We start from the raw sequence: 144,179 nt of genomic DNA on the forward strand, positions 1-144,179 counted from the left end.
GGTTTGAGAGTTCATTCTTGAGTGTGGAGAGATAGTGCTTTCTGGCACTCCTGAGGGTAGACACACACTTGTTCCGAACTTGGTGGAAGGATCTGAGATTACCTTCAGTTGGATTTGCCTTCCAAGAGGCAAAGGCAAGTTGTTTCAGGGCAACTGCCTCACCACAAGATTCAGTGTACCATGGACGGGAGGAAGGGTAAAACAACTGAAGACAAGATGGGATAAATCTGTGCATGAGAGAGAGCAGTTTGCTTTGGAAGAATTCCCAGGAAGAATTGATGTCAGAAGCAGTAGAGATGGGAGACCAGTCCAGATGATTGATGGCTGCTTGAAGACAGTGCCAGTCAGCCTGAGTGAAAAGCCAGACTCGTCGGTGCTGAGGAGGCTCTCTGAGAATGGCCAGAGAGATGTCCACTTTAACAAGCACATGATCAGAAGAACCGAATGGAGCAGAAGAAGAGCAGCAGACATTTGCAGGGAAGTTTGTCATAACCAAGTCTGGAAGAGAAAATACTCCATTGACTGAGATCCGGGTCGGGAAATTGACAGATTGTGTCAGTCCCAATGAGTCACAGAAGTCCTTTGCTGAGATGCCATGGCTGGTGAGAGAGGAACCCACACCCAGCCAGCTGGCATGATGACAGTTGAAGTCGCCACATATGAGGAAGAGAGAGTTGGGATGAGTTGATAGAAGTTGGTCCATGTTGTCAGACAGCGACATGTAAATGGAGTCATCACTGTTTGGAGGCCGGTACAGAACACATATGAACAAAAGGTGGGAGCGGAGAGGAAGCCTTAGCCAAAGGTACTCCTGTGGGTTGGCTGGAGAGAGCGCAGTGCAAGGAGAGTGATGAAGAGAGTTTTTGATAAAGATAGCCACCCCACCACCAGGACAAGGCTGAGGTCTGTCATACCGGAGGAGGGAGTAACCAGGAAGAGATATTAAGGAATCAGAGACATCTTGAAGGAGGAAAGTTTCTGTTAAGCAGATCACATCTGGATTGTCAGAAGCAACCTGAATGGAGAGATCAATCAGGTTTGAGCGAAGGCCCTGGATGTTTTAGGTCCATACCATTAATGAGGAGAGAGGGGGAGCATCGGGTGTATGAGAGGGGTGGGGTAGGGGCAGATGAAGGATGGGTGGGGGAGGTAGAAAGAGCAGTTAATAGTGTGTCAGAGATTACAGAAGAGTTACAAGAAAGGGAGGATGACATCGAAAGGTTTGATGGTGACGGGATGAGGCACAGTGATGGGTTGTTTGAGGGGGGGGCAGAGGAAAGTAGAAGGTTGGGGGAGGTGGAGGTATGAGATAGAAGGGAGATGAAGTCGGGAGGACGCAGCTTTGAGAAGGGGGTGGGAGGTGGGAGAATTGGAGAGGGATGGTAGGGGGAGATTTGAAGGGGAGGGGTTTGGGGGGGAGTTTTGAAGGGGAGGAATTAGGGGGGAGTTTAGGAGGGGAGGGGGAGAGGGGGGAGTTTAGTAGGGGAGGGGCAAGGGGGGAGCTTTGGAGGGGAGGGGCAAGGGGGGAGTTTGGAAAGTGGATGATTAATGAAAGACAAACATTTATAACAATTTGGGTTTATTGTGATTTTCAAGTTAGAGATCCGTTTAAGAACGATGGAGGAGGGGTGGAATGAATATTAATTTAGAGCATGTAGTGAGAAAGAATTATAAGAGATTGAATATTTTTTTGAAATAGAATGAGTTGGAGCAGAAATTGAAAAGAGCCTTTTAAATAGGAAGAAAAACAGCGTGTTGTAATATACCACTGAATAAAACACTGCAGGGGAAAGTTTAAACATATTTAAACAGAACCGTGAAGAACAATCTAATATTCACAAAAAAAAAACAACGGGGACTGTTTCTCTTGTCTTGCAGCACCATGTGAAGCCAACATGTTCTTCTGCCACAGCAACATGTGCATCAACAACTCGCTCGTGTGCAACGGGCAGCAGAACTGTGTCTATCCCTGGGATGAAAAGCATTGCCAGGGTATGAGGGATCTTGGAAATGGGATTGAGGGGCCTATGATTTAGAGAGAATGTGCTGTGGGGGGTAATGGTGACATGGCAAAGAGGTGGGTGAAAGGGTAGCTGTGATATGGTGATGAGGTGCACAGGTGAGACTTGCCTAACACATTAGGTGGCTTCTCTGTTAGAGGAGCTTGAAATGTGATCTTCAACAAGGTCTGCAAAAGTTCCTCTTCTCCTCTATCCTACCAATTTCTGCACGAATCACTCACTCTCTTCTTATATTTGCATTTATTCCCTCAATAAAATTTCTTCTTTCATTCATTCTTCTTTATCCTTTGCACCTCCACCACCTGTCCCTTCACTGTCTCCACACAGAGAAGCAAAAACACTCAGTGTTTCAGAAGATGACTCCAGCCAATGGTACATTAGTTGGTGTCTGTGCTGGAATCGTTGCTCTTCTAATCGCCTTGTCCATCTGTGTCCAACTGCGACAACCACGAAAGAAATTGCTGTCTCTCCCTGGTGACCAAACATCCTGTACAAATTTGGGTTCCACCCCTGGATCCCCACAAGAGACGTCAGAACTTCAGGAGGTCTTTGGCCCGTCATTGTATGACTTGCTCAGAGCGGGGCGTAGCGAGGACGGGGCTGAGGCAGTCCACGGCAGATGTTGTCAGGGTGAGTGAAATGATCGATTCGATGATGAAGCATCACCTGGTGGTGCTTCAGCTTCATCACCTGCTTCAGCTCACTTCCATGTGTACTTCCGTGTGGATATTCAAAATCACATTTAATTTGCAATAAGAGAAGATGCTGTTCCTATGAACGGTGTTTGTGGGGTAAATATTATCAACTTTATTTTGGTTTGAAAGTTATCCAGAATAATTGTTGTTGTTTATAACATTGCTGGAATATTGATCAGTTTTATTTACACAAAGGGGATTGAGATGAGATGTTAACAAAATATCATTCAAATAAACATGGTTAGTGTGACAAGATAACATCAAAAAATATTTCATGGTTATATCTTTGACAATACCATTGTGAAAAATAACACTACTACTAATAATAATAATAATAATAATCATCATCAATATTGTTCTGTCCTCTCCGAAAGAAGGAATCCCACGTATGACGTGAATAATTGCTGTAGTGCAGAGTAGTTAAACCGTCGGTTCATCTCATTTCTAAAAGGTGGGAATTGCTCCACTTTGCAGCTATTTCTTTATGCATATCAATATATCAATATATATACTGTATCAATAACCTTCCTCATTGGCTGCTTTTGGCCAAATTTAATATGTTACTTTTTGGGGGTGGCGGTACTGTTGTAATCCATACACTTTTTGGTGGTGTTGTTGTAATCCATACACTTTTTGGTGGTGTTGTTGTAATCCATACAATTTTGGTGGTGTTGTTGTAATCCATACACTTTTTGGTGGTGTTGTTGTAATCCATACAATTTTGGTGGTGTTGTAATCCATACAATTTTTGGTAGTATTGTTGTAATCCATACAATTTTTGGTGGTATTGTTGTAATCCATACAATTTTGGTGGTATTGTTGTAATCCATACAATTTTTGGTGGTGTTGTTGTAATCCATACAATTTTTGGTAGTATTATTGTAATCCATACAATTTTTGGTGGTGTTGTTTTAATCCATACAATTTTTGGTAGTATTGTTGTAATCCATACAATTTTTGGTCGTATTGTTGTAATCCATACAATTTTTGGTAGTGTTGTTGTAATTCATACAATTTTTGGTCGTGTTGTTGTAATCCATACAATTTTTGGTATTATTGTTGTAATCCATACAATTTTTGGTAGTATTGTTGTAATCCATATAATTTTTGGTAGTATTGTTGTAATCCATACAATTTTTGGTGGTATTGTTGTAATCCATACAATTTTTGGTAGTATTGTTGTAATACATACAATTGTTGGTGGTATTGTTGTAATCTATACAATTTTTCGTCGTATTGTTGTAATCCATACAATTTTTGGTAGTATTGTTGTAATCCATACAATTTTTGGTAGTATTGTTGTAATCCATACAATTTTTGGTGGTATTGTTGTAATCCATACAATTTTTGGTAGTATTGTTGTAATACATACAATTGTTGGTGGTATTGTTGTAATCTATACAATTTTTCGTCGTATTGTTGTAATCCATACAATTTTTGGTAGTATTGTTGTAATCCATACAATTTTTGGTAGTATTGCTGTAATCCATACAATTTTTGGTAGTATTGTTGTAATCCATACAATTTTTGGTTGTATTGTTGTAATCCATACAATTTTTGGTAGTATTGTTGTAATCTATACAATTTTTGGTAGTATTGTTGTAATCCATACAATTTTTGGTGGTATTGTTGTAAATCATACAATTTTTGGTATTATTGTTGTAATCCATACAATTTTTGGTAGTATTGTTGTAATACATACAATTGTTGGTGGTATTGTTGTAATCCATAAAATTTTTGGTACTGTTGTTGTAATCCATACAATTTTGGTCGTATTGTTGTAATCCATACAATTTTGGTCGTATTGTTGTAATCCATACAATTTTTGGTAGTGTTGTTGTCATCCATACAATTTTTGGTAGTATTATTGTAATCCATACAATTTTTGGTCGTATTGTTGTAATCCATACAATTTTTGGTGGTATTGTTGTAATCTATACAATTTTGGTGGTATTGTTGTAATCCATACAATTTTTGGTAGTATTGTTGTAATCCATACACTTTTTGGTGGTATTGTTGTAATCCTTACACTTTTTGATAGTATTGTTGTAATCCATACACTTTTTGGTAGTATTGTTGTAATCCATACAATTTTTGGTTGTATTGTTGTAATCCATTCAATTTTTGGTCATGTTGTTGTAATCCATACAATTTTTGGTATTATTGTTGTAATCCATACAATTTTTGGTGGTATTGTTGTAATCCATACACTTTTTGATAGTATTGTTGTAATCCATACAATTTTTGGTGGTATTGTTGTAATCCATACACGTTTTGATAGTATTGTTGTAATCCATACACTTTTTGGTGGTATTGTTGTAATCCATACACTTTTTGAGAGTATTGTTGTAATCCATACACTTTTTGGTAGTATTGTTGTAATCCATACAATTTTTGGTAGTATTGTTGTAATCCATTCAATTTTTGATCGTGTTGTTGTAATCCATACAATTTTTGGTCGTGTTGTTGTAATCCATACAATTTTTGGTATTATTGTTGTAATCCATACAATTTTTGGTCGTATTGTTGTAATCTATATAATTTTTGGTAGTATTGTTGTAATCCATACAATTTTTGGTAGTATTGTTGTAATCCATACAATTTTTGGTAGTATTGTTGTAATACATACAATTTTTGGTGGTATTGTTGTAATCTATACAATTTTTGGTGGTATTGTTGTAATCCATACAATTTTTGGTTGTATTGTTGTAATCCATACATTTTTTGGTAGTATTGTTGTAATACATACAATTTTTGGTGGTATTGTTGTAATCTATACAATTTTTGGTGGTATTGTTGTAATCCATACAATTTTTGGTTGTATTGTTGTAATCCATACAATTTTTGGTTGTATTGTTGTAATACATACAATTTTTGGTGGTATTGTTGTAATCCATACACTTTTTGGTAGTATTGTTGTAATCCATACAATTTTTGGTCGTATTGTTGTAATACATACAATTTTTGGTAGTATTGTTTTAATCCATACAATATTTTTGGCGTTTAAATAGCAAAGAAACGTTTATACGTTGGAGAGAGCATGTGTAATGGTGTGTTTAAGGCCTTGAAGCAGATGGATGAGTGGAAGGAGGGACGGGTGAGTGGAAGGAGGGATGGTTGAGTGGAAGGAGGGACAGATGAGTGGAATGAGGGACGGATGAGTGGAAGGAGGGACGGATGATTGGAAGGAGGGAAGGATGATTGGAAGGAGGGATGGATGATTGGAAGGAGGAAGGATGATTGGAAGGAGGGAAGGATGATTGTAAGGAGGGACGGATGAGTAAAGGAGGGTAGGATGAGTGTATGGCTCTCTTGAAGGAATCATTTTGTTGGCTGATGAATCAAATGCAAGATGTACTGGATCAACCTATGATAAGGATCAATAAGATGAATCCCGTGTCCAATAATTATCCGTGGCGCTTTGACTCGATGAAAGTGAATCATTTCAATTGGATGTTGGAGATATGGGCGGGGTTTCACAGGCTAATCATCTGTTTAGACGCGTGAAGATATGGGTGGGGTTTCACAGGCTAATCAGCTGTTTAGACGCGTGAAGATATGGGTGGGGTTTCACAGGCTAATCAGCTGTTTAGATGCGTGAAGATAAGGGTGGGGGTTCACAGGCTAATCAGCTGTTTCGATGCGTGAAGATATGGGCAGGGTTTCACAGGCTAATCAGCTGTTTAGATGCGTGAAGATATGGGCGGGGTTTCACAGGCTAATCAGCTGTTTAGATGCGTGAAGATAAGGGCAGGGTTTCACAGGCTAATCAGCTGTTTAGATGCGTGAAGATATGGGTGGGGTTTCACAGGCTAATCAGCTGTTTAGATGCGTGAAGATATGGGTGGGGTTTCACAGGCTAATCAGCTGTTTAGATGCGTGAAGATATGGGTGGGGTTTCACAGGCTAATCAGCTGTTTAGATGCGTGAAGATATGGGTGGGGGTTCACAGGCTAATCAGCTGTTTAGATGCGTGAAGATATGGGTGGGGTTTCACAGGCTAATCAGCTGTTTAGATGCGTGAAGATATGGGTGGGGTTTCACAGGCTAATCAGCTGTTTCGATGCGTGAAGATATGGGCAGGGTTTCACAGGCTAATCAGCTGTTTAGATGCGTGAAGATATGGGCAGGGTTTCACAGGCTAATCAGCTGTTTAGACTCGTGATTAGCTGTGTGCGTACAAGGATGTCTGTCAGTGTTTAAGGGTTAGGCGTGTGTTCGGAAGACGCTCGCCAAAAGCCTTTCGTAAATTCGGCTCACCATGTTCATATACTCACCAGACCTCAGATGGTGTCAAATACAGAAACAGTTTGTCACGAGAACAGGTGCACTAACATCAACACCTTGAGAATATCATCAACTGAAACATGACTGCCAAATTCGGTCTTGCGTACATTTAGGAGAAATTTAAATAAATGGAGAATGACAGCTGAAGCAATAATTACAGGATGAAAATCCTTCTGATTTCCATAAAGACATGTCTGTCTGGAATGCCATCAAGGGTACCGAGGGTTCGGTGGAGCGAAAGGAAATTCCTTGTTGACCCTTTATTAACAGGAAGTGCTATTCTTGCAGGCTGAACCATTGCTTCATGGAAATGATCGACAATTCTAAGTGATATCTTATAATAACCATTCGTGGCTAACAACATGATGAAATTGCAGTTGTTTTCACTCCACCATCCACACCCTGTTGTATTCACCATTCATTCCCATTCCCTCCTGTTTTAATTTCCATCCCATTCCTCATTGTATATTTCTCCACATTCATCCTCCCTTTCCTTTCATCACTCTCCAGTCTGCCAGCCACTCCCTTGAGGATGCAATGTGTGTACAAAACCCATACTCTGTCTTCAACAGGCAATGGCGACGATGCGATATGCTGTGATGAGACTTCACCAGCTTCACGCAGGCCGGCCTGTCTCGATGAAAGAGGACGACCACGTGGAAAAGTGGGACAGCAGTACCAGAAGTTCAGCTCGAACCAGCGGCCTAACCTCCGCCGGTCTTCCTCTCTCACCTCGCATTGCAATCACAAGTATCCACAAAACACTGACTTGCAGGCAGCCCACATGCCTGAGTTCGGTAAAAAATTTGAAAGAGGCAGCCATGGGTGCGTGGGTCATTATCACGACACTTGTGTGGTGATGCACCTTCAAGACTCAGGGCCACAACCATTCGTGGGGAACTGCTTACCTGCTTCACAAGTGACTTCCTGTAAGTGTCGTAGCAGGATGGTCAACAAGGTCGCAGCACCTTTCCATTGCATGTCCTCCTGTCCAGTGGCGAGTGGCTGTCACGGTGCCAGATGCCCAGAAGTTGAAGATCGTTTTGGCTACGGAAGCTGTCCCATGAATGTACACCGGCTTCCTGGTGGGTCCTATGTTGGAACACCATCATTATTGCCATCTCGCCGGCCACCAAAAATTTCACGACCGCCACCACAACTTCGTCCAGAGGCTCCAGCGTGCCGCGGGCCATTGTCACGACAGTGTTGCCGCGATAACAGAGCCTCTGGTCACTGGGTCTCACCTACTTTTCACGACCTGGAGAGTGAGTGTGAATGCGAGTGTGACACTGATTTTGAGGCAGTTGTTCATCGCTCAGCTTCCATGGACTTCTAGAGGAGTGAGGTCCTTTGTCATTGCCACAATGCCTTTTGTTTGTCACATGGCACCAATATTTTAGTGGAAGAAATCTGTTCAAGCTCATTAACGTTTAATGAAACGATTGGCTTGAAAATTGAAAGCAAGCAATCCAGAGATAGAAATAGGTAGAGGGACACTAAAATGTTAGGAAAGACATGTTGAAAAGCAGCGGAGGAGCCTCAGATCCATGTGGCGTGTCGATCGTGAAACGACGAACAAGGCACGTGCATGGAAGCCGGTGGAGCAACCAAGGCCTTCCATGGGCTTGCTTCCTGAAATGAGGCTGTCGTGAAGGACACCGGATGGGTTTGAGGTGAGGACGCAAAAGGTCGATGAGGATTTTTCCAGCTAGTGGAACTCCGGATGTTATCAGCAAGAAAGTAACACGTGGTAAATCTCCAAGCGAGTGGAATTCATTTGTGTCTCACCGAGTGTGCGGTGCCACTCACTGGCAAGTTTCAACCACTGGATCCAATGGTAAAGTATGGTGGATGCATCGCTCCAATGTGCATGAGTTTTGAAAATGAAAATCTTACCGAGTTTCAAATACTCATTGGAGCTTTTTTTTGGATTATTTTGGAATAAAAGTGTGAATAGGGCAATAAATGTACTTTGGTAAAAAAAAAATTCACAAACAAAAACGTGTAAATCAATTAATTAAAGCAATAACATATTGCAGGCAGAATGCTGTTGCAATACCATTGTATAACGCTATTTATTTCTACTTTAATATAAACTATGATATTATTTAATACTATGGATATAACTGCTAATGCCTCGGGTCATGGAATTCGTCTTATTTTCCTGCATTTAACCGAATGCTTTTGAAATGTTCTATTTATATTCTGCCGTATTCTTTCACGCCTTAACATCGTGTTATTAAAGAGAATTAAATTTTACATTTTCCTAATTGTTTCACTGGGTTCATGACATCTGTGATTTCAATGGATCTTTCCCCTATGCGGGAAAAGCATTTGTTTTCCCTTCATGCGTTTCATTATCGATCAAAAGCGTTTCGTCCATCACGTTATCACAGTAGTCGGTGATGTCACAGACACCAACTTACCATTTTAGATGCCAATACGGCGTGACAGATGCCAATCTGGTATCATCGACGAATCCGTCTTCATAAACATCGAACCTGGGTTATGGAGATCAACGTGATGACATGGATATCGACACAGCTTCATATTGTCGCATCTATGGGACAGCCAATGCGGACTTGCCGCGCCGGAGTGATGCGCTTCATGAATGACCAAAGGGAATTACGCTCGAGCGGTTAGAACATGGTTTACCACAGTCAGAATCAAAATCCCGCTGGTTTCTTCAAGAATACATTTAACAAAGGCTTGACGCTCGAGCAGCACAGATCAGCCCACAGGTACGACACCCAGCAGAGAGGCGACGCTCGAGCAGCACAGATCAGCCCACAGGCACGGCACCCAGCAGAGAGGCACGCTCGAGCAGCACGGATCAGCCCACAGGCACGGCACCCAGCAGAGAGGCACGCTCGAGCAGCACGGATCAGCCCACAGGCACGACACCCAGCAGAGAGGCACGCTCGAGCAGCACGGATCAGCCCACAGGCACGACACCCAGCAGAGAGGCACGCTCGAGCAGCACGGATCAGCCCACAGGCACGGCACCCAGCAGAGAGGCATGCTCGAGCAGCACGGATCAGCCCACAGGCATGACACCCAGCAGAGTGGCGACGCTCGAGCAGCATGGATCAGCCCACTGGCACGGCACCCAGCAGAGAGGTGACGCTCGAGCAGCACGGATCAGCCCACAGGCACGGCACCCAGCAGAGAGGCGACGCTCGAGCAGCACGGATCAGCCCACTGGCACGGCACCCAGCAGAGAGGCACGCTCGAGCAGCATGGATCAGCCCACAGGCACGACACCCAGCAGAGAGGCGACGCTCGAGCAGCATGGATCAGCCCACTGGCACGGCACTATCAAAGATGGAATATCTCTACTCAATAAGATGACTGAGAGACAGAGAATATCACTTTCTTGTGAACAATAATTTAATCAACACTTGAAAGAACAAATTCACTTTGAGTTTATACCACATACATTTCATTACACAACACACAACACCTCCAGCCAGGATCTCTCTGCCCTCGGAGAATTCTGTCTAAATAGTCGTGTGGTTTATTTGATGTCTAGGAGGAAGAGCAGAAAGGTATTACATGGTCACCATAGGTCAGACGAGAAGGCGTCTCTTCAAGCTGTTTCTTTTCTTGCAGCCACCAGAATGTTGTCGTAGCTGAACTAATCAAACAAAGTGAAGGAAGGTCATTGTAATTCCCAGACAAGCCGACGCCAATGTCCAGATGTACCCCATCATTTAACAGGGTGTAGCTTGAAGAATACGAGTAGGCAGGTCTCAGAGGAGAAGAAGAGGTGGGGTATGAAGTTATCTGGACCTTGTCTGAGATAACAGAACGGAGCCTGCACTTAGCCAGAAAACTGCATTTCACCCCAGATAGCCGCTAATTTTTTTTATTTTTTTTGTATACTGAATCGAGGCTCGTGAAAGAGCTAACATTTATTTCACAAACAAATCAACCAGACAAACAAAATATACAAAAAGAGGGAGCGGAAGACAAGATGGGGAGAGAAGGGAAGCACACAACCACAACATTTAAGAGCAGGGAGAAGTGTGGGAGGGAGAAGGCTTGGGGGCAGGAGGCGTGGAAAGGGGGGGGGGGGTGGGAGAAGTATAAAACACAAGGGGACCGAAATTAGCGGGGGTAGAAAAGATCAAGGTTTTGGATGGGGGAGGATAAGAGATGGTGGTGAACAGCTGTTTTAAAGACCTGGAGGGTGGAGTGGGATTGAAGAGAGTAAGGGAGTTTGTTCCAGAGGCGGGAGAAAAGAGGAATGAAGGAGTGAAGGTGAGCAGAAAGTCTTGATTTTGGCAGTTTAACCATAAGAGGGTTGCAGGCAGATCTTGTGCGACCTGTAGGAATATTTGGGGGACAGAGCCCAGAGAGAGCTGGGGGGGCAAGGCCAGAGAGGAGTCGGTAGAAGACGGAAGGACCACCAACCTGCCTGCGGTGAGTGAGTGAAAGGCCCTTGGAGTTAGCTTCATCGCGGGAGATTCCAATGATTCTGAACGCTTTGGTTTCAACAGCGTGAAGACGGGCTAGGTGTGAGGCAGGAGCACCAGACCAGAGGGGAGAGCAGTATTCCATAGAGCTCACCCCAGATACACTTTTTTGAAATTCCAACTTCTTTCCTGGAAGTCCTTGCAGTGTCCATATGTTTTATACCTCTCCCACCTCCCCCAAAGCCCTCTCCCTCCCACAGATCTCTCGATGTCCCTGCTCTCAAATGTTGTGTTTGTGTCCTTCCCCCTCTCTCCCCATCTTGTCTACCGCTCCCCTTTTGTGTTTTATGTGTCGGTTTGACTTTTTGTGTGATTAATGTTAGCTCTTTCACGAGCCTCGGTCTTGTATACAAAAAAAAGAAAAGAAAAAAGGAATTTGCATGAGGCACGTCATCTTCTTGGCATGAAAGGAATTTGCATGAGCGGCACGTCATCGTCTTGGCATGAGAGGAATGGCTCCATACTGAACACGGATATTCTGCTGCTAAATAGCATGAAAATGCAGTACTTTGTGTGGTCCCAGAGTCTGTTTCCCCTTTTAGAGTTGGTCAATTTCCTCAAGATGTTGTTTCTGGCTCCTCCGTTCACCTTTGTCTTGAAAACATGCTCTTTGTAGCTGAGGGTGCAGTCCAGGGTAACTCCAAGGTGTATTACCTTGGCATTGTGAGTCTGTCTTCTCCCGCCACCTTCCCTCCTCCCTCCCCCCCCCTCACCCCCCCCCTCCGCCTCCCCAGCGAACATTCAACTTTCGGATTGCATCCCTGCTGATAAGATGATTGTCACTGATTTGTTTCTTCGCTAGATCAGCCCGCAAGATCAGCCCCGGAATAACTTAACATGCTACCTAATTTGTACCCCCTCCAACGTAACAATACATATCAACTTAACGTCATTGACATTAAGGAAACGACATAGACATCAAAGCAATGTGCTAGGCCTCAACCTGGCGTCGTGGACATCAATCAGGTGACATAAAAATCATTGTGGCATCATACATATCAAGCACATCAACCGAGCATCATGTACACTCACCTTGCAGTCACACTACATTTTGGTGAGTTTTAATGCTTCAGGTAACACGTTTAAATTTCAACAGACAATATTAAATGACGACGCAGACTACAGTGCTGCACCTGCCAATTATTATTAGCCCCCGTTGGATCTAGTTCGAAACAGGGGCTCATGGATTGGGTCTCGTCCGTGAGTGCGTCCGTCACATCTTGGACATGTATCGACCGATTTTATTCACACTTGGCACAAAGACAATACATGATGATATAAATATGCACATCATTTTGTTTTGCGATGCGATCAAAGATGGCTGACAGGCGGCCATTTTAGTTGTAAAAAAACCGATATTGAACACGTCCTCAACCATTTCTCTGACATGCATTTACCAATCTTGTTCAAACTTGGCACACAGATAATGAATGATGACTTACATATGCACGTCGTTTGTTTTCGAGATTAGATCCAAAATGGCTGACTGGCAGCAATTTGGTTACGTAAACGTGTCCCCAACCATTTGTTGAACATGCATCGTCCGATTTTGTTCAAACTTGGCACAAGCACAAGACATGACGGCATATACGTGGACTTCACTTTATTTTGCGATCTGATCAAAGATGGCCGAATGGTAGACTGGCGGCCATTTTAGTTGTAAAAAAACCGATATTGAACACGCCCTCAACCATTTCTCGGACATGCATTTACCGACATGCATTTACCTGGCAAACTGATAATGCATGATGGCTTACATATGCACGTCATTTTTTTTTTTTAGATCAGATACAAGATGGCCGACTCGTGGACATGCATGGACTGATTTTGTTCAAACTTGGCACAAAGAAAATATATGAGTATACATATGCAGCAGATTTTGTTTTGTAATCCACCAAAGTAATATAAAGTATAATCTCGTAAATATGGGCTCGCCCTTTAACTCCGTACAGCAAAATTACAAAATCCACCGGGGCTATGCCATTTTATGTCTTTTTCCCCTTGTTATTCTGTAACTTGGACTCCTCAATTGGATTAATCGATGCGAGTGGGATGAGGACAAAGTGGCCGACATAATATCAGAATATCAACTGTGAGAGCACAGCGTATATGGTTACCATGAAAGCAACTACAAGAGCAGAGTGTACGTGGTTACAGTGTTAAAACCCATTTATGTTGCTTAACTACAGACCTATCAGCTTATTTTCAATCAATAGCAAGCTCATGAAACCCTTTATCGCAGTTTACATCACATCCTTTTCTCTAACAGCCTCATCTCAGATCATCATTTCGGATTCAGACAAGGACACTCTACCCTGGGCCTGCTGCTTTTGCTCTACCACCAATGTATGGAAGCTCTCAATATCAGATATGATATCTCGAGCACTTCATAAAGTCTGGCATTCTGCCTTACTCTCCAAACTTTCTGCCTGTAGCCTCTAAGGCCACCTCCACACATGATGTACTGACTTCCTCTACCCTCATAGCCATGTAGATCTCAACAAGAACCTCTCATCTCCTATCCTTCTTGCTGCAGGGCCAAAAGGCAGTGTTGTAGGCCAAGTCCCAAGCCTAATCTTCATCAACGATCTCTCTGGCTCTCTGGGAATTCCTATTATCTTTGTTGATGACTTCACCTTCTGCTGCATCATCTCTCATCCTTCAGATAGGCATGCAGCAGCCTCTTCACTCTCCGCAGACCTTGGTAGAATTGGAATTGGACTCTCCGCAAACTGGTCAAACACTTGGAATATGTCTTTCAATCCTGACAAATCTCACACTCTCACTCTTTCTCTTTGAAAAAAACCAAGGATGAACCCTACCATCTACTTTCTTAACACTCCTCTTGAAGAAATTGAAGTCACTCAAACGTTTGGGTATCACTACCAGCCATGATGAAAACGTTTCTAAGAAACTACGTTTCTAAGTTGGTCTCCAAAGCCAGTCACCGACAGGGAATCCTCAATCGTGCAAAGTCTTTCCTTGGCACACCTGAATTTTTATCCATCTACAAGGCTTTCATCCACAGCTTGTTGGAATACTTCTCTCCCCTCTTGTCTGGTGCCCTTGCCTCACACCTTGGTCAGCTTGATGCCATGGAAACCAAGGCCTGAAGATCATTGGAATCTCACGTGATGAAGCCGACTCGAGTCTATGGGCTTATCACTTTCACACCGCAGACAGGTCGGTGGTCTCTCTGTGTTCTACTGCCTCCTTTCTGGTCTTTTACCCTAAGCTCTTTCCATGCTCTGTCACTAACCCGCCCCCCCCCCCCCCCTCTCCCAAAATCCAGAATCACGCACACATCCACTTGTCACCTTCTCTTTTTCCTTCCTGTGGAACCAACTTCCTTGGTCTCTTCAATCTCATTTTTCCTTCCAGGCCTTCAAGACTTCATCTGGCATCTTTAGTTATCTGGAATAACTTATCATGCAGGGAATTAAATAACATCCCCCATCAACAACCATGAGAGTTTTTACCTTATTAATGCTCCCCAAGCCAAACTCTTTCCAAGTTTCCAGTTTTTCCTTCCTGAGAGTTTGTGGCCGTAACAGTATCCATCTTGTTCAACCCCTCTATCTTCCCCGAGCCCTCATTCTTCCCCACATCCCTTATTTCTCCAAGTCTCCCTCTGCTTTGTCCCTCAATCCTGCTGTTCGTGTGTCATCCAGCCCCTCCTCTCCTCTCATTTTACTGTCCCGTTTGTACTCTGTTCTGGTTCCTTCAAGATCCTCGACATTGTATACAAATAAAAAATACGAGAGCATGACGTAAATGGTTATGAGTAAGCCCCCCCCTATGAGCATGAAAGTCATGCCACATGTGTTTGATTGGATTTAGGTCGGGGCTCTGCCTGGCCCACTCAAGGACATTTACTTTTTGTTCCTTAGCCACTCCTGTGTAGTCTGGCCGTGTGCTTCGGGTCATTGTCATGCTGAAAGGTGAACTTCCGTCCCAATTTCAGCTTTCTTGCAGAGAGCAGCAGGTTTTCCTCTCGGAAGTTTCTGTATTTTGCTCCATACATTTTCCTTTCTATCCCGACAAGTGCCACAGTCCCTGCTGATGAGAAACATCCCCAAAACATGATGCTGCCACCGCCATGCTTCACAGTAGGGACGGTGTTCTTTGGGCGATGTGCTGTGTTGGGTTTGTGCCAAACGTAATGTTTTCCATTTCGGCCAAAACGTCAGTCAGACCACAACACTCTTTGCCACATCGCTTCAGAATCTCCAGTGTTTTTTTGCATTCCTCAAACGGGACTCAAGGTGGGATTTTTTGAGTAATGGCTTCCTTCTTGCCATTGGCCTCTCTATTCAGTCTCCTTCTTGCTTGGTCATCCAGTTTGGAGGGAGGCCTGATCTAGGCTGGGTCTTGGTGATACCATACAACTTCCACTTCTTAATGATTGTCGTGACTGTGCTGCAAGGGATATTTAAGGCCTTTGAAATAATTTACACCCATCTGCTGATCTGTGTCTTTCCATAACTTTCTCCCGGAGGTCTTTTGAAGGCTCCTTGGTGGTCATGATTTAGTCTTTGATGTGAAATGCACTACCCAGCAGAGGAAACCTGCAGGCACAGCTGCTTTTATTCTGAAATAATCAGAATCACTACAATTTAACACAGGTGGAGACCAATTAACTTGGTGTTTATGATTTTGAAGGTGATTGGTTACACCTGAGCTAATTTACAATTGTTATTATAAGGAGGGTGGACACTTATCCAACCAAGATATTCTAGTTTTGTATTTTTAATTAATTTTCTGAAATTTGTAGAATTTATTTTTCACTTGGAAGTTGTGGGTTACGATGTGCAAATAAAGGTGGAAAAGTCCGATTTGTTCATTGCATTTTAATTCCAGGCAATAAGGCAACAAAAGGTGAACATTTGAAACGGGGTGTCGACTTTTCTAAAGGCACAATGTGTATATATACTCAACATCAAAAGAAACTTATCAAATCTTTAGGACACTCATTGAAATCCTCCATGCAAAAATGAAAAATATTTGAACACAGGTAAAGTTCAGCTATCTTTACCAACCACATGTCAATAAACAAGAGGTTGCCTCAATCACAAAAAAAGCAAAAAGCATGAACATCACAAGGGGTGGTGCAACAAAAGTCACAGCACTGCAACACAAAGGCACGCACCTGAATACAGTCAAAACAAAATGACACAGGAATGAACACAACACTCCTTACAGTGAAGGACAGAATGACAGCAGTCCTCAATATCGTGTGTGTCCTCCCTGAGCTGTGATGCAGGCTGTACACCTCCGACGCCTGCTCTGTACCAGGCGTCTGATGCGGTCCTGGGGAAGTCTGTCTGACTCCTCCTGCAAGGTAGTTACCCGTGGTCTTCCTCTTTGTGGACCATCATTCACAGTTCCAGTTTCACCGTAACACCTGGCCAGGTTGGAAATTGCAGGCTGTAAGCAAGACGTTGGGCAATTGTTCGCTGGCTTACACCAGCCTCAAGCATCCCAATTGCCCTTAAACGTTGTTCAGATGTCAGGCGTGGCATCTGAATTTTGTTGTTGTTTTCCCTGTCAGAAGCCTCCAGACCTAGAGTGACTATAGAGAGCAGTAAATGAATGTCTATCCATGAGAACTGAAGGATTTCATTATGAGGGTCATTATTTAAAGGGAAAGATCCCTATACAGAACCACTCAAGCATGCCATTATTGATCAACCCGGTGAATAAAGTGAAGTTCCCGTGACATAATCAGCCATTACAACATAAGAAACGTGTTTGTAAAGCTGCACATTTCAAAAAATTAAAGTGATAAGTATATTTTGATGTTCAGTATATATATATATATATATATATATATATATATTGTTACGGACCGCGGATAATATGTTAATTTGCCGAGCGGATGGCGCCGCGGCCCGAACAGTTACCCCGACTAACCCGATTCCTGAACGTTGGCCAAAATCGTGCCACAGATATTCAATTTGGAAAAGACAAAGACGACGCGGATGTGAAGAAGAAGAAGAAGAAGAAGAAGAAGACAAAAAAAAGGTTTTAAATACGATTATAATTTATTACTATTTACAGGACCAAAGAAACCAAGGAAGAAGGAAAGATAATAAAAGAATTTACAGAACAAATCAAGAAGACACAGTGAAAATTGCTAGCTTATCTAAACAGGCTTAATTAATACCCTGGACAGAACAAACAAAGACGGACTCACACGGGGAATTGCAGAGTGGATTGGCTGGAAGGAGGAATGGGAAGGCCCAGGCCACTGCAGGCATCGAGGTCCCGCTCCAGGAGTCGACTCGCGTTCTTGGCGGGAAAGCCTTCATGTGCAGCGGCGCGTATTGTTCACCGCGAGCGGATGGGCGCTTCGTGCTGGACTCCGGGCTCTTCAGCTCCACTTTAATGCCACTTAACGCCACACTCAACTCGTCCTCTTCCAACACCACTCTCTTTCTTCATCAACCCTTCCTCCTTCAACAACAACTGTACTTTTCAGCCACCAACCACCAACCAACTCCTCACCACCGACAACCACCGTTCTGATGCATGCGCACGCACTTTATATCGCCCCCCCCGGTGATCCAACCGCCGGCCGCTAGGACACGCCCATCGGTGAGCTCGCCTCGGCCCTGATTGGTCGCGAGGGCTCACCGACCCCGCCCTTAGAGGGGGCGTTGGCTAGACCACGCCTTGTCCCCGGCGCTGGGCCGACTCCTCCCACCTTTGGCTCCGAGACGACCTCATGGCTCATGGAGTCTTGGAGCGAAAACAACAACCCACAGCTGCAGCAGAATTCAGCGAACCGCTCAATGCAGTTGGCAATTGAGGAAAGGGGGATGTGCAGGGAATCTACCTTGTCTGAATTCGGTGCAATGGAGTATTAATTAATGGAAGACAAATCCTTAGCCTAATACACAGAATAGGGAAATAACTACCAACAAGGAGGAAATCTATGATTGGCTAACCGTGATTGTTTATGACCTAATTACGGGATGCACTTTGACCTTTATACACAACTGGAGGAAGGAGGGCGATATTTTTACAATGTACTTATACAATAAAAAAACACAATAAAAAAAACACCATTCTCATATCCACAACAATATATATATATATATATATATATATATATATATATATATATATATATATATATATATATATATATATATATATATATATATATATAATCGTTAGATTAAATAAGACGCGGACGTAGCTTCAGGACGTCGATCTTTAATTGTCGACAAGCTTTCGACCAACAAAGGTCTTCTTCTGAGTCAGCCCCAAGTTCAACGGAAATACTTCCGTTGAACTTGGGGCTGACTCAGAAGAAGACCTTTGTTGGTCGAAAGCTTGTCGACAATTAAAGATCGACGTCCTGAAGCTACGTCCGCGTCTTATTTAATCTAACGATTATTTATTCAATACAAATGAGACGCCCTGCTCGTACTTTGGAGTTTCTACTATTTCTTACAGTTATATATATATATATATATATATATATATATATATATATATATATATATATATATATATATATATATATATATATATATATATAACAGTTTGTGTGTGTGTGTGTGTGTGTGTGTGTGTAATGTTACCGATAGACTCCTAAACGGAGGCTCACGTACTTGATATTTGGCACAGACATGGCCATTGAGCCTGGGACGAACATGGCTGACCTAAAAATTTATTTCATAATATGTTTTTACCATATTTTTATCTCAGCGCGAAATATTATGACCGGAATCTGACCGGAAGCAGAGCAGCGCGCTGATTCGCTCAGAGCGATCACGTGATGTTCGTTGCCGCCATTAACTCATTTACGCGTTCGCACGTATTTCAGAGCGATTGCGTTTTTGCCGGGTACTTCTGCATGATTAGCATTTAGCATGTTTCACATAGATTTGTTTTCAGCGAGCAGAAGTACCCGGCATTGTACGAATAATATATCGATAGTGCCGTGTAGGGCGGAGTGATGCCGCTGTGGGAGGGACCGAGCAAGGTCGCTGTGGGCGGGACCGAGCGAGGTCGCTGTGGGCGGGCCCGGGCGAGATCGCTGTGGGCGGGGCCGAGCGAGGCAGCTATGGGCGGGGCCGAGAGCGGTTTCTGTGGGCGGGGCCGAGCGAGGTCTGCGTTAGTGCGTTGCCGTTGTCGTTGCCTGGTATAAAAAGATGGTGCTTGATGCTCTCTGCGTCAAGATACGGCCTTGATGTCCATATCTTTACAACAGACATTCCAATGATGATGATGATAAATGTAATACCACTCAAGGAAGGCCCACAACTCAAGAGAGTGGAAAAAACAATAAAATGAACAAAAATACGGGGAAGGAGAAGCAACCACTCAGAAGAATGACAGAAAATCATTTCCCTTAAATGTACCGTGTTCACCAACTAGCACGACCAGATACAGGACACCAAAATAATTTCCCTTACACATATCGTGTCCACCAACCAGCAAGACCATACCACTTACCTCTGGATCAAACTGTATTGCAAATATTCAAACGGTTTTTACATGCTGCCGTCTCCTAGCAACCAATGAAATTTTTCAAAAATATTGTAGCTTCACTTTTCACGGAGTATGAGCGTTCTATATATTTTCAATTCAGTGCGCCCGACTCGCTCACGTACTTGATTTGTGGCATAGACATGGCCATTGGGCCTTCACGGTGTAATTTGTGCGAGGCTTTTGTCCGAGTGAGCTTGAGTCGAGAGGGCGAATGTACGGGTTGGGAATGTACGGGTCTCCCTTCCCCCGCCCGGCAAAGCCGGTACTGGAGGGCGTCCCTCACCCTCCCCATCCCCCCTTCCCCCTCCCCCCTCCCATCTCCCCCCTACCCCCCTCCCATCCCTCACCCACCCCATCCCCCCTCCCATCCCTCACCCACCCCATCCCCCCTCCCATCCCTCACCCACCCCATCCCCCCCTCTTCTCCCCTCTCCCCTTCCCCCCTCCTCCCCTCTCCCCTTCCCCCCTCCTCCCCCTCTTCTCCCCTCCCCTCCCCCCCGTTCCCCTCCCCTCCCCCCCGTTCCCCTCCCCTCCCCTCCCCTCCCCCCCGTTCCCCTCCCCTCCCCTCCCCTCCCCCCCGTTCCCCTCCCCTCCCCTCCACTCCCCCCCGTTCCCCTCCCCTCCCCCCCTTCCCTCCCCTCCCCTCCCCCCCCGTTCCCCCCCCTCCCCCCCGTTCCCCTTCCCTCCCCTCCCCTCCCCCGCCCGGCAATGCCGGGTACTTCTGCTAGTATTATATATACATATATAAATTTTTGTGTGTTTTATAAGACATGGAAATGAATGAAAACAGAGTGGAATCCGAAAAATTAAGCTCAGTAACAGTTTATGATTTACCAAATAAGAGCACCATTAAATCTTCAGCCAAAATTCTGAGAAAGGATAACTGGTCTCCAAAAATCTGGCATGTTTAATGACCATGGTGAAGCAATACTCTTGATGTTTATGGCATAGATAGTCTTGAGGTTTCGGACCTCAAGACTCCATTTACACACATATGAACATGATAATTGACACAAGTATCGTAATGGGATCACAGAACCTTTATTACATTTCAAAAGCCAATTACAGGATTGGAAGTGTTTCCACCAAAGGTAATTCGTACCAAACTCGGACCAACCTCAGGGTTTATATCTCCGGTACTTCTGTAATCAAGCTCGTCTTCGTGTGCTTCACCACATTGCGGGCTGCCCGTTTCAAAACTCTTCACATTCCTCTGCGGTTGGTCGGTATGGCTTTGTGATAATCTTGGATGGATTATAATTTCACTCATTGTTCTTAAAATTAAGTAATATTATGTCAACAATCACAATTGAGACAATTATGGATTAAGAGAGTTGATGAAGTATACATATTGGCACTATTACAGATTTAAACATGGAAAGGGGTGCACAGGTGCCAAAGACATGTGAATGGAAAGGGGTGCAGAGGTGCCAAAGACATGTGAATGGAAAGGGGTGCAGAGGTGCCAAAGACATGTGAATGGAAAGGGGTGTTGAGGTTGAATTTCATATATGAGGAAAGTAAGGAAAGACCTGATACAATTATAGACGATCAGCGTACGATGGCGGTTGTCTCGCCATGAACAAGGTGCAGACGGGAACAGTAGAGGCTCGCAAGGACCTTGAGGACCCCTCGTCGTCGTGGAGTGATCCGCTCTTGCAGCCGCACGGTGCCACCTGCCGCGATGGATCTGGGGTGGAACAGTAATGTGGTTTTCACTCGGATTTTCAACAACGATTTAAAATCTTTCTTTTATGAACGCACACCACAACCTCTCACTCTTCCACCTTCTTTCCCATAAGTTGGCTGGTGTCAATGTAAGCCGTGCAATTCCTTCTGATGCATTGTGACTCAGGACTTTGTGTACGAGTGGAGGTGGATATTGAAAAACCAATGATTATATATGTGATCTCTGCATGGCAGCCTGTGGGCTTACAGATCGACTTTTCACCAGACCTTTGTTGCATGCGGCGACTCTCCTGCGCTCCTGTGGCTTCAAGGAGGAACCCAACATCAGACAGCTCCTCAGGAAGAGGATTGTGGAAAGTGATTTCTATCAAGATGTCACGACCCACAACAGGCTCACCGAGAACCTGGAAGTGCATTAGTTGCAGAAAGGTGATCAAAAGGTGAAATGTGGTACCATTAAATCATTTTATGAAGGGAGGACAAAGACCTTTCCAAGTGGTGAGGAAATACACACACACACACACACACACACACACACACACACACACACACACACACACACACACACGCACGCACGCACGCACGCACACACACACACACATATTGTTGGACCTCGACATTTACAGACCCCACATATTTGCGGTTCATAACATGTGACCTGCTTCTACATTTGCGCCTCGCGTATTCGCGGTTTGAAAAAAACAACTATATTTATATATACACAGGTATATATTTTTACACATTAGGACTGGTCTACTATATCTACCACCCCTGATATGAATTCAGCCTGGAAATTCTTCTCCAGAACCTTGTGGTCTCTTGTGCTCAGATTAATCCCATCTCGTCTTCAGTTATCTTACGCATCCTCCCGCTCTCGGATCTCTGAATCCTTTGGTAAGGCCGTTGCTTTAAAACAACTTGCATTGTCTTCCTGGAAGGAAAATCATTCCACAAAGCTCGGAACAAGTGTGTGTGTGTATTCTCAGAAGAGACAGATAACAACATCTGTCCAATCTCAATAATGAGCTTTTAAACTTGTGTCCCTCGTCTAAAACCTGCAAACACTTTGTCAGGATGGTGCTTGTCCATGCTTTGTCGCCCCCCCCCCCCACCCCCCTCAGGTATCTGCATAACGCAGGCGAGCAGCAACAACCCCCTCCTAGTGAAACTGCCAAAATCTCGGCTCTCTGCTCACCTTCACTCCTTCATTCCTCTTTTCTCCCGCCTCTGGAACAAACTCCCCCACTCCCTTCAATCCCACTCCTCCCTCCAGGTCTTTAAAACAGCCGTTCACCACCATCTCTTATCTTCCCCCATCCAAAACCTTGATATTTTCTAGCCCCGTTAAAACACCGCAAATCCCCCTTTTCAAATTCAGTTTTTCTTTCCTAAATGTCCTAGTAGTGTGCCTTTGTTTTATACCTTATGCCCCCGCCCCCCTCCCTCCCCAAGCCCTCTCCCTTCCACAGATCTCCCGATGTCCCTGTTCTCTACTGTTGTTGTGCTCCCCTCTCTCTTTCCCTCTTGTCTCCCCCTCCCTTTATTATATGTTTCATGTGTGTTTCTATTTGCCTTTATGCGTTAGCTCTTACATGAGCCTCCTCGACTTTGCATGCTTTATTTTTGTATACGACTTTGTATACACATCGACTCACTTTTTAACTGTTTTTAATTCATCATTTTCGTTTTACTTTTTAATTGTTTTTAACTCATCACTTTTGTTTCACTTTTTAACGGTTTTTAACTCATCACTTTTGTTTCACTTTTTAACGGTTTTTAACTCATTTTCATTTTACCTTTTAACTGTTTTAACTCATCACTTTTATTTCACTTTTAACCTTTTTTAACTCATCACTTTTGTTTCACTTTTTAACTGTTTTTAACTCATCACTTTCATTTTACTTTTTACTGTTTTTAACTCATCACTTTTCACTTTTTAGCCGTTTTAAACTCATTTTCATTTTACTTTTTACTGTTTTTAACTCATTACTTTTCACTTTTTAGCCGTTTTTAACTCATCACTTTTGTTTCACTCTGTAATGGTTTTTAACTCATTTTCATTTTACTTTTTAACTGTTTTATCTCATCACTTTAATTTCACTTTTAACCTTTTTAAACTCATCACTTTTGTTTCACGTTTTAACTGTTTTTAACTCATCACTTTAATTTTACTCTTTACTGTTTTTAACTCATCACTTTTCACTTTTTAACCGTTTTTAACTCATTTTCATATTACTTTTTAACTGTTTTATCTCATCACTTTTATTTCACTTTTTAACCATTTTTAAACTCATCACTTTTGTTTCACTTTTTAACTGTTTTTAACTCATCGTTTTCATTTTACGTTTTTACTGTTTTTAACTCATCACTTTTCACTTTTTAACCGTTATTAACTCATCACTTTTGTTTCATTTTTAAACTGTTTTTAACTCATTTTCATGTCACTTTTTACTGTTTTTAACTCATCACTTTTCACCCGTTTTTAACTCATTTTCATTTTACTTTTTAACTGTTTTATCTCATCACTTTTATTTCATTTTTTAACCTTTTTAACTCATCACATTTGTTTCACTTTTTAACTGTTTTAACTCATCACTTTGTTTTACTTTTTACTGTTTTTAACTCATCACTTTTCACTTTTTAAGCGTTTTATCTCATCACTTTTGTTTCATTTTTAACTGTTTTAAAATCATTTTCATGTCACTTTTTACTGTTTTTAACTCATCACTTTCGTTTTCCTTTTTACTGTTTTTAACTCATCACTTTTCACTTTTTAACCGTTTTTAACTCATCACTTTTGTTTCACTTTTTAACTGTTTTTAACTCATCATTTTCCTTTTACTTTTTAACCTTTTTTTAACTCATCACTTTTGTTTCACTTTTTAACTGTTTTTAACTCATAATTTTCCTTTTACTTTTTAACTGTTTTATCTCATCACTTATATTTCACTTTTAACCTTTTTTAAACTCATCACTTTTGTTTCACTTTTTAACTGTTTTTAACTCATTTTCCTTTTACTTTTTACTGTTTTTAACTCATCAGTTTTCACTTTTTAACCGTTTTTAACTCATCATTTTCGATTTACTTTTTCACCGTTTTTAAGTCATCACTTTTGTTTCACTTTTTAATTGTTTTGACCTCAACACTTCTGTTTTACTTGTTGACCATTTTGACTCATCACTTCTGTTTTACTTAACCATTTTGAACCCATCACTCTTGTTCCACTTTTTAACTGCTTTTAACTCATCATTTTCGTTTTACTTTTCAACTGTTTTTCTCTTACCACTTTTGTTTTACTCTTTACTGTTTTTAACTCATCATTTTCGTTTTACTTTTTCACCGTTTTTAAGTCCTCACTTTTGTTTCATTTTAAACTGTTTTTAACTCATAATTTTCCTTTTACTTTTTAACTGTTTTATCTCATCACTTTTATTTCACTTTTTAACCTTTTTTCACTCATCACTTTTGTTTCATTTTTTAACTGTTTTTAACTCATCACTTTAATTTTACTCTTTACTGTTTTTAACTCATCACTTTTCACTTTTTAACCGTTTTTAACTCATTTTCATATTACTTTTTAACTGTTTTATCTCATCACTTTTATTTCACTTTTTAACCATTTTTAAACTCATCACTTTTGTTTCACTTTTTAACTGTTTTTAACTCATCGTTTTCATTTTACGTTTTTACTGTTTTTAACTCATCACTTTTCACTTTTTAACCGTTATTAACTCATCACTTTTGTTTCATTTTTAAACTGTTTTTAACTCATTTTCATGTCACTTTTTACTGTTTTTAACTCATCACTTTTCACCCGTTTTTAACTCATTTTCATTTTACTTTTTAACTGTTTTATCTCATCACTTTTATTTCATTTTTTAACCTTTTTAACTCATCACATTTGTTTCACTTTTTAACTGTTTTAACTCATCACTTTGTTTTACTTTTTACTGTTTTTAACTCATCACTTTTCACTTTTTAAGCGTTTTATCTCATCACTTTTGTTTCATTTTTAACTGTTTTAAAATCATTTTCATGTCACTTTTTACTGTTTTTAACTCATCACTTTCGTTTTCCTTTTTACTGTTTTTAACTCATCACTTTTCACTTTTTAACCGTTTTTAACTCATCACTTTTGATTCACTTTTTAACTGTTTTTAACTCATCATTTTCCTTTTACTTTTTAACCTTTTTTTAACTCATCACTTTTGTTTCACTTTTTAACTGTTTTTAACTCATAATTTTCCTTTTACTTTTTAACTGTTTTATCTCATCACTTATATTTCACTTTTAACCTTTTTTAAACTCATCACTTTTGTTTCACTTTTTAACTGTTTTTAACTCATTTTCCTTTTACTTTTTACTGTTTTTAACTCATCAGTTTTCACTTTTTAACCGTTTTTAACTCATCATTTTCGATTTACTTTTTCACCGTTTTTAAGTCATCACTTTTGTTTCACTTTTTTATTGTTTTGACCTCAACACTTCTGTTTTACTTGTTGACCATTTTGACTCATCACTTCTGTTTTACTTAACCATTTTGAACCCATCACTCTTGTTCCACTTTTTAACTGCTTTTAACTCATCATTTTCGTTTTACTTTTCAACTGTTTTTCTCTCACCACTTTTGTTTTACTCTTTACTGTTTTTAACTCATCATTTTCGTTTTACTTTTTCACCGTTTTTAAGTCCTCACTTTTGTTTCATTTTAAACTGTTTTTAACTCATAATTTTCCTTTTACTTTTTAACTGTTTTATCTCATCACTTTTATTTCACTTTTTAACCTTTTTTCACTCATCACTTTTGTTTCATTTTTTAACTGTTTTTAACTCATCATTTTCCTTTTACTTTTTAACTGTTTTTAACTCATCACTTTTGTTTCATTTTAAACTGTTTTTAACTCATCATTTTCGTTTTACTTTTTAACTGTTTTATCTCATCACTTTTATTTCACTTTTTAACCTTTTTTAACTCATCACTTTTGTTTCACTTTTTAACTGTTTTTAACTCATTTTCCTTTTACTTTTTACTGTTTTTAACTCATCACTTTTATTTCACTTTTTAGCCTTTTTTAACTCATCACTTTTGTTTCACTTTTTAACTGTTTTTAACTCATTTTCGTTTTACTTTTTAACTGTTTTATCTCATCACTTTTATTTCACTTTTTAACCTTTTTTAACTCATCACTTTTGTTTCACTTTTTAACTGTTTTTAACTCCTTTTCCTTTTACTTTTTACTGTTTTTAACTCATCAGTTTTCACTTTTTAACCGTTTTAAACTCATTTTCGTTTTACATTTTCACCATTTTAAAGTCCTCACTTTTGTTTCACTTTTTAACTGTTTTTAACTCATTTTCGTTTTACTTTTTACCGTTTTTAACTCATCACTTTTGTTTCATGTTTTATTATTTTTAACTCATCACTTTTATTTTACTTTTAACTTTTTTTAACTCATCACTTTTGTTTCACTTTTTAACTCATCACTTTCGTTTTACTTTTTACTGTTTTTAACTCATCACTTTTCACTTTTTAACCGTTTTATCTCATCACTTTTGTTTCATTTTTAACTGTTTTTAACTCATTTTCATGTCACTTTTTACTGTTTTTAACTCATCACTTTCATTTTACTTTTTACTGTTTTTAACTCATCACTTTTCACTTTTTAACCGTTTTTAACTCATCACTTTTGTTTCACGTTTTATTATTTTTAACTCATCACTTTTGTTTCACGTTTTATTATTTTTAACTCATCACTTTTGTTTCACGTTTTATTATTTTTAACTCATGACTTTTGTTTCACGTTTTATTATTTTTAACTCATCACTTTTGTTTCACGTTTTATTATTTTTAACTCATCACTTTTGTTTCACGTTTTATTATTTTTAACTCATCACTTTTGTTTCACGTTTTATTATTTTTAACTCATGACTTTTGTTTTACTTTTTAACCTTTTTTAACTCATGACTTTTGTTTCACTTTTTAAGTGTTTTTAACTCATCATTTTCCTTTTACTTTTTAACCTTTTTTAACTCATCACTTTTGTTTCACTTTTTAACTGTTTTTAACTCATCATTTTCCTTTTACTTTTTAACCGTTTTTAACTCATCACTTTTGTTTCACGTTTTATTATTTTTAACTCATGACTTTTGTTTTACTTTTTAACCTTTTTTAACTCATCACTTTTGTTTCACTTTTTAACTGTTTTTAACTCATCATTTTCCTTTTACTTTTTAACCGTTTTTAACTCATCACTTTTGTTTCACGTTTTATTATTTTTAACTCATCCCTTTTGTTTTACTTTTTAACCTTTTTTAACTCATCACTTTTGTTGCACTTTTTAACTGTTTTGAACTCATTTTCCTTTTACTTTTTAACCGTTTTTAACTCATCACTTTTGTTTCACGTTTTATTATTTTTAACTCATGACTTTTGTTTTACTTTTTAACCTTTTTAAACTCATCACTTTTGTTTCACTTTTTTACTGTTTTTAACTCATCACTTTCATTTTACTTTTTACTGTTTTTAACTCATCACTTTTCACTTTTTAACCGTTTTTAACTCATCACTTTTGTTTCACGTTTTATTATTTTTAACTCATCCCTTTTGTTTTACTTTTTAACCTTTTTTAACTCATCACTTTTGTTTCACTTTTTAACTGTTTTGAACTCATCATTTTCCTTTTACTTTTTAACCGTTTTTAACTCATCACTTTTGTTTCACTTTTTAACAGGAAGATATTTTTTCACCCCGGATATATTATATCAGCTCTGTTCACGATTCACAAGGAAATCCCTTTTTAGGGAAAATCCAAACCGATTGATTGTGCACGAACCTCCAATGACTCTTATCATGTATGGTATGTTTAATTAGCGTAACAATATCTTGCTCACTTTGAGGTTGAGCCGAGGTAGCCGCAATCGAAATGTCTTCTGTTGCATGATTGGCTGGTTCGTTTCGCCCACACGGCCCGTCACCGTGAGGAGCATCGCAGCCTGGGTAACCAGCAATGGGCCGTAGGCCGAATAGGGTAGTTGTAGCCAGGTAGTGATGTCTGTGAGGAAGAACAAAGGGGAAAGTTGGAATCCATGCCAGACTGAGTGGGAGGTGTTGATGGACAGGTTACCAAAAACATCCCGAGTCAGACGAGCTAAGTGGCCGGAAGAGCAATGATTTTTGCTGTTAAGATGAGAATACTTAGTAAAAGGGAAAAGTTCAGTTCCTCAGTCCATTGATATTTCACTTGAATTATTACAAGATTTAATGTTATTTTTTTGCTGAAGGCTCACTACCTGGGGCTGCCATGGTGATTAGAGACAACCTCTCAAAGAGAAGTGCAATGTGTCTGGTGCAGCGTAAACTTCCCATCTGTTCCAATGATAAAAAAGAGGCTGACCGACTGTATTTTCTCAACTATGGTCGTTTTTGTTTGCTTTCATTATTGAAATGACTTACTTTTTAATGCTGTGGATTGTTCCTCCAAATCACGGTTCTACCTTCAGGTATGTTTTGAGGAATATGTACGAGAGTGTACACATATGTATTTCATATGTATGTGAAATGTATATATTTATATTAAATTAATTTACCGCAGCCCAAGAAGAACAGTTGAAGCAAAACTTGACACAAAGGAGCAGAGGAGTGAAGAAACAAATTAATGGAAGGAGAATTTGTTTGCCTTATGTTGAGAAAGGTGATAGTTTTGTGCAGGATGAGCAAACCGACGTGTTTTACATGGTATTGCTGAAAATGTATCTGAGATCAAGGTTGAGCAGGTCCATAAAACGACATGGTCACATTCCGGACACGTTTATCATGTGACTGCTAATTGAATTAATCAGGTTTGCTTTCATTTGCGACAATGATCGATGGTGACATTCAATGACAAGACAAGGTAGAAAAAGTTTAAAGGAAGAAGACATGAGGATGTCTGCCGGCGTGAATGTGGAAGACAAACGGTGCCTTGAGGTGCCAAAAGAACCTTGCTTCGGTGGGACTTCCACAGTAAAAGATCCCTTGTGCGCACAGCCGTGCACGACGCCGGTGTAGTACATGACGTCACAGCGCACGTGCAGAGTCACGTGACGCCAGGCGGATTCACTAGTGCTGCCCACACGTAATCCGACCGTGATGTCTCGACCCATCTCGGGGATTCCCTGCACGGCGATCGTTGACCAGACGTCATCCGGCTGTGGACGTGGATCTGCAAGGGGCTCTCCGACTCCCCGCTCAAGGAGCCTGCCATACAGACCCGGCTTGCTGCCATGACGACATGCCATCTCCACTGCGATGCGTTCTTTCTCTGAACCTTTGGTGGGGAAAAATTGTTCAGTTTAGTGTTAAACTTGGTGCTCAGAGAAATGGAAGAGGCTGAGCAGCGATTAAAAACACTATTTGGTGTTTTCAAATTACATGGAGACGTTCATAACATCTGCAATGTACATTGGCATATCTACACAAATGACCCACATGAGTTGCTTTCATTCATCTAATAAGGGTAAGCATACAACAACAACAACAACAACAACAACAACAGGTATTTTAAGGCCATTTTCCCTGCAAGAGCGGGGGTTAGCCTTGCAGTCCCCAAGTAAGGGTAAGGTAATGGGTAATGGGTAAGGTAATAAGGGTAAGCATGACACACAGTATCCAGTTCAGATTTGAAACTTAAAATTCATCCTCAAATCTAGACTCCAGATTCACAGCAGATCCAGATTTCAGCCAAAACCTTAATTATGTAGATTATAATTATTATAATTATTATTATTAACCTAAAGGTGAAGGAAACCAGGGATAATACAAGGACATGAGCAAAATTTGAGGAACAAAAAAGAACCACCTTTGGAGGCCATTTTCCCCCACAGAGCAGGGGTTGGCCTTTTTTGGGCACCGTGGTCCCCTTTTTGAAGCAATGTTTTATGGCCGGATGCCCTTCCTGCCGCCAACTCTGTTGGTCACCTCTTGTGACACACAGGGAATTACCAGTGAACTGGTGCTCAAAGTTTGATGATGGCAACAATTTGCCTAATCTTCATGAAAGGTATCGTAGGATGTTTAACATTGACCTATGACCAATGTCGGCTTCAAGTTAATTTGAGGGACAGTGCATGTTATGATGCAACGCCCCGCCTGAAATGCCCAGGTCTGACAGTCTACATTGAGGATGGCAATGGAACCTAGATGAGACAACTAAAAGGTAAGAGTGCTACCTCTGTGCCACCTGTCTGATGAAAGTGAGCAAGGAAAGCAATTCCATTCTCCGTGATAAACTGCAGCGATTTGTCTTGGCAGATTGGGTGAACCTGAGACGGTTTCTAATACAAGTAGAAAAGCAGCCATTTTATTAGTGTTAGGGTTAGGAATAGGGTTGTTCGGGTTAGGGTTAGGGTTAGGGTTAGTTAGGGTTGTTAGGGTTATGGTTAGTGTTAGGGTTAGGTACCTTCAGTGTGCTTGTACTGATGTGTGATGTCTTCTCTTTCCTCCGATCCGACGGCCTTTGTACTGATCTTAACACCAACCACGTTGCGATCCACACAGATGGCTTTGAACCTCCCATCAGCACCAAGCTGCCAATATACCTTGTCACTGTTTACCTACCAACAACCACAACAACGGGATAACAAGGTTTGTCATGGAGGAAGATTGAGACAGGACAACTTCAAACAAGCGTTACGCCTAGGTCCCCCGTCGGGGAAGTGATGTGAGTTGACAAAGTGGAAGACCTAAAAAACATGCTATGATATGATATTTCGCTGACAAGGTTCAGACATACATGGAGTCGGCCATCTTGGATTTTGACGTGGCGACCCAATTTTCAAAAGCTTTCTTCCTTATGCCTAGATACACCCACACACCAGATTAGAAGTTGGTACTTCGCTTATTTTTCAAGATATTCTGCTCACAAGGTTCAGACATACATGGCGTCAGACATACGTGGCGGTGGCCATCTTGGATTTTGACGTGGCGACCCAATTTTCAATAGCGTTCTTTCTTATGTGAAGATACACCCACACACCAGATAAGAAGTAGGGACTTCGCTTATTTTTCAAGATATTCCACTCACAAGATTCAGACATACATGGCGTCAGACATACGTGGCGGTGGCAATCTTGGATTTTGACGTGGCGACCCAATTTTCAATAGCGTTCTTTCTTATGTGAAGATACACCCACACACCAGATAAGAAGTTGGGACTTCGCTTATTTTTCAAGATATTCCACTCACAAGATTCAGACATACATGGCGGCGGCCATCTTGGATTTTGACATGCCGACCTAATTTTCAATAGGGTTCTTCCATATGCCTAGTTGCACCCACACACCAAATTAGAATTCGCTCCTTCGCTTACGAACGCACGCACGTCCGCACACACGCACGGATGCACGGACGGACGGACATATATATGGTGGCGGCCATCTTGGATTTTGACATGGCGACCCAATTTTCAATAGCGTTCTTCCTTATGCCTAGATACACCCACACACCAGATTAGAAGTTGGTACTTCGCTTATTTTTCAAGATATTCCGCTCACAAGGTTCAGACATACATGGCGGCAGCCATCTTGGATTTTGACATGGCGACCCAATTTTCAATATCGTTCTTCCTTATGCACAGATACACCCACACACCAGATTAGAAGTTAGTAGTTCGTTTATTTTTCAAGATATTTCGCTCACAAGGTTCAGACATACATGGCGGCGGCCATCTTGGATTTTGACGTGGCGACCTAATTTTCAATCGGGTTCTTCCATATGCCTAGTTGCACCCACACACCAAATTAGAATTCGGTCCTTCGCTTACGCACGAACGCACGTCCGCACACACGCACGCACGGATGCGCGCACGCACGGATGCACGGACAGACGGCCGGACATATATATGGTGGCGGCCATCTTGGATTTTGACGTGGCGACCCAATTTTCAATAGCGTTCTTCCTTATGCACAGATACACCCACACACCAGATTAGAAGTTAGTAGTTCGTTTATTTTTCAAGATATTTCGCTCACAAGGTTCAGACATACATGGCGGCGGCCATCTTGGATTTTGACGTGGCGACCTAATTTTCAATCGGGTTCTTCCATATGCCTAGTTGCACCCACACACCAAATTAGAATTCGGTCCTTCGCTTACGCACGAACGCACGTCCGCACACACGCACGCACGGATGCGCGCACGCACGGATGCACGGACAGACGGCCGGACATATATATGGTGGCGGCCATCTTGGATTTTGACGTGGCGACCCAATTTTCAATAGCGTTCTTCCTTATGCACAGATACACCCACACACCAGATTAGAAGTTAGTAGTTCGTTTATTTTTCAAGATATTTCGCTCACAAGGTTCAGACATACATGGCGGCGGCCATCTTGGATTTTGACGTGGCGACCTAATTTTCAATCGGGTTCTTCCATATGCCTAGTTGCACCCACACACCAAATTAGAATTCGGTCCTTCGCTTACGCACGAACGCACGTCCGCACACACGCACGCACGGATGCGCGCACGCACGGATGCACGGACAGACGGCCGGACATATATATGGTGGCGGCCATCTTGGATTTTGACGTGGCGACCCAATTTTCAATAGCGTTCTTCCTTATGCGTAGATACACCCACACACCAGATTAGAAGTTAGTAGTCAATTTATTTTTCAGGATATTCCGCTCAGAAGGTTCAGACATACATGGCGGCGGCCATCTTGGATTTTAACGTGGCGACCCAATTTTCAATAGCGTTCTTCCTTATGCATAGATACACCCACACACCAGATTAGAAGTTAGTAGTTCATTTATTTTTCAAGATATTCCGCTCACAAGGTTCAGACATACATGGCGGCGGCCATCTTGGATTTTGACGTGGCGACCCAATTTTCAATAGGGTTCTTACTTATGCATAGATACACCCACACACCAGATTAGAAGTTAGTACTTCGCTTATTTTTCAGGATATTCCGCTCACAATGTTCAGACATACATGGTGGCGGCCATGTTGGATTTTGACGTGGCGACCTAATTTTCAACAGGGTTCTTCCATATGCCTAGTTGCACCCACACACAAAATTAGAATTCGGTCCTTCGCTTACGCACGCACGCACGCATGGACGGACGGACAGACAGACGGACGGACGGAGGGGAAAACCAGAGTCCCCCTTTCGCTCCGCGGTGCGACGGGGGACAATAAACATGGTCTGGTATTTGTGTTCTGATTTTCCAGTTGTCAATGTTACATGGATTGAAGAGGTGAGGGGGGGGGGGGGGGGGCGACATACAGTCACGTGAAAAAGTAAGTACACCCCATGTAAAGTTTTGACTTTCTCAACATATTTCAACATACAGCTATTTGATCTTCATTTCAACAATATTGAGAGATAAAGGTGATATAATATAACAAATATCATGAAACATTTACATTTTGTAGTCCATTGTATAATTAAATAAACGTAAATGCAAATTTTGCATGTGGAAAAAGTAAGTACACCCCTACATTTATCACTACTTCAAATACCTAAAATTAGAATCAGGTGCACCAGCTCAGGTGCAAATGATTAGAACATCATTAGTGAGGATCTTGGAGGAACCTGTCTTATTTAAACCTCAGACATTTAGTTTGGTTTGCTCTTTGTTGTTGAAGTGTGCGGCGTCACCATGCCTAGATCAAAAGAGCTCTCTGAGGCCTTCAGAAAGAAGGTTATAGACGCCTACGAGTCTGGGAAGGGATTTAAAAAGATCTCCAAACAATTTGAAATCAATCATTCGACTGTCCGGAAGATCATCTACAAGTGGAGAAGATTCCAAACAACTGCCAACTTGTTCAGGCCAGGCCACCCCAGCAAGTTCAGCCCGAGAGCAGACCGCAAGATGCTGAAAGAAGTCTCTAAGAACCCCAGAATGTCATCACGGGACCTACAGGTAGCTCTTGCCACTGTTGATGTCAAAGTGCACGAGTCTACCATTAGAAAGAGGCTGCACAAATTTGATCTACATGGGAGGTGTGCCAGGAGGAAACCTTTGCTGTCCAGAAAGAACATCAGGGCAAGACTAAAGTTTGCCAATGAACACCTCGGCAAAGACCAGCACTTCTGGAACAATGTGCTCTGGACAGATGAGTCAAAGGTGGAGCTATTTGGCCACAGTAGCAGAAGACATGTTTGGCGAAAACCAAAGAAAGCATTTGACCACAAGAACCTGATACCAACTGTAAAGCATGGTGGTGGAAATATTTTGGTTTGGGGCAGCTTTGTTGCATCAGGGCCTGGGCAGCTCACCATCATAGAATCCACTATGAATTCTTCATTGTACCAGAGGGTGCTTGAGGATAATGTGAGGCCATCTGTCGGAAAGTTGAAGCTCAACCGAAGGTGGACCTTGCAACATGACAATGACCCTAAACATACCAGTAAATCCACCAAGGTATGGCTGAAAAGAAAGAAATGGAGGGTTCTGGAATGGCCAAGTCAAAGCCAGGATCTAAATCCCATTGAGATGTTGTGGGGGGATTTGAAACGAGCTGTGCATGCAAGAAACCCCTCAAACATCGCACAGCTGAAAGAATTCTGCATGGAGGAGTGGGCAAAAAATTCTCCCAGTCGATGCCGGAGACTGGTAGACAGTTATAAGAAACGCCTACTTGAGGTTGTTTCTGCCAAAGGGGGCAATACCACCTATTCGAGCCAAGGGTGTACTTACTTTTTCCACATGCGAAATTTGCATTTATGTTTATTTAAATTACTAGGGCATGCCCGTACTATATATATATCTAAAATTATATCCCCCCCCTCTATTTACATGAAATGGTTTGGTCCAAAGCGAACGGCTTGCGAGTACGGTGACAACCCCCCCCCCCCCCCTCTATTTACATGAAATGGTTTGGTCCAAAGCGAACGGCTTGCGAGTACGGTGACAATCCCCCCCCCTCTATTTACATGAAATGGTTTGGTCCAAAGCGAACGGCTTGCGGAGTTTGGTAAAGAAATCGCCATAGCATGCACAAACGCGCAGGAAAGCGAAAGAATCGCAAATTAGTTTTAATTAGTTTTAAAACATAGTTTAACGCCAACATAGCGGCAACATAGTTTGCCAACGTGAAATAAATGAATACGCTCTCAAATGTGCCGTCCGAGGCAGAGTCTGTTCGCCACGTTCGGCACACGTGATAGCTCGCTGCTCTCTGATTGGTTGAATCGTTTTTTGGACATAGCTCGGTAACTACTTCTCCGATTAATATGAAACCTTGAAAAGGCACATCCTCGGGTCCCCAGCAATATACCTGGCAAGTTTAAAGTATATCGGACCCGTGGTTGTCGAGAAACAGCGGTCACAGACATACAGACATACATACACACAGAGATTACTGGAATTATAGATAGATACAATGGACTACAAAATGTAAATGTTTCATGATATTTGTTATATTATATCACCTTTATCTATCAATATTGTTGAAATGAAGATCAAATAGCTGCATGTTGAAATTTGTTGAAAAAGTTAAAACTTCACATGGGGTGTACTTACTTTTTCACGTGACTGTATTACATTCACTTGTGAATTCCTGTGAATCTAGTTATGAGAGAAACTTCACCCAACACACATGAACAGCTTGCTAACCAACATGGCGGCTTACCTCTGCAAAAACAAACTTGATATCATACTTCAAGTAAACGATACCATCTCTGACTGCATTCACAGGTGCTGGACCACAGCAATACACTCCTGCATACGGTAAAGTGTGAGGTTACACACACGGATAGTGCGTTTGAGGTGCAGTGCTCCTCAGGTGAGACAATAACACAGCTAGCCTAATGCTAGTACTGACTTATGGCCACAGGTTATGCAATCAGCTGGGATAGGCACACCCACCTTCGCTAGTCTCTTGTGGAGTGGGGTCTACCACTTGCCAACCACCATAGCCAAGCGGTAGGTCTGGTCGTGCCATCCAGCCCTCTGCCCAGCTGTGGTAATTCCTGTAAAAGGTCACAAAGCAAGGTTACCTTTGTAGTAAAGTCAGTACTGAGGACATGGGATTGTTAATCCATGAACATGCAATGAAGGCCTCAATATAACCATCTTCAGAAGGGAAATCATCACACTGACACACATGAGGGAAATGCTTTCAAAGCAAGGGCACACAGGTTGCATTCAAGGTATCCAAGAGACTCTGAAAACAATAACAAATGGAAAAAAAATCCTAAAATCTTACCATTTGGAATCCTTCATGTGGTCCTTCAAAATCTCCATGTTTTCATCGACGAAGACGTCAAACGACAGGCTGGCGTCAGCATCGTGTGCTGACTCAAAGTTCGTGATGGGGCGGCTGGGAATTCCCAAAGAGCGAAGAACTGGAAAACCCAAAATCGGGGAGTGAGACGGAGATTACGGGAAAAACCGAAGTGAAAGTTACTGGAGATCGGGTTTGGATGGAATATCCATCCTGGTTTACTCCGAGTCCTTCTGTTGTAATCAAACAGTGATTTACCTTACACGTAATGTGAGGGTGAGAGCAATCAATAATTTACAGGTAACTTAAGTACATTCATAACCTAGTGTAGATCAATAAAGTAAATGGTTTACGGTTTACACCATGGGTTGGCTCTTCAAAAAAGCTATTTATATTCTTTATACTTAAAAAAGCTTCTCAAGCAAAATAAAACAAAGGAAAGTAGGCCTCAACGTTTCAGGCGGCATGCTCTGCCCATCGACAGGAGGCGGTAACTGGAATGAATAGGAGTAGAGTATATAAGAACTGCACACCTCCCATTGGCTGATTATTATGGGGGTGCTGATTGGTTGTTCATTGAGTGTTGCTGATTGGCCAGTGTGGTTTTGCTCATTATCGTCCATTGTCCTCGATGTGTTGATATCTATGTTGGTCGTTGTCTCCTTGTTAATGGGGGACAGCCAGATATCATTAATGGGTCGCCCGTTTTCTTGGGGGCCCCTGTGATGTATTATATATATATATACACACATACAGTCACGTGAAAAAGTAAGTACACCCCATGTAAAGTTTTGACTTTTTCAACATATTTCAACATACAGCTATTTGATCTTCATTTCAATAATATTGAAAGATAAAGCTGATATAATATAACAAATATCATGAAACATTTACATTTTGTAGTCCATTGTATAATTTAAATAAACATAAATGCAAATTTCGCATGTGGAAAAAGTAAATACACCCCTACATTTATCACTACTTCAAATACCTAAAATTAGAATCAGGTGCACCAGCTCAGGTGCAAATGAATAGAACATGGTTAGAGAAGATCTTGGAGGAACCTGTCTTATTTAAACCTCAGACATTTAGTTTGGTTTGCTCTTTGTTGTTGAAGCAGTTTCTGTCTTCTACAGACTCCTCTCCGGCCTTGCACCCCCAGCTCTCTCTGTGCTCTGTCCCCCAAATATTCCTACAGGTCGCACAAGATCTGCCAGCAACCCTCTGATGGTTAAACTGCCGAAATCTCGGCTCTCTGCTCACCTTCACTCTTTCATTCCTCTTTTCTCCCGCCTCTGGAACAAACTCCCTCACTCCCTTCAATCCCACTCCTCCCTCCAGGTCTTTAAAACAGCTGTTCACCACCATCTCTTATCTTCCCCCATCCAAAACCTTGATCTTTTCTACCCCAGCTAATTCACCCCAGATCCACCTTGTTTGAAATTCCAACTTCTTTCCTGGAAGTCCTGGCAGTGTCCATATGTTTTATACCTCTCCCACCGCCCCCTTCCCATGCCCCCCCCCCCCAAAGCCCTCGCCCTCTCTCAGATCTCTCGATGTCTCCATGTCTCTCGGTCCCTGCTCTCAAATGTTGTGTTTGTGTCCTTCCCCCTCTCTCCCCATCTTGTCTACCGCTCCCGATGTTATATGTTTTATGTGTCGGTTTGTCTTTCTGTGTGATTAATGTTCGCTCTTTCACGAGCCTCGATCTTGTATACAAAAAAAAAAAAAAAAAAAAAAAAAAAAGTGTGCGGCGTCACCATGCCTAGATCAAAAGAGCTCTCTGAGGCCTTCAGAAAGAAGGTTATAAATGCCGACGAGTCTGGGAAGGCATTTAAAAAGATCTCCAAACAATTTGAAATCAATCATTCGACTGTCCGGAAGATCATCTACAAGTGGAGAAGATTCCAAACAACTGCCAACTTGTTCAGGCCAGGCCGCCCCAGCAAGTTCAGCCCGAGAGCAGACCGCAAGATGCTGAAAGAAGTCTCGAAGAACCCCAGAATGTCATCACGGGACCTACAGATAGCTCTTGCACTGTTGATGGCAAAGTGCATGAGTCTCCCATTAGAAAGAGGCTGCACAAGTTTGATCAACATGGGAGGTGTGCCAGGAGGAAACGTTTGCTGTCCAGAAAGATCATCCAGGAAAGACTATAAAGTTTGCCAATGAACACCTTGGCAAAGACCAGCACTTCTGGAACAATGTGCTCTGGACAGATGAGTCAAAGGTAGAGCTATTTGGCCACAGTAGCAGAAGACATGTTTGGCGAAAACCAAAGACAGCATTTGACCACAAGAACCTTATACCAAATGTAAAGCATGGTGGTGGAAATATTATGGTTTGGGGCAGCTTTGCTGCATCAGGGCCGGGGCAGCTCACCATCATAGAATACACTATGAATTCTTCATTGTACCAGAGGGTGCTTGAGGATAATGTGAGGCCATCTGTCCGAAAGTTGAAGCTCAACCGAAGGTGGACCTTGCAACATGACAATGAACCTAAACATACCAGTAAATCCACCAAGGAATGGCTGAGAAGAAAGAAATGGAGGGTTCTGGAATGGCCAAGTCATAGCCCGGATCTAAATCCCATCGAGATGTTGTGGGGGGATTTGAAACGAGCTGTGCATGGAAGAAACCTCTCAAACATCGCACAGCTGAAAGAATTCTGCATGGCGGAGTGGGCAAAAATTTCTCCCAGCCGATGTCAGAAACTGGTAGACAGTTATAAGAAACGCCTACTTGAGGTTGTTTCTGCCAAAGGGGGAAATATCACCTATTAGAGCCAAGGGTGTACTTACTTTTTCCACATGCGAAATTTGCATTTATGTTTATTTAAATTATACAATGGACTACAAAATGTAAATGTTATTTGTTGTATTATATCACCTTTATCTATCAATATTGTTGAAATGAAGATCAAATAGCTGGATGTTGAAATATGTTGAAAAAGTCAAAACTTTACATGGGGTGTACTTACTTTTTCACGTGACTGTATATACAATGCATTCAGAAAGTATGCAGATCCCTTCACTTTTTTCACATTTTGTTATGTTGCAGCCTTATGCTGAAATCGTTTAAATTCATTTTTTCCCTCATCAATCTACACTCAATACCCCCATAATGACAAAGAGAAAACAGGATTTTAGAAAGTTTTGAAAATTTATTGAAAAGAAAAAACTGAAATATCACATTGACATAAGTATTCAGACCCTTAACTCAGTACTTAGTTGAAGCACATTTGGCAGCGATTACAGCCTCGACACTTCTTGGGTATGACGCGACAAGCTTTGCACACCTGGATTTGGGGATTTTCTGCCATTCTTCTCTGCAGATCCTCTCAAGCTATGTCAGGGTGGATGGGGACCTTCGGTGGACAGCCATTTTCAGGTCTCTCCAGAGATGTTCGATTGGGTTCAAGTCAGATCACTGGATGGGCCACTCAAGGACCTTCACAGAGTTGTCCCTAAGCCACTCATGCATTGTCTTGGCTGTGTGCTTCGGGGCATTGTCCTGTTGGAAGGTGAACCTTCGGCCCAGTCTGAGGTCCTGAGCGCTCTGTTTCAGGTTTTCATTAAGGATATCTCTGTACTTTGCTCCGTTCATTGTTCCCTCAACCCTGACCAGTCCCCCAGTCCCTGCTGCTGAAAAACACCCCCACAGCATGATGCTGCCACCGCCGTGCTAAACCGTTGGGATGGTATTGGGCAGGTGATGAGCGGTGCCTGGTTTCCTCCAGACATCACGCTTATAATTGAGGCCAAACAGTTCAATCTTGGTTTCATCAGACCACAGAATCTTGTTTCTCACAGTCTGAGATTCCTTTCGGTGCGTTTTTGCAAACTCGAAGTGGGCTTTTGTGTGTCTTTCACTGAGGAGAGGCTTCCGTCTGGCCACTCTTCCATAAAGCCCAGATCGGTGGGGTGTTGCAGTGATGGTTGTCCTTCTGGAAGTTTCTCCCATCTTCACACAGGATCTCTGGAGCTCAGCCAGAGTGACCATCGGGTTATTGGTCACCTCTCTTACCAAGGCCCTTCTCCCGTGATTGTTCAGTTTGACCGGGCGGCCAGCTCTAAGAAGAGTCCTGGTTGTTCCAAACGTCTTCCATTTAATAATTATGGAAGCCATTGTGCTATTGGGAACCTGCAATGCAGCAGAGATTTTTTTGTAGGCTTCCCCAGAACTGTGCCTCGACACAATCCTGTCTCTGAGCTCTGCAGGCAGTTCCTTCGACCTCACGGCTTGGATTTTGCTCTGATATGCATTGTCAGCTGTGAGACCTTATATAGACAGGTGTGTGCCTTTCCAAATCACGTCCAATCAATTGAATTTACCACAGCTGGACTCCAATCAAGGTGTGGAAACATCTCAAAGATGCTCAGGAAAAATGGGAGGAACGTCAGCTAAATTTCAAGTGTCATAGCAAAGGGTCTGAATACTTTTGTTCAGTTTTTTCTTTTTAATAAATTTGCAAAATTTTCTAAAATCCTGTTTTCTCTTTGTCATTGTGGGGTATTGAGTGTAGATTGATGAGGGACAAAATGAATTTAAACTATTTCAGCTTTAGGCTGCAACATAATCAAATGTGAAAAAGTGAAGGGGTCTGAATACATTCTGAATGCACTGTATATATATTGTTACGGACCGCGGATAAGATGTTGTGTTTGCCGAGCGGATGGCCCCACGGCCATACAGTTACCCCGACTAACCCGATTCCCGAACGTTGGCCGGATCGCGCCACAGATATTCAATAGGGAAAAGACTAAGGCGACACGGATGTGAAGAAGAAGCAGACAAAAAGGTTGGAAATACGAATATAATTTATATGCTATTTACAGGCTCAAAAGTAACCAAGGAGAAGGAAAGATAATAAAATAAAATAGACAGAGGGACGGACCAGAAGGACACAGTGAAAATCGCTTGCTTATCCTATGCAGTCTTAATTAACCCCAGGGACAGAACAAACAAGGACAGACTCACGCGGGGAATGATGATAGGACTGGCGGGAGATGGATGGCTGGAGGGAGAGGAAGGTCCAAGGGTACTGCAGCACGAACGGTGGTGCCGTTTCCTCAAAACTGCCGTCAAGGCCCCAATTTGCTGTCGTTGCTGCTGTGGCTGCGGCTGCTCTGGGGACGTCGCGTGCTTTTCCAGGATTCGTCTGGTCCAACCACACAACTGAACAACGTGCTTGCTTCTTGCCCAACTCTCTTGCTTGGTCCAGCTTTGGCGAGCAAGGCGACGAATAGCAGGCTTTGTGCTTCCCTGGACGATCTCTTTTGGACCAGAATCGCTGCTGGATGATCTCCTTGGATGATCTCTCTGGATGATCTCTTTTCTCTCTCAGGACCTTGCGCGCGTGCTTTTTATAGCGCCTCCGGCGATCAAGCCGCCGGCCTTTAGGACACGCCCATCGGTGTGCTCACCTCGGCCCTGATTGGTCGGCACGGCCCTCTAGCTCCGCCCTTGATGACGATGGGCGGGCACGCCTTTCTTCCCCGACCCGAGCACATGTTCAATGGTGGTTTTGGAGGGGATGTAATTGGCAATCGAGGCTTGGCAATGATGAAAGGGGAAAGTGAAAGGAATCTACTCTATTTCACTTGGTGCAATGGAGTGTCATCTTAATGGAAGATAAGGCCTTACCCTAATACACATAATAAAGATATAACTATCAACCAGGGGGAAATCTATGATTGGCTAACGTGTATGCTTTATGGAATTAACTACGGGAACGCCCTTTGACCTTTATACAACACTGGAGGCAGGAGGGTCCAGAATCAAGCAATATTAATAAAACACACAATAAAAAAAATACAATCCTCATATCCACAACACTGCACCCTCCTCCTCTTAGGCACGTCCCGGGCCTATAACTTTAACTTAGTGTGACACGTAGGTGTAGTTCCTTCTACTTTTAACCTGACCCTGAGTGCGACAGTTTTAAAACATAAATAAATATGTCCCGCTGCTCCATTGCACCCTACCTAACAGACACGCCCACAGCTAACCGAATTGCGGAATGGTATTCAAACTATACACTGACGGTGGGGAGCATTATTTACAATGACTTTACTTTATTTACAAAACTAACCCAGGACCTGTGATTGTTCTTTTGGGGGGGAGACAGTCTGCTCTGCATCGATGCACCATGAAAGCACCCAAAAACGCACCAACACACCCTCAAGCACCAATCGGTGCACAGTCATCATTGTTCATGAATAAAAATAAAAACAACCCCTAACCCTGCAGGTGGTCTCTTGCTCTTCGGCTCCCTCTGCTGGCTATTATTATTTTCCTGATGTTGTCATCTTCTTTGCTGGCGGCCTATTTGGATTAATAATATGCACCCAACGTGTCCATTTCTTTTATTTATGGCCCACAGGGGGCCGACTAGTGTGGTTCACCTGTGGGGCATCGGTGCCCTGTGATCAAGGTCCGCCAGCAAGATCTCGGGCCTTCATGGCCGGTTCCAGCAGAGGGGCCATGCCCCAACCCATGGGGTCCATCAGTGGTGCTCGGCCACAGACCTGTGGTCCATAATGTGGTGCATCGATGCAGACAGCTGGTTCTGGGAGTTCCGGGCGCACAATGGCGGACTCACGCACGCTCCCCTCGGCGCCCAGTGGCGCACAGGTCCTCATGTGGGAGACAAAGGGGGGGAGAGACAGATGAGCGAGGGGTAAGGTCACAAGGGTACACTTCAAACAAGGCAATGCAAGGCGAAATGCGTACGGAGAGCGAAGTGAGAAAAGCTCGTCCTTTGCGTACGTCACCCCCCCCCCTGTCACCTACTCTACCCTTGCCCCTGCCCCATATTTACAACATCTACACATTACAAATTCGTCACTACTGTCACGTCTTCCCCATATTTCCCCTATACCAAATTCGTCTCCACAATCCCTCTAACCAAAATTTGCCATCACCCAATTCATCATCAATCCTCATAAGGAGGAAGAGATGGAACATCAAAGCACAATGTCACACCCACATCATGATGCGTCTCACATTCCAAACATTTGCATCAATTATAATAATAAAAACAACTTGGCATGGTGTGGAGGTACGTCATCCCAGGTGAGTGGATGTAGATGGTGCGAGGAGACTTCAATCCTAACTATCCTCTAAATGACTTTAACACACTTTACACTACCCGGGGTCTTTCCCTGCCAAACCATTGGCCAACTTACACTATGGGTTCCAAAAACCAATTCCCATTGACCAAACTGTGGTGCTTCTCAATTTGGGGTCTCACTCCCCCGATTCATCTCCCGGTGCCCTTGCACAATTTCCGGGCTGGGTCGTGTAGCTCTCCCAGCAGGTCTACCCACCTGCACACCTCCACCACTGCAGTTGCCACCCGAGCTTACCTAGCTCCTCACCTAACCTATCTTACTGGGGAAGGCCCCTCCTGGCTCTGTCACCCCTCGGTGCCCTCTGGCACTGGGCTACCCGGGTCCGTCCTCCGGATCCTCGGGCCCCATCCACAACAACTCTACCGGCTCCCAGAGCCCACCTGCGGCCTCACCTGGCCGACATCCTCACAGTGGTGGAGTGCCCAAACCAACTACACACACTAACAGGCTACACGCCCAGCCATTTCCACAACACTAATGCACCCATCCAAACACCATTCTTTCACCCGCACCACAGATGCCAATATCCAACCACAATTTACCTGTACCCTCTACCTAATACTTACACTACCCTCCCCGGGTATTCGTGATGGGGGTCCATCCTTCCCCCATTCACACCTTCGCACCATCCACTCCACTCCATAGTTTCCACCATACTCACTCCACGACCATCCATTCCAATACTCCATATATTCCATACTCCATGTATTCCACACAACCATTCTCCATACACCTGTTGTTGCACACCTGTGCAATCACACCTGGTGCCACCTGCACCCTCCTTCCTTCCTGGACCATTTGGTCAACACAACACCCATCACCATCACTCACTCAAACACTGCTCCATACACCTGTTCAGTTGCACACCTGCGCAATCACCCCTGTTCCTTACACACGGCATCATCTAATCTACCTGGTGCCCTGCTAACTTAGTGCTCCCCATCTTCCCTTTAAACTAAGCACATACCACGTCATTATCATCCACTCTAATCTACCTGCGTCCCCACTACAGGTATCATTGTCACTAACTAATCTTAACGTTACCTATTGTCATCTTCTCTAGATCCCTACACATTATATCCTAACCCTCCCGGGCTAGTTTTCACTGCCAAACCCCATAAGTCTAGTGCTCCTTTGCCCCCGCTGTGAGGGATGACAGAGTTGCCATCCCACCACATCGGGCATCTCCTACTATCAATCTTGCACATCAAATTTCAGGCAATCAAAAATTTGCCAATCATCTACCAATCCTCTGCCAATCCTCACTCTGCCAATCATCACTGCCAATCCTTAAATTTTGTTTTCCTAATTTCGGGTCCAAACCACTATCCTCATCATCACGTCTACTCACTAGTGCCTCTCGGTGCGCCAATTCACTTCTAAAGCTCGGCTTCGTAAAGCCGAGCAATGAATGCGGGTTGTTTGGTGCCAGCGGCTGGATACGTCCGGCACTCGGTGCAGGGAAGGAGGTTTACCCGGGCCGAGATCCCACGCACCACCTCGGCATGGAGCCATCCAATGGCCCGATCTCGACCTGCCGGAATGCCTCAACAAAAGGGGGTCGCCATGATGACCCTTCCTATCGGGCTGCCCGCTCCGCCTAGTGGAGCACAGACGCGGCCGTTCCGAGCGGGGCCCAGCGTGGATCGCGTACGGCAGTTCTTTCGAAACCGCCGTGGTTCGGATCCCTGCTGGTTCTTGCGGCACGCGAAGCTGCTCGGCGCGCACCGAGGGCCCGATTCAGCTAAATGTCGTTCTAACCGCTAACCCGGTTACCGTCGATGCTTCACCTGCATGCTCACACGCATACGCTACCCCTTTCACCCTCACCGAGCTCGGTGCTCCAACGCCGCCCGTACACCCCGCATACTTCGTCATTGCACTCGTTCTTTCGCTCACAGACTTGGTCACACACCTGACCACCGCACACCTTTGCACACACTCGTCGTTCGCACACCTCACCAACACACCTCTTCGCGCCCCCTTCTCGGTCACCTCCTCAGCGACAACCACAGGTGTGTTCTCACTTGCACAACCAACCACGTGCCTCACTACCAATTCCAGCGTGCATTCCCATACATGCTCTACCATTCCAGGTGTGCATCCTTCCATTCCAGGTGTACATCCTCTCTCACCTGCCACAACCATCTCACGCTCCGTGTCACTCTCACTACTTTTACGACCACACTCGGTCGCGCACTCACCCTTACTCTCGCCAGCGCACTCTTTACTCATGCACCCGTCCGTTACACACCTTTCTCGTGCATCCTCTTGCGCACACTCTCCCGTTACTTCCTCCGTAACACTCACCACAGGCGTGCATTCTCCCTTACACTTGACAGCGCACTCTTTCCTCATGCACCTGTCCGTTACACACCTTTCTCGCGCATCCTCTTGCGCACACTCTCTCGTTACTCCCTCAGTAACACTCACCACAGGTGTACACTCTCTCGTTACATCCTCTGTAACACTCCTCACTACGCGCTTCCATGTGCTCCCTCGCACACGCGCTACGACCGACTCACTCTTGACAGCACACTCACTCCTCGGCGCGCACTTTTTCCTCACACACCCCATGGTCGGACATTCTCGCACACCTCCTCCTTCGCACACCGTACCTGTCGCACACTTCACCAACGACCTCTCACGAACACCCGGATCCAAATCAACCCCCAAGCCGACTGAAGCTCCCCTCACATCATATGCATTTCTGAATATATCGCCACTCACCTTGGCACCTCGTCTCCGCACCTCCTTCGCCACCTGCAAACTCTTTATTTGGTTAGCGAGCACACCATCACGATTTGAGCACCGACCTTGTACATATTCCATCACCTCCTCCTGTATTTCTCTCTTAGTTTCTGTCCGTCTCTTCTTAATTTCACTCACCCCCTCTTCCACCTCCTTTAACTTTTGCTTCACCTCTTTTATCTCCCGGTGCATCTCCTCAATCTCGTCCTCTAAGGCTACTTTGACCATCTCTATGTGCGTCCTCACCTCCCAGTCCTTCGTCTCCATTACTTCTGTCACCTCGTCCAACCTCGTTGTCAGTCCCTCACGTACCATCTGACATTGCCTCTGTGTCGCTATCAAGTCATTTTTAATGTCGTTTTGTGTCGCTTTTAACCCTCCTAGTACCACAGTGTTCCTTTGAACCTGCTCCACTAACTCCGTCTGTCCCACCGTCAGCTGTTCCACCTCCTCCGTCAGGTCCTCTATGCCCCCTTGTAACTTAGCCGTATTATTCCTCACCTCTTTCTCCATACGCTTTTCACCTCGCTTTACCTCCTCGCGTACCCCCGAGACCTCCTCGCTTACACCTCGTCGTATCTCCTCTTTCATCTCCTCCATCTCCTTAGTAGATGCCACCCTCATCTGTCCCAATTAATTCCTCTGAGCATCCAATTTACCTTCTAACCCGATTTTCACCTCCTCTATCTGCTCGCCCATTTGTTTAATTTCTCGGGCGGACTGCTCCCCTATTTCCCGCAATTTGTTTTCCATCTTGTTTTCTAACCCCTCTAACCCATTTTTCACCCCCTCTATCTGATTCTCCTGGGCAGCCATTCTATTTTCCACCCCCGTTAACCCATGTTTCACCCCTTCTATCTGATTCTCTTGGGCAGCCATTCTATTTTCCACCCCCGTTAACCCATGTTTCACCCCTTCTATCCCATTTTTCACCCCCTCTATCTGATTCTCCTGGGCAGCCATTCTATTTTCCACCCCCGTTAACCCATGTTTCACCCCTTCTATCTGATTCTCTTGGGCAGCCATTCTATTTTCCACCCCCGTTAACCCATGTTTCACCCCTTCTATCCCATTGTCTAACCCCTCAAATTTCTTGTCTAACTCCTCAAATTTCTTGTCTAACCATTCACCGGTACCCCTCACTTCGTCCCTTATTCGCTCACTATCAGCCCTCGCTTCGTCCCTCATTTTGTCCATAAGGGCCCCGATTTGTAGCAAAAAAAGGTTCGAATCCACCGGCGGCGCTGCTACGGTCGCGGGCACGGTCGCCGTAGCCATGTGCGAGGCGCCATTTTGCGCGCCCGTAACCTCGTGCACGAGAGCGCCATTTTGCGTGCCTGACACCTCCTCAACCACCTCCTCATTGCCCTCCTCCACATACATTTCCCCTAGGTCCTGGGTCGATTCTACCCCATCTATCTCTCCCACCGACATCCCGTCACCTTGACCAGCCATGGCGCGATTTCAAAATTCGGGTTTTTCTTTAAAACAACACAAATTTTGGCAGCTCGTAATTTTGAGCGCGTTAAGCGCGCTTCGGGTCCGATCCCACTCCTGACACCAATTGTTACGGACCGCGGATAAGATGTTGTGTTTTCCGAGCGGATGGCCCCGCGGCCGTACAGTTACCCCGACTAACCCGATTCCCGAACGTTGGCCAGATCACGCCACAGATATTCAATAGGGAAAAGACTAAGGCGACACGGATGTGAAGAAGAAGCAGACAAAAAGGTTGGAAATACGAATATAATTTATTTGCTATTTACAGGCTCAAAAGTAACGAAGGAGAAGGAAGGATAATAAAATAAAATAGACAGAGGGACGGACCAGAAGGACACAGTGAAAATCGCTAGCTTATCCTATGCAGTCTTAATTAACCCAGGGACAGAACAAACAAGGACAGACTCACGCGGGGAATGATGATAGGACTGGCGGGAGATGGATGGCTGGAGGGAGAGGAAGGTCCAAGGGTACTGCAGCACGATCGGCGGTGCCGTTTCCTCAAAACTGCCGTCAAGGCCCCAATTTGCTGTCGTTGCTGCTGTGGCTGCGGCTGCTCGATGGATGGCTGGAGGGAGAGGAAGGTCCAAGGGTACTGCAGCACGATCGGCGGTGCCGTTTCCTCAAAACTGCCGTCAAGGCCCCAATTTGCTGTCGTTGCTGCTGTGGCTGCGGCTGCTCTGGGGACGTCGCGTGCTTTTCCAGGACTCGTCTGGTCCAACCACACAACTGAACAACGTGCTTGCTTCTTGCCCAACTCTCTTGCTTGGTCCAACTTTGGCGAGCAAGGCGACGAATAGCAGGCTTTGTGCTTCCCTGGACGATCTCTTTTGGACCAGAATCGCTGCTGGATGATCTCCTTGGATGATCTCTCTGGATGATCCCTTTTCTCTCTCAGGACCTTGCGCGCGCGCTTTTTATAGTGCCTCCGGCGATCAAGCCGCCGGCCTTTAGGACACGCCCATCGGTGTGCTCACCTCGGCCCTGATTGGTCGGCACGGCCCTCTAGCTCCGCCCTTGATGACGATGGGCGGGCACGCCTTTCTTCCCCGACCCGAGCACATGTTCAATGGTGGTTTTGGAGGGGATGTAATTGGCAATCGAGGCTTGGCAATGATGAAAGGGGAAAGTGAAAGGAATCTACTCTATTTCACTTGGTGCAATGGAGTGTCATCTTAATGGAAGACAAGGCCTTACCCTAATACACATAATAAAGATATAACTATCAACCAGGGGGAAATCTATGATTGGCTAACGTGTATGCTTTATGGAATTAACTACGGGAACGCCCTTTGACCTTTATACAACACTGGAGGCAGGAGGGTCCAGAATCAAGCAATATTAATAAAACACACAATAAAAAAAATACAATCCTCATATCCACAACAATATATATATATATATATATATATATATATATATATATATATATATATATATATATATATATATATATATATATATATATATATATATATATAATATAAATAATATATATATATATATATATATATATATATATATATATATATATATATATATATATACATATAGTTGCGGTTTTAGAACCCAAACTTGTTGTAAATAAATAATCACTTGTAAATATGACATTAAAGGTTAAAGGTAGCACCCCTCGTTAGTCCACAAGCAACACGTAGGCCACCATAGGAACTCAGTTATTTCATTATTATTTGTTTTAGTTAAGGCCGTGTTTCCAATAGTTGAATCTGCGTTGCATCAATTAAATAAGAGTAGGTCCCAATCCATTTCGGCCATTTTGCGACCTCCCTCTCCAAGCGCCGCCGTTACGCGCCTTGCCAGCAGCATTCGCTGCCTTGGCACTCACTCAAGCGCCGCCATTAACCATGCGGTCGGCTCGAGGAAGAAGGGGGCGGGACACCAAGAACAAGGTGTGGCCCGTCAACTAGCTGTCAAAGGCATGGCCGGTAAGCCCCCACTAGCCAACCAGGGCTGATGTAAGATCACCGACGGGCGTGGCCTTTGTGGAGCGCGGAGTGATCTTGGCACGTGTTTTAAAAGCGCGAGCGCAAAGCCCTTTCACAGGACTGCGCGGAGACGTCTGATCGTAAAGGACTCGTTCAGCGGCGCTCATGAAAAGGGACTATTGGGAAAGGCGCTTTGTTGAAGGACTGCTTTCTATGGTACTGCGCAGAAGAACCCCCTGTAACGGGACTGATCCAGGAGCGTACATTGCGAAAGGGCTCACTCGCTGACGCTGTAAGAGAACCTTGGAGAGGGTGCGTTTGGCACAGCCATACAATTATTACGTACGCTGAAGGACGCCAGCCTCTACCCCCCCCCCCCCCCCCCCCCCCGCCATATGTAAGGTCCGGTCGCATTCCAACTACGCGCGGAGCTGCCTGCCGGGTTTCGCCCACTGGACCGGAGTCGACTGGAGCCTGGACCATCCACCTGGACCTTCCACCCTACCAGCTACAATCCCCGTGCGAGTGCGTATGTTTATCTGGGGTCGTAAGTTAAGACTGTGTAGTTAAGACTGCCCTGTGTCCTGATTCTTCTTCTTCTTCCTGTACATTCTTTCCTTTCCTCTTCTTTTTGGTTTGTAAATAAATTACCTTGTTCTTTCTTGGTTTTCCCTAATCCGATCGCATCCGTCCTTTCTTTCAATTGAGTATCTGTGGCACGATTAGGAACCGCTCAGAATCGGGTTAATCATTGTTAACGGCCTGAGTCGCGGCTCGCTTCGCTCGGCATGTCCACTAACGCCGCGGCTCGGGCGGGGCTCATTTCCTCGCTTCCCGGAAGGCGCTGGTAATTAGGTAATAGGAACAATTCGGCCTACCACCCTATTCCGCGCTTACCGGACATGACATCATAGCTACAGGACTCGGGACAGCCAGCTTAAAGGACAAGGGGATTAACCCCCCCCCCCCCACCCCCCTTGATAAGGGGAGCGCCGACCCCCGAGATCCGTAACAATATATATATATATATAAATATATATATATTGTTGTGGATCTCAGTGCCGGCCTTCTCCCCTTACCAAGGGGGGATTAGACCCTTGTCTTTGACTGGCCGGCAGGACCCGGGACCTATGTCCTTCCTGGACAGCGCGAAATAGGGTCTTAGGACTAGAATCACTATTACCTAATTACTCGCACTGCCCTGAAATGAGGAAATAAGCCCCGCACGAATCACGCGTGCTGAGACGCCGAGCGGTGCATATACGCGATCCGTGCCATTTATATGGTGACCCCGGTTCTAGCGATCTCGTTCGTACCACGCTTAGCCAATGGAGAAATCACAAAGGCGATCGAATTGGGAAGAAAGGAATAACAAGATTTATTTACACTATTTACAATGGTTCAGAAAAAGGGGACACAGTGCAGCCTTAAAACAGTCTGAACTTAATACCCAGGACAAACGGGCCCGTCGCACACACAGACACACTCACACAGGGCTTGCAGCTGCGAGATAATGGTCCGCGTCCAAGGATGGCTCTCGTGCAGCTCCCTCCGGTCTCCGGCTCATCCCGTGCAGATGGTAAGTAGAGGGGCAGGAGCTCTCCGCGTGTCGTTTGGCGCAAAAGGGTTCATACGGGGCGATTTGGTAGGGAGCGGACTTCGGCGGTTAGCGGTGATCACTGGCGGCTATTGCCACGTTTACTCGCATGGTTGAGTAGGCGATATTCGCCACTGGCACGTCTGGCTGCCTTTCCTCTGGCGCGTACGTTATACTTGAGATATAGTGCAATGCCTCCAAAGCGAGCGATGCGAATCAAGTTCTTCACAGTCCTCGTACGTACGCTCTCCCCTTGCGAGTCCTCTTCTCCGCGAAAGCTCTGCAGTTCTTTGCTTCAGTCCCCATGCATAAGTCCTTCCAAGGGCTTTGTCCAATCACTTATATAGGCACGCCCCACGAACCTTCTAGCACTCACCAGACGCACCTCACCACACCCTGTCATGCCATGCCGCTAGAGCCCTGGTTGGCTGGTGGCCCTTACCGTCATCGCCTCTGACGCTCCGCCTTGACGCCGCCCCACCCCGAACCGCGCTCCTCCCTCTTAGGCCTACCTCGTGTTACTCGACTAGTGAGCGAGCAAAGGGCAGCAAATGCTGCGGGCAGCCAAAGCGTAACAAATGCTGCGGGCAGCCAAAGCATAACAAATGCTGCGGGCAGCCAAATGAGGCACGGGATCAATTTCAGGTGGAAGGCAACCATTCAGGTGGAACTTGGAGGGTGGATGCAAAATGACCGGGACCTAAACTCATGCCTTTACACAACGCAGATATTACTAGGGGAAATGGCCTATACTTACACATACTATGACATAACTAATACTACAAGGTGGCCTACATGTTGCTCGTGGACTATGGGGGGCAACCCTTTAAAACCTTTAATGATCAATATGTGCCAATCTCAAAACCGTATATATATATATATATATATATATATATATATATATATATATATATATATATAGACACCTCCATAGGTTCTCTTCTTCTCCTTGTGTACCAGTGGCTGATGGATGTTGGAGGTTTTCTGTCCATCCATATCACGTGATGATTATTGGTCTGTACATGATTGACTATTGCTGATTTTTCCTATTCTCCTCATCTGTTGTGTGCTTGATGTTCTCTCAGTCTCGTGATGAAAGTCCTGCCAGTTTCACCAATGTAAACTTTAACCACATTCCCAAAGGATGCGGTAAACACCTGGATTGTGGTTAGGAAATCTTCTGGCCTTGTGTGTGAAGAATCGATCCGAGCTTGTGTGTTGAGCGATGTCGTACTGCTATTGTGGCCGAATGTGGTGTGATATACGTCCAATGAAGGGGAGAATAACATGCCCTGGCTTCCCATGTTAGCTCACGAGCTTTTGGGGAGTTACTGATGATCTTGTGGGCAGGATAACCATTGAATTTCAGGGGAGTCATGATGTGGCCTAGTTCTCGATGCAGGTTATCGTTGTCACTGATCGTGTAAGCACATGCTCTCACCTGCTGCATATCATTGAGAAGGTAGTTTACCATATGCAAGCAAATGCCTTCACAATAGACAACACATGCCTTGAAGTAGAAAATGAATGAGGCAACCGTTAAGGTCGTACACAAAATGAGACATTACTCTGAATGTTCATTTTAACAATATGGAACTCAATTTATGGAGCTATCGATGTACAATGGATTTGGTTGAGCTCAAATCCATGACTCACCAGTAGTAGCAACACCAGAAAAGACCCAGCATTGGCCATAGGCGACAGGCCTGCGTGTGGCCCGGAAGTCCAGGAGAATTGCAGTGCTGCCATTCCAGGCCTCCGGTGGTGTTCCTAAACCATACATCCCGGACCAGTTTCCCTCCAGTACTCCGTTATCATCTTTCGAATTAACCTGCAACAAAGCAGTTGCAGGTATTGAATCTGTCATGGTAATGGTACATGTCAATGTCGTGTCGCGAGCATGACACCAATATCATGTCCAGCATTTCATTAATATACCGATGCTGGTCAAATGGACTGAACTGGCTTCCACTTGCTTGGACTGCATTTGATTAATGGCAGATTTGAGCACACGAAAATCGGAAGAAGCATGCGAGATCCTTGGCTCTCATTTTAACTGGGTTTATTTCCCTTCACAAACAAAAGGGGGAAGAGTAAAGCATGACAGTGGGATATGATGGCAGCATGATGGGGAAGGGGACCAGGGGAGAGAAGGAAGAGGGAACAAGAAATCAGGGAATAGGGAATCTTTGCTTCCTGAGGAAACAGGCGACGAACGAGAGAGACGAGAACGAACAAACAGGATGAGCAGCCAGGGAGACGTGCAAGAAAAAGGCCCATCTCAGGCAATATAACAAAAACCCTACCACTCACTCCAAGGCCGAACAGAAATCTGCCACTCACTCCAAGGCCGAACAAAAACCTGACCACTCACTCCAAGGCCGAACAAAAACCTGCCACTCACTCCAAAGCCAAACAAAAACCCTGCCACTCACTCCAAGGCCGAACAAAAACCTGCCACTCACTCCAAAGCCAAACAAAAACCCTGCCACTCACTCCAAAGCCAAACAAAAACCCTACCACCCACTCCAAGGCCGAACAAAAACCTGCCACTCACTCCAAAGCCAAACAAAAACCCTGCCACTCACTCCAAAGCCAAACAAAAACCCTGCCACTCACTCCAAGGCCGAACTCAAACCCTGCCACTCACTCCAAAACCAAACAAAAATCCTGCCACTCACTCCAAAGCCAAGCAAAAACCCTACCACCAACTGCAACGCCGAACAAAAACCTGCCACTCACTCAAAAGCCAAACAAAAACCCTGCCACTCACTCCAAGGCTGAACAAAAACCTGCCACTCACTCCAAGGCCGAACAAAAACCCGACCACTCACTCCAAGGCCGAACAAAAACCTGCCACTCACTCCAAAGCCAAACAAAAACCCTGCCACTCACTCCAAGGCTGAACAAAAACCTGCCACTCACTCCAAAGCCAAACAAAAACCCTGCCACTCACTCCAAAGCCAAACAAAAACCCTGCCACCCACTCCAAGGCCGAACACAAACCTGCCACTCACTCCAAAGCCAAACAAAAACCCTGCCATTCACTCCAAGGCCGAACAAAAACCTGCCACTCACTCCAAAGCCAAAATAAAAACCATGCCACTCACTCCAAAGCCAAGCAAAAACCCTACCACCCACTCCAAGGTCGAACAAAAACCTGCCACTCACTCCAATGCCAAACAAAAACCCTGCCACTCACTCCAATGCCGAACAAAAGCCCTGCCACTCACTCCAATGCCAAACAAAAACCCTGCCACTCACTCCAAGGCCGAACAAAAACCGTGCCTCTAACTCCAAGGCCGAACAAAAACCCTGCCACTCACTCCAAGGCCAAACAAAAACCTGCCACTCACTCCAAGGCCGAAAAAAAACCCTACCACCCACTCCATGGCCGAACAAAAACCCTGCCACTCACTCCAAAGCCAAACAAAAACCTGCCACTCACTCCATGCTGACTAAAAACCTGCCACTCACTCCAATGCTGACCAAAAACCCTGCCACTCACTCCAAGGCCGAAAAAAAACCCTGCCACTCACTCTGAAGCCAAACAAAAACCTGCCACTCACTCCAAAGCCAAACAAAAACCCAACCAACCACTCCAAAGCCAAACAAAAACCCTACCACCCACTCCAAGGCCAAACAAAAAACTGCCACTCACTCCAAAGCCAAACAAAAACCCTGCCACTCACTCCAAGGCCGAACAAAAACCCTACCATTCACTCCAAAGCCAAACAAAAACCCCGCCACTCACTCCAAGGCCGAACAAAAACCCCGCCTCTAACTCCAAAGCCAAACAAAAACCCTGCCACCCACTCCAAAGCCAAACAAAAACCCTGCCACTCACTCCAAAGCCAAAGTAAAACCCTGCCACTCACTCCAAGGCCAAACAAAAACCCTGCCGCTCACTCCAAGGCTGAACAAAAACCCTAACACTCACTCCAAAGCCAAACAAAAACCCCGCCACTCACTCCAAGGCCGAACAAAAACCCCGCCTCTAACTCCAAAGCCAAACAAAAACCCTGCCACTCACTTCAAGGCGAAACAAAAACCCTGCCACTCACTCCAAAGCCGAACAAAAACCCCGCCTCTCACTCCAAAGCCAAACAAAAACCCTAACACTCACTCCAAAGCCAAACAAAAACCCCGCCACTCACTCCAAGGCCGAACAAAAACCCTGCCTCTAACTCCAAAGCCAAACAAAAACCCTGCCACTCACTTCAAGGCCAAACAAAAACCCTGCCACTCACTCCAAGGCCGAACAAAAACCCTGCCACTCACTCCAAAGCCGAACAAAAACCCCGCCTCTCACTCCAAAGCCAAACAAAAACCCTAACACTCACTCCAAAGCCAAACCAAAACCCTGCCACTCACTCCAAAGCCGAACAAAAACCCCGCCTCTCACTCCAAAGCCAAACAAAAACCCTAACACTCACTCCAAAGCCAAACAAAAACCCTACCACTCACTCCAAAGCCAAACAAAAACCCTGCCACTCACTCCAAAGCCAAAAAAAACCCTGCCACACACTCCAAAGCCAAACAAAAACCCTGCACACTCACTTCAAGGCCAAACAAAAACCCTGCCACTCACTCCAAAGCCGAACAAAAACCCTGCCACTCACTCCAAGGCCAAACAAAAACCCTGCCACTCTTTCCACGGCCAAACAAAAACCCTGCCACTCACTCCAAGGCCGAACTAAAACCTTACCACCCACTCTGAAGCCAAACAAAAACCCTGCCACTCACTCCAAGGCCGAACAAAAACCCAACCAACCACTCCAAAGCCAAACAAAAACCCTGCCACTCTTTCCAAGGCCAAACAAAAACCCTGCCACTCACTCCAAGGCCGAACAAAAACCCTACCACCCACTCCGAAGCCAAACAAAAACCCTGCCACTCACTCCAAGGCCGAACAAAAACCCAACCACCCACTCCAAAGCCAAACAAAAACCCTGCCACTCACTCCAAAGCCAAACAAAAACCCTGCCTCTCACTCCAAAGCGAAACAAAAACCCCACCTCTCACTCCAAGGCCAAACAAAAACCCTACCACTCACTCCAAAGCCAAACAAAAACCCCGCCTCTCACTCCAAGGCCAAACAAAAACCCTGCCACTCACTCCAAGGCCAAACAAAAACCCTAACACTCACTCCAAAGCCAAACAAAAACCCTGTCACTCACTCCAAAGCCAAACAAAAACCCTGCCACTCACTCCAAAGCCAAACAAAAACCCTGCCACTCACTTCAAGGCCAAACAAAAACCCTGCCACTCACTCCAAGGCCGAACAAAAACCCTGCCACTCACTCCAAAGCCGAACAAAAACCCTGCCACTCACTCCAAGGCCAAACAAAAACCCTGCCACTCTTTCCACGGCCAAACAAAAACCCTGCCACTTACTCCAAGGCCGAACTAAAACCTTACCACCCACTCTGAAGCCAAACAAAAACCCTGCCACTCACTCCAAGGCCGAACAAAAACCCAACCAACCACTCCAAAGCCAAACAAAAACCCTGCCACTCTTTCCAAGGCCAAACAAAAACCCTGCCACTCACTCCAAGGCCGAACAAAAACCCTACCACCCACTCCGAAGCCAAACAAAAACCCTGCCACTCACTCCAAGGCCGAACAAAAACCCAACCACCCACTCCAAAGCCAAACAAAAACCCTGCCACTCACTCCAAAGCCAAACAAAAACCCTGCCTCTCACTCCAAAGCGAAACAAAAACCCCACCTCTCACCCCAAGGCCAAACAAAAACCCTACCACTCACTCCAAAGCCAAACAAAAACCCCGCCTCTCACTCCAAGGCCAAACAAAAACCCTGCCACTCACTCCAAGGCCAAACAAAAACCCTAACACTCACTCCAAAGCCAAACAAAAACCCTGTCACTCACTCCAAAGCCAAACAAAAACCCTGTCACTCACTCCAAAGCCAAACAAAAACCCTGCCACTCACTCCAAGGCCAAACAAAAACCCTAACACTCACTCCAAGGCCAAACAAAAACCCTAACACTCACTCCAAAGCCAAACAAAAACCCTGTCACTCACTCCAAAGCCAAACAAAAACCCTGCCACTCACTCCAAAGCCAAACAAAAACCCTGCCACTCACTTCAAGGCCAAACAAAAACCCTGCCACTCACTCCAAGGCCGAACAAAAACCCTGCCACTCACTCCAAAGCCGAACAAAAACCCTGCCACTCACTCCAAGGCCGAAGAAAAACCCTGCCTCTCACTCCAAGGCCAAACAAAAACCCTGCCTCTCACTCCAAGGCCAAACAAAAACCCTGCCTCCAGGGCCGGCGCCAGACTATTTTGCGCCCTCGGCAAGGCCAGCTACTTGCATCCCCCTCCCAAAAAAAATTGTCAACTTCGATTTATTAATTCTCCCATTTTCCGCTGACGCTGACGATGATCAATCCATGCGCTCAATGACAAAATGGCGGCGGCGTTTTGAACATGCCGGATTGTACGTATGGGAGAAAGTGCATGGGGGCAGGATACGTCCGTTTCAAACAGGATGTGACGTATGCCGCGAAGCGTACAATCATGCTCAAAATTAATCACTGACACTATTATGAACAATGAACTAATATGACCCGACTGCAAAGCCGCAATGAGCCGGCGAAGCCAAAGCCGCAATGAGCCGGCGAAGCCAAAGCCGCAATGAGCCGGCGAAGCCAAAGCCTCTTGCCACGATTTCCGTCTCAATTTCGGATATTTCCGGCCGTGAAAAACTATCCCGGACGGCCGCGAGATTTCAAAAAAAACAATTCTTCGTCAATTTTAGAATATTTGACGCCGTTTTCAGCCGCCGTAGCACGTAGCACAAGCTTTTTTGAAATATTTTTTCAAATGCTCGAATCTCATTGTTTGGTGTTTGGTGAAGATTTTCGTTGAAGATAACCAGGGCCCAAGCCACTGAATTGAAAATATATAGAATGCTCATACTCCGTGAAAAGTGAAGTCGCCGTGTCGCCATCTTGGTTAGCACGACTCGACCGACTCGCTTTGCGGATCTCGTTTGTTTTGAACGTGTCCCAGATTTTAAAAGCCAGACAACTGTTAAAATGACATATTATGACATTTTTCGTAATTAAAAATTTTGTAAATGAAAAATGACAAAATCATGTGACATACAAAAACAAACATTACATGTACGGTACACACACGTTGTACACACAGACATGTACATTCTCCCGGCTGCTCACTCTGCCAACCATTTGGGCCGACTTAATAAAGTTGATTACATTTCATCTCTTTAGTTTGCAATATTTTGATACGTAATAAAAGGACAGCTCATGTTTTCAATTTTGACCAAAAAGAAATCATTGTGAAATAATTCGGACAGACTCTTCGCAAGTTTCATGAAAATGTCCCGAGTTCTTCACGCTCCCAAATTAACAATATTTGTTCTCGAATTTTTTTTTGTGAAAAGGAAACGATAAAGGAAAGTGTTGTAGTAATTGTGATAGATTTCCTATTGAAAAACGATCGCACAAAAAGTGAAAAAACGCAATCGCTTTTCACTCTGAATTCCGTGCAAACGCATGATGGAAATCACCATCGCTCAGCATCGAGTGCCAACCAAGATGGCGCCCGGTAGCTAAATCTCCACCTGTGCGGTGTGAATGGCAATGGTCATTCTATATATTTTCAGTTCAGTGGCCCGTGCGGGCCTGGGGAACGAGGTTGGTCTCAAAGTATTTTAATTACTAATTAGAGGTGCATAAGATTGTGGATCGAACAAAGACTGGTGAAACAAACTCCTATTGAACTTTTTCGCAATTTTTTATGCATACTTCCGCATCCGCAAGATGGCGGCCTCCATGGAGCGATTTGGTGCATCAAAGCTTAGAAAGTCTCAAAGGATCCAGCAACATCTGGCTTTTCAACATAATACGTATGCGTTCATTCACAACACCGGCCTCACCAGCTAATATTACCCTACTGCAAAGCCGCAATGAGCCGGCGAAGCCAAAGCCTCTATTGAACTTATTCGCAATTGTTTAGGCATACTTCCGCATCCGCAAGATGGCGGCCTCCATGGAGCGATTTGGTGCGTCAAAGCTTCGAAATTCTCAAAGGATCCAGCAAAATCTGGCTTTTCAACATAATACGCATTCATTCACAACAACCCTGCCACTTCGCCGACTATTACATTTTCCTTTTATTATGTTTTTTCTTCAAACAATAATTTGTATAAAACTGTGACCCTTTAAGGTTCAGTAACGCGCCCCTCTGATGCCTGCGCCCCAGGCGGCTGCCTAGTTGGCCTAATGGTAGCACCGGCCCTGCCTGCCTCTCACTCCAAGGCCGAACAAAAACCCTACCACCCACTCCAAAGCCAAACAAAAACCTTGCCACTCACTCCAAGGCCGAACAAAAACCCTACCACTCACTCCAAAGCCAAACAAAAACCCTGCCACTCACTCCAAGGCCGAACAAAAACCCTACCACCCACTCCAAAGCCAAACAAAAACCCGACCACTCACTCCAAAGCCAAACAAAAACCTTGCCACTCACTCCAAAGCCAAACAAAAACCTCAACTATCACTCCAAGGCCAAACAAAAACCCTACCACTCACTCAAAAGCCAAACAAAAACCCTGCTACTCACTCCAAGGCCAAACAAAAACCCTACCACACACTCCAAAGCCAAACAAAAACCCTACCACCCACTCCAAAGCCAAACAAAAACCCTGCCACTCACTCCAAGGCCGAACAAAAACCCGAACACTCACTCCAAGGCCGAACAAAAACACTGCCACTCACTCCAAGGCCAAACAAAAACCCTGCCACTCACTCCAAGGCCAAACAAGAATCCTAACACTCACTCCAAAGCCAAACAAAAACCCCGCCTCTTACTCCAAGGCCAAACAAAAACCATGCCACTCACTCCAAGGCCGAACAAAAACCCTGCCACTCACTCCAAGGCAAAACCAAAACCCTGCCACTCACTCCAAGGCCAAACAAAAACCCTGCCACTCACTCCAAGGCCGAACAAAAACCCTGCCTCTCACTCCAAGGCTGAACGAAAACCCTGCCACTCACTCCAAAGCCAAACAAAAACCCTGCCTCTCACTCCAAGGCCAAACAAAAACCATGCCTCTCACTCCAAAGTCAAACAAAAAACCTGCCACTCACTCCAAGGCTGAACAAAAACCCAGCCCCTCACTCCAAGAATGAACAAAAACCCTGCCACTCACTCCAAGGCCGAACAAAAACCCTGCCTCTCACTCCAAGGCTGAACGAAAACCCTGCCACTCACTCCAAAGCCAAACAAAAACCCTGCCTCTCACTCCAAGGCCGAACAAAATCCCTGCCTCTCACTCCAAAGTCGAACAAAAACCCTGCCACTCACTCCAAGGCCGAACAAAAACCCTGCCTCTCACTCCAAGGCTGAACAAAAACCCAGCCCCTCACTCCAAGGCCGAACAAAAACCCTGCCACTCACTCCAAGGCCGAACAAAAACCCTGCCACTCACTCCAAAGCCAAACAAAAACCCTGCCACTCACTTCAATGCCGAACAAAAACCCTGCCACTCACTCCAAGGCCGAACAAAAACCCTGCCACTCACTCCAAGGCCGAACAAAAACCCTGCCTCTCACTCCAAGGCTGAACGAAAACCCTGCCACTCACTCCAAAGCCAAACAAAAACCCTGCCTCTCACTCCAAGGCCAAACAAAAACCATGCCTCTCACTCCAAAGTCAAACAAAAACCCTGCCACTCACTCCAAGGCTGAACAAAAACCCAGCCCCTCACTCCAAGAATGAACAAAAACCCTGCCACTCACTCCAAAGCCGAACAAAAACCCTGCCTCTCACTCCAAGGCTGAACGAAAACCCTGCCACTCACTCCAAAGCCAAACAAAAACCCTGCCTCTCACTCCAAGGCCGAACAAAAACCCTGCCTCTCACTCCAAAGTCGAACAAAAACCCTGCCACTCACTCCAAGGCCGAACAAAAACGCTGCCTCTCACTCCAAGGCTGAACAAAAACCCAGCCCCTCACTCCAAGGCCGAACAAAAACCCTGCCACTCACTCCAAGGCCGAACAAAAACCCTGCCACTCACTCCAAAGCCAAACAAAAACCCTGCCTCTCACTGCTAGGCCGAACAAAAACCATGCCACTCACTCCAAAGCCGAACAAAAACCCTGCCACTCACTTCAATGCCGAACAAAAACCCTGCCACTCACTCCAAAGCCGAACAAAAACCCTGCCACTCACTTCAATGCCGAAAAAAACCCTGCCACTCACTCCAAAGCCGAACAAAAACCCTGCCACTCACTCCAAGGCCGAACAAAAACCCTGCCACTCACTCCAAGGCCGAACAAAAACCCTGCCTCTCACTCCAAGGCTGAACGAAAACCCTGCCACTCACTCCAAAGCCAAACAAAAACCCTGCCTCTCACTCCAAGGCCGAACAAAAACCCTGCCTCTCACTCCAAAGTCGAACAAAAACCCTGCCACTCACTCCAAGGCCGAACAAAAACCCTGCCTCTCACTCCAAGGCTGAACAAAAACCCAGCCCCTCACTCCAAGGCCGAACAAAAACCCTGCCACTCACTCCAAAGCCAAACAAAAACCCTGCTTCTCACTTCAATGCCGAACAAAAACCCTGCCACTCACTCCAAAGCTGAACAAAAACCCTGCCACTCACTCCAAAGCCGAACAAAAACCCTGCCACTCACTCCAAGGCCGAACAAAAACCCTGCCTCTCACTCCAAGGCCGAACAAAAACCCTGCCTCTCACTCCAATGCCGAACATAAACCCTGATCCTCACTCCAAGGCCGAACAAAAACCCTGCCTCTCACTCCAAGGCCGAACAAAAACCCTGCCTCTCACTCTCAGCTGTTTCGCATATCCTTCCCACACTTTCAATTCTGTGCCCTTCTCTGTCACTAGCCTCCTTACTTCATCCTTAATCACTGCCCTCCCAACATTTGTGTCTTTGCTTTCCATGCTTTTCTCATCCCCGTCACGTTCCAATTTAAAGGTCATCTTCTTCCCACCATCCTCTTCTAACTTGTTGTGCCCCTCATCTTTCATGTCATTCCACACCTTTTCCACAGCTCCTCTTGATGCTTTCTTCTTCTGCCCATAAGGTGCAGCAACCCCACGTCGGGCTGCCTCTCTCTATCCTTGATCTTCTGTTTTGCACTCTGTTAAAGCGCCTTTTGGCTTCATGAAAAGCGCTATACAAAATAAATGAATTATTATTATTATTATTATCCTCTTCCAATCCTCATTCTTTTCACCAGTTGCCTTTGCCACTTCCTCTGTCCACCATATCTGGTTTCTATCCCTCGACGATGCACACTTTCCTGACATGTTTCCACACAACACTTCTGCAAATCCCATAAATGCCTCTCCGTACTTCTTCCACTCCTTCTCCAAACACTTTTTTGTATACTTAGTCTAGGCTTGTATACGAGCTAACACAGAGAACATATAATAAAGGGAGTGGGAGAAAAGAGGGGGAGAGAGGGAAGTACAACAGTAGAGAATAGGGACATCTGTGGAAGAGAGGGCAGGGCGCTTACACAGGATAAATAAGATGCACACTACAGGGATTTTCAGGAAAGAAAACAGGGAATTTGAAGAAGGTGGATTTGGGGTGTATTAACGGGGGTAGAAAAGATCAAGGTCTTGGATGGGGGATGGTGGTGAGATGATAAGTGTACTGATGGTGTAAGATAAGAGATAATAATAATAATAATAATAAAGGAGTCTTATATAGCCCCATCAAGCAGAGTAAACGACCCTCATGGCACTTTACATTATCATGCGAACGCACACACACACACACAAACATACACACACACACACACCTTCACTCTTGCCCTATTCCTCTCCCTCCCCATTCAAAACCCACAGATGTGTACTCCCCCTCCTCCTCCCCCCCCCCCCCTCCCCCACACATGTACACAGACATACTCTCGATCTCTGTCCCACCTCAAACCAAAGGGAAAACAGGACTTAGACTTTGAAAGACTTGTGAAACAGATAGGTTTTGAGGGAGGTTTTAAAGGCAGGAAGAGAGTCAACATGTCGAACAGAGGAAGGCAAGTCATTCCAGAGCAGAGGTGCAGCAAAGGAAAAGGATTTCTCGCCAAACGACTTGGTGCTGGTGCGCGGCGGCTCTAAGGTCATAGAGTCGTCGCTTGAACGAAGCCGTCGCCGAGGTTCATAGAGAGTGAGCAAATCGGAGAGATAGTGAGGTCCCGTTCCACACAATGATTTACAACATAGTGTGCAAGTTTTGTATTGCACACGAGCAGAGACAGGCAGCCAGTGTAAAGATTCAAGGAGCGGAGTAACATGGTCAGACTTCTTCGCCTTACAGACAAGCCGAGCGGCAGAGTTTTGAACCTTTTGTAACTTATCCAAGAGAAACTGAGGACAGCCAGCATACAAAGAATTACAAGAGTCTGGCCTTGAGAGGACAAGGGCACAGACCAGAGTTAGAGCAGCTTGAGGAATAAGAAAGTGGCGAATGGATGCGATCTTTCGCAGCTGAAAGTATGCTGATTTGCAAGTTTGAAGTACTTGCTTGGAAAATGTCATGTTACAGTCGAAAACCACACCGAGGTTCTTGGCTGACGAAACAAAGTTTACATCGGTTTCACCAACATGAATAGTGGTAGGAAGTAAACATTGTAGAGGACATCTGTGCGATCTTACAATCATAGACTCTGTTTTAGCATCGTTCAGCTGAAGTTTGTTTTGGGTCATCCACGCCTTCACGTCGGCAATACAGCCTTCTAACACTTCAACAGTGGGCACGATTTGTTGAATCGTGCTTCCTTTGTACAGCTGATTGTCGTCCGCAAAGGCGTGGTGATCAACTGAATGTCTGGCAACGAGATCAAATAGAGGCTGAGTGTACAAAAGAAAGAGGATAGGTCCCAGGACTGTGCCCTGGGGAACGCCAAAGGAAAGCGGAGAAGGGGCTGATTTCTGGCCATTGACAACAACTGTTTGCACTCTATCAGTAAGATGGCACATCAGCCAAGAAAGGGGAGTACCAGTTATACCAAATGTGAGTTCAAGACGACGAATTAAGACACTATGGTCAATCGTGTCAAAGGCGGCAGACAAGTCCAAAAGAGCAAGGACGGAAACCTTACCACAGTCAAGAGAGGTCAGAAGATCATTGGTTATTCTATGATCATCATATGTCTATGTCTGTGTTATTCTATGTCTGTGTCTGATCAGATATATATTCTTAGGAGAGTGGTCTCGGTGCTATGGCCTGGACTATATGCTGACTGGCGAGAATTGAAAAGATTATTTGAAACTAGATGGTCATTCATCTGTGATAGCACAATTCTTTCTGTGATCTTTGACAGGAAAGACAGGTTGGAGATGGGACGGTAATTTTTCATGTCGTTAAGGTCAAGGGTGGGCTTTTTAAGAAGTGGTTTAACAAGAGCTTGCTTAAAGAGAAGCGGAAATGAACCCGTAGTCAGAGAATCATTGATAACTGCAGTAATAAATGGGAGGAGGGTGTCCAAACACTCAATGAACAAATCGGTGGGAAGGAGGTCGAGATCACATGTTTTTGTGTTTGACTTGAGGATTGTACATTTGACAATTTCCTCAGTAACAGGAGTAAACGAACTAAGAGGTCGTCCGTGAAAGCAGTGTTCAGCATCATCGAAGGAAAGGAGTGACTGCTTGTCAAGATCGTTTCTTATTGACTGAATTTTATTGTGAAAGAAATACAGGAAGCGTTGGGGTCGTTCGTTTTGAGGAAACACAGTGGGAAGAACGGATTTATTTTTGGTGGCAAACAGGCAGTTGGTAATGCTGAACAGTTGCTTGCAGGAGGAGCTCCTCGTAATCCGATCAGATATATATGACGTTTTTGCTTTCAGAATGATTTTTATGACGAGTCTTTTAGCTATGTTATACAACTGTTTATGGACTGTGAGGCCAATCTTCAGCCACTGTCTCTCGGCACGTCGTCGTTCCTTTTTGGCAGCCCTGACTTCGTCGCAGATGGTGGTGAACAGCTGTTTTGAAGACCTGGAGTGAGAAGTGGGATGAAATAGAGTATGCAAGTTTGTTCCAGAGGTGGGATAAAAGAGGAATGAAAGAGTGAAGGTGAGCGGAGAGTCTTGATTTTGACAGTTTCACCAGAAGAGGGTTGCTGGCAGATGTTGTGCGTCCTGCAGGAATATTTGGGGGACAGAGCAGGGGGAGCTAGGCCGGAGAGGATTCAGTAGAAGATAGAAAGACCACCTATATGCATGTGGTGAGAGAGAGAGAGAGAGAGAGAGAGAGAGAGAGAGAGAGAGAGAGAGAGAGAAAGGTCCTCAGAAGTATTACATTCTGTCGTACGAGGCAACACGCTCACTCTGGTCCAAGTAGCAACAAGAAAAATAGCAATCAGAGATTGCAAACCCTCGCCAGGATGATTTTCAGTGTTTTTTAAGGCTTTTGTGTTAAAACAAATATGGCGGCCGAACCACGTGACCGATGACGTCATCATTATTTTTTTTCTAAACTAATTTATTCCTAGATTATGCTCAAGAAATTTCATCTTGATCGGATGAAGTTTTGTTACTTGTTGAAGTATGACGTCATAATGGAGGCACCTATGACATCATCATTAACATATTTTATTCTGCATGGCGAGTTCTTTACAATGAGCCATGTCTCAATTTTTTATATTCAGCGCTTTTCGAGATATAGAGGTGCAAAGTTTTTCGATTTTTTCAAGATGGCGGCCAAACCACGTGACCTATGACATCATAATTATTTTTAAAATTCTACAGGTGGGAGTTGCACCTATGGTGAAAATTTCCTGTCAATTGGACCAACGGTTGCAGAGAAAATCATATTTATTCTGTGCGGACAAACAGACAGACAGATGAAAAATCAGTCAGAGACCGAAGACTTGCCAGAATGTACTTTTTTATCGGCCATTTTGGATCAAGATGGCGGGAAATCTATATCTATACATGTATACTCTTGAAATCTATACATGTATATTGTATACTCTTGCCGGCGGTGTATATCTAGCAGCATAGCCAGCATAGCTATTTGGGTGGTGTATAAGCTAACAGATCGCTGTCTCCATCGATCTTGCCAAGGCTGTAACACCTATCGGCTCAAAATCCTTTTAACTGTTGACTTGCTAGTTTTTACAATGAAGGAAACACGTATCGGGAGTACATACGACATAGCGATTGTGAATGTGACAGCTCGGAGGCGTGTTTCGCTTCGCATCGCAGTGACGGCGAGCACCAACGTAAGTGACGGCGGCTGTAAGATTAAAATCTAACGATTTTCACGTTTTGGGTGACCTTGAGCTTGACCTTGGGCCAAGAGAGTTAAAAATTTGGCACAATCTATTCCAGGGCAAGGCAAATATGTGTGTAAAGTATGGCGATGCTATGTGTGTGCGACGATGCAGACGTAGTACTGCGCACAAACAGACAGACAAACAGAAAGACAGACAAACCAAACAACCAACCAACATACTTGCCGGAATAGATTCCGGCAATTAACAAACAGACAAACAAACAAACGGATCAAATGCAATATCCTCTCCTCTGGCGAGGGTAACAAGGAAGTGTGTGTCAGTGTTCTTGTCAGTGACATCGAAAAGGTAACTCTCACGGTGATCGGCAGGGCTTGTCGCCCTTAGCTGCCTGTCCCGCCATTTCCCTGCATTGTGGAAGTGGGATTCTTAAATGACCATGTAGTCTAGTAGGAAGACTAGGTCCCCCTGCACCCCCCGGAGATATACTTCTAATCAGTGTTTCTAGATTGGAAAAAATGTGTAGAAAATGACTAGCTATGGCCCCAAGCTGAAAAAATGTCCCACATACCATTTTTATGCAAATTACTGCTGCAAATTTTATGCAAAATTATGCAAATTTTATGCAAATTTTTGATGAGGAGTAGAGTTGAGGGGTCTTTGAGGGCTTCATCGAGGTGCTCTCGGTTGCAAGACTGGGTCATTCTGAGAAGCACAGCAGGGTCAGAGATCATGATGTTCTCCTCCTCAGTGAATCTCTCCATCAACAGCCTCTCCATTGCCTCACACACTGTTTTGAGGCAAAAGAGGGACTTTGCGTAGGCCTTTCCACTGAGAACACCTTTGAGAGATCCACTTGTTACTAGTTGTGCCTCAAAGAGAATCTCTGCATATCCAGAACCACGCATCTTGTGTCCAGTGAGCATCCCGATGTAGTTCATGGATGTGTGGAAGGGTCCAATCGTTACTACATGACTAGCAAATTCATTTGGCCAGCGCCAGATGATGGGAAGGGCTTTCATGCAGACACCCAGATCAAATGTATTCAGGACCCATCTCTGACCCACCTCAGCAGTTGCTGCCTCGGAACGCTTCAGTAGCTCACGAACAACTGCGTTGTCTGTGATCGGTTGGTGGATAGGCGTGCAGTAGTCGACTGTTGATTTGCTGGGTGGGGGAGAACCAGTTGCAGAGGTGAAACCCCCTAGCCCAGGCACAGGCTGCAGGCCATTGCCATGCCATGCAGGCACCAGGCACAGACCGATCACAGACAACGCAGTTGTTCGTGAGCTACTGAAGCGTTCCGAGGCAGCAACTGCTGAGGTGGGTCAGAGATGGGTCCTGAATACATTTGATCTGGGTGTCTGCATGAAAGCCCTTCCCATCATCTGGCGCTGGCCAAATGAATTTGCTAGTCATGTAGTAACGATTGGACCCTTCCACACATCCATGAACTACATCGGGATGCTCACTGGACACAAGATGCGTGGTTCTGGATATGCAGAGATTCTCTTTGAGGCACAACTAGTAACAAGTGGATCTCTCAAAGGTGTTCTCAGTGGAAAGGCCTACGCAAAGTCCCTCTTTTGCCTCAAAACAGTGTGTGAGGCAATGGAGAGGCTGTTGATGGAGAGATTCACTGAGGAGGAGAACATCATGATCTCTGACCCTGCTGTGCTTCTCAGAATGACCCAGTCTTGCAACCGAGAGCACCTCGATGAAGCCCTCAAAGACCCCTCAACTCTACTCCTCATCAAAAATTTGCATAAAATTTGCATAATTTTGCATAAAATTTGCAGCAGTAATTTGCATAAAAATGGTATGTGGGACATTTTTTCAGCTTGGGGCCATAGCTAGTCATTTTCTACACATTTTTTCCAATCTAGAAACACTGATTAGAAGTATATCTCCGGGGGGTGCAGGGGGACCTAGTCTTCCTACTAGACTAATGGCGTTACACACTTCTGTGTTGCTGTACAATAACGCCAATGGTACCATCTGTCTATACCTTCCTTCATGCCCATGACGAGGACGGCTATTACTCCAGCTCCTGTCATGCTATTTGCTTTGGACCTGATCGTGAGAAACACCATGCTCTTCCTGCACCTGTGCTAAGAGCTGGATGACCGACCGAATGATCAAGCGTTGCACTGAGTGGCTGGCGTGCAGCAGCAGCAATGGAAGATGTTGGTGCTGACACTTCCGCAATCTTGTCAGGGATCTCAGCGAGCTGTTTGGTGTTCACAGCTTCACTTGGTAAGAGGTCAGGGTGAGTTGAGCGTTGTTGGGTAAACGTTGCAAAAAGAGCCGATTCAAAATGTTAACTTCCAGCATGGCGTCACCCAAAAGGTGTCTCATCCTCCCAAGAAACTGCGACCATTTCCTGTCTCCCAGCTCTTCTGAGATGAGTGTAGATGTGGAGTACGCCGTATGAGCTCAGTCTTGAGCTTGTCATACCTGTCCGTCCTCCTGTCCATCCTAGGCGGGTTGACAAGAACATCTCTGACCTCTTGAGCAATCTCTGGTTGCAGGAAGCCAACAATGTCAGCAACTTCAGTCCAACCACCGGGGAAGGTGATGTGGTGTCTGTAGACGTGTCATCTGCAGGAACGTGTACTTTCGGGTCAGACATTCTGATTGGTAATCCAAAGTAGATACGAGTCAAATGTGTAGAAACTCTTGATCTAAAGCACCGTATCACGTCAGGGTCCCCAATGTCGAAACTGTGTGTGTGAATTTAGACTCACATGTGGTCATACGGTGGTTAGATGGTTGCTGGGAATCCTCCGTCTCCATTACGCTCGATGAATGTGGTGAAACGGGACTACAGGTGGATATTCCATACAGCCAATGCTCCCCAGAAGCTGGTCGAAGGATTCAGTGGGTAAACCCGTCGTGAAATGGTTATTTTCAGGAGACGAAAATACCAATGCTTCGGGGTGACCAGAGCGGTAGTTTAAACTAAATGAATATTCCACCAGCAAAGAGCGATCCAAATGGCGGAAGAAGAAAAAAATAACCCCGGGAAGTAGAAAAGTGCACCCGGTTTGGTGAACATTGAGTGGGTGATGAAGTAGAACTCTGCTGATAGTACCAAGGGAAGCTAAAGTACAGTGAAGTAAATAGTCAGGTGGCTTAGCAACAATTTTTAGGCGTAATGTTACAAGCCGGACAAAAGTCCCAAATTTGGTATGGAGCTTCGCTTGGACCTATCAATTGATTTTAGCCTAGGAGCCATCCTGACCGTTTCAGATTTTCCAAGATGGCGGCCAAAATTCAAAATGCCACCAGCAAAACTGAAATATCATATATCTCTGGCTGTAGAAGTCACAGATAGACAAATGAGGTATCAAATCAGGGGTTTTTGAGGTCAGTGAAACTGATTCAGGGAAAGGTACATTTCATATGTCACTTATTTTCAAGATGGCGTCCAAAATCCAATATGGCCGCCAAGGAAAATCATACTATAATGCAAGGACTTCAAAAGTTTGTTCGCCTAAGGCTCAGGCATCGAAGGATGGATTAACTTGACACTTTGCACACCTATAGATATCGTTTTTGACCGTGTCAATGTGGGCCGTTTTTTTCGATTTCTATCCTAATTCGGGGGCTACGGGGAAAGTAACGTTACTTTGCAGGGGTTCGGTGACCCGGATACGCATCACACCCTCAGGTCATATGGTTTATTTACAAACACCATGCTTTGATGACGCATGACGGGTACTATCCGTCATAGACGGGTACTATTGCTAGTTAAAATGATGATATGAGAGTATTAACAGAAATTATCTATTTGTGTCTTTTCAGATAAATCAACATGGAGCTACCTGTAGACTTTAGTCGCTGCATTATCTGCCAACAAGAAACAGATGAACAGTTAAAATGTCCACTTCTCAGTCCAGGACCAAACGCTGATAATAAGACATCTGCCTACCAGTCATTCTTGAGTAATGTCGAACATTTCCGTGAGATTGATCAGCTCCCAACTGAACTGAAGTTTGGGAGTGATCAAAGTGTTGACGAACTTGTGAACAATTCTGCATTGTGGCATAAATCATGTCATTTAAAATTCAACAATGAGAAACTGGCAAGAGCAAGAAAGCGAAAGAAATCCAATCCCGATGGTAGACAACAAATTAAGCGCCGGACAATAACCATGATTAGACAATGTTTGTTTTGCGAGAAAGACGCAGATGAAGGTGACCTCCATCTGGTTTCAACATATGATATGGATGCCAGTCTAAGAGCTATGATCAACGAACTGCAAGATAACCAACTACTTGCGAGGATTGTTGGTGGAGATCTCATAGCTATGGATGCGAAGTATCATCTAAAATGTTTGACTAACCTTAGAAATCGGTATCGCAGTCACATGAGACAGTTACACCATGCAACAGTAAACATTGATGATGTAATGAATGAGTCTAGAGCATTTGTTGAACTCACCAGCTACATTGAAATGTCTGTTAATGCCGGGACTTTCATCTTCAAATTATCCGAGTTACACTCACTGTACGTGAATCGGCTTGAGGCGTTGGGCATCAAAAAGACTATCAACAAAACCAGATTGAAGGAACAGTTACTTGAACGATTTTCTGATGCACAAGTGCAACATGATGGGCGGGGCATCGTTCTAATATTCAAAGAGGGAATGAAAGACATGATAAAAGATGCTATGAAAAAGCGTGACTTTTCAGAAGATGCCCTGATTCTGGCACGCACGGCAAACATCGTTAGAAAAGATATCTTCCATCATGAAGGATTCAAATTCACTGGCCAGTTTCCACCAGGTTGTCAGGAGAACTCATTACCCTCTAGTCTGAAATTTCTCATCTCCATGATTCTCAATGGTCCTAATCTGAAAGACCAAGAGAGTAATGAGTCACAAGTGTGCCTAACTATTGGGCAAAACATCATCTACAACGTCAAGAAAAGGAAACCTAATTCGCCTGTGAAAGTCTGGCACACTCTTGACCGAGAACCTCCGCTAACAATTTATATTGGCCTCAATATACATGCGCTGACGAGGAGCAAGAAAATCATCCAACAGTTACATACAATGGGTATCAGTGTTTCCTACGACAGGGTGATGCAGCTTGAAGACTGGCTCGCCACAGCTGTATGCGAGAGGTTTGAAGATGATGGTGCAGTAGCACCGAATATTCTTCGGAAAGGTCTCTTCACTGTAGGAGCTCTTGACAATCTCGACCATAATCCGAGCTCAACCACGTCAAAGACATCTTTCCACGGCACGGGAATAAGTCTTTTCCAATTCCCAAGTGAGAGGGAACCTGGTGTGACTAGACAGCCTGTTGCTATACCACCATCTGGGTCACAGACTCATTCGCTTCCAGACAGTTATGCCTCTGTTCCTGCTGTTTTGCTGAAGACCACCGATGTTGCTGTTCCACAGAATAATGTTCAACCCATCAAATCTGTTTTACCAGATGCAAGACATGACGAATATGGCTGGATAGAACATGGTCTTCAACTTGTCAATGATACGGAACTGAGCAAGGATAATTCGCTTACATGGTCTGCCTATCATGCCTCTAAGCAAGAGGTGACAGTAGAGCCGTCAGCTGTATGTGCACTACTTCCTCTGTTTTATGAAAAGTCAGCCACACCTGCAATGATTAAACATGGCATGGATGTCCAAAGGCAAGCAACAGAGTACCTTAACCCAGGACAAATCCCAGTCACAACATTTGATCAGCCGTTGTTTACGCTCGCCAAGTACGTACAATGGAAATGGCCAGATACGTATGGAGAGAAAGTGCATGTGGTTATGATGGGAGGATTGCACATTGAGATGGCTTTATGGAACACTGTAGGAGATTTGTTACAGGGCTCCAGGTGGACAGCAGCCCTTACTGAAGCTGAGGTAGCCTCATCTGGAATTGCTGATTCATTCCTGAAAACAGCTCACCTGACCAGAACTAGACACGCTCACCAAGTTACACTTTTGACCCTTAAGAAGCTTATCGTCGAGGCATTCAACCAGGATCCCAGTGGTGCGAATGATAACGACAGTTTTAATAACTGGCATGAGAGAATGTGTAAAAACTGTCCCACGTTCAAGTTCTGGGATTTGATTACGCAATATGAGATCCTCATTCTCATATTTGTAAGAGCCCACCGGGAGAGGAACTTCACACTGTACATTAGCGTTCTGGAGGAGCTCGTACCTTTGTTTTTCGCATTAGATCATGTGAACTATGCTAGGTGGCTGTCCGTCCATATCAGAGACATGAAATCTCTGCCGAAACCAATCAGAGATGAATTTGAGACTCGCCATCACTGGGTAATCTCGAGGTCAACCCACAGGTATTCTGCTATACCCGTTGATCAAGCGCACGAGCAGGAAAACAAAGTTGTGAAGGGTTCTGGTGGTGCAGTAGGACTAACTGAAAATCCAGTCGCCTTCAAACGTTGGATGACCTCTGGACCAGAACTCGCCAGACTCATGAAGCAGTTCGAGAATGAATATATTCTTGATGATGACCCGGAAAACCCTACGAATTTCGAGCACCATGAACAGGGACTCGCCGCACAGAAAGCGTTCCAGCAACAGGTTGATAGCCTATCTAAAGTCATACAAAAGATGGGCAATCCTTTCCTGGATGATTTTCCCGAGTTAGTAACTCTTGACAGTCGTAACTGCACGAGTGAGACCGTAGTGAATACAATCCGTACACTGGAAGACATTGGTACGAAAAAGTATCAGGACTATGTGACAACAGTCCTTGTGGATCGCACTCGCTCCATACACAATCCGATGTCAAAGAATTCGCTACCCTTATTCTCGACAAAAGTCAAAGCTAAATCCAAGGACGGCAAGAGAGTAAAAGTGCTTGAAAACAATATGGCACTCTTCGGACAGTTATACATCTCCTTGCAAAATAGGGATGGTGATATCAACGACTTCTTCGCACATGAGGTTCAGTCATATCCTCCTTCCCTGTCTGACTTTGGCAAGCTGAACCTGCCAGGTACAAAATCTCAATTGTTGCAATGCATCGAGGAGCCGAACCAGACAGAGCCACCTGCATCATTTGACTGCAAAGTCCTGGACGGTGCTGTGATTGTGCACTGCTTGCCTGTAACACATGTCAGAACATTCCACGAATATGCAGACAATGTGTTCATTCCCTACCTGGAACGACAGCTAAAGACCACCAAACGACTGGACCTTGTGTGGGATACATACATACTGAACAGTTTGAAGGAGTCAACCAGGGAAAAACGAGGGAAAGGAACGCGCAGAAAGGTATCTGGTGACACCAAGCTGCCAACAAACTGGAATGACTTCCTCCGTGATCCTATCAACAAGAAAGAACTGTTTGAATTTCTTTCCTCAAAGGTGGCAGAGTTCAACCGGCCCGCAGGCAGTTCGGTATACATCACAGCTGGAGAGAATGTTATATGCATTGGAACTGAGATCGAAATGTCCATGTGCAATCAGGAGGAGGCCGACACGAGGATCGTGGTTCACGTGAAGGATGCATTGGAGAATGGTTCAAAAATTGTCCAAGTGCGCACCGTGGACACAGACATTGTTGTTGTTCTTACTGGCATGTTTCATGATCTTTCACATATTAACTCAGATGTAGACCTATGGGTAGCCTACGGTGTGGGAAATAACTACACACATTACAGTATCAATGCCATCTGTGCACGCCTCGGTGAACCTAAATCAAGGTCCCTACCCATGTTCCACGCCTTCTCAGGACAACTGGCATCTGGGTTACCAGCATGTTAGCACAACAAAAACTTCCAAGTCCAGCTGGATATGCTTGGAAAAAAGTCGCCGAATCTTGGGAACCTGTCTGGACAACAATTCCCGAAGCTTCTCGTGCTTGCAGAGAATTTATCAAATGCGGCTGCAAAAGAGATTGTACAGTGTGCAAATGTAGCAAGGCTAATCTCCCTTGTACATCTCTTTGCCGGTGTAAATGTTCTACCAGATCATAAGGTCAGTGACAGCAAAAATACTGGTCTGATGCCACATTTGAACGAATATCATGTCATTGTTTTAATTTTTTTTGGCGGCCATGTTGGATTTTGGACGCCATCTTGAAAATAAGTGACATATGCAATGTACCTTTCCCTGAATCAGTTTCACTGACCTCAAAAACCCCTGATTTGATACCTCATTTGTCTATCTGTGACTTCTACAGCCAGAGATATATGATATTTCAGTTTTGCTGGCGGCATTTTGAACTTTGGCCGCCATCTTGGAAAATCTGAAACGGTCAGGATGGCTCCTAGGCTAAAATCAATTGATAGGTCCAAACGAAGCTCCATACCAAATTTGGGACTTTTGTCCGGCTGGTAACATTAAAGTTGCTAAGCCACCGCACTAAAACTATTTATCCACTCCACGTTCTCCCTCGAGAATCATAGGAACCATAAAGCAGCACAAAACAGCCTCTTCTTCTTCTTCTTGACATCTCTGCCTCCCTCACGCACTCCGAGTTGATTTGTTGCTCCTGGTTTTAAACCACGCCCACTAACCAAACGTTTGCGAGCAGAGCGTCAGTATGTGAGGGTATTATGGGTCTTCGGGGTCTTCTGGCTTTTAAGGGATCTTAGGTTTATAAAAGGTCGAAATGGTCCGAGCAGTCTTAAGAATCCTATGGGTCTTATAAGGGACTTCGAGGGTCTTTGGGTTATAAAACGTCTCAAGGGTCTTATGGGTCTTTCGGAGTCTTACTTGTCTTTCGGGCTTAAAGTGTTCTAAAGGTGAGTGTTGGTGGTCCTAAGCGTCTTAGGGGTCTTAGGATCCTTGGGGTCTTTGGGGTGTTAAAGTGTCTTGGGGGTGACATGGGTATTAACGGTCTTAAGGGTCGAAATGGTGTAAAGGCTACAAAGGGTCTTAAAAGGTCAAAAGGTAGAAAAAGGATTAAAATGATCGAAAAAGGGTCTAAAATGTGTCAGCAGTCTAAAATGTTTAAGAGCTCCAAAGGTCGACATGTCTGAAAGGTGTGTTCCAATAGTCCATAATTACTCCCGCCAGGGAGTAATGCATTCACTCGTGTGTGTGTGTGTGTGTGTGTGTGTGTGTGTGTGTGTGTGTGTGTGTGTGTGTGTGTGTGTGTGTGTGTGTGTGTGTGTGTGTGTGTGTGTGTGTGTGTGTGTGTGTGTGTGTGTGTGCGTGTTTTCGTGTGTTTGTGAACAAGATATCTGGAAAGGTTCTGAACGGATTTGGATGAAAGTTGGTGGGATGATTGCCCTCGGGATAAGGAAGAATTGATTAGTTTTTGGTGAAGCTCAGGATATTATTCCCGATCCAGGAATTTTTTGTAGGATTGTTTACCATTGGAAGATAAGGCTCATTTTTTTTTAAACATTATCTTCTATATATTCTATATTTAACATTGTGATATGAAAATAGTTTTCATATTTGTTGTAAATGTAGTTTAAACTCGTGGTTATTCGTTAGAGCGGTGTATTTTTTTTAGCAGCGTCGTCTTCAATGTTCTTTTTTTTTTCTTTCTAATAAAGACATATTCTGTCATTTTAAAACCACCAAAGTGTGTATTAGGTTTCTCCGTTTCATAAAATGTAGCGTTTGATACGTATAATGCTTTAAAACTGGTTTTTTTCCTTTTTTCTTTTACCTCAAAGAGATATCAACATTTACCTCAGCGAATGTCAATCGCGGTGTCAGTATTTGATGAACTTATAAAGACTTAGGTGACTTATAAGTGTGACCAGCATGTGCACGGGATTCTTCCCAGAAGAATGAGTGGTCGCATTAGCCTGTACGACTGAAAGTGAGCCAGTTTTGTTTTGACGTTTGGGCCAGTTTTACATGTTGTATCCCTAAGGAATGAAACGAACGTTTTTTCTGTCTTACAATTTTATTTGAAGTCACACATGCCTCAAAATACACTCACTGATATGGAATTTAACGCTGAATCCGAAAATGTAAGTGAAATTGCCTTGTTTTTTAAAAAACATTCTTTTCTATATGTTCTAAATATATATATATGTCTGTGCAGTGTCTGTCTTGTGTTGTCACTGAACTTGTCTTTTTTTTGTGAATGCAGACATTGCACACACCGCCAAAAAGCGGCAAACTTAACCGCCAACACAAAAACACCAACAAGAAGGCAAACGAGCCGCAAACTACAGATTCAAGTTGTACGCAACCTTCCGAGTCCCAGCTATCATCTTTTCCGACCATGGAAACCGAGTCCTCCCCGGCACCATCATGCATCTCCACATCTGGTGCCTCTCCTCCGATGATACTTCTGCCACTGCTGGCTCCTGCCAATGACTTCGGACACACTTCACTCAGCACATGAGATTGGTCACGCAGGCACTGCACCTCATCCCATCTGTGATCTGCTTGTTTGAGACAGTAGACACAGGAGTCATTGGTGAACTGGTGGATTTCTACCAAGATGACCTGCCACCGCCAATATTCGTTGATACAGAGGTGCACAGCTGTCAGTTGGAGTGGAAAGGCAAGTCAACATCAGAGGTCCTAAACACAGCAGCAAAAATACCTCAAACAGACAGACAGATCATTCTTCCCCGACATCCTCTCTTTTGCTCGATTCACCCTCTCTTTTGCTCAAGGTCATCTTCCATCATCTTGGAAATCAGCAAACATTACCGCTTTACACAAAAAAGTGCAAAAACAGACCCTTGCAACTACAGACCAATCAGCCTTCTACCAATTATCAGCAAAGTCATGGAATCCATCATTGCTTCGTATATGAAATCTTTCCTCTTCTCCAATGGCTTGATCTCTGATCATCAATTTGGTTTCAGACCAGGTCATTCTACTCTGGACATGCTGCTTCTGCTGTCTCAACAATGGATGGAGGTCCTCAATGCCAAACAGGAAATCAGAGCTGTCTCCCTTGACATATCACGTGCCTTCGATACGGTCTGGCACCCAGCTCTGCTCACCAAACTCTCCTCCTATGGTATCCATGAAAATCTCCACGCATGGCTTGTGGACATCCTCTCTGGACGTAGTCAAGGTGTGGCCCTGAATGGATTTCTCTCATGTCCCCTTCCTGTTCAGGCTGCAGTTCCCCAAGGCAGTGTTCTGGGCCCTGTTCTTTTTCTGGTCTTCATCCCTGATCTCTCCGACTCTCTTGAAAATCCTCTCTATCTCTTTGCTGATGACTCCGCTCTCTGCCGCTCCATCCCTCAGATCGGCAGTCTGCAGCCTCCTCACTCTCTGCAGACCTGGACAAAATCATAGACTGGTCAAACAAGTGGAACATGTCTTTCAATCCTGACAAATCTCACACTTTTACTATGTCTCTCCGAAAAGACCGCCTGGACAACCCTCCCATCCACTTTCTCAACAATCCTCTCCAATAATTTCTGTCACTCAAGCTTTTGGGTCTCACTATCTGCCATGATATTTCCTGGGAAAACCACATTTCCAAGCTGGCCTCCAAAGCCAGTCGCCGACTGGGCATCCTTCGTCGTGCGAAGTCCTTCCTTGGCACACCTGAGCTCTTCACCATATACAAGACTCTTTCATCCGCAGCTCAATGGAATACTGTTCTCCCCTCTGGGCTGGTGCTCCTGCCTCACACCTAGCTCGGCCCCACGGTGTTGAAACCAAAGCTTTCAGAATCATTGGAATCTCCCAAGATGACGCTCTCTCCGAGGGCCTTTCACTTACTCACCGTAGGCAGGTTGGTGGTCTTTCTGTCTTCTACCGACTCCTCTCCGGCCTTGCTCCCCCAGCTCTCTCTGTGCTCTGTCCCCCAAATATTCCTACAGGTCGCACAAGATCTGCCTGCAACCCTCTTATGGTTAAACTGCCAAAATCAAGACTCTCTCCTCACCTTCACTCTTTCATTCCTCTTTTCTCTCGCCTCTGGAACAAACTCCCTCACTCTCTTCAATCCCACTCCTCCCTCCAGGTCTTTAAAACAGCTGTTCACCACCATCTCTTATCTTCCCCCATCCAAAACCTTGATCTTTTCTACCATCGCTAATTCACCCCAGATCCTCTTTTTTGAAATACCAACTTCTTTCCTGGAAGTCCTTGCAGTGTCCATGTGTTTTATACCTCTCCCACCTTCTCCCCCCTATTCCCACACCTCCTCCCCCCACACCCTCTCCCTCCCACATATCTCTCCATGTCCCTGCTCTCAAATGTTGTGTTTGTGTCCTTCCCCCTCTCTCCCCATCTTGTCTACCGCTCCCCTTATTATATGTTTTATATGTCGGTTTGTCTTTTTGTGTGATTAATGTTCGCTCTTTCACGAGCCTCGATCTTGTATACAAAAAAAAAAAAAAAGCCACTGCCTCATACGTCTCTTTTAGACGATGCCCGTAACTTCATGCGAGTGTGAGCGGCCCATTAGTGGACTGAGACGTCTGCAGACAACAATGTATGAAGATCAGATGAATGGACTCCAACATAACAACTAACGCACATTCACTATGGGGTGAATTTAGATAGACGTGGCATCATTGATGACTTTGCAAGGCGAAATCCAGGAGAATGGAGCTTCTGGACATCCTTTAGTGGAGCTGGTGGACTATCAGGGCTAACGATGTTCACATAGTAAACCGTCACTTCACTCAATAGGCCGGCCACACAAACATTCATCTATTGAGGCCAATATCTGTCTTTTAGCCAATATTGTCAGATGAAAAAAGTAGAAGATGAATACGTTGCCTTGAATAAGTCTTGGTGGTAGATTTTACGATCTTTGAATATTTTAACCTCAAGTGAACCCACCATAAAAAAATTCTGGATCCGCCCCTGCCACGGGCACCAAGACTAAACACTTAGTCTCCCTCCCGGAACTATAACTGAAAACAAGGAGCCGATACTCTAGGGTGGAATGAGGAATAGGTAGATCTGTGCAATAAGAAAGCTAAATCTTGAACTGCTTTTGAAATATCGCGTACACAAACCAAGTTACTGAGGTGGTTGCCATGGCAACATAATTCAACCAATCAGAGCTGTGATCTATTCAGGATGAGACAATGTCATGAGGAAGACATAAGTGCAATATGAAAGCTAAATGTTGAAGGTTTTTGAAATAGCGTGTGCACAGAAGTACATGGACGGATGATCGATCGGACGGATGAAGCTCATTCTAATGTCCCCCTTCTCCAACCTTGGGGGAGATGGGGACATTAAATTTACCATAATTAATCACAGAAAATCACAGACAAAGAATAGAGGAATCACTGGGTTGATTTGGCCCATCACCTCCATCTCACCTAATTTAGAACACAATGCTCTGATCTTTTATCGATCTCTCAACCCAAACCCTGAAACAAAATGATTTTCTGCACTATGGTGGCCACAACGGAGACCTTTTTCGATTAAAAAAAATCTCGGCTCCAGGAAGAGCGAGGTATAAGACAGAGGGAAAAGACAGTAGGACAGTTGGGACAATACTCGGACGCAGCAAAAATGAATGAGCGAACATGAAGAGGAAAGAGGAGAGGGAAGGAATCAGTAAGCTGCATGGTGAGGGAGGAATCAGTAAGCTGCACGGCGAGGAAGGAATCAGTAAACTGCATGGCAAGGAAGGCATCTGTAAGCTGCATGGTGAGGGAGGAATCCGTAAGCTGCACGGTGAGGAAGGAATCGGCAAGCTGCACGGCGATGAAGGAATCCGTAAGCTGCATGATGAGGGAGAAATCTGTAAGCTGCACGGTGAGAGAGGATCGGTAAACTGCGTGGTGAGGGGCTTTGAGGGTAGAAAACCGTCACGAGTAAGGATAGAGGATGACCTAATTAGGCGGTGGTCTCCCAACTTGAAGCCCTTGAGGAACAGACCAAGGAAAGGTAATTGCACGAGTTGGAGAGAAGAGGAAGAAAGCAGTGGAGGTGAGATGTAGTGAGTCTGATTTTGGGAGTTTGACAAGGAGTGAGTTACGAGAAGAATGTGTACGAGTATGATTTCGACTCTGAGAGGGATCAGAGAGAGAGAGATGGAGGAATGAAAGAGCAGATGAAGGAAGAACGGAACCCCAGGTCACGAGTTCGACTTACCAATGCGGATACGACTCGAGATATCGTCACTGGACTATCCCTGCCTTGGAGAGGAAGCTTTCCTTGATCCAATAACAGGATACAGGCATCCAGAATGCCAAAATCAAACTGCAACAGGTGAAGCAGACAATGAGTACAAGTGGACGAGGCATCCATGATTAAAGATATCGACAAAGGCAAATGAGGCCGGTTAATCTTTGGTAGATTAAATGTTATCCCAGAAAATCTCCTTTTGTGGAATAGTTGTTGGAACTTTCATGTGCCAGAAGTTAGGGATGTCTGTCCTTGGTTGGCATATGCTGGCAGTGCTTTACAAACAAACATTCATGTATTTGTGCGAACCTGTCCGAAATTCCAGGACCTCTGCATTATATCATCTGCCGTTCCATAGTAGATGTGGCCGACATCTTGCAGTATGTACTCACACCGTTCGGCCTCACTCGCCATGTACACCAAGTCATCTGTGGCCACACTCAATATGTACCAGATCATTAGAACTTACATATGAAACGTTCATCATCATCGTCTCTATCCTCATCATGCCAACGTATGTATCAACGACCATCCATCTCCACCGTGTGTATCAACTACCATACATCTCAACCGTGTATAGTGACTACCATCCATCTCCACCATGTGTATCAACGACCATCCATCTCCACCGTGTGTAGCAACTACCATCCATCTCCACCGTGTATAGTGACTACTATCCATCTCCACCATGTGTATCAACTACCATACATCTCAACCGTGTGTAGCAACTACCATACATCTCCACCGTGTGTAGCAACTACCATACATCTCAACCGTGTGTAGTGACTACCATCCATCTCCACCGTGTATAGTGACTACCATCCATCTCCACCATGTGTATCAACTACCATACATCTCAACCGTGTGTAGCAACTACCATACATCTCCACCGTGTGTAGCAACTACCATACATCTCAACCGTGTGTAGCAACTACCATCCATCTCCACCATGTGTATCAACGACCATCCATCTCCACCGTGTATAGCGACTACCATCCATCTCCACCATGTGTATCAACTACCATACATCTCAACCGTGTGTAGCAACTACCATACATCTCCACCGTGTATAGTGACTACCATCCATCTCCACCATGTGTATCAACTACCATACATCTCAACCGTGTGTAGCAACTACCATACATCTCAACCGTGTGTAGCAACTACCATACATCTCCACCGTGTATAGTGACTACCATCCATCTCCACCATGTGTATCAACGACCATCCATCTCCACAGTGTGTAGCAACTACCAGCCATCTCCACCGTGTATAGTGACTACCATCCATCTCCACCATGTGTATCAACTACCATACATCTCAACCGTGTGTAGCAACTACCATACATCTCCACCGTGTGTAGCAACTACCATACATCTCAACCGTGTGTAGTGACTACCATCCATCTCCACCGTGTATAGCGACTACCATCCATCTCCACCATGTGTATCAACTACCATACATCTCAACCGTGGGTAGCAACTACCATACATCTCCACCGTGTGTAGCAACTACCATACATCTCAACCGTGTGTAGCAACTACCATCCATCTCAACCTTGTGTAGTAACTACCATCCATCTCAACCGTGTGTAGCAACTACCATCCATCTCAAACATGTGTAGCAACTACCATCCATCGCAACCTTGTGTAGCAACTACCATCCATCTCCACCGTGTGTAGCAACTACCATACATCTCAACCGTGTGTAGCAACTACCATCCATCTCAACCTTGTGTAGAAACTACCATACATCTCAACCGTGTGTAGCAACTACCATACATCTCAACTGTGTGTAGCAACTACCATACATCTCAACCGTGTGTAGCAACTACCATCCATCTCAACCTTGTGTATCAACTACCATACATCTCAACCGTGTGTAGCAACTACCATACATCTCCACCGTGTATAGTGACTACCATCCATCTCCACCATGTGTATCAACTACCATACATCTCAACCGTGTGTAGCAACTACCATACATCTCAACCGTGTGTAGCAACTACCATACATCTCCACCGTGTATAGTGACTACCATCCATCTCCACCATGTGTATCAACGACCATCCATCTCCACCGTGTGTAGCAACTACCATCCATCTCCACCGTGTATAGTGACTACCATCCATCTCCACCATGTGTATCAACTACCATACATCTCAACCGTGTGTAGCAACTACCATACATCTCCACCGTGTGTAGCAACTACCATACATCTCAACCGTGTGTAGTGACTACCATCCATCTCCACCGTGTATAGCGACTACCATCCATCTCCACCATGTGTATCAACTACCATACATCTCAACCGTGGGTAGCAACTACCATACATCTCCACCGTGTGTAGCAACTACCATACATCTCAACCGTGTGTAGCAACTACCATCCATCTCAACCTTGTGTAGTAACTACCATCCATCTCAACCGTGTGAAGCAACTACCATCCATCTCAAACATGTGTAGCAACTACCATCCATCGCAACCTTGTGTAGCAACTACCATCCATCTCCACCGTGTGTAGCAACTACCATACATCTCAACCGTGTGTAGCAACTACCATCCATCTCAACCTTGTGTAGAAACTACCATATATCTCAACCGTGTGTAGCAACTACGATACATCTCAACTGTGTGTAGCAACTACCATACATCTCAACCTTGTGTAGCAACTACCATCCATCCCAACCTTGTGTAGAAACTACCATACATCTCAACCGTGTGTAGCAACTACCATCCATCTCAACCGTGTAGCAACTACCATCCATCTCCACCGTGTGTAGCAACTACCATCCATCTCAAACGTGTGTAGCAACTACCATACATCTCAACCGTGTGTAGCAACTACCATCCATCTCAACCGTGTGTAGCAACTACCATACATCTCAACCGTGTGTAGCAACTACCATCCATCTCAACCGTGTGTAGCAACTACCATACATCTCAACCGTGTGTAGTAACTACCATCCATCTCAACCGTGTAGCAACTACCATACATCTCAACCGTGTGTAGCAACTACCATACATCTCAACCGTGTGTAGCAACTACCATCCATCTCAACCGTGTGTAGCAACTACCATCCATCTCAACCGTGTGTAGCAACTACCATACATCTCAACCGTGTGTAGCAACTACCATACATCTCAACCGTGTGTAGTAACTACCATCCATCTCAACCGTGTAGCAACTACCATCCATCTCCACCGTGTGTAGCAACTACCATCCATCTCAACCGTGTGTAGCAACTACCATACATGTCAACCGTGTGTAGCAACTACCATCCATCTCAACCGTGTGTAGCAACTACCATCCATCTCAACCGTGTGTAGCAACTACCATCCATCTCAACCGTGTGTAGCAACCACCATCCATCTCAACCGTGTGTAGCAACGACCATACATCTCAACCGTGTGTAGCAACTACCATCCATCTCAACCGTGTGTAGCAACGACCATACATCTCAACCGTGTGTGGCAACTACCATCCATCTCAACCGTGTGTAGCAACTACCATCCATCTCAACCGTGTGTAGCAACTACCATCCATCTCAACCGTGTGTAGTAACTACCATCCATCACAACCTTGTGTAGCAACTACCATCCATCTCAACCGTGTGTAGCAACTACCATCCATCTCAACCTTGTGTAGCAACTACCATCCATCTCAACCGTGTGTAGCAACTACCATCCATCTCAAACATGTGTAGCAACTACCATCCATCTCAACCTTGTGTAGCAACTACCATACATCTCAACCGTGTGTAGTGACTACCATACATCACCATCGTGTGCAGCAACTACCATACATCTCAACCGTGTGTAGTGACTACCATACATCACCATCGTGTGCAGCAACTACCATCCATCGCAACCGTGTGTAGCAACTACCATCCATCTCAAACATGTGTAGCAACTACCATCCATCTCAACCTTGTGTAGCAACTACCATACATCTCAACCGTGTGTAGTGACTACCATACATCACCATCGTGTGTAGCGACTACCATCCATCCCCACCGTGTGCAGCAACTAACATCCATCCCCACCGTGTGTAGCAACTACCATCCATCTCCAGTCCCTGCCTATGTAATCCAAGGTCAACTCCACACTTGACTTACTGAATTCCGACTCTCTCTTAGTCTCAACTGAATGCTTTCACCTCCTCTCCCTGTCAAGGCTGGACCCCTCAAGGCAGTGTTCTGGGCCTGGTCCTATTCCTGATCCTGATCTTCATCAATGATCTCCAACTCTCTGGAAAATCCTTTTTATCTATTTCTTGATAACTCCACCCTCTGACGTGACATCCCTCATCCTTCAGCCAGGCACACTGCAGCATCTTCCCTCTCTTCAGACATTGATCGAATCACAATGTGGTCAAACAATTGGAACACGTTTTTCAATCCTCACAAATATCACTCTCTCACTATTTCTCTTCAAAAGGACTGCCTGGCAACCCCGCCCATCTACTTTCTCAACAATCCTCTGGAAGAAGTTCAGTCATTAAAACTCCTGGGTCTCACCATCTGCCATGATATTTCTTGGGATAATCACATTTCCAAGCTGGCCTCCAACTCCAAAGCCAGTCGCCGTCTGGGCATCCTGCGTCGTGCGAAGTCCTTCCTCGGCACAGCTGAGCTCCTCACCACATACAAGGCTTTCATCCGCAGCTCAATGGAGTACTGCTCTCCCCTCTGGGCCGGTGCTCCTGCCTCACACCTAGCTTGTCTTCACGCTGTTGAAACCAAAGCGTTCAGAATCATTGGAATCTCCCGCGATGTAGACAACTCCGAGGGCCTTTCACTCACTCACTGCAGGCAGGTTGGTGGTCTTTCCGTCTTCTGCCGACTCCTCTCCAGCCTTGCTCCCCCAGCTCTCTCTGTGCTCTGTCCCCCCAATATTCCTACAGGTCGCACAAGATCTGCCTGCAACCCTCTTATGGTTAAACTGCCAAAATCAAGGCTCTCTGCTCACCTTCACTCCCCTTTTCTACCGCCTCTGGAACAAACTCCCGCACTCTCTTCAATCCCACTCCTCCCTCCAGGTCTTTAAAACAGCTGTTCACCACCATCTCTTATCTTCCCCCATCCAAAACCCTGATCTCCTCTACCCCCATTAATCCACCCCAGACCCACCTCCTTCAAATTCCCTGATTTCTTTCCTGAAATCCCTTGTAGTGTCCATCTTGTTTATCCCGTGTACTCCGCGCAGCCCTCTCCCTTCACAGCCCTCCCCATGTCCCTGTTCTCTACTGTTCTTGTGCATCCCTCTCTCTCCCCCCTCTTGTCTCCCCCTCCCTTTATTATATGTTATATGTGTTAGCTCTAACACGAGCCTCGACTTAGTATACATAAAATAATAATAATAATAATATTAATAATAATAATAATAATAATAATAATAATCTGTAGATTTATGGAGTACTGCTCTCCCCTCTGGGATGGCTCACCTGTCTCACACATTGCTCAGCTTGTCACCCTGGAAACCAAAGCCTTCAAAATCAGTAGCATCTCGTGCGGTTGGGGTGAAGCTGAATGTACGGGCCTATCACTTTGCCGTCACAGACAACTGCCTGGTTTCTCTGTCTTCCACCACTTCCTTTGTGGTCTTGCACCCTCTGCTCTTTCCTTGCTTTGTTCCCACCTCCCCCCTCCCCACACCCAGGTTTCCACAGGGTACACACGCTCTACCATCAACCTATTTCTGGTAAAACTCCGAAAATCAAGACTCACTGTTCACCTCCACTCATTCAATCCTATTTTGTCCCAACCTGTGAAACCAACTTCCACACTCTCTTTAATCTCATTCTTCCCTCCAGGTCGTCAAGACAGCTGTTCACCACCATCTTGGATCATCCCCATTGCAAAACCATGATCTTTTATACCCGCGTTAACCCCTCCTCTCTTCCCCTAATCCACCTCCAAGACCACCTCCTCCCAATTTTCCAGTTTTTCCTTCCTGACAGTCTGCTTTGTATCAATCTTGTCCAACCACGTGCACCCGTTGTGCTATCCCTCTGTCCTCCCCACTTGTCCTGTTTGTCCAAGAATCCCTCTACTTCATCCTTCAACCCTGCTTTTGGTGCCCCCCCCCCCCCCCCCCATTCTACTCTTCCTTTGGCTCTGTTGCGTCCTGATCCACTCAGTGTTCTCGGACTTCCATGAGCCTCGACTATGTAGCCTCCCCCGCCCCTCTCTCCTCCCCCCTCCCCCCCACCCCTCTCTCCTCCCCCCTCCCCCCTCCCCCCACCCCTGGTCCAAATAAAAGTTTCTCCTTGTCCAACAGAAAAAAATAAAATAAGAAGACGTCATGCGTAGCACAATACTTGCAAAATCCCCCCCACCCCCAAAAGTTTTCCATTGATACAGCAAATTGGCCATTTCATGAAGATTAAAATTTACGATCTTGATCAAAGCTCGGGTCAACAGGATGAAAAGTGACGACTTTTCAGATGAAAAATGATGATTTTAGAAGTTTGACGTTGTTGACCTTTTGACCTCATAAATAGTTGGTTTCCCAATCCAGTGAGGCAATACACAAATGCTGTTCTATTTACAAGTCAATCGGATGAAAATTGATGGGTTTTCAGATGAAAATTTATGATTTTGGAACTTTGACCTTCAGTTGCCCTTTGACCTTTTGACCTCAAAAATAGTTTGCTTCCTAATTCAGTGAGGCACTATGCAAATGCTGTTCAATTTTCAAGTCAATCGGATGAGAATTGACGGTTGTTTCAGATGAAAAGTGATGATTTTGGAAGTTTGACCATGAGTTGACCTTTGACCTATTGACCTCAAATAGTATTTTTCCAAATTTACTGAATCAATATGCAAATGCTGTTCAATTTTCAAGCCAATTGGTTGAGAATTGACGGCTTTTCAGATGAAAATTGATGACTTTTAAAATTTGACCTTGAGTTGACCTTTGACCATTTGACCTCAAAAAAGTTAATTTCCCAATTTATTGACTATGTACAAATGTTATTCAATTTTCAAGTCAATCGGATGTAAAATGGCGATTTCTTGAAATTTGACCTCCAGATGACCTTTGACCTTTGACCTCAAAATCAATAGGCTTCTCAATTGTGACGACCTAGACAGCTTAGTGAAGTTTTGTGACGATCGGTTTAGAATTGTGACCTGTAGGCCGGTGACAGACAAACAAACAGACAAAGAAGAAGACGTCATGCGGATTACGATACTTGCAACATCCGCTCCGACCCCCAAGAAAAAAAATTCCATTGATACAGCAAATTGTCCATTTCATCAAGATTAAAATTGACAATCTTGATCAAAGCCCGGGTCAACAGGAAGAAAAGTGATGATTTTTCAGATGAAAAATGATGATTTTGGAAGGTTGACCTTAAGTTGACCTTTTGACCTCAAAAATAGTTTGTTTCCCAATTTAGTGGCTCGATATGCAAATGCTGTTCAATTTTCAAGTCAATCGGTTGAGAATTGACGGCTTTTTAGATGAAAATTTGATGATTTTTAAAATTGGACCTTGAGATGACCTTTGACATTTTGACCTCAAAAATAGTATGTTTCCCAATTTAGTGACTTGATATACAAATGCTATTCAATTTTCAAGTCAATCGGATTAAAAATGGCGATTTTAGAAATTTGATCTCCAGATGACCTTTGACCTTTGACCTCAAAATCAACAGGCTTCTCAATTGGGACGACTTATACAACGTGGTGAAGTTTCGTGACGATCGCTTTAGAATTGTGACCTGTAGGCCGGTGACAAACAGACAGACAAACAGACAGACCAGAAACGGAACCGACCCGTATACTTGAAAAATCCTCGATTTTGCAATAAAGCAAAATCACTGAAAAAAAACTGGATGGAATTCCTCTACAAACTATTCTCCTCACCTGGACACCAAGGGTTGAAGATAAAGTAGACATTTGGTGCATGATGGCGCGCCGTGCGGAACAGGTAACCATGGCACAGCGTAGCCACGCACACCTGGAATTTACCCACAATGCATTTTGGTGATGTGTGCACAAGAAGTGAGAGAACGTTTCCCTCCGACTTTAAAACAGTTGCCCCCCATAAGCGAGTTTCCCGTGAGTGCAGGTCATCCTCCAACGGGACAGGAATGTACGTGCCATGCTCAAAACTCGGCCTTGAACCTAAACATTCATAAACAGAAAAACAACAAGCATTCCTTATTTATCTTGTTACTCTTGCATTCAGGTGTGCATGTTTAGAAATTATACATCAGCTTCTCTGAATTTCAGATCTAAAACGTTGAAAAACGACTTGGTTTAGTGACAACTAGCGTGGGGAGAAATGAGGTCAATGTTCATGTGGGTGGACACAAAACAATCAGGGAAACACATTGAACAGGCCACAAAATGATGGAACAAGATAGAAAACGGACAAAATCAATGTCGGATACATAGAACAGGCCACAAAATGATGGAACAAGATAGAAAACGGACAAAATCAATGTCGGATACATAGAACAGGCCACAAATTGATGGAACAAGAAAGAAAAAGGACAAAATCAATGTCGGATACATAGAACAGGCCACGAAATGATGGAACAAGATAGAAAAAGGACAAAATCAATATCGGATACATAGAACAGGGCACAAAATGATGGAACAAGATAGAAAAAGGACAAAATCAATATCGGATACATAGAACAGGCCACGAAATGATGGAACAAGATAGAAAAAGGACAAAATCAATGTCGGATACATAGAACAGGGCAAAAATGATGGAACAAGATAGAAAACGGACAAAATCAATGTCGGATACATAGAACAGGCCACAAATTGATGGAACAAGATAGAAAACAGACAAAATCAATGTCGGATAAATAGAACAGGGCACAAAATGATGGAACAAGATAGAAAACGGACAAAATCAATGTCGGATACATAGAACAGGGCACAAAATGATGGAACAAGATAGAAAAAGGACAAAATCAATATCGGATACATAGAACAGGCCACGAAATGATGGAACAAGATAGAAAAAGGACAAAATCAATGTCGGATACATAGAACAGGGCAAAAATGATGGAACAAGATAGAAAACGGACAAAATCAATATCGGATACATAGAACAGGGCACAAAATGATGGAACAAGATAGAAAAAGGACAAAATCAATATCGGATACATAGAACAGGCCACGAAATGATGGAACAAGATAGAAAAAGGACAAAATCAATGTCGGATACATAGAACAGGGCAAAAATGATGGAACAAGATAGAAAACGGACAAAATCAATGTCGGATACATAGAACAGGCCACAAATTGATGGAACAAGATAGAAAACAGACAAAATCAATGTCGGATAAATAGAACAGGGCACAAAATGATGGAACAAGATAGAAAACGGACAAAATCAATGTCGGATACATAGAACAGGGCACAAAATGATGGAACAAGATAGAAAAAGGACAAAATCAATGTCGGATACATAGAACAGGGCAAAAATGATGGAACAAGATAGAAAACGGACAAAATCAATGTCGGATACATAGAACAGGCCACAAATTGATGGAACAAGATAGAAAACAGACAAAATCAATGTCGGATAAATAGAACAGGGCACAAAATGATGGAACAAGATAGAAAACGGACAAAATCAATGTCGGATACATAGAACAGGGCACAAAATGATGGAACAAGATAGAAAAAGGACAAAATCAATGTCGGATACATAGAACAGGGCACAAAATGATGAAACAAGATAGAAAACGGACAAAATCAATGTCGGATACATAGAACAGGGCACAAAATGATGGAACAAGATAGAAAAAGGACAAAATCAATGTCGGATACATAGAACAGGCCACAAAATTATGGAACAAGATAGAAAAAGGACAAAATCAATGTCGGATACATAGAACAGGCCACGAAATGATGGAACAAGATAGAAAAAGGACAAAATCAATGTCGGATACATAGAACAGGGCACAAAATGATGGAACAAGATAGAAAAAGGACAAAATCAATGTCGTATACATAGAACAGGGCACAAAATGATGGAACAAGATAGAAAACGGACAAAATCAATGTCGGATACATAGAACAGGGCACAAAATGATGGAACATGATAGAAAAAGGACAAAATCAATGTCGGATACATAGAACAGGGCACAAATTGATGGAAAAAGATAGAAAAAGGACAAAATCAATGTCGGATACATAGAACAGGCCACAAATTGATGGAACAAGATAGAAAAAGGACAAAATCAATGTCGGATACACAGAACAGGGCACAAATTGATGGAACATGATAGAAAAAGGACAAAATCAATGTCGGATACATAGAACAGGCCACAAATTGATGGAACAAGATAGAAAAAGGACAAAATCAATGTCGGATACATAGAACAGGGCACAAAATGATGGAAGATGATAGAAAAAGGACAAAATCAATGTCGGATACGTAGAACAGACCACAAAATGATGGAACATGATAGAAAAAGGACAAAATCAATGTCAGATACATAGAACAGACCACAAAATGATGGAACATGATAGAAAAAGGACAAAATCAATGTCGGATACATAGAACAGGCCACAAAATGATGGAACATGATAGAAAAAGGACAAAATCAATGTCGGATACATAGAACAGGCCACAAAATGATGGAACATGATAGAAAAAGGACAAAATCAATATCGGATACACAGAACAGACCACAAAATGATGGAATAGGACAGAAAAAGGACAAAAGCTATTTCAGAAGAACGCAGAGGTCAATAGGTAAGCATGAAGGTTGTCATACCGATAAAAAGTTCCATTTGCAGGCGATCTGCAGTTGGTTCGAACGGGCGACTCAGGATGAGTTCTACCTTGAATGGAAACCCACGTCGTAGAACAAGGTATGCACTGTCATAATCTTCGGTGTGATGTGTCTTTTTCGCCTCACCATGGTCTATATTTACCTTCCACACCTGCAACACGCTGGGTTCTGTCGAGACACAATCCAATGCCTGGTTCTTCTTCAAACCGTAGAGGTGAACAGGTGAACACGAACACAAACATGAACTGTGAGAGAACTTTCTTCAAACAAGTGAAGAACCTTCTGGAAAGTACTTTTTTGATTTCACTTGTGTGAAGCTAGAAGAACCTTCCTGTCACTTCACTGACGGACCTATATAGTCCGTGGGCTGAGTAGGGTTTACATGCACCTCCCCCGCCCCCCCACAACTTAACTTCCCGGGTATGTCCATGTACCCCCCACCCTAGGGGTTAGGAAAAACCATGTTAACATAAAAAAAACTCATTCGCAAGGTACATCCCACGCATATTTTGATGTTACCCCCCCCCCTGTGTCAGTGATTTCCAAAAATTAGGGGTTGGCGAAATTCAAATGGCCATAACTTTTTACCTCGTCATCCTATGGTTGCATATGACCCCTCAAAATGTTTGTCCTGGGACACTCTTTACAATGATATGTGTTATATGCAAACGAGGTCACTAATGAGGTCACCAGAGGTCAAACTATGAGGGAATGAGTTTTTTTTCTGTTAACATGGTTTTTCCTAACCCCTAGGGTGGGGGGTACATGGACATACCCGGGAAGTTAAGTTGTGGGGGGGGGGGGGGGGGGGGTGCATGTAAACCCTACTCAGTCCACGGACTATTAGTCGTCACGTGGGGACGGGAAGAGGGAGAGGAAGGGGGAGGGGAGGTGGTGCATGAGGGAAAGGGAGGGAGTGGAACTGGAGGGGAAGGGGGAGCTGGTGAGAGAAAAGGGGAGGAGAGGGGTAGGTGAGGAGTGGGAAGGAGGGGAGGGAGAGAGGGAGGGAAGGGGAGGAAGAGGGAGAGGAAGTTTGAGGGAAGGGGAGGGTAGGTAGAGGGAGAGGTCAGGAGGGGCAAGGGCAAGGGAGGGGAAGGGGGGGCAAGGGAGGGGAAGGGGGAGCAGGGGAGGAGATGAGGGGGAAGGGGAGGGCTTTTGAGAGGATGGGAAGGGAAGGGCTGCTCCATTGGGGGGGGGGCGGGGGGGGGGGAAGAGAGAAGGGAAGGAAGACACATTTCCCTGTGCAAAGAGTGCTTTAACCTCAGCGTTGCCCATGTAAAGAAGGAAATTGTAAGACCCTCTGACACCAACACCAGATGGCACGACACAGTACTCATTTACATCGATAATTTATGGCCCCCCAACCCCCCACACCCTCGTGTGAGGCCGTGATCACATAGCTTATTTTAAGTTCCAAACTCGTGTACCCAGAGTTTAGAACTTAAAAGATGTGGCTGTGCACAAGGAACAAAGACAGACGGACAGACGGACAAACAGAGAGACAATGGCACTTATTTATACTGTTATGTCGGTGGGTAGGGCATATATAGATTTGGGTAGATCTGTATAGGTATCATGCTCCGGTTGTCGTGGGTAGCTCGAACCATCTCGATGTAAATAAGTAGAGGACCTGTCTAGACCGGATGTCGGATAAGTTGGGTATGTGTCCCCACCACGAGGGGGCAGGGATTGTTAACTAGCATAGGGATTATGCTAATTCCATTGTGTGTTGTTACCTCTGTGAACATCCCGGTGTCTCTTATGCCAATGCATCCCATAGACATTAGCTAGGCCGAATAGCGCACCACATTAATTAATTCCCCTGCCGCCACAAGACTTACAGGAAGAACAGGCAGGAAGCCAGTTCGGGGCACCGCCGATGGGGCCGCAGTCAGCCACATCACCAGCTGCCATAGCAGGCAAACATCGTGCAAGGCAGGATGAGGCCACGCCCACCTCGTGATGGATTGGTAAGAGGGTTTTGATGGGAAGACTGCACCACGGGGTAAGGATGTGGCCACTAATTGGTGGAAGGAAGGTGGAAGGAAACGGCAGACTGATTGGCGAGCGACCGATGGCATGAGACAGAAGTGACATGGCCATTGGTGGAGAGAGCACTGATGTCACACCATGGCCGGTAAAATCACGGACTGGCCGACATTTTCTCTCTAGTTTTTGTGTCTTCCTTCTTGGGTGGACCTGTTCCCTTTGCTGCCTCGTGATTCCGCTCCCTCGACTGCTGACTCCTTTCACCACCTTCGCCCTCAACCCTCTCTCCTTCCTACACCACAAACGTTGGGTGCATCGGAGTTCAGTGACGAATCGAGGAAGACGTTGCACGACTGAAGGGGCGGGTTGCACACATGCCCGCTCACTTCACACGAAGCACGCGTCAGGGCCCAGCGAACGACGAGCGTACGAGCGAGGCTTGCCGCTGGAGTAAACGGGACCTCACGTGCAAACAACGAGCGTACGAGCGAGGCTTGCCGCTGGAGCAGACGAGACCGGGGTGAGCGAGATGCTCGGTGAGGCCTGACGGAGCGTGAGGTCCATGCCGTTAATGAAGAGGAAGGGGGAGCATCGGATACAGAACAGGGGGGGGGGGGGGGTCAGGTAAGATGTGGAAGAGGAGGAAGTGGTAGGGAGAGCTGTTGAAGGTGTGTCAGAGATTTCAGAATAGCTTGGAGAAAGGGAAGAATGGGGCGGATAAAAGGTTTGATGGTGATTGGGTGAGGCACAGTGAGGTGTTATTTGAGGAGGGAGCTCCTTTTTTCTCGAAACTGTATTTATCTTTGGGTGTGTGTACCTACAGTGTGTCCTTAGTAAGATTATCGGTGTTAATTTTTCATACCTGTATACAAAATCGTCGGTTAATTCATGTCGTATATTCAGAGGCCCAGTAGGCTACCGTGTCCGACCTTGAGGCTTTGTTTTTCTCTCAGCGGTCCGTCGATTGCGCTGCAATTACTTTCGTTCACTGTTTTTGTCCCAGTCTTTCACCCCATACTTCCTTGTTTAAAATCTCAACTCAAAAAAAAAAAAAACCCCAAAAAATATTTCCTTCTATGTTCTTATTCGCTTATTCGCTGTTCTTATTTGTTCATTCGTTCTTCGATCATGTTGTTCGTGATCACGTGATCACGTTGTTAAAAATGTTTAAACTTTCCCCTGAAGAACTGTATTCTGTCGTATATTACAACACCTTTTTCTTCTTCTTCTGTAAAAGGATGCTTTCGACTTGCTCACCAAATCTATTCATTCCAAAAAAAAATTCCATCTCTTACAGTTCCTCTTTTCTACATTCCCGAAACTCTCCTGCACTCCACCCCTCCTTCAGCGTCCTCAAACGTATTTTTGACTTGAAGGTCACAAGAAACTCATTTTGCAATAAATGTTCGTTTCCCATTAATCGTACACTTTTCAAAATCCAATCTCACCCCTCCCCTCCAAATCTTCCCCATCACCCCTTCCCTCCAAAACTTCCCCATCACCCCTCCCCTCCAAAACTTCCCCATCACCCCTCCCCTCCAAATCTTCCCCATCACCCATCTCTTTCAAATCTTCCCCCTTGCCCCTCCCCTCCAAATCTTCCCCATCACCCATCCCTTTCAAATCTCCCCCCTTGCCCCTTCCCTCCTAAACTCACCCCACATCCCTCCCCTCCGAGACTCTCCCTCGCTCCTCCCCTCCTAGACTCCCCTCTCACCCCGCCTCCTCAAAGCGTCCTCCCCGCTTCTTCCCCCTTCCAACTTTCACCTTCATCTCCCCCAACCTTCTGCCTCGCTCTTCCCCCTCCTCAAATAACACCTCACTGTGCCTCACCCAATCACCATCAAACCTTTTGTCCGCCCCATTCTTCCCTTTCTCCAAGCTATTCTGAAATCTCTGACACACCTTCAACAGCTCTCCCTACCACTTCCTCCTCTTCCACATCTTACCCTACCCATCCCCCCCCCCCCCCTGTTCTGTATCCGATGCTCCCCCTTCCTCTTCATTAACGGTATGGACCTCAAACATCCGGGGCCTTCGCTCAAACTTGACTGATCTCTCCATACAGATGGTTCTGACAAACCAGACGTGATCTGCTTAACAGAAACTTTCCTCCTTCATGATGTCTCTGATTCCTTGGTATCTCTCCCAGGTTACTCCCTCCTCCGGTATGATAGACCTGAGCCTGGTCCTTGAGGTGGGGTTGCTATCTTTATAAAAAAACTCTTCCTCACTCGCCCTGCACTGCCCTCTCTCCACCTCACCCCCAGGAATAGCTTTGGCTATGGCTTCCCCTTCGCTCCCAACTTTTGTTCATATGTGTGTTGTACCGTCCACCAAACAGTGATGACTCCATCTACATCTTGCTGTCTGATATATGGACCAACTTCTATCTACCCATCCAAACTCTCTCTTCCTCATATGTAGTGATTTCAATTGTCACCATGCCAGTTGGCTGGGTGTGGGTACCTCTCTCACCAGCCATGGCTCTTCAGCAAAGGACTTCTGCGACTCACTGGGACTGACATAATCTGTCAATTCCCCGACCCGGATCTCAGTCAACGGAGCATCTTCTCTTCTGGACTTGGTTATGACTAACTTCCCTGAAAATGTCTGCTGCTCTTCCTCTGCTCCAATCGGCTCATCTGATCATGTGCTTGTTAAAGTGGACATCTCTCTGACCATTCTCAGAGAGCCTCCTCAGCATCGACGAGTCTGGCATTTCACTCAGGCCAACTGGCACGGTCTTCAAGCAGCCATCAATCATCTGGACTGGTCTCCCATCTCGACCGCCTCTGACATCAACTCATCCTGGGAATCCTTCCAAAGTAAATTGCTCTCTCTCTGTGCACAGATTTATCCCATCTCGTCTTCAGTTGTCATACCCTTCCTCCCGTCCATGGTACACGGAATCTTGTGGTGAGGCTGTTGCCCAGAAACAACTTGCTTTCATCTCCTTGAAAGCAAATCCAACGGCAGGAAATCTCATTTCCTTTCACAAAGCCCAAAACAAGTGTGTGTCCACCCTCAGGAGAGCCAGGAAACAATATCTCTCCGTTCTCAAGACCGAACTCTCTTATCTGTCTCCCTCTTCCAAATCCTGGTGGTGTTTGGTCAAATCTGTTTCTGGTGTTTGTTCCCCCTCCATCCCCTCCCTCACCTCAAACGGCTACACGGCTGACTCCGCACGTGAAAAAGCTGAATGCCTCAACTCTGTGTTTGCCTCTAAATCTTGTGTCCCAAACCCATCCCTCTCTGTACCCACCGTACCCAGTCGTACCCAGCTGCTCCTGGAATCTGTGTCCTTTCCTCCTGACAAGGTGGAAAAGTTTCTGTCAACCCTCGACTCTGATTCTGCAACTGGACCTGATGGCATCAGCCCATGGGTCCTAAAATCCCGTTATTCCGCTCTTTCACTCCCTCTCTCTGTTCTCTTCACCCTCTCTTTTGCTCAAGGTCATCTGCCATCTGCTTGGAAATCAGCCAACATCACAGCTTTGCACAAGAAAGGTGCAAAAACAGATCCTAGCAACTACAGACCAATCAGCCTTCTCCCAATTATCAGCAAAGTCATGGAATCCATCATTGCTTCGGATATGAAATCTTTCCTCTTCTCCAATGGCTTGATCTCTGATCATCAATTTGGTTTCAGACCTGGTCACTCTACTCTGGACATGCTGCTTCTGCTTTCTCAACAGTGGATGGAGGTCCTCAATGCCAAACAGGAAATTAGAGCTGTCTCCCTTGACATATCACGTGCCTTCGATACGGTCTGGCACCCCGCTCTGCTCACCAAACTCTCCTCCTTTGGTATCCATGGAAATCTCCACGAATGGCTGGCGGACTTCCTCTCTTGTCGTAATCAACGTGTGGCCCTGAATGGGTCTCTCTGATCTCCTCTTCCTGTTCAGGTTGAAGTTCCCCAAGGCAGTGTTCTGGGCCCTGTGCTTTTTCTGGTCTTCATCAATGATCTCTCTGACTCTCTTGAAAATCCTCTCTATCTCTTTGCTGAAGACTCCACTCTCTGTCGCTCCATTCCTCATCCCTCAGATCGGCAGTCTGCAGCCTCCTCACTCTCTGCAGACCTGGACAAAATCACAGACTGGGCAAACAAGTGGAACATGTCTTTCAATCCTGACAAATCTCACACTTTTACGATGTCTCTTCGAAAAGACCGACTGGACAACCCTCCCATCCACTTTCTGAATAATCCTTTCCAAGAAGTTCTGTCACTCAAGCTTTTGGGTCTCACTATCTGCCATGATCTTTCCTGGGAAAACCACATTTCAAATCTGGCCTCCAAAGCCAGTCGCCGACTGGGCATCCTCCGTCGTGCGAAGTCCTTCCTTGGCACACCTGAGCTCCTCACCACATACAAGGCTTTCATCCACAGCTCAATGGAAAACTGCTCTCCCCTCTGGGCTGGTGCTCCTGCCTCACACCTAGCTCGTCTTCACGCTGTTGAAACCAAAGCGTTCAGAATCATTGGAATCTTCCGCGATGAAGCTAACTCCAAGGGCCTTTCACTCACTCACCGCAGGCAGGTTGGTGGCCTTTCCGTCTTCTACCGATTCCTCTCTGGCCTTGCCCCCCCCCAGCTCTCTCTGGGCTCTGTCCCCCAAATAGTCCTACAGGTCACACAAGATCTGCCTGCAACCCTCTTATGGTTAAACTGCCAAAATAAAGACTCTCTGCTCACCTTCACTCCTTCATTCCTCTTTTCTCCCGCCTCTGGAACAAACTCCCTCACACTCTTCAATCCCACTCCACCCTCCAGGTCTTTAAAACAGCTGTTCACCACCATCTCTTATCTTCCCCCATCCAAAACCTTGATCTTTTCTACCCCCGCTAATTTCACCCCAAATCCACTTTTTTGAAATACCAACTTCTGTCCTGGAAGTCCTTGGTGTCCTTGTGTTTTATACTTCTCCCACCCCCCCCCCCTACGCCCCTTCCCACGCCTCCTCCCCCAAGCCCTCTCCCTCCCACACATCTCCCTGCTCTCAAATGTTGTGTTTGTGTGCTTCCCCTTCTCTCCCCATCTTGTCTTCCGCTCCCTCTTTTTATACATTTTGTTTGTCTGTTTGATTTGTTTGTGAAATAAATGTTAGCTCTTTCACGAGCCTCGATTCTGTATACAAGTAAAAAAAAAAAAGTAGATGACCTGTCTAGACCGGATGTCGGATAAGTTGGGTATGTGTCCCCGTCACGAGGGGGCGGGGCTTGTTAACTAGCGTAGGGATTATGCTAATTCCATTGTGTGTCATTCCCTCTGTGAACATCCCGGTGTCGCTTGTGGCAATACATCCCATAGACATTAGCTTGGCCCAATAGCGCACCACATTAATTAATTCCCCTGCCGCCACAAGACTTACAGGAAGAACAGGCAGGAAGCCAGTTCGGGGCACCGCCGATGGGGCCACAGTCAGCCACATCACCAGCTGCCATCGCAGGCAAACATCGTGCAAGGCAGGATGAGGCCACGCCCACCTCGTGATGGATTGGTAAGAGGGTTTTGATGGGAAGACCACACCACGGGGTAAGGATGTGGCCACTAATTGGTGGAAGGAAGGTGAAAGGAAGCGGCAGACTGATTGGCGAGCGACCGATGGCATGAGACAGAAGTGACACGGCCATTGGTGGAGAGAGCACTGATGTCACACCATGGCCGGTAAAATCACGGACTGGCCGACATTTTCTCTCTAGTTTTTGTGTCTTCCTTCTTGGGTGGACCTGTTCCCTTTGCTGCCTCGTGATTCCGCTCCCTCGACTGCTGACTCCTTTCACCACCTTCGCCCTCAACCCTCTCTCCTTCCTACACCACAAACGTTGGGTGCATCGGAGTTCAGTGACGAATCGAGGAAGACGTTGCATGACTGAAGGGGCGGGTTGCACACACGCCCGCTCGATTCACGCGAAGGACGCGTCAGGGCCCAGCGAACGACGAGCGTACGAGCGAGGCTTGCCGCTGGAGTAAACGGGACCTCGCGTGCGAACAACGAGCGTACGAGCGAGGCTTGCCGCTGGAGCAGACGAGACCGGCGTGAGCGAGATGCTCGGTGAGGCCGGACGGAGCGTGCCTGTTCGATCCCTGTCAGACGCTAAATCCAGACACAGCTATGCTCGCATCCACAAACAACGTTTCCTTTATTTATCCTTACCATTGTGTTGTATTTGAAGTCAGGTGTGGGGACGTCCCGATTTAGGACATTTATCTTCCGTCGCGTTCTTTGTTATCGGAGTCCGGCAATAAAGCCGCATATTTTTGTACAGCAACTCAACTTTTGGTTTGATTTTTTAATTTGCAGGTGAAGACTGCGTGGGGCCGTAAGGTAAGCCACGGCATTTCCCCCAAATTCCCCTTCTCGTGTATGATCCGCCATTGAATTGATTGTCGCCTCGTTAAGCTCGATTACATCCATGGACGTTCTGTCTTCACAGAGCCGTCCACACGATAATACTATAGTATACCCACTCACTCCGGTCGCGGCAAGGGGAGTCATGTTATTATCCTTATTATTATCGCTAATTATTATTAGGTTCGAGGTTCGATCAGGTCATTGAAAAGATCAGACCGTTCCTCACCATTATAAATCCCGTGTAATAAAATTTATTTCCGTAAGAGTGTTGGGGTGGGGAGGGGGGGAGGGGGAGGGTGGGGTTGAGCAATATCGCAAGTCACAAAACCACTTTGGAGGTAGGGATATTTTTCTTAACATCATTAATACTAGGGCATGCCCGTACGTGGGTGCCCGTTCCTTGCCAAAAAAAAAAAAAAACGCTACCCGTACGCTCTACCCCGCCCGTACGCCCGTACGCCCGTAAACAAAAAAAACAACGCTCTTCGCTTCCACCCTTCGCTCTGACTGAATTGGGAGAAATAATGCGCATAAGAAATCGAGAAATTATTATTTTCTCCGGAAGAAATCGAATTACGAACCGTAATGGCGCACGTGCTCGGCTCGGCTCGCTCTCACATCGGCCACGCCTACGCAACAAAGCGTTCTGTGATTGGCTGCCGGAAGTGAAGTCTTCACTGTCCGGAAGGTCGCAAATCGCAGTTACGATGAATCGCAAATTAGTTTTAATTAGTTTTAAAACATAGTTTAACGGCAACATAGTTTTCCAACGTGAAATAAATGAATACGCTCTCAAATGTGCCGTCCGAGGCAGAGTCTGTTCGCCACGTTCGGCACACGTGATAGCTCGCTGCTCTCTGATTGGTTGAATCGTTTTTTGGACATAGCTCGGTAACTACTTCTCCGATTAATATGAAACCTTGAAAAGGCACATCCCCGGGTCCCCAGCAATATACCTGGCAAGTTTCAAGTATATCGGACCGGTAGTTGTCGAGAAACAGCGGTCACAGACAAACATACATACATACATACATACAAACATACAAACATACAAACATACAAACATACACACAGAGATTACTGGAATTATAGATAGATTATGCTATCATCATAGGTGTTGTTATTACTTTTGTAATGAGAAGCGGCTTTGGAAAAACGCCACGAAAAACTCCTTGGAAGAACCCCACGTTAGTGACAGTCAGTGTCGTGTTGTGGGGTATATAGACTGCAGTAGATCTACAATCAGATACGTTCGGACGTGATAAGCATCCACTGATGCCTCCAAATGTATTTCAGTTTAGTGTTAAACAGCATTAGTGATTTTAAAAAGGTAATCATATGTGTTTGTGCTTTATAATATTTTTACTTCTCTTCTTTATAACATTACTCCACCAAAACGGCACGATAAGCAATTTATACACGTTAAGATGGCGTTTGTTCAAGGAGGAAAAACCCCTTGGGGAGGACACCTTAAAAGGTATTGTGAACAGGGTATTGTCAGAGATGGGCACAGGTGGGCAGAGAAGAGGATATTGTCAGAGATGGGCACAGGTGATGTCAAAATGTTAAACTTGTTAACATCCCAGGTTACTGTGAAGAGGATATTGTCAGAGATGGGCACAGGTGATGTCAGAATGTTAAACTTGTTAACACTCCAGGTTACTGTGAAGAGGATATTGTCAGAGATGGGCACAGGTGATGTCAGAATGTTAAACTTGTTAACGCCCCAGGTTACTGTGAAGAGGATATTGTCAGAGATGGGCACAGGTGATGTCAGAATGTTAAACTTGTTAACACTCCAGGTTACTGTGAAGAGGATATTGTCAGAGATGGGCACAGGTGATGTCAGAATGTTAAACTTGTTAACGCCCCAGGTTACTGTGCACAGTGTATTGTCAGAGACGGGCACAGGTGATGTCAAAATGTTAAACTTGTTAAACTCCCAGGTTACTATGGCCTCTGGGTTTAAATGCCAATGGGTTTAAACTCACGAACCTCCAATGCCTCTGGGTTTGAATGTTGTCCCTATATTTGGATCGAGGTCTTGTCCACTTGGTGGTGAAACACCTTCGCAAATCTCCGGTCCTTCGCACCTGCATCCATTACCAGGTGAGTGCTGTGTCAGCAGCAGGAAAAGAACAAGATGCCATGACGTTTTAGTTCTTACCTCCTTATGATTGTGTAATTATTGTTAAATCAACTAAACGTTTTGTTTTTATCTAAATGTACCACACAGGCACATGGTATGGCATCCTGTACCCAAACGCAATATCCAGGGGCACCAAGGTGCTTGTTCTTGATTTTCGGCCTTTGTCAAACCCCGAGTCGCCAACCACGAAGTCCATATCCCACATGGCGTGCCACCTCCGCGACTGCTCACCTGCAAACAGAGACAAGAACATCAAACACGAGATCAATATGCAGTGATTAACATTTCTTGCCAGCTAAATGTGGTAGCACAGAGTAAAAATATAAATGTGGTGGCACAAAGAGGAGTAAAAATATAAATGTGGTGACACAAAGAGGAGTAAAAAATATAAATGTGGTGGCACAAAGAGGAATAAAAATATAAATGTGATGGCACAAAGAGGAGTAAAAATATAAATGTTGTTGCACAAAGAGGAGTAAAAATATAAATGTTGTTGCACAAAGAGGAGTAAAAATATAAATGTTGTTGCACAAAGAGGAGTAAAAATAGAAATGTTGTTGCACAAAGAGGAGTAAAAATATAAATGTGGTGGCACGAAGAGGAGTAAAAATATAAATGTTGTTGCACAAAGAGGAGTAAAAATATAAATGTTGTTGCACAAAGAGGAGTAAAAATATTAATGTGGTGGCACGAAGAGGAGTAAAAATATAAATGTTGTTGCACAAAGAGGAGTAAAAATATAAATGCTGTGGCACAAAGAGGAGTAAAAATATAAATGTTGTTGCACAAAGAGGAGTAAAAATATAAATGTTGTTGCACAAAGAGGAGTAAAAATATAAATGCTGTGGCACAAAGAGGAGTAAAAATATAAATGTTGTTGCACAAAGAGGAGTAAAAATATAAATGTTGTTGCACAAAGAGGAGTAAAAATATAAATGCTGTGGCACAAAGAGGAGTAAAAATATAAATGTTGTTGCACAAAGAGGAGTAAAAATATAAATGTTGTTGCACAAAGAGGAGTAAAAATATAAATGCTGTGGCACAAAGAGGAGTAAAAATATAAATGTTGTTGCACAAAGAGGAGTAAAAATATAAATGTTGTTGCACAAAGAGGAGTAAAAATATAAATGTTGTTGCACAAAGAGGAGTAAAAATATAAATGCTGTGGCACAAAGAGGAGTAAAAATATAAATGCTGTGGCACAAAGAGGAGTAAAAATATAAATGTTGTTGCACAAAGAGGAGTAAAAATATAAATGTTGTTGCACAAAGAGGAGTAAAAATATAAATGTTGTTGCACAAAGAGGAGTAAAAATATAAATGTTGTTGCACAAAGAGGAGTAAAAATATAAATGTTGTTGCACAAAGAGGAGTAAAAATATAAATGTTGTTGCACAAAGAGGAGTAAAAATATAAATGCTGTGGCACAAAGAGGAGTAAAAATATAAATGTTGTTGCACAAAACGTAGTACCAGGACATACCATGGTGGACGACAATACACGAACAGCACGAACATACCAATGTTACCATGGTGCATGACAACTCACGAGACGCACACACCACAAACTCAGGGCACATGTTAAAGGCTTCAGAGTAACTTACAAGTAAATCATTAAGTTATAAGAAGTGAAGGCACATGTTTCAAAGTTCGTTTTTAGCTTCAAATTGTTTATCAGAAAAGATTTTCTAATATAAGTAAAATAGGATATTTTATATTGTGCAGAAAACCTATAAATACCTTCTCGTTTATAAGACGCCTTCGTCGATTGTGACTGAGATCGCAACCTTCCCACGATCCTTAAACATAGTCACTCCTCCCAGACACACACCCTGGCTGGGTCTGCCCTCATAACCATGGTCACTCCCCCCAGACACACACCCTGGCTGGGTCTGCCCTCATAACCATGGTCACTCCTCCCAGACACACACCCTGGCTGGGTCTGCCCTCATAACCATGGTCACTCCTCCCAGACACACACCCTGGCTGGGTCTGCGCTCATAATCATGGTCACTCCTCCCAGACACACACCCTGGCTGGGTCTGCCCTCATAACCATGGTCACTCCTCCCAGACACACACCCTGGCTGGGTCTGCCCTCATAACCATGGTCACTCCACCCAGACACACACCCTGGCTGGGTCTGCCCTCATAACCATGGTCACTCCTCCCAGACACACACCCTGGCTGGGTCTGCGCTCATAACCATGGTCACTCCTCCCAGACACACACCCTGGCTGGGTCTGCCCTCATAACCATGGTCACTCCTCCCAGACACACACCCTGGCTGGGTCTGCCCTCATAACCATGGTCACTCCTCCCAGACACACACCCTGGCTGGGTCTGCCCTCATAACCATGGTCACTCCTCCCAGACACACACCCTGGCTGGGTCTGCCCTCATAACCATGGTCACTCCTCCCAGACACACACCCTGGCTGGGTCTGCGCTCATAACCATGGTCACTCCTCCCAGACACACACCCTGGCTGGGTCTGCGCTCATAACCATGGTCACTCCTCCCAGACACACACCCTGGCTGGGTCTGCCCTCATAACCATGGTCACTCCTCCCAGACACATGTGGCACCTGTTCCACATTAGAAGTCAGCTTTACAGGGAAAGAAATAGAGGAAGATGGGATGGCAGCGAATGGAATATGATGAACAGGAGTGGACGAAGATTTTTACTGCAAAAAAGACAAAATAAATATATAAAAAGAAATATCAAGAAATACGCATCAACAACTGGGAGAATGACAAAACAGCAGAAAAATACAAGAAAGAATTGGACAGAGTGCAGACAAAGTAGGCTCATTGGAATGTGTGTATGTGTGTGTATATGTGTGTATGTCTGCATATGTGTGTGCATGTGTGTGTTTATGTGTGTGTGTGTATGTGTTTATGTGTGTGTACTGTGTATGTGTGTGTACTGTGTTTGTGTGTGCGTGTGTGTGTATGTGTGTGTGTATGTGTTTATGTGAGTTTGTATGTGTGTATATGTATTTATGTGTGTGTGTGTGTGTATATGTGTTTGTGCGTGTATGTGTGTGTTTGTTTTTATGTGTGTGTGTGTGTGTGTGTGTGTGTGTGTGTGTGTGTATATGTGTGTTTTTGTGTGTGTGTATGTGTATGTGTGTGTATTGTATGTGTGTGTGCGTGTGCGTGTGTGTGTGTGTGTGTGTGTGTGTGTGCGCGTGCGCGTGTGTGTATTGTTATTGTCCGGCTTTCTTCTTGTGACTGCAGTGCAGTGAGGATGATACGACATCCCCATATCTGGGCCACCAACTATAACAACAGGGCCATCACAAATATATTGTCTTGTCCCTCTTACAGGATCGTCCATATTGAATGTGCAAATAGTACCAAAGTCCCCAAGGTTTTTTTAAACAAGACTGAAAGTCTAAGTGACATCGCCGGGCTTCTTTGATACTTTTAGTTGAAGAGGATAGTATGACCCTGGGCTGGGTGGGGATACCTGTTACCAAATAATGTAAGCATTCAATTTTTTGACTTGCAGGCATGGACAGCCGGTTCGTGAATGACTTTGGAAAAAAACAGCGAATGGCAAATGATGAACTAATAAATTCCACATTCCTGTGCCACCTCTAGTCAAACGTCGGGCATTTGCAGGAGGCTCGTGAAGGACTTGAACATAAAACGTACCCAGTCTGAATGTTGCGAAATGCAGTCAATGGTGAAACGGCAAATGGGGAATCCGCGAATGTCACGGATGGAAACCCTGGCCTCATTTCCTCATTCTCCGTTAAACTCAATGTTTACGTTTTCATTCCAAACGGCATCATTCATCATTCCAATCACAAATTAATACTATTTAATTAATATACCAAACTAGATGGTATTCATAGAATACTTACCCTGTACATTCAGCTTGGTGCGAGCCAACTCTTCTGTTTTTGAAGGTTTTTTTTGTCTTTCATCCAATATGGCTGCCAGACCACATGAGCGATGACATCATACATTTATATTCTCTAATATAATTTTTGTATAGATCACACTCAATAAATTTCAAACTGATCATACTAAGCGTTGTCCCTGTAGAATCAAGGCTCCGATGACGTCATCGTTAACAACACTTATTCCCAATGTCGTCTTCTTTACAATGAGCCACGTTTCATTTTTTTCCATTGAGCAGTTTTGGAGATATAGATGTGCAACGTTTTTCAGTTTTTCCAAGATGGCGCCTACACCACGTGACCTATGATGTCATAATTATCATTAAAATATTTCACAGGAGGAGGCCCTCCTATGGTGAAAATTTCGTGTCAATCGGACGCAGAATTGCAGAGAAAAAAAATTCATACTGATCGAATCAAGCGTTGTACTTGTGCAGAAATTCACCAAACTTCGTGCTTAACTGCAAGATAAGAATGTGTGAGAGGGTACCATTTTTGCCCCTTCCGGAGCCCTGAGCTGGGGGTCAAAAAGTGAAATATCAAAAAATGCTATTAAGGTAATTTCTCGTTACCTGCACAGGTACATTGGAAAAAGAGGACTGTGGACTGGGGGTCAAAAGGTGAAATAACAAAAAATGTAATTGTGGGCACATTTTCAAAATAAATTTGTATATATTGTTACGGATCCGGGGGGCGGCACTCCCGTTAGCAAGGGGGGGTTAATCCCCTTGTCCTGTTAAGCTGGCCGTCCGACCAGTCCTGCGGGTATGACGTCACTTCCGGTCGATGGTAAGTAGGGTTGTAAGCCCAATTTGTCTTAATACCTAAGTACTACCACCGGCCGTAAGCGAGGAAATACTCCCACCCAGGCCGCAGCGTGATTGGATTGCGCCGAGCGAAGCGAGCTGCGACTCGGGCCGTTTATCAAGAGACTAAACCCGATTATAAAGCGTTGGCCGAATCGTGCCACAGGTACTCAATGGAAAGAAGGGACTAAAGCGATCGGGGGAAAGAAGAAACCAAAGGTAAGAAATAACAGGTATTTATTAATTATTTACAAAACCAAAGAAACCAAAGAAGAAACGAAAGTAATTTACAGAAGAAGAAGAAGAAGACACAGGGCAAACCTTAAAACAATCTTATAGTACTCCCCAGGACAACAAGCAGGACAGACAAACAGACTTACACGACAAGGGAATAGCAGGCAGGAATGACTGGAAGAAGGAGAAGGGTCCAAGTGGGACAGCAGGGCTGGAAGGTTCGGGCAAAGGCACAGCAAGGAGGTCCGCTCCAGGTCCACGCTCTGGGCTGGAAGCGAACAGCCAGCGGCAGCTCCACGTATTCGGTTTCACACGGTGGGGGCTTTCCGAAGCAGCTCCGCGCAGCTTCGTCTCTCACAGCCAGACCCCACCAAGCGCCGTCTCCAACCCAAATCGATTCTCGTTTATCTCCTTCTCACTCGACTCTCTCTGCCTTCTTCCAACTGGTAAAAAGGCTTCGCGCCCGTGCTTATATTACGCGTGTTGCAAATTAATGTGCGCTTCATGGAGCCATGCCCGCGATGGTCTTTCGTCAGCCCTGCTTGGCTGGTGGGGGCTCGCTCGCCCCACCTCGGGTGGTGCGTCGGCGTGCCACGCCCGTGATCTCGCGGCTCCGCCCCCCTTCTTCCTCGGCTTGACCGCATGGCTAATGGCGGCGTTGTGCCAACCCGAATCAAGGCAAGGAGCAGCGAACGCTGCTGTCAACGAAGTACTGGGGCCTATCTTATTTGATTAATGCAACGCAGATTCAACTACTGGGAACAGATCCTTAACTGAAACACATAATAATGAAATCACTACGAAGACGTCCTGTGGTTCGCTACGTGTTGTTCATGGACTAACGAGGGTGCGATCTTTAACAAGCCAATTGATGGGAATATTTACAGGGGAACATTTATAAGGGAAACATTTACTAAAATGTACGAGTGAAGGTTCTAAAAACCGTAACAATATAATCAACATTGGGGAACGCATGAACTATGTAACAATTTTTTGGGATTTGACCCTGGGTTCATGCCCCAGGGGGTGGGTAATTAAGGTCAAAAGGGGTCAAAACAGAAGATTTATTTCAACTCAAAATTTGATATTGGGTCATTCCTGGTGGAACTTTTTGCCATCTTTTATTACCCTCGCCAGAGGAGAGGGTAATAATAATAATAATAATAATACATTTATTTTATATAGCGCTTTTCAAGAAGCCCAAAGGCGCTTTGACAGAGTACAAAAAAAACAAGTGCAAAAAGACAAAAATCAATAGGTAAATAATCAAAGCAAAAGGAAGGAGAAGGAGAAGAGATGGGGTTTAACATAGGGGTTAAATGCTGTGGGTTAAATGTTGAATGCAGTGTTGAACAGGTGGGTCTTGAGTGATGTTTTGAATGTGGTGAGTGAGGAGGAGTCTCTGATGATGTGAGGTAGTGAGTTCCAGAGGGTGGGAGCAGCGATGGAGAAGGCCCTGTCCCCCCAGGATCTGAATTTGGTCCGCATGGGGGGGGGGGGGGGTCAGGAGGTTGGTACCAGCAGAGCGGAGGTTGCGGGTGGGAGTGTGTCTGGAGAGGAGGTCAGTCAGGTAGGATGGGGCCAGGTTATGGAGGGCTTTGTAGGTCAAGAGGATTTTGTACTGGATTCTCTGGGAGATGGGGAGCCAGTGAAGCTTGTAAAGGACGGGGGTGATGTGGTCACGGGTCCGGGAATGGGTGAGTAGACGGGCAGCGCATTTGAGGGTATTGCATTTGAGTCCGTTTGTCTGTCTGTTTGTCCGCACAGAATAAATATGATTTTCTCTGCAACCATTGGTCCGATTGACAGGAAATTTGCACCATAGGTGCAACTAAACCTGTATAATTTTTTTATGATAATTATGACGTCATAGGTCACGTGGTTCGGCCGCCATCTTGGAAAAACCGAAAAACGTTGCACCTCTATATCTCCGAAAGCGCTGAATATAAAAAATTGAGACATGGCTCATTGTAAAGAACTCTCCATGGGGAATAAAATATGTTAATGATGATGTCATAGGTGCCTCCATTATGACGTCATAATTCGACAAGTATAAAACTTCATCCGATCAAGATGAAATTTATTGAGCATAATCTAGGAATAAATTAGTTTAGAAAAAAAAATGATGTCATCGGTCACGTGGTTCGGCCACCATATTTATTTCAATACAAAAGCCTGAAAACACCACTGAAAATACATCCTGGCGAGGGTTTGCAATCTCCGATTGCTCTTTTTTTTGTTTAAATGTTTTCGGTGGGAGCGTGGGGGATTTCCGGTGGCGTGGCATCTTCCGCTCCAGTTCAGCGGTTCAGTTTGTGTTTTTGTTCATTATGTTTCTTTCATATTTGCACTTTAGTGTGATTATTTGCTGGACCCCGAAATGACAGTAAAATGCTTGTGGACAAAGAAAATATGAGTGCAACATAGATTATTTGATGAAATGATCAAATTTGTAACATCCAGGTGGTGAACCAGATTATGGTAACTAGTCATTTCATCTTGTAGACATTGTCAGAGTTGAGAGACAAAAGTGAACACACAAGCACTTGATCCTCAAATCAACGAGTAACACATGTGATGACCATCTGTCTAGTTATCTACTACATGTTGCCTCAGAGCACTTCCCCAAGGCAAGAGGCCTGGCGGGTCGGGTTCCGTTGTCTCGCAATGCCATTTCATTTGCAACACGTGGCAGCACAAACTTCCTCCAATTCCAAACCGCTTTCTGAGCAACGAGGAGGGACAGAAGAGGAGGTTGCGTCTCGGTCAGATTGGCTCAGGGAGGTTCCAGTGTTGGATGCAGGAATTGGCGAGGTTTACGTTGGAATATACAAAACAGCCCTCAGGATAGTTTGTAATTCATCAGACTTGTCAGGAGAATTTCTAGTTACCTGTACAGGTACATTGGACAAAGAGAAGGACTGTCTTGCTCATGTGATTACACATGGTTTAAAAAACACTTCCCACCCATCCGCCACAGCTTCCCTTTCTCCCACAGATGCGGGTTTCTGGAGAAGGAATAGAGAAACCAGTTGCACATGGATGGAGGGATGCAGAAGGCAACAAGGGAGGGGGTTGGTTGGGGGTTCGGGGGTTAGAGGGTTTCAAGAGAATACAAAAACAAACTTTTATCATCATCTGTGTCTACTCATTCAGCTCATTCCTCATACAAAAACAAACCTTTATCATCATCTGTGTCTCCTCATTCAACTCATTCCTCATACAAAAACAAACTTTTATCATCATCTGTGTCTACTCATTCAGCTCATTCCTCATACAAAAACAAACTTTTATCATCATCTCTGTCTACTCATTCAACTCATTCCTCATACAAAAACAAACTTTTATCATCATCTCTGTCTACTCATTCAACTCATTCCTCATACAAAAACAAACTTTTATCATCATCTGTGTCTACTCATTCAGCTCATTCCTCATACAAAAACAAACCTTTATCATCATCTGTGTCTCCTCATTCAGCTCATTCCTCATACAAAAACAAACTTATATCATCATCTGTGTCCACTAATTCAACTCATTCCACATACAAAAACAAACTTTTATCATCATCTGTGTCCACTCATTCAGCTCATTCCTCATACAAAAACAAACTTTTATCATCATCTGTGTCCACTAATTCAACTCATTCCTCATACAAAAACAAACCTTTATCATCATCTGTGTCTCCTCATTCAGCTCATTCCTCATACAAAAACAAACTTATATCATCATCTGTGTCCACTCATTCAACTCATTCCTCATACAAAAACAAACTTTTATCATCATCTGTGTCTACTCATTCAACTCATTCCTCATACAAAAACAAACTTTTATCATCATCTGTGTCCACTAATTCAACTCATTCCTCATACAAAAACAAACTTTTATCATCATCTGTGTCTACTCATTCAACTCATTCCTCATAGAAAAACAAACTTTTATCATCATCTGTGTCCACTCATTCAACTCATTCCTCATACAAAAACAAACTTTTATCATCATCTGTGTCCACTCATTCAACTCATTCCTCATACAAAAACAAACTTTTATCATCATCTGTGTCCACTCATTCAGCTCATTCCTCATACAAAAACAAACCTTTATCATCATCTGTGTCCACTCATTCAACTCATTCCTCATACAAAAACAAACCTTTATCATCATCTGTGTCCACTCATTCAGCTCATTCCTCATACAAAAACAAACTTTTATCATCATCTGTGTCCACTCATTCAGCTCATTCCTCATACAAAAACAAACTTTTATCATCATCTGTGTCTACTCATTCAACTCATTCCTCATACAAAAACAAACCTTTATCATCATCTGTGTCCACTCATTCAGCTCATTCCTCATACAAAAACAAACTTTTATCATCATCTGTGTCTACTCATTCAGCTCATTCCTCATACAAAAACAAACTTTTATCATCATCTGTGTCCACTCATTCAACTCATTCCTCATACAAAAACAAACTTTTATCATCATCTGTGTCCACTCATTCAGCTCATTCCTCATACAAAAACAAACTTTTATCATCATCTGTGTCCACTCATTCAGCTCATTCCTCATACAAAAACAAACTTTTATCATCATCTGTGTCCACTCATTCAACTCATTCCTCATAGAAAAACAAACCTTTATCATCATCTGTGTCTACTCATTCAGCTCATTCCTCATACAAAAACAAACTTATATCATCATCTGTGTCCACTCATTCAGCTCATTCCTCATACAAAAACAAACTTTTATCATCATCTGTGTCCACTCATTCAGCTCATTCCTCATACAAAAACAAACTTTTATCATCATCTGTGTCCACTCATTCAGCTCATTCCTCATACAAAAACAAACTTTTATCATCATCTGTGTCCACTCATTCAGCTCATTCCTCATACAAAAACAAACTTATATCATCATCTGTGTCCACTCATTCAACTCATTCCTCATAAAAAAACAAACCTTTATCATCATCTGTGTCCACTCATTCAGCTCATTCCTCATACAAAAACAAACTTTTATCATCATCTGTGTCCACTCATTCAGCTCATTCCTCATACAAAAACAAACTTATATCATCATCTGTGTCCACTCATTCAACTCATTCCTCATACAAAAACAAACCTTTATCATCATCTGTGTCCACTCATTCAGCTCATTCCTCATACAAAAACAAACTTTTATCATCATCTGTGTCCACTCATTCAGCTCATTCCTCATACAAAAACAAACTTTTATCATCATCTGTGTCCACTCATTCAACTCATTCCTCATACAAAAACAAACTTATATCATCATCTGTGTCCACTCATTCAACTCATTCCTCATACAAAAACAAACTTATATCATCATCTGTGTCCACTCATTCAACTCATTCCTCATACAAAAACAAACCTTTATCATCATCTGTGTCTCCTCAATCAGCTCATTCCTCATACAAAAACAAACTTATATCATCATCTGTGTCCACTCATTCAACTCATTCCTCATACAAAAACAAACCTTTATCATCATCTGTGTCTCCTCATTCAACTCATTCCTCATAGAAAAACAAACCTTTATCATCATCTGTGTCTACTCATTCAACTCATTCCTCATACAAAAACAAACTTATATCATCATCTGTGTCTACTCATTCAACTCATTCCTCATACAAAAACAAACTTATATCATCATCTGTGTCTACTCATTCAGCTCATTCCTCATACAAAAACAAACTTATATCATCATCTGTGTCCACTCATTCAACTCATTCCTCATAGAAAAACAAACCTTTATCATCATCTGTGTCTACTCATTCAACCCATTCCTCATACAAAAACAAACTTTTATCATCATCTGTGTCCACTCATTCAACTCATTCCTCATAGAAAAACAAACCTTTATCATCATCTGTGTCTACTCATTCAACTCATTCCTCATACAAAAACAAACTTATATCATCATCTGTGTCTACTCATTCAACTCATTCCTCATACAAAAACAAACTTATATCATCATCTGTGTCTACTCATTCAACTCATTCCTCATACAAAAACAAACTTTTATCATCATCTGTGTCCACTCATTCAACTCATTCCTCATAGAAAAACAAACCTTTATCATCATCTGTGTCTACTCATTCAGCTCATTCCTCATACAAAAACAAACTTTTATCATCATCTGTGTCCACTCATTCAACTCATTCCTGATACAAAAACAAACTTTTATCATCATCTGTGTCCACTCATTCAGCTCATTCCTCAGAGAAAAACAAACATTTATCATCATCTGTGTCTACTCATTCAGCTCATTCCTCAGAGAAAAACAAACATTTATCATCATCTGTGTCTACTCATTCAGCTCATTCCTCATACAAAAACAAACTTTTATCATCATCTGTGTCTACTCATTCAGCTCATTCCTCAGAGAAAAACAAACATTTATCATCATCTGTGTCTACTCATTCAGCTCATTCCTCATACAAAAACAAACATTTATCATCATCTGTGTCTACTCATTCAGCTCATTCCTCATACAAAAACAAACATTTATCATCATCTGTGTCTACTCATTCAGCTCATTCCTCATACAAAAACAAACTTTTATCATCATCTGTGTCCACTCATTCAGCTCATTCCTCATACAAAAACAAACATTTATCATCATCTGTGTCCACTCATTCAACTCATTCCTCATACAAAAACAAACATTTATCATCATCTGTGTCCACTCATTCAGCTCATTCCTCATACAAAAACAAACTTTTATCATCATCTGTGTCTACTCATTCAGCTCATTCCTCATACAAAAACAAACATTTATCATCATCTGTGTCTACTCATTCAGCTCATTCCTCATACAAAAACAAACTTTTATCATCATCTGTGTCTACTCATTCAGCTCATTCCTCATACAAAAACAAACTTTTATCATCATCTGTGTCTACTCATTCAGCTCATTCCTCATACAAAAACAAACTTTTATCATCATCTGTGTCTACTCATTCAGCTCATTCCTCATACAAAAACAAACTTATATCATCATCTGTGTCCACTCATTCAACTCATTCCTCATAGAAAAACAAACCTTTATCATCATCTGTGTCTACTCATTCAACTCATTCCTCATACAAAAACAAACTTATATCATCATCTGTGTCCACTCATTCAACTCATTCCTCATACAAAAACAAACTTTTATCATCATCTGTGTCTACTCATTCAGCTCATTCCTCATACAAAAACAAACTTATATCATCATCTGTGTCTACTCATTCAGCTCATTCCTCATACAAAAACAAACTTTTATCATCATCTGTGTCTACTCATTCAACTCATTCCTCATACAAAAACAAACTTTTATCATCATCTGTGTCTACTCATTCAACTCATTCCTCATACAAAAACAAACTTTTATCATCATCTGTGTCCACTCATTCAACTCATTCCTCATACAAAAACAAACTTTTATCATCATCTGTGTCCACTCATTCAACTCATTCCTCATAGAAAAACAAACTTTTATCATCATCTGTGTCCACTCATTCAACTCATTCCTCATACAAAAACAAACTGTTATCATCATCTGTGTCCACTCATTCAACCCATTCCTCATACAAAAACAAACTTTTATCATCATCTGTGTCCACTCATTCAACTCATTCCTCATAGAAAAACAAACCTTTATCATCATCTGTGTCTACTCATTCAGCTCATTCCTCATACAAAAACAAACTTTTATCATCATATGTGTCTACTCATTCAACTCATTCCTCATACAAAAACAAACTTTTATCATCATCTGTGTCCACTCATTCAACTCATTCCTCATAGAAAAACAAACCTTTATCATCATCTGTGTCTACTCATTCAACTCATTCCTCATACAAAAACAAACTTTTATCATCATCTGTGTCCACTCATTCAACTCATTCCTCATAGAAAAACAAACCTTTATCATCATCTGTGTCTACTCATTCAACTCATTCCTCATACAAAAACAAACTTATATCATCATCTGTGTCTACTCATTCAACTCATTCCTCATACAAAAACAAACTTATATCATCATCTGTGTCTACTCATTCAACTCATTCCTCATACAAAAGCAAACTTTTATCATCATCTGTGTCCACTCATTCAACTCATTCCTCATAGAAAAACAAACCTTTATCATCATCTGTGTCTACTCATTCAACTCATTCCTCATACAAAAACAAACTTTTATCATCATCTGTGTCTACTCATTAAACTCATTCCTCATACAAAAACAAACTTTTATCATCATCTGTGTCTACTCATTCAGCTCATTCCTCATACAAAAACAAACTTTTATCATCATCTGTGTCTACTCATTCAACTCATTCCTGATACAAAAACAAACTTTTATCATCATGTGTGTCTACTCATTCAACTCATTCCTGATACAAAAACAAACTTTTATCATCATCTGTGTCCACTCATTCAGCTCATTCCTCATACAAAAACAAACTTTTATCATCATCTGTGTCTACTCATTCAGCTCATTCCTCATACAAAAACAAACTTTTATCATCATCTGTGTCTACTCATTCAGCTCATTCCTCATACAAAAACAAACTTTTATCATCATCTGTGTCTACTCATTCAGCTCATTCCTCATACAAAAACAAACTTTTATCATCATCTGTGTCTACTCATTCAACTCATTCCTCATAGAAAAACAAACCTTTATCATCATCTGTGTCTACTCATTCAACTCATTCCTCATACAAAAACAAACTTATATCATCATCTGTGTCCACTCATTCAACTCATTCCTCATACAAAAACAAACTTTTATCATCATCTGTGTCTACTCATTCAGCTCATTCCTCATACAAAAACAAACTTATATCATCATCTGTGTCCACTCATTCAACTCATTCCTCATACAAAAACAAACTTTTATCATCATCTGTGTCAACTCATTCAACTCATTCCTCATACAAAAACAAACTTATATCATCATCTGTGTCTACTCATTCAGCTCATTCCTCATACAAAAACAAACTTATATCATCATCTGTGGCCACTCATTCAACTCATTCCTCATACAAAAACAAACTTATATCATCATCTGTGTCTACTCATTCAACTCATTCCTCATACAAAAACAAACTTATATCATCATCTGTGTCCACTCATTCAACTCATTCCTCATACAAAAACAAACTTTTATCATCATCTGTGTCCACTCATTCAACTCATTCCTCATACAAAAACAAACTTTTATCATCATCTGTGTCAACTCATTCAACTCATTCCTCATACAAAAACAAACCTTTATCATCATATGTGTCTGCTCATTCAGCTCATTCCTCATACAAAAACAAACTTTTATCATCATCTGTGTCTACTCATTCAACTCATTCCTCATACAAAAACAAACTTTTATCATCATCTGTGTCTACTCATTCAACTCATTCCTCATACAAAAACAAACTTTTATCATCATCTGTGTCCACTCATTCAACTCATTCCTCATACAAAAACAAACTTTTATCATCATCTGTGTCTACTCATCAACTCATTCCTCATAGAAAAACAAACCTTTATCATCATCTGTGTCTACTCATTCAACTCATTCCTCATACAAAAACAAACTTTTATCATCATCTGTGTCCACTCATTCAGCTCATTCCTCATACAAAAACAAACTTTTATCATCATCTGTGTCCACTCATTCAACTCATTCCTCATAGAAAAACAAACTTTTATCATCATCTGTGTCCACTCATTCAGCTCATTCCTCATACAAAAACAAACTTTTATCATCATCTGTGTCCACTCATTCAGCTCATTCCTCATACAAAAACAAACTTTTATCATCATCTGTGTCCACTCATCCAACTCATTCCTCATACAAAAACAAACTTTTATCATCATCTGTGTCTCCTCAATCAGCTCATTCCTCATACAAAAACAAACTTTTATCATCATCTGTGTCCACTCATTCAGCTCATTCCTCATACAAAAACAAACTTTTATCATCATCTGTGTCTCCTCAATCAGCTCATTCCTCATACAAAAACAAACTTTTATCATCATCTGTGTCCACTCATTCAACTCATTCCTCATAGAAAAACAAACCTTTATCATCATCTGTGTCTACTCATTCAGCTCATTCCTCATACAAAAACAAACTTTTATCATCATCTGTGTCCACTCATTCAACTCATTCCTCATACAAAAACAAACTTTTATCATCATCTGTGTCTACTCATTCAGCTCATTCCTCATAGAAAAACAAACTTTTATCATCATCTGTGTCCACTCATTCAACTCATTCCTCATAGAAAAACAAACCTTTATCCTCATCTGTGTCTACTCATTCAACTCATTCCTCATACAAAAACAAACTTATATCATCATCTGTGTCTACTCATTCAACTCATTCCTCATAGAAAAACAAACTTTTATCATCATCTGTGTCTACTCATTCAACTCATTCCTCATAGAAAAACAAACCTTTATCATCATCTGTGTCTACTCATTCAACTCATTCCTCATACAAAAACAAACTTATATCATCATCTGTGTCCACTCATTCAACTCATTCCTCATACAAAAACAAACTTTTATCATCATCTGTGTCCACTCATTCAGCTCATTCCTCATACAAAAACAAACTTTTATCATCATCTGTGTCCACTCATTCAACTCATTCCTCATAGAAAAACAAACTTTTATCATCATCTGTGTCCACTCATTCAGCTCATTCCTCATACAAAAACAAACTTTTATCATCATCTGTGTCCACTCATTCAGCTCATTCCTCATACAAAAACAAACTTTTATCATCATCTGTGTCCACTCATTCAACTCATTCCTCATACAAAAACAAACTTTTATCATCATCTGTGTCTCCTCAATCAGCTCATTCCTCATACAAAAACAAACTTTTATCATCATCTGTGTCCACTCATTCAGCTCATTCCTCATACAAAAACAAACTTTTATCATCATCTGTGTCTCCTCAATCAGCTCATTCCTCATACAAAAACAAACTTTTATCATCATCTGTGTCCACTCATTCAACTCATTCCTCATAGAAAAACAAACCTTTATCATCATCTGTGTCTACTCATTCAGCTCATTCCTCATACAAAAACAAACTTTTATCATCATCTGTGTCTACTCATTCAGCTCATTCCTCATAGAAAAACAAACTTTTATCATCATCTGTGTCCACTCATTCAACTCATTCCTCATAGAAAAACAAACCTTTATCATCATCTGTGTCTACTCATTCAACTCATTCCTCATACAAAAACAAACTTATATCATCATCTGTGTCTACTCATTCAGCTCATTCCTCATAGAAAAACAAACCTTTATCATCATCTGTGTCTACTCATTCAGCTCATTCCTCATAGAAAAACAAACTTTTATCATCATCTGTGTCCACTCATTCAACTCATTCCTCATAGAAAAACAAACCTTTACCATCATCTGTGTCTACTCATTCAACTCATTCCTCATACAAAAACAAACTTATATCATCATCTGTGTCTACTCATTCAGCTCATTCCTGATACAAAAACAAACTTTTATCATCATCTGTGTCTCCTCATTCAGCTCATTCCTCATACAAAAACAAACCTTTATCATCATCTGTGTCTACTCATTCAGCTCATTCCTGATACAAAAACAAACTTTTATCATCATCTGTGTCTCCTCATTCAGCTCATTCCTCATACAAAAACAAACCTTTATCATCATCTGTGTCTACTCATTCAACTCATTCCTCATAGAAAAACAAACCTTTATCATCATCTGTGTCTACTCATTCAACTCATTCCTCATACAAAAACAAACTTATATCATCATCTGTGTCTACTCATTCAGCTCATTCCTCATACAAAAACAAACCTTTATCATCATCTGTGTCCACTCATTCAGCTCATTCCTCATAGAAAAACAAACTTTTATCATCATCTGTGTCCACTCATTCAGCTCATTCCTCATACAAAAACAAACTTTTATCATCATCTGTGTCCACTAATTCAACTCATTCCTCATACAAAAACAAACCTTTATCATCATCTGTGTCTCCTCATTCAGCTCATTCCTCATACAAAAACAAACTTATATCATCATCTGTGTCCACTCATTCAACTCATTCCTCATACAAAAACAAACCTTTATCATCATCTGTGTCCACTCATTCAGCTCATTCCTCATACAAAAACAAACTTTTATCATCATCTGTGTCCACTAATTCAACTCATTCCTCATACAAAAACAAACCTTTATCATCATCTGTGTCCACTCATTCAACTCATTCCTCATACAAAAACAAACCTTTATCATCATCTGTGTCTCCTCAATCAGCTCATTCCTCATACAAAAACAAACTTATATCATCATCTGTGTCCACTCATTCAACTCATTCCTCATACAAAAACAAACCTTTATCATCATCTGTGTCTACTCATTCAACTCATTCCTCATACAAAAACAAACTTTTATCATCATCTGTGTCTACTCATTCAACTCATTCCTCATACAAAAACAAACTTATATCATCATCTGTGTCCACTCATTCAACTCATTCCTCATACAAAAACAAACCTTTATCATCATCTGTGTCTACTCATTCAGCTCATTCCTCATAGAAAAACAAACTTTTATCATCATCTGTGTCCACTCATTCAACTCATTCCTCATAGAAAAACAAACCTTTATCATCATCTGTGTCCACTCATTCAACTCATTCCTCATACAAAAACAAACTTTTATCATCATCTGTGTCCACTCATTCAACTCATTCCTCATAGAAAAACAAACTTTTATCATCATCTGTGTCCACTCATTCAACTCATTCCTCATAGAAAAACAAACCTTTATCATCATCTGTGTCCACTCATTCAACTCATTCCTCATACAAAAACAAACTTTTATCATCATCTGTGTCCACTCATTCAACTCATTCCTCATACAAAAACAAACTTTTATCATCATCTGTGTCCACTCATTCAACCCATTCCTCATACAAAAACAAACTTTTATCATCATCTGTGTCTACTCATTCAACTCATTCCTCATAGAAAAACAAACTTTTATCATCATCTGTGTCCACTCATTCAACCCATTCCTCATACAAAAACAAACTTTTATCATCATCTGTGTCTACTCATTCAACTCATTCCTCATAGAAAAACAAACCTTTATCATCATCTGTGTCCACTCATTCAACTCATTCCTCATACAAAAACAAACTTTTATCATCATCTGTGTCCACTCATTCAACTCATTCCTCATACAAAAACAAACTTTTATCATCATCTGTGTCCACTCATTCAACCCATTCCTCATACAAAAACAAACTTTTATCATCATCTGTGTCTACTCATTCAACTCATTCCTCATAGAAAAACAAACCTTTATCATCATCTGTGTCCACTCATTCAACTCATTCCTCATAGAAAAACAAACTTTTATCATCATCTGTGTCTACTCATTCAGCTCATTCCTCATAGAAAAACAAACTTATATCATCATCTGTGTCCACTCATTCAACTCATTCCTCATACAAAAACAAACTTTTATCATCATCTGTGTCCACTCATTCAACTCATTCCTCATAGAAAAACAAACTTTTATCATCATCTGTGTCTACTCATTCAGCTCATTCCTCATACAAAAACAAACTTTTATCATCATCTGTGTCCACTCATTCAACTCATTCCTCATACAAAAACAAACTTTTATCATCATCTGTGTCCACTCATTCAACTCATTCCTCATACAAAAACAAACTTTTATCATCATCTGTGTCCACTCATTCAGCTCATTCCTCATAGAAAAACAAACTTTTATCATCATCTGTGTCCACTCATTCAACTCATTCCTCATACAAAAACAAACTTTTATCATCATCTGTGTCCACTCATTCAACTCATTCCTCATAGAAAAACAAACTTTTATCATCATCTGTGTCTACTCATTCAGCTCATTCCTCATAGAAAAACAAACTTATATCATCATCTGTGTCCACTCATTCAACTCATTCCTCATACAAAAACAAACTTTTATCATCATCTGTGTCCACTCATTCAACTCATTCCTCATAGAAAAACAAACCTTTATCATCATCTGTGTCTACTCATTCAACTCATTCCTCATACAAAAACAAACTTATATCATCATCTGTGTCTACTCATTCAACTCATTCCTCATACAAAAACAAACTTATATCATCATCTGTGTTTACTCATCCAACTCATTCCTCATACAAAAACAAACTTTTATCATCATCTGTGTCTACTCATTCAGCTCATTCCTCATACAAAAACAAACTTATATCATCATCTGTGTCCACTCATTCAACTCATTCCTCATACAAAAACAAACTTTTATCATCATCTGTGTCCACTCATTCAACTCATTCCTCATAGAAAAACAAACATTTATCATCATCTGTGTCTACTCATTCAACTCATTCCTCATACAAAAACAAACTTTTATCATCATCTGTGTCTACTCATTAAACTCATTCCTCATACAAAAACAAACTTTTATCATCATCTGTGTCTACTCATTCAGCTCATTCCTCATACAAAAACAAACTTTTATCATCATCTGTGTCTACTCATTCAACTCATTCCTGATACAAAAACAAACTTTTATCATCATGTGTGTCTACTCATTCAACTCATTCCTGATACAAAAACAAACTTTTATCATCATCTGTGTCCACTCATTCAGCTCATTCCTCATACAAAAACAAACTTTTATCATCATCTGTGTCTACTCATTCAGCTCATTCCTCATACAAAAACAAACTTTTATCATCATCTGTGTCTACTCATTCAGCTCATTCCTCATACAAAAACAAACTTATATCATCATCTGTGTCCACTCATTCAGCTCATTCCTCATACAAAAACAAACTTATATCATCATCTGTGTCCACTCAATCAACTCATTCCTCATAGAAAAACAAACCTTTATCATCATCTGTGTCTACTCATTCAACTCATTCCTCATACAAAAACAAACTTATATCATCATCTGTGTCCACTCATTCAACTCATTCCTCATACAAAAACAAACTTTTATCATCATCTGTGTCAACTCATTCAACTCATTCCTCATACAAAAACAAACTTATATCATCATCTGTGTCTACTCATTCAGCTCATTCCTCATACAAAAACAAACTTATATCATCATCTGTGTCCACTCATTCAACTCATTCCTCATACAAAAACAAACTTTTATCATCATCTGTGTCAACTCATTCAACTCATTCCTCATACAAAAACAAACTTATATCATCATCTGTGTCCACTCATTCAACTCATTCCTCATACAAAAACAAACTTTTATCATCATCTGTGTCCACTCATTCAACTCATTCCTCATACAAAAACAAACTTTTATCATCATCTGTGTCAACTCATTCAACTCATTCCTCATACAAAAACAAACCTTTATCATCATCTGTGTCTGCTCATTCAGCTCATTCCTCATACAAAAACAAACTTTTATCATCATCTGTGTCTACTCATTCAACTCATTCCTCATACAAAAACAAACTTTTATCATCATCTGTGTCTACTCATTCAACTCATTCCTCATACAAAAACAAACTTTTATCATCATCTGTGTCCACTCATTCAACTCATTCCTCATACAAAAACAAACTTTTATCATCATCTGTGTCCACTCATTCAACTCATTCCTCATACAAAAACAAACTTTTATCATCATCTGTGTCCACTCATTCAACTCATTCCTCATACAAAAACAAACTTTTATCATCATCTGTGTCTACTCATTCAACTCATTCCTCATACAAAAACAAACTTATATCATCATCTGTGTCCACTCATTCAACTCATTCCTCATACAAAAACAAACTTTTATCATCATCTGTGTCCACTCATTCAACTCATTCCTCATAGAAAAACAAACTTTTATCATCATCTGTGTCCACTCATTCAACTCATTCCTCATACAAAAACAAACTTTTATCATCATCTGTGTCTACTCATTCAACTCATTCCTCATACAAAAACAAACTTTTATCATCATCTGTGTCCACTCATTCAACTCATTCCTCATACAAAAACAAACTTTTATCATCATCTGTGTCCACTCATTCAACTCATTCCTCATACAAAAACAAACTTTTATCATCATCTGTGTCTACTCATTCAACTCATTCCTCATAGAAAAACAAACCTTTATCATCATCTGTGTCTACTCATTCAACTCATTCCTCATACAAAAACAAACTTATATCATCATCTGTGTCCACTCATTCAACTCATTCCTCATACAAAAACAAACCTTTATCATCATCTGTGTCTACTCATTCAACTCATTCCTCATACAAAAACAAACTTATATCATCATCTGTGTCCACTCATTCAACTCATTCCTCATACAAAAACAAACTTATATCATCATCTGTGTCCACTCATTCAACTCATTCCTCATAGAAAAACAAACCTTTATCATCATCTGTGTCTACTCATTCAACTCATTCCTCATACAAAAACAAACTTATATCATCATCTGTGTCCACTCATTCAGCTCATTCCTCATACAAAAACAAACTTTTATCATCATCTGTGTCCACTCATTCAACTCATTCCTCATAGAAAAACAAACCTTTATCATCATCTGTGTCTACTCATTCAGCTCATTCCTCATACAAAAACAAACTTTTATCATCATCTGTGTCTACTCATTCAACTCATTCCTCATACAAAAACAAACTTTTATCATCATCTGTGTCCACTCATTCAACTCATTCCTCATAGAAAAACAAACCTTTATCATCATCTGTGTCTACTCATTCAGCTCATTCCTCATACAAAAACAAACCTTTATCATCATCTGTGTCTACTCATTCAGCTCATTCCTCATACAAAAACAAACTTATATCATCATCTGTGTCCACTCATTCAACTCATTCCTCATACAAAAACAAACCTTTATCATCATCTGTGTCTACTCATTCAACTCATTCCTCATACAAAAACAAACTTATATCATCATCTGTGTCCACTCATTCAACTCATTCCTCATACAAAAACAAACTTATATCATCATCTGTGTCCACTCATTCAACTCATTCCTCATAGAAAAACAAACCTTTATCATCATCTGTGTCTACTCATTCAACTCATTCCTCATACAAAAACAAACTTATATCATCATCTGTGTCCACTCATTCAGCTCATTCCTCATACAAAAACAAACTTTTATCATCATCTGTGTCCACTCATTCAGCTCATTCCTCATACAAAAACAAACTTTTATCATCATCTGTGTCCACTCATTCAACTCATTCCTCATACAAAAACAAACTTTTATCATCATCTGTGTCTACTCATTCAACTCATTCCTCATACAAAAACAAACTTTTATCATCATCTGTGTCCACTCATTCAACTCATTCCTCATACAAAAACAAACTTTTATCATCATCTGTGTCCACTAATTCAACTCATTCCTCATACAAAAACAAACCTTTATCATCATCTGTGTCTCCTCATTCAGCTCATTCCTCATACAAAAACAAACTTATATCATCATCTGTGTCCACTCATTCAACTCATTCCTCATACAAAAACAAACTTTTATCATCATCTGTGTCTACTCATTCAACTCATTCCTCATACAAAAACAAACTTTTATCATCATCTGTGTCCACTAATTCAACTCATTCCTCATACAAAAACAAACTTTTATCATCATCTGTGTCTACTCATTCAACTCATTCCTCATAGAAAAACAAACTTTTATCATCATCTGTGTCCACTCATTCAACTCATTCCTCATACAAAAACAAACTTTTATCATCATCTGTGTCCACTCATTCAACTCATTCCTCATACAAAAACAAACTTTTATCATCATCTGTGTCCACTCATTCAGCTCATTCCTCATACAAAAACAAACCTTTATCATCATCTGTGTCCACTCATTCAACTCATTCCTCATACAAAAACAAACCTTTATCATCATCTGTGTCCACTCATTCAGCTCATTCCTCATACAAAAACAAACTTTTATCATCATCTGTGTCCACTCATTCAGCTCATTCCTCATACAAAAACAAACTTTTATCATCATCTGTGTCTACTCATTCAACTCATTCCTCATACAAAAACAAACCTTTATCATCATCTGTGTCCACTCATTCAGCTCATTCCTCATACAAAAACAAACTTTTATCATCATCTGTGTCTACTCATTCAGCTCATTCCTCATACAAAAACAAACTTTTATCATCATCTGTGTCCACTCATTCAACTCATTCCTCATACAAAAACAAACTTTTATCATCATCTGTGTCCACTCATTCAGCTCATTCCTCATACAAAAACAAACTTTTATCATCATCTGTGTCCACTCATTCAGCTCATTCCTCATACAAAAACAAACTTTTATCATCATCTGTGTCCACTCATTCAACTCATTCCTCATAGAAAAACAAACCTTTATCATCATCTGTGTCTACTCATTCAACCCATTCCTCATACAAAAACAAACTTTTATCATCATCTGTGTCCACTCATTCAGCTCATTCCTCATACAAAAACAAACTTTTATCATCATCTGTGTCCACTCATTCAGCTCATTCCTCATACAAAAACAAACTTTTATCATCATCTGTGTCCACTCATTCAGCTCATTCCTCATACAAAAACAAACTTTTATCATCATCTGTGTCCACTCATTCAGCTCATTCCTCATACAAAAACAAACTTATATCATCATCTGTGTCCACTCATTCAACTCATTCCTCATAAAAAAACAAACCTTTATCATCATCTGTGTCCACTCATTCAGCTCATTCCTCATACAAAAACAAACTTTTATCATCATCTGTGTCCACTCATTCAGCTCATTCCTCATACAAAAACAAACTTATATCATCATCTGTGTCCACTCATTCAACTCATTCCTCATACAAAAACAAACCTTTATCATCATCTGTGTCCACTCATTCAGCTCATTCCTCATACAAAAACAAACTTTTATCATCATCTGTGTCCACTCATTCAGCTCATTCCTCATACAAAAACAAACTTTTATCATCATCTGTGTCCACTCATTCAACTCATTCCTCATACAAAAACAAACTTATATCATCATCTGTGTCCACTCATTCAACTCATTCCTCATACAAAAACAAACTTATATCATCATCTGTGTCCACTCATTCAACTCATTCCTCATACAAAAACAAACCTTTATCATCATCTGTGTCTCCTCAATCAGCTCATTCCTCATACAAAAACAAACTTATATCATCATCTGTGTCCACTCATTCAACTCATTCCTCATACAAAAACAAACCTTTATCATCATCTGTGTCTCCTCATTCAACTCATTCCTCATAGAAAAACAAACCTTTATCATCATCTGTGTCTACTCATTCAACTCATTCCTCATACAAAAACAAACTTATATCATCATCTGTGTCTACTCATTCAACTCATTCCTCATACAAAAACAAACTTATATCATCATCTGTGTCTACTCATTCAGCTCATTCCTCATACAAAAACAAACTTATATCATCATCTGTGTCCACTCATTCAACTCATTCCTCATAGAAAAACAAACCTTTATCATCATCTGTGTCTACTCATTCAACCCATTCCTCATACAAAAACAAACTTTTATCATCATCTGTGTCCACTCATTCAACTCATTCCTCATAGAAAAACAAACCTTTATCATCATCTGTGTCTACTCATTCAACTCATTCCTCATACAAAAACAAACTTATATCATCATCTGTGTCTACTCATTCAACTCATTCCTCATACAAAAACAAACTTATATCATCATCTGTGTCTACTCATTCAACTCATTCCTCATACAAAAACAAACTTTTATCATCATCTGTGTCCACTCATTCAACTCATTCCTCATAGAAAAACAAACCTTTATCATCATCTGTGTCTACTCATTCAGCTCATTCCTCATACAAAAACAAACTTTTATCATCATCTGTGTCCACTCATTCAACTCATTCCTGATACAAAAACAAACTTATATCATCATCTGTGTCTACTCATTCAACTCATTCCTGATACAAAAACAAACCTTTATCATCATCTGTGTCTACTCATTCAGCTCATTCCTCAGAGAAAAACAAACTTATATCATCATCTGTGTCTACTCATTCAACTCATTCCTGATACAAAAACAAACCTTTATCATCATCTGTGTCTACTCATTCAGCTCATTCCTCAGAGAAAAACAAACATTTATCATCATCTGTGTCTACTCATTCAGCTCATTCCTCATACAAAAACAAACTTTTATCATCATCTGTGTCTACTCATTCAGCTCATTCCTCATAGAAAAACAAACTTTTATCATCATCTGTGTCCACTCATTCAACTCATTCCTCATAGAAAAACAAACCTTTATCATCATCTGTGTCTACTCATTCAACTCATTCCTCATACAAAAACAAACTTATATCATCATCTGTGTCTACTCATTCAACTCATTCCTCATACAAAAACAAACTTATATCATCATCTGTGTCTACTCATTCAGCTCATTCCTCATACAAAAACAAACTTATATCATCATCTGTGTCCACTCATTCAACTCATTCCTCATAGAAAAACAAACCTTTATCATCATCTGTGTCTACTCATTCAACCCATTCCTCATACAAAAACAAACTTTTATCATCATCTGTGTCCACTCATTCAACTCATTCCTCATAGAAAAACAAACCTTTATCATCATCTGTGTCTACTCATTCAACTCATTCCTCATACAAAAACAAACTTTTATCATCATCTGTGTCTACTCATTCAGCTCATTCCTCATACAAAAACAAACTTTTATCATCATCTGTGTCTACTCATTCAGCTCATTCCTCATACAAAAACAAACTTATATCATCATCTGTGTCCACTCATTCAACTCATTCCTCATAGAAAAACAAACCTTTATCATCATCTGTGTCTACTCATTCAACTCATTCCTCATACAAAAACAAACTTATATCATCATCTGTGTCCACTCATTCAACTCATTCCTCATACAAAAACAAACTTTTATCATCATCTGTGTCTACTCATTCAGCTCATTCCTCATACAAAAACAAACTTATATCATCATCTGTGTCTACTCATTCAGCTCATTCCTCATACAAAAACAAACTTTTATCATCATCTGTGTCTACTCATTCAACTCATTCCTCATACAAAAACAAACTTTTATCATCATCTGTGTCTACTCATTCAACTCATTCCTCATACAAAAACAAACTTTTATCATCATCTGTGTCCACTCATTCAACTCATTCCTCATACAAAAACAAACTTTTATCATCATCTGTGTCCACTCATTCAACTCATTCCTCATAGAAAAACAAACTTTTATCATCATCTGTGTCCACTCATTCAACTCATTCCTCATACAAAAACAAACTGTTATCATCATCTGTGTCCACTCATTCAACCCATTCCTCATACAAAAACAAACTTTTATCATCATCTGTGTCCACTCATTCAACTCATTCCTCATAGAAAAACAAACCTTTATCATCATCTGTGTCTACTCATTCAGCTCATTCCTCATACAAAAACAAACTTTTATCATCATATGTGTCTACTCATTCAACTCATTCCTCATACAAAAACAAACTTTTATCATCATCTGTGTCCACTCATTCAACTCATTCCTCATAGAAAAACAAACCTTTATCATCATCTGTGTCTACTCATTCAACTCATTCCTCATACAAAAACAAACTTTTATCATCATCTGTGTCCACTCATTCAACTCATTCCTCATAGAAAAACAAACCTTTATCATCATCTGTGTCTACTCATTCAACTCATTCCTCATACAAAAACAAACTTATATCATCATCTGTGTCTACTCATTCAACTCATTCCTCATACAAAAACAAACTTATATCATCATCTGTGTCTACTCATTCAACTCATTCCTCATACAAAAGCAAACTTTTATCATCATCTGTGTCCACTCATTCAACTCATTCCTCATAGAAAAACAAACCTTTATCATCATCTGTGTCTACTCATTCAACTCATTCCTCATACAAAAACAAACTTTTATCATCATCTGTGTCTACTCATTAAACTCATTCCTCATACAAAAACAAACTTTTATCATCATCTGTGTCTACTCATTCAGCTCATTCCTCATACAAAAACAAACTTTTATCATCATCTGTGTCTACTCATTCAACTCATTCCTGATACAAAAACAAACTTTTATCATCATGTGTGTCTACTCATTCAACTCATTCCTGATACAAAAACAAACTTTTATCATCATCTGTGTCCACTCATTCAGCTCATTCCTCATACAAAAACAAACTTTTATCATCATCTGTGTCTACTCATTCAGCTCATTCCTCATACAAAAACAAACTTTTATCATCATCTGTGTCTACTCATTCAGCTCATTCCTCATACAAAAACAAACTTTTATCATCATCTGTGTCTACTCATTCAGCTCATTCCTCATACAAAAACAAACTTTTATCATCATCTGTGTCTACTCATTCAACTCATTCCTCATAGAAAAACAAACCTTTATCATCATCTGTGTCTACTCATTCAACTCATTCCTCATACAAAAACAAACTTATATCATCATCTGTGTCCACTCATTCAACTCATTCCTCATACAAAAACAAACTTTTATCATCATCTGTGTCTACTCATTCAGCTCATTCCTCATACAAAAACAAACTTATATCATCATCTGTGTCCACTCATTCAACTCATTCCTCATACAAAAACAAACTTTTATCATCATCTGTGTCAACTCATTCAACTCATTCCTCATACAAAAACAAACTTATATCATCATCTGTGTCTACTCATTCAGCTCATTCCTCATACAAAAACAAACTTATATCATCATCTGTGGCCACTCATTCAACTCATTCCTCATACAAAAACAAACTTATATCATCATCTGTGTCTACTCATTCAACTCATTCCTCATACAAAAACAAACTTATATCATCATCTGTGTCCACTCATTCAACTCATTCCTCATACAAAAACAAACTTTTATCATCATCTGTGTCCACTCATTCAACTCATTCCTCATACAAAAACAAACTTTTATCATCATCTGTGTCAACTCATTCAACTCATTCCTCATACAAAAACAAACCTTTATCATCATATGTGTCTGCTCATTCAGCTCATTCCTCATACAAAAACAAACTTTTATCATCATCTGTGTCTACTCATTCAACTCATTCCTCATACAAAAACAAACTTTTATCATCATCTGTGTCTACTCATTCAACTCATTCCTCATACAAAAACAAACTTTTATCATCATCTGTGTCCACTCATTCAACTCATTCCTCATACAAAAACAAACTTTTATCATCATCTGTGTCTACTCATCAACTCATTCCTCATAGAAAAACAAACCTTTATCATCATCTGTGTCTACTCATTCAACTCATTCCTCATACAAAAACAAACTTTTATCATCATCTGTGTCCACTCATTCAGCTCATTCCTCATACAAAAACAAACTTTTATCATCATCTGTGTCCACTCATTCAACTCATTCCTCATAGAAAAACAAACTTTTATCATCATCTGTGTCCACTCATTCAGCTCATTCCTCATACAAAAACAAACTTTTATCATCATCTGTGTCCACTCATTCAGCTCATTCCTCATACAAAAACAAACTTTTATCATCATCTGTGTCCACTCATCCAACTCATTCCTCATACAAAAACAAACTTTTATCATCATCTGTGTCTCCTCAATCAGCTCATTCCTCATACAAAAACAAACTTTTATCATCATCTGTGTCCACTCATTCAGCTCATTCCTCATACAAAAACAAACTTTTATCATCATCTGTGTCTCCTCAATCAGCTCATTCCTCATACAAAAACAAACTTTTATCATCATCTGTGTCCACTCATTCAACTCATTCCTCATAGAAAAACAAACCTTTATCATCATCTGTGTCTACTCATTCAGCTCATTCCTCATACAAAAACAAACTTTTATCATCATCTGTGTCCACTCATTCAACTCATTCCTCATACAAAAACAAACTTTTATCATCATCTGTGTCTACTCATTCAGCTCATTCCTCATAGAAAAACAAACTTTTATCATCATCTGTGTCCACTCATTCAACTCATTCCTCATAGAAAAACAAACCTTTATCCTCATCTGTGTCTACTCATTCAACTCATTCCTCATACAAAAACAAACTTATATCATCATCTGTGTCTACTCATTCAACTCATTCCTCATAGAAAAACAAACTTTTATCATCATCTGTGTCTACTCATTCAACTCATTCCTCATAGAAAAACAAACCTTTATCATCATCTGTGTCTACTCATTCAACTCATTCCTCATACAAAAACAAACTTATATCATCATCTGTGTCCACTCATTCAACTCATTCCTCATACAAAAACAAACTTTTATCATCATCTGTGTCCACTCATTCAGCTCATTCCTCATACAAAAACAAACTTTTATCATCATCTGTGTCCACTCATTCAACTCATTCCTCATAGAAAAACAAACTTTTATCATCATCTGTGTCCACTCATTCAGCTCATTCCTCATACAAAAACAAACTTTTATCATCATCTGTGTCCACTCATTCAGCTCATTCCTCATACAAAAACAAACTTTTATCATCATCTGTGTCCACTCATTCAACTCATTCCTCATACAAAAACAAACTTTTATCATCATCTGTGTCTCCTCAATCAGCTCATTCCTCATACAAAAACAAACTTTTATCATCATCTGTGTCCACTCATTCAGCTCATTCCTCATACAAAAACAAACTTTTATCATCATCTGTGTCTCCTCAATCAGCTCATTCCTCATACAAAAACAAACTTTTATCATCATCTGTGTCCACTCATTCAACTCATTCCTCATAGAAAAACAAACCTTTATCATCATCTGTGTCTACTCATTCAGCTCATTCCTCATACAAAAACAAACTTTTATCATCATCTGTGTCTACTCATTCAGCTCATTCCTCATAGAAAAACAAACTTTTATCATCATCTGTGTCCACTCATTCAACTCATTCCTCATAGAAAAACAAACCTTTATCATCATCTGTGTCTACTCATTCAACTCATTCCTCATACAAAAACAAACTTATATCATCATCTGTGTCTACTCATTCAGCTCATTCCTCATAGAAAAACAAACCTTTATCATCATCTGTGTCTACTCATTCAGCTCATTCCTCATAGAAAAACAAACTTTTATCATCATCTGTGTCCACTCATTCAACTCATTCCTCATAGAAAAACAAACCTTTACCATCATCTGTGTCTACTCATTCAACTCATTCCTCATACAAAAACAAACTTATATCATCATCTGTGTCTACTCATTCAGCTCATTCCTGATACAAAAACAAACTTTTATCATCATCTGTGTCTCCTCATTCAGCTCATTCCTCATACAAAAACAAACCTTTATCATCATCTGTGTCTACTCATTCAGCTCATTCCTGATACAAAAACAAACTTTTATCATCATCTGTGTCTCCTCATTCAGCTCATTCCTCATACAAAAACAAACCTTTATCATCATCTGTGTCTACTCATTCAACTCATTCCTCATAGAAAAACAAACCTTTATCATCATCTGTGTCTACTCATTCAACTCATTCCTCATACAAAAACAAACTTATATCATCATCTGTGTCTACTCATTCAGCTCATTCCTCATACAAAAACAAACTTTTATCATCATCTGTGTCCACTAATTCAACTCATTCCTCATACAAAAACAAACCTTTATCATCATCTGTGTCCACTCATTCAACTCATTCCTCATACAAAAACAAACCTTTATCATCATCTGTGTCTCCTCAATCAGCTCATTCCTCATACAAAAACAAACTTATATCATCATCTGTGTCTACTCATTCAGCTCATTCCTCATACAAAAACAAACCTTTATCATCATCTGTGTCCACTCATTCAGCTCATTCCTCATAGAAAAACAAACTTTTATCATCATCTGTGTCCACTCATTCAGCTCATTCCTCATACAAAAACAAACTTTTATCATCATCTGTGTCCACTAATTCAACTCATTCCTCATACAAAAACAAACCTTTATCATCATCTGTGTCTCCTCATTCAGCTCATTCCTCATACAAAAACAAACTTATATCATCATCTGTGTCCACTCATTCAACTCATTCCTCATACAAAAACAAACCTTTATCATCATCTGTGTCCACTCATTCAGCTCATTCCTCATACAAAAACAAACTTTTATCATCATCTGTGTCCACTAATTCAACTCATTCCTCATACAAAAACAAACCTTTATCATCATCTGTGTCCACTCATTCAACTCATTCCTCATACAAAAACAAACCTTTATCATCATCTGTGTCTCCTCAATCAGCTCATTCCTCATACAAAAACAAACTTATATCATCATCTGTGTCCACTCATTCAACTCATTCCTCATACAAAAACAAACCTTTATCATCATCTGTGTCTACTCATTCAACTCATTCCTCATACAAAAACAAACTTTTATCATCATCTGTGTCTACTCATTCAACTCATTCCTCATACAAAAACAAACTTATATCATCATCTGTGTCCACTCATTCAACTCATTCCTCATACAAAAACAAACCTTTATCATCATCTGTGTCTACTCATTCAGCTCATTCCTCATAGAAAAACAAACTTTTATCATCATCTGTGTCCACTCATTCAACTCATTCCTCATAGAAAAACAAACCTTTATCATCATCTGTGTCCACTCATTCAACTCATTCCTCATACAAAAACAAACTTTTATCATCATCTGTGTCCACTCATTCAACTCATTCCTCATAGAAAAACAAACTTTTATCATCATCTGTGTCCACTCATTCAACTCATTCCTCATACAAAAACAAACTTTTATCATCATCTGTGTCCACTCATTCAACCCATTCCTCATACAAAAACAAACTTTTATCATCATCTGTGTCTACTCATTCAACTCATTCCTCATAGAAAAACAAACCTTTATCATCATCTGTGTCCACTCATTCAACTCATTCCTCATAGAAAAACAAACTTTTATCATCATCTGTGTCTACTCATTCAGCTCATTCCTCATAGAAAAACAAACTTATATCATCATCTGTGTCCACTCATTCAACTCATTCCTCATACAAAAACAAACTTTTATCATCATCTGTGTCCACTCATTCAACTCATTCCTCATAGAAAAACAAACTTTTATCATCATCTGTGTCTACTCATTCAGCTCATTCCTCATACAAAAACAAACTTTTATCATCATCTGTGTCCACTCATTCAACTCATTCCTCATACAAAAACAAACTTTTATCATCATCTGTGTCCACTCATTCAACTCATTCCTCATACAAAAACAAACTTTTATCATCATCTGTGTCCACTCATTCAGCTCATTCCTCATAGAAAAACAAACTTTTATCATCATCTGTGTCCACTCATTCAACTCATTCCTCATACAAAAACAAACTTTTATCATCATCTGTGTCCACTCATTCAACTCATTCCTCATAGAAAAACAAACTTTTATCATCATCTGTGTCTACTCATTCAGCTCATTCCTCATAGAAAAACAAACTTATATCATCATCTGTGTCCACTCATTCAACTCATTCCTCATACAAAAACAAACTTTTATCATCATCTGTGTCCACTCATTCAACTCATTCCTCATAGAAAAACAAACCTTTATCATCATCTGTGTCTACTCATTCAACTCATTCCTCATACAAAAACAAACTTATATCATCATCTGTGTCTACTCATTCAACTCATTCCTCATACAAAAACAAACTTATATCATCATCTGTGTTTACTCATCCAACTCATTCCTCATACAAAAACAAACTTTTATCATCATCTGTGTCTACTCATTCAGCTCATTCCTCATACAAAAACAAACTTATATCATCATCTGTGTCCACTCATTCAACTCATTCCTCATACAAAAACAAACTTTTATCATCATCTGTGTCCACTCATTCAACTCATTCCTCATAGAAAAACAAACATTTATCATCATCTGTGTCTACTCATTCAACTCATTCCTCATACAAAAACAAACTTTTATCATCATCTGTGTCTACTCATTAAACTCATTCCTCATACAAAAACAAACTTTTATCATCATCTGTGTCTACTCATTCAGCTCATTCCTCATACAAAAACAAACTTTTATCATCATCTGTGTCTACTCATTCAACTCATTCCTGATACAAAAACAAACTTTTATCATCATGTGTGTCTACTCATTCAACTCATTCCTGATACAAAAACAAACTTTTATCATCATCTGTGTCCACTCATTCAGCTCATTCCTCATACAAAAACAAACTTTTATCATCATCTGTGTCTACTCATTCAGCTCATTCCTCATACAAAAACAAACTTTTATCATCATCTGTGTCTACTCATTCAGCTCATTCCTCATACAAAAACAAACTTATATCATCATCTGTGTCCACTCATTCAGCTCATTCCTCATACAAAAACAAACTTATATCATCATCTGTGTCCACTCAATCAACTCATTCCTCATAGAAAAACAAACCTTTATCATCATCTGTGTCTACTCATTCAACTCATTCCTCATACAAAAACAAACTTATATCATCATCTGTGTCCACTCATTCAACTCATTCCTCATACAAAAACAAACTTTTATCATCATCTGTGTCAACTCATTCAACTCATTCCTCATACAAAAACAAACTTATATCATCATCTGTGTCTACTCATTCAGCTCATTCCTCATACAAAAACAAACTTATATCATCATCTGTGTCCACTCATTCAACTCATTCCTCATACAAAAACAAACTTTTATCATCATCTGTGTCAACTCATTCAACTCATTCCTCATACAAAAACAAACTTATATCATCATCTGTGTCCACTCATTCAACTCATTCCTCATACAAAAACAAACTTTTATCATCATCTGTGTCCACTCATTCAACTCATTCCTCATACAAAAACAAACTTTTATCATCATCTGTGTCAACTCATTCAACTCATTCCTCATACAAAAACAAACCTTTATCATCATCTGTGTCTGCTCATTCAGCTCATTCCTCATACAAAAACAAACTTTTATCATCATCTGTGTCTACTCATTCAACTCATTCCTCATACAAAAACAAACTTTTATCATCATCTGTGTCTACTCATTCAACTCATTCCTCATACAAAAACAAACTTTTATCATCATCTGTGTCCACTCATTCAACTCATTCCTCATACAAAAACAAACTTTTATCATCATCTGTGTCCACTCATTCAACTCATTCCTCATACAAAAACAAACTTTTATCATCATCTGTGTCCACTCATTCAACTCATTCCTCATACAAAAACAAACTTTTATCATCATCTGTGTCTACTCATTCAACTCATTCCTCATACAAAAACAAACTTATATCATCATCTGTGTCCACTCATTCAACTCATTCCTCATACAAAAACAAACTTTTATCATCATCTGTGTCCACTCATTCAACTCATTCCTCATAGAAAAACAAACTTTTATCATCATCTGTGTCCACTCATTCAACTCATTCCTCATACAAAAACAAACTTTTATCATCATCTGTGTCTACTCATTCAACTCATTCCTCATACAAAAACAAACTTTTATCATCATCTGTGTCCACTCATTCAACTCATTCCTCATACAAAAACAAACTTTTATCATCATCTGTGTCCACTCATTCAACTCATTCCTCATACAAAAACAAACTTTTATCATCATCTGTGTCTACTCATTCAACTCATTCCTCATAGAAAAACAAACCTTTATCATCATCTGTGTCTACTCATTCAACTCATTCCTCATACAAAAACAAACTTATATCATCATCTGTGTCCACTCATTCAACTCATTCCTCATACAAAAACAAACCTTTATCATCATCTGTGTCTACTCATTCAACTCATTCCTCATACAAAAACAAACTTATATCATCATCTGTGTCCACTCATTCAACTCATTCCTCATACAAAAACAAACTTATATCATCATCTGTGTCCACTCATTCAACTCATTCCTCATAGAAAAACAAACCTTTATCATCATCTGTGTCTACTCATTCAACTCATTCCTCATACAAAAACAAACTTATATCATCATCTGTGTCCACTCATTCAGCTCATTCCTCATACAAAAACAAACTTTTATCATCATCTGTGTCCACTCATTCAGCTCATTCCTCATACAAAAACAAACTTTTATCATCATCTGTGTCCACTCATTCAACTCATTCCTCATAGAAAAACAAACCTTTATCATCATCTGTGTCTACTCATTCAGCTCATTCCTCATACAAAAACAAACTTTTATCATCATCTGTGTCTACTCATTCAACTCATTCCTCATACAAAAACAAACTTTTATCATCATCTGTGTCCACTCATTCAACTCATTCCTCATAGAAAAACAAACCTTTATCATCATCTGTGTCTACTCATTCAGCTCATTCCTCATACAAAAACAAACCTTTATCATCATCTGTGTCTACTCATTCAGCTCATTCCTCATACAAAAACAAACTTATATCATCATCTGTGTCCACTCATTCAACTCATTCCTCATACAAAAACAAACCTTTATCATCATCTGTGTCTACTCATTCAACTCATTCCTCATACAAAAACAAACTTATATCATCATCTGTGTCCACTCATTCAACTCATTCCTCATACAAAAACAAACTTATATCATCATCTGTGTCCACTCATTCAACTCATTCCTCATAGAAAAACAAACCTTTATCATCATCTGTGTCTACTCATTCAACTCATTCCTCATACAAAAACAAACTTATATCATCATCTGTGTCCACTCATTCAGCTCATTCCTCATACAAAAACAAACTTTTATCATCATCTGTGTCCACTCATTCAGCTCATTCCTCATACAAAAACAAACTTTTATCATCATCTGTGTCCACTCATTCAACTCATTCCTCATACAAAAACAAACTTTTATCATCATCTGTGTCTACTCATTCAACTCATTCCTCATACAAAAACAAACTTTTATCATCATCTGTGTCCACTCATTCAACTCATTCCTCATACAAAAACAAACTTTTATCATCATCTGTGTCCACTCATTCAGCTCATTCCTCATACAAAAACAAACTTTTATCATCATCTGTGTCCACTCATTCAACTCATTCCTCATACAAAAACAAACTTTTATCATCATCTCTGTCTACTCATTCAACTCATTCCTCATACAAAAACAAACCTTTATCATCATCTCTGTCCACTCATTCAACTCATTCCTCATAGAAAAACAAACCTTTATCATCATCTCTGTCTACTCATTCAACTCATTCCTCATACAAAAACAAACCTTTATCATCATCTGTGTCCACTCATTCAGCTCATTCCTCATACAAAAACAAACTTTTATCATCATCTGTGTCTACTCATTCAGCTCATTCCTCATACAAAAACAAACTTTTATCATCATCTGTGTCTACTCATTCAGCTCATTCCTCATACAAAAACAAACTTTTATCATCATCTGTGTCTACTCATTCAGCTCATTCCTCATACAAAAAAAAACTTTTATCGTCATCTGTGTCCACTCATTCAACTCATTCCTCATAGAAAAACAAACCTTTATCATCATCTGTGTCTACTCATTCAGCTCATTCCTCATACAAAAACAAACTTTTATCATCATCTGTGTCTACTCATTCAGCTCATTCCTCATAGAAAAACAAACTTTTATCATCATCTGTGTCCACTCATTCAACTCATTCCTCATAGAAAAACAAACCTTTATCATCATCTGTGTCTACTCATTCAACTCATTCCTCATACAAAAACAAACTTATATCATCATCTGTGTCTACTCATTCAGCTCATTCCTCATACAAAAACAAACCTTTATCATCATCTGTGTCTACTCATTCAACTCATTCCTCATACAAAAACAAACTTTTATCATCATCTGTGTCCACTCATTCAACTCATTCCTCATACAAAAACAAACTTATATCATCATCTGTGTCCACTCATTCAGCTCATTCCTCATACAAAAACAAACTTTTATCATCATCTGTGTCCACTCATTCAACTCATTCCTCATAGAAAAACAAACTTTTATCATCATCTGTGTCCACTCATTCAACTCATTCCTCATACAAAAACAAACTTTTATCATCATCTGTGTCTACTCATTCAACTCATTCCTCATACAAAAACAAACTTTTATCATCATCTGTGTCCACTCATTCAACTCATTCCTCATACAAAAACAAACTTTTATCATCATCTGTGTCCACTCATTCAACTCATTCCTCATACAAAAACAAACTTTTATCATCATCTGTGTCTACTCATTCAACTCATTCCTCATAGAAAAACAAACCTTTATCATCATCTGTGTCTACTCATTCAACTCATTCCTCATACAAAAACAAACTTATATCATCATCTGTGTCTACTCATTCAACTCATTCCTCATACAAAAACAAACTTATATCATCATCTGTGTCCACTCATTCAACTCATTCCTCATACAAACACAAACTTATATCATCATCTGTGTCCACTCATTCAACTCATTCCTCATAGAAAAACAAACCTTTATCATCATCTGTGTCTACTCATTCAACTCATTCCTCATACAAAAACAAACTTATATCATCATCTGTGTCCACTCATTCAGCTCATTCCTCATACAAAAACAAACTTTTATCATCATCTGTGTCTCCTCAATCAGCTCATTCCTCATACAAAAACAAACTTTTATCATCATCTGTGTCTCCTCAATCAGCTCATTCCTCATACAAAAACAAACTTTTATCATCATCTGTGTCCACTCATTCAACTCATTCCTCATACAAAAACAAACTTTTATCATCATCTGTGTCCACTCATTCAACTCATTCCTCATACAAAAACAAACTTTTATCATCATCTGTGTCTACTCATTCAACTCATTCCTCATAGAAAAACAAACTTATATCATCATCTGTGTCTACTCATTCAGCTCATTCCTCATACAAAAACAAACTTATATCATCATCTGTGTCTACTCATTCAGCTCATTCCTCATACAAAAACAAACCTTTATCATCATCTGTGTCTACTCATTCAGCTCATTCCTCATACAAAAACAAACTTATATCATCATCTGTGTCTACTCATTCAACTCATTCCTCATACAAAAACAAACTTATATCATCATCTGTGTCCACTCATTCAACTCATTCCTCATACAAACACAAACTTATATCATCATCTGTGTCCACTCATTCAACTCATTCCTCATAGAAAAACAAACCTTTATCATCATCTGTGTCTACTCATTCAACTCATTCCTCATACAAAAACAAACTTTTATCATCATCTGTGTCCACTCATTCAGCTCATTCCTCATACAAAAACAAACCTTTATCATCATCTGTGTCTACTCATTCAACTCATTCCTCATACAAAAACAAATCTTTATCATCATCTGTGTCTACTCATTCAACTCATTCCTGATACAAAAACAAACTTTTATCATCATCTGTGTCTACTCATTCAACTCATTCCTGATACAAAAACAAACTTTTATCATCATCTGTGTCTACTCATTCAACTCATTCCTCATAGAAAAACAAACTTTTATCATCATCTGTGTCCACTCATTCAACTCATTCCTCATACAAAAACAAACTTTTATCATCATCTGTGTCTACTCATTCAACTCATTCCTGATACAAAAACAAACTTTTATCATCATCTGTGTCCACTCATTCAACTCATTCCTCATACAAAAACAAACTTTTATCATCATCTGTGTCTGCTCATTCAGCTCATTCCTCATACAAAAACAAACTTATATCATCATCTGTGTCTACTCATTCAACTCATTCCTCATACAAAAAAAAACTTTTATCATCATCTGTGTCTACTCATTCAACTCATTCCTGATACAAAAACAAACTTTTATCATCATCTGTGTCTACTCATTCAACTCATTCCTGATACAAAAACAAACTTTTATCATCATCTGTGTCTACTCATTCAACTCATTCCTCATAGAAAAACAAACTTTTATCATCATCTGTGTCCACTCATTCAGCTCATTCCTCATAGAAAAACAAACTTTTATCATCATCTGTATCCACTCATTCAACTCATTCCTCATACAAAAACAAACTTTTATCATCATCTGTGTCTGCTCATTCAGCTCATTCCTCATACAAAAACAAACTTTTATCATCATCTGTGTCCACTCATTCAACTCATTCCTCATACAAAAACAAACTTTTATCATCATCTGTGTCTACTCATTCAACTCATTCCTCATACAAAAACAAACTTTTATCATCATCTGTGTCTACTCATTCAACTCATTCCTCATACAAAAACAAACTTTTATCATCATCTGTGTCTACTCATTCAGCTCATTCCTCATACAAAAACAAACTTTTATCATCATCTGTGTCCACTCATTCAGCTCATTCCTCATACAAAAACAAACTTTTATCATCATCTGTGTCCTCTCATTCAACTCATTCCTCATACAAAAACAAACTTTTATCATCATCTGTGTCTGCTCATTCAGCTCATTCCTCATACAAAAACAAACTTTTATCATCATCTGTGTCAACTCATTCAACTCATTCCTCATACAAAAACAAACTTTTATCATCATCTGTGTCCACTCATTCAACTCATTCCTCATACAAAAACAAACTTTTATCATCATCTGTGTCAACTCATTCAACTCATTCCTCATACAAAAACAAACTTTTATCATCATCTGTATCCACTCATTCAACTCATTCCTCATACAAAAACAAACTTTTATCATCATCTGTGTCTACTCATTCAGCTCATTCCTCATACAAAAACAAACTTTTATCATCATCTGTGTCTACTCATTCAACTCATTCCTCATACAAAAACAAACTTTTATCATCATATGTGTCTACTCATTCAACTCATTCCTCATACAAAAACAAACTTTTATCATCATCTGTGTCCACTCATTCAACTCATTCCTCATACAAAAACAAACTTTTATCATCATCTGTGTCCACTCATTCAACTCATTCCTCATACAAAAACAAACTTTTATCATCATCTGTGTCCACTCATTCAACTCATTCCTCATACAAAAACAAACTTTTATCATCATCTGTGTCTACTCATTCAGCTCATTCCTCATACAAAAACAAACTTTTATCATCATCTGTGTCCACTCATTCAACTCATTCCTCATACAAAAACAAACTTTTATCATCATCTGTGTCTACTCATTCAACTCATTCCTCATACAAAAACAAACTTTTATCATCATCTGTATCCACTCATTCAACTCATTCCTCATACAAAATCAAACTTTTATCATCATCTGTATCCACTCATTCAACTCATTCCTCATACAAAAACAAACTTTTATCATCATCTGTATCCACTCATTAAACTCATTCCTCATACAAAAACAAACTTATATCATCATCTGTGTCTACTCATTCAGCTCATTCCTCATACAAAAACAAACTTTTATCATCATCTGTGTCTACTCATTCAACTCATTCCTGATACAAAAACAAACTTTTATTACCATCTGTGTCTACTCATTCAGCTCATTCCTCATACAAAAACAAACTTTTATCATCATCTGTGTCTACTCATTCAGCTCATTCCTCATACAAAAACAAACTTTTATCATCATCTGTGTCTACTCATTCAACTCATTCCTCATACAAAAACAAACTTTTATCATCATCTGTGTCTACTCATTCAACTCATTCCTCATACAAAAACAAACTTTTATCATCATCTGTGTCCACTCATTCAACTCATTCCTCATACAAAAACAAACTTTTATCATCATCTGTGTCTACTCATTCAGCTCATTCCTCATACAAAAACAAACTTTTATCATCATCTGTGTCTACTCATTCAGCTCATTCCTCATACAAAAACAAACTTTTATCATCATCTGTGTCCACTCAATTCAACTCATTCCTCATTCCACAAATCTATTGGTCCATTCCATTGGCTCAGTCTCCAGGCCATACTTATTCAATTCACATAAACGGGTCCAATGTCGTTAGGAGATGAACTTACACGACCCCTTACCCACCATAACATCTACCTTACACCGTTTAACCACCTTAGCGTTCCATTCATGGCCAAAAAAGGTTGTTTTGGATTCATATATATTTGACACCACATTACCGCCTAATAAGGAGCGCACGTGTAAATACTGTGATAATTAAATGTGTTGTTGATATCAAATCTTCACAACTTCAACATACAATCCTCACAATACATATTACTCGATCGCTCAGCACAAGACCTGATCCAGGCATGATTGGCCAATTATATGATGTTAATTTCTTTTATCCAACCACAGCGCTCAATCTTCCTCGGGATGAAAGAGGAGGCCATGTAAACGTTGGTTGTTTTGGTTCCTGTAGGTCCGAATGCATAAACGAACATACACACGCATACACGCACAAACAAACTTTCTTCTTTATATATAAGACAAGAGAAGTGTGTGTATGTGTGTGTATGTGTGTGTGTGTGTGTGTGTGTGTGTGTGTGTGTGTGTGTGTGTGTGTGTGTGTGTGTGTGTGTGTGTTGTTCAACTTTTTCACTGTTTTGTCCCAAGTTCTCTTTTCAGGACCGTCACCGAACCCCGGATTGCCTCTAGTTGTAGTTCATTTGTGGTAATATTCCCGAGGATGGTTTTCAAAATCTCAGTGAGGTTCTTCTTCATCATTTCTGCTGCTCCAATTAT

At 42.1% G+C, this 144,179-nt stretch overlaps 2 protein-coding genes across 3 annotated transcripts in view; one reads left to right on the forward strand and one right to left on the reverse strand.

Moving 5' to 3' along the window:
* LOC137434827 (neuropilin and tolloid-like protein 1) overlaps window positions 1–9,262 on the forward strand; it is a 123,309-nt gene extending 114,047 nt beyond the window's left edge. Inside the window, exons 9-11 of the mRNA XM_068127959.2 lie at window positions 1,879–1,992; window positions 2,349–2,651; window positions 7,576–9,262. Coding sequence (XP_067984060.2) covers window positions 1,879–1,992; window positions 2,349–2,651; window positions 7,576–8,339 — 1,181 coding nt within the window. The 3' untranslated portion in view covers window positions 8,340–9,262. The remainder of the gene's footprint in view (window positions 1–1,878; window positions 1,993–2,348; window positions 2,652–7,575) is intronic.
* Window positions 9,263–21,008: 11,746 nt separating this feature from the next.
* On the reverse strand, window positions 21,009–104,676 carry LOC137434800 (protein-glutamine gamma-glutamyltransferase K). Of its 2 annotated transcripts, none has more exons than XM_078785028.1 (16): window positions 104,142–104,676; window positions 102,514–102,634; window positions 102,250–102,347; window positions 91,889–92,074; window positions 89,007–89,267; window positions 81,443–81,561; window positions 81,101–81,208; window positions 53,481–53,655; window positions 36,875–37,013; window positions 36,535–36,638; window positions 36,299–36,387; window positions 31,114–31,267; window positions 29,656–29,982; window positions 28,568–28,728; window positions 21,943–22,079; window positions 21,009–21,676 (listed from the first exon to the last, which is right to left on the reverse strand). In XM_078785028.1, exons 2-16 carry the CDS (start codon window positions 102,606–102,608, stop codon window positions 21,538–21,540), a joined length of 2,292 nt encoding a protein of 763 aa, XP_078641154.1. In that variant the 5' UTR covers window positions 102,609–102,634; window positions 104,142–104,676; the 3' UTR covers window positions 21,009–21,537. The 2 variants fall into 2 exon arrangements, with proteins under 2 accessions (XP_078641154.1, XP_078641155.1); XM_078785029.1 differs by having other exon boundaries at window positions 102,250–102,370; window positions 104,142–104,221.
* Between the last annotated feature and the right edge of the window lie 39,503 nt (window positions 104,677–144,179).

This window comes from Myxine glutinosa, chromosome 9, assembly GCF_964187855.1.
Source record: "Myxine glutinosa chromosome 9, kmMyxGlut1.1, whole genome shotgun sequence".
NCBI classification, from domain to species: Eukaryota; Metazoa; Chordata; class Myxini; order Myxiniformes; family Myxinidae; genus Myxine; species Myxine glutinosa.

Coding starts and splice junctions, on each gene's coding strand:
- LOC137434800 (XM_078785028.1), bottom strand. CDS start 102,608: ATGTGGGATATGGACTTCGTGGTTGGCGACTCGGGGTTTGACAAAGGC. Junction 92,075..102,249: donor CAAACCCAGAGGCATTGGAG/GTTCGTGAGTTT, acceptor GTGTCTCGACAG/AACCCAGCGTGTTGCAGGTG. Junction 81,562..89,006: donor CTTCAACCCTTGGTGTCCAG/GTGAGGAGAATA, acceptor GTGTGGCCACAG/ATGACTTGGTGTACATGGCG.